Source organism: Salmo salar, chromosome 13 (genome assembly GCF_965601325.2).
Source record: "Salmo salar chromosome 13, fSalSal1, whole genome shotgun sequence".
NCBI lineage: Eukaryota > Metazoa > Chordata > Actinopteri > Salmoniformes > Salmonidae > Salmo > Salmo salar.
The window spans coordinates 88,686,539-88,830,717 of NC_138303.1; the positions used below are offsets into that span (position 1 = coordinate 88,686,539).

Sequence of the window (144,179 nt, forward strand, 5' to 3'; positions counted from 1 at the left end):
TGCTAAATACGGCTGCTAGAATCCTGACTAGAACCAAAAAATTTGATCATATTACTCCAGTGCTAGCCTCCCTACACTGGCTTCCTGTTAAGGCAAGGGCTGATTTCAAGGTTTTACTGCTAACCTACAAAGCATTACATGGGCTTGCTCCTACCTATCTTTCCGATTTGGTCCTGCCGTACATACCTACACGTACGCTACGGTCACAAGACGCAGGCCTCCTAATTGTCCCTAGAATTTCTAAGCAAACGGCTGGAGGTAGGGCTTTCTCCTATAGAGCTCCATTTTTATGGAATGGTCTGCCTACCAATGTGAGAGACGCAGACTCAGTCTCAACCTTTAAGTCTTTACTGAAGACTTATCTCTTCAGTAGGTCCTATGATTAAGTATAGTCTGGCCCAGGAGTGTGAAGGTGAACGGAAAGGCTGGAGCAACGAACCGCCCTTGCTGTCTCTGCCTTGCCGGTTCCCCTCTTTCCACTGGGATTCTCTGCCTCTAACCCTTTTACAGGGGCTGAGTCACTGGCTTACTGGTGTTCTTCCATGCCGTCCATGGGAGGGGTGCGTCACTTGAGTGGGTTGAGTCACTGACGTGGTCTTCCTGTCTGGGTTGGCGCCCCCCCTTGGGTTGTGCCATGGCGGAGATCGTTGTGGGCTATACTCGGCCTTGTCTTAGGACGGTAAGTTGGTGGTTGGAGACATCCCTCTAGTGGTGTGGGGGCTGTGCTTTGGCAAAGTGGGTGGGGTTATATCCTGCCTGTTTGGCCCTGTCCGGGGGTATCATCGGATGGGGCCACAGTGTCTTCTGATCCCTCCTGTCTCAGCCTCCAGTATTTATGCTGCAGTAGTTTATGTGTCGGGGGGCTAGGGTCAGTCTGTTACATCTGGAGTATTTCTCTTGTCTTATCCGGTGTCCTGTGTGAATTTAAATATGCTCTCTCTAATTCTCTCTTTCTGTCTTTCTCTCGGAGGACCTGAGCCCTAGGACCATGCCTCAGGACTACCTGGTATGATGACTCCTTGCTGTCCCTTGTCCACCTGGCCGTGCTGCTGCTCCAGTTTCAACTGTTCTGCCTGCGGCTATGGAACCCTGACCTGTTCACCGGACGTGCTTGTTGCACCCTCGACAACTACTATGATTATTATTATTTGACCATGCTGGTCATTTATGAACATTTTAACATCTTGACCATGTTCTGTTATATTATCCACCCTGCACAGCCAGAAGAGGACTGGCCACCCCTCATAGCCTGGTTCCTCTCTAGGTTTCTTCCTAGGTTTTTGGCCTTTCTAGGGAGTTTTTCCTAGGGAGTTTTTCCTAGCCACCGTGCTTCTTTCACATGCTTTGCTTGCTGTTTGGGGTTTTAGGCTGGGTTTCTGTACAGCACTTTGAGATATCAGCTGATGTACGAAGGGCTATATAAATAAATTTGATTTGATTTGATTTAAAATGTAATCTTCATGTTTATCATTAATATGTTGGATTCACCACCCTCTCCATCTCAACCAAAAATGTAAGTTAAAGAATGGGACTAAATCAAATCAAAAACTTTAAATGCACCTAAAATACAGTTTGATTTGATTTAGTATATTCTTTAACATTGCCTCTTGGTTGAGATGGAGATGTGAATCCAACATATTCATTATTCATTTGTAGACATACTGAATTTGAAGCCAGACTATGTCAGTGGCACCACTTTTGCAATAGAGTAAATAGCCTATTAACTTGTCGACAACTTAACAAATGATATGTTGGATTGATGTCTCCAACTCAACCAAAAATAAAAGTTAAAGAATAGGATTAAGCCAGTGGCTCAGATGAAACCATCCAAATGTTAGATATCCTTTAAATGTTGATATTTGGTTGTAGTCCACCAAACACAATTCAATATTACTTTTGTAATACAGTAAATAGCCTAAAGTTAAGGCTATTTTACAAACTAATGTAACAGTATTTATTCAACCTAAATGACTAATGCATCCATGGCCACATTTTCAGATTAGCCTACTGTAACTCTAAATGTTTTATGTAATCATAGAAAGCGTGCATGTTCAAAATAGCATGCGAAGGTCGCAGGTCTGTAGAGATTGCTATAATACTTGCTATAATAATCTGTGCAGAATCTTGAACAGAATTGATCACTTTCACTATGTACTTTTAAATGTAACCTCAACTGCAATCCATCTCATTGGGTTGTGCTATGAGATGAAGCACAGTGATAACACATTAAGTTGTTGTATAAATACAAAATATCTGACATTCTATTCCCATTTGAACTTTGATGTGCTTTTAAATGGTTGAAATCGCAGTGATAACAGATTTAGATGACAACTGAACCAAAAATCAGACATTGTTTTTCCATTGGAATTTGGTTGTGCTTTTAGATGGTTGAAAGCATAGTGATTACACATTGGGAATTCAACAAACTTCTGGTTGTCTTTTTGAGTGGGTGAATAAATGTTGAAATCTCATTGATCAATGTCTCAACCAAATATGACCCACATTTCCACATTAAAATGACGTGGTGTGCCCAGTAGGTATTGTTTTATATTTAAATGCCAGAATAAAAATGCACACAGTAGAACAGCAAGACATAGCAATAATGGCTGCCTGCTTACACTTGTTTTGAAATATATGGTCAATTAACAAACATGCTATGGTAGTCTACTAATAAGGTTTGCGCCGTCCATTAAAGTGTGAATAAAAAAATATGAAGCCTGATTTTTATTGATTATTTAATGAAAATGTTGGCATTAGTAATTGGTACTTTTCTTTAGTTTTAGAAAATCAAATGTCAAAATATTTGATTCTCTAGTGAACATAAATAGGGTTATACTTGTATGAGGATAGGTTTCCAGTTGCTTTGTCAGTCATTAAAAAATATTTTTTTTCAAACATGGACTAATAGTGTTGGGTGGTGAACATACTATAGTGTTTAATAATGATATCAACTACAGTATACAGTGCATTCGGAAAGTATTCAGACCCCTTGACCTTTTCCACATTTATTACGTTACAGCCTTATTCTAAAGTGCATTAAATAAAAAATAATTCCTCCTCAATCTACACACAATACCCCATAATAACATAGCGAAAACAGGTTTTTAGAAATGTTTGCAAATTTATATAAAAAAACGGAAATACCTTATTTACATAAGTATTCAGACCCTTTGCTATGAGACTCAAAAATTGAGCTGAGGTGCATCCTGTTTCCATTGATCATCCTTGAGCTGTTTCTACAACCTAGATTGGAGTCCACCTGTGGTAAATTCAATTGATTGGACATGATTTAGAAAAGGCACACACCTGTCTATATAAGGTCCCACAGTTGACAGTGCATGTCAGAGCAAAAACAAAGCCATGAGGTCGAAGGAGTTGTCCGTAGAGCTCCGAGACAGGATTGTGTCGAGACACAGATCTGGGGAAGGGTACCAAAAAATGTCTGCAGCATTGAAGGTCCCCAAGAACACAGTGGCCTCCATCATTCTTAAATAGAAGAAGTTTGGAACCACCAAGACTCTTCCTAGTGCTGGCCGCCCGGCCAAACTGAGACATCGGGGTAGAAGGGCCTTGGTCAGGGAGGTGACCAAGAACCCAATGGTCACTCTGAGAGAGCTCCAGAGTTCCTCTGTCTAGATGGGAGAAGCTTCCAGAAGGACAACCATCTCTGCAGCCCTCCACCAATCAGGCCTTTATGGTAGAGTGGCCAGACGGAAGCCACTCCTCAGTAAAAGGCACATGACAGCCCTCTTGGAGTTTGCCAAAAGGCACCTAAAGACTCTCAGACAATGAGAAACAAGATTCTCTAGACTGATGAAACCAAGATTGAACTCTTTGGCCTGAAAGCAAAGCATTACGTCTGGAGGAAGCCTGGCACCATCCCTACGGTGAAGCATGGTGGTGGCAGCATCATGCTGTGGGGAGGTTTTTCAGAGGCAGGGACTGGGAGAATATTCAAGAACGAGGGAAATCTGAACGGAGCAATGTACAGAGAGATCCTTGATGAAAACCTGCTCCAGAGCGCTCAGGACCTCAGATTGGGGCCAAGGATTCACCTTCCAACAGGACAACGACCCTAAGCACACAGCCAAGACAACGCAGGAGTGGCTTCGGGACAAGTCTCTGAATGTCCTTGAGTGGCCCAGCCAGAGCCCGGACTTGAACCCGATCGAACATCTCTGGAGAGACCTGAAAATAGCTGTGCAGCGACGCTCCTCATCCAACCTGACAGAGCTTAAGAGGATCTGCAGAGAAGAATGGGAGAAACTCCTCAAATACAGGTGTGCCAAGCTTGTAGCATCATACCCAAGAAGACTCGAGGCTGTAATCGCTGCCAAAGGTGCTTCAACAAAGTACTGATTAAAGGGTCTGAATACTTATGTAAATGTGACATTTCCTTTTATTTTTTATATAAATTTGCAAAATGTCTAAAAACCAGTTTTTGCTATGTCATTATGGGGTGTTGTGTGTAGATTGATGAGGAAAAAAATAGATTATATTCATTTTAGAATAAAGCTGTAACGTAACAAAATGTGGAAAAGTGGAAGGGGTCTGAATGCTTTCCGAATGCACTGTATCCAGGATGACTGATTTGAATGTGTAATGAAATAACAACTGATGTCCAACATCAAAATGAACCCTTCCTTTACATTTCCTTCTGGGGAAAATATTGTTGTTTTATAGGTTTGTAAAACTGCTGTTTCATAACAAAAAAGTATGCAACAACTGCACAACAAAACCATAACTCACAGACACAAAATGTTTTTCATGTGAAATGAAGATGCAACTTTGAAGAAGTAAATATTCACTGCTTGTGTTTACTCTCTGAACATCAGGACAGATGCTATGAACAAGTGCAGTCAGTGCACAACTAGACTCACCTAACAATAACCATTTTTTTTGTTGAAAACATATCTGCATAAAAACACATAGCAGAACTGTTTTCCTGATGATTACTTTCATAGTTTTCTCCATCCAGCTGTGTCATGATGAAATATGACGTGTAAGCATGGTCCCCGTAGCTTTGTGGAGTAGGACAGAGATGCTGGTGGTGCAGTGAAGCACAGGCCTTCAGCACACTGACTCCTTTTTCATTTCTGGGAGAACTGTCACATTGGGGGCCGCCACCGGTCCAAGCAGCCTCTGACTGTGGTTCACCCCAGCATGGGGTACAAAAACAGCTTTGTCTGAAAAGGGTGGCTCCTTATCAGAAGTAAGGTCACCACAGGCATATTTTCATTTTTTTTGTTGCTGTGGAAACAAAGCCACTTTGGCTTCTTAAACAGCAAATAACACTGGCGCCAAATAGCCTCTGTCTCTTCTATGCATCCCATATAATTCTGCCACTGAACCTGTGACAATACATTTCAGGGGATATCTAACAACTCTGTTTGAGTCTTCGGTGCTACCGAGTGAGCATATTTCGGAAGTCTGAAAGGTTGCCAGTCTGGTTTTGGGAATGGTGGTGTTGTTGCTGCTGTTGTTGTGGTTGCTGCTGCTGTGGTTGTTGTTGAATATAACCCACAGTACCTTGCTGTGGGACATTAGTGGCGTGGAAGAACGCCTGAGTGGGTCCACTGTGTAAGAGTCCTTGGGGCTGCATCTATCAACAGAAAGGGATCAGGGCGTAAGTGAGGTGATACTAGTTATTCTACAGAGTGAGCCAAACCCCCGCCAGCCCAAGGCCTGCTATCACACTACTGCAAGTAGTAGGACTACTACTGTACCTGAAAGAACTGCTGGGGCTGCTGCAGCTGTAGAGAGTGATGGTTGGCCTGCTGCTGAGGGTGGTAGGTGGGCTGGGCCTGGTGCGTGATAAAGCTGTTGTGAGGGATCATGATGGGGGATGTGAATACAGGGGAGGGGACCAGGACAGCGTTGCAGTTCACCTGCTGCATGGGGAACGATGGGGTCATCATCTGCTGCTCCAGGGTGTATCTGGGGAGGGATGAGCGCAATCAACCGGTCAACTACATTTACTGTGTTCATAGTAACAGAATATGTTTATTTTTCTTTAACACTCAGATTTCTGTATGGTCTGATTCTTTGCAAATACAGTTGAAGTCAGACATTTACATACACTTAGGTTGGAGTCATTAAAACTCGGTTTTTCAACCACTCCACAAATTTCTTGTTAACAAACTATAGTTTTGGCAAGTCGGTTAGGACATCTACTTCGTGCATGACACAAGTAATTTTTCCAACAATTCTTTACAGACAGATTATTTCACTTATAATTCACTGTATTAAAATTCCAGTGGGTCAGAAGTTTACATACACTAAGTTAACTGTGCCTTTAAACAGCTTGGAAAATTCCAGAAAATTATGTCATGACATTAGAAGCTTCTGATAAGCTAATTGACATCATTTGAGTCAATTGGAGGTGTACCTGTGGATGTATTTCAAGGCCTACCTTCAAACTCAGTGCCTCTTTGCTTGACATCATGGGAAAATCAAAAGAAATCAGCCAAGACTTCAGAAAAAAAATTGTAGACCTCCACAAGTCTGGTTCATCCTTGGGAGCAATTTCCAAACGCCTGAAGGTACCACGTTCATCTGTACAAACAATAGTACGCAAGTATAAACACAATGGTACCACGCAACCGTCATACCGCTCAGGAAGGAGACGCGTTCTGTCTCCTAGAGATGAACGTACTTTGGTGCGAAAAGTACAAATTAATCCCAGAACAACAGCAAAAGATCTTGTGAAGATGCTGGAGGAAACAGGTACAAAAGTATCTATATCCACAGTAAAACGAGTCCTATATTGACATAACCTGAAAGGCCGCTCAGCAAGGAAGAAGCCACTGCTCCAAAACCGCCATAAAAAAGCCAGACTATGGTTTGCAACTGCACATGGGGGACAAAGATTGTACTTTTTGGAAAAATGTCGTCTGGTCTGATGAAACAAATATAGAACTGTTTGGCTATAATTATCATCATCATGTTTGGAAGAAAAAGGTGGAGGCTTGCAAGCCGAAGAACACCATCCCAACCGTGAAGCACGGGGGTGGCAGCATCATGTTGTGGGGGTGCTTTGCTGCAGGAGGGTCTGGTGGACTTCACAAAATAGATGGCATCATGAGGAAGTAAAATTATGTGGATATATTGAAGCAACATCTCAAGACATCAGTCTGGAAGTTAAAGCTTGGTCGCAAATGGGTCTTCCAAATGGACAATGACCCCAAGCATACTTCCAAAGTTGTGGCAAAAGGGCTTAAGGACAACAAAGTCAAGGTATTGGAGTGGCCATCACAAAGCCCTGACCACAATCCTATCGAAAGTTTGTGGGCAGAACTCAAAAAGCATGTGCGAACAAGGAGGATTACAAACCTGACTCAGTTACACCAGCCCTGTCAGGAGGAATGGGCCAAAATTCACCCAACTTATTGTGGGAAGCTTGTGGAAGGCTACCCAAAACGTTTGACCCAAATTAAACAATTTAAAGGCAATGCATCCAAATACTAATTGAGTGTATGTTAACTTCTGACCCACTGGGAATGTGATGAAAGAAATAAAAGCTGAAATAAATCATTCTCTCTACTATTATTCTGACATTTCACATTCTTAAAATAAAATGGTGATCCTAACTGACATAAGACAAGGAATTTTTACTAGGATTGAATGTCAGGAATTGTGAAAATCTGAGTGTAAATGTATTTGGCTAAGGTGTATGTAAACTTCCGACTTCAACTGTAAGTGTATATCATGTGTTTTAAGTACAATCAGGTCATATCAAGGATAAATGTTCTCATATTTCACTGCATGTACTACATATGGGTCAAATAACAGACCATGTAAAGAAAGTCAACATAATGATTATACACACACTCAAACACACACTTACTTGGTTTGCTGGATGGCTGTGTTGCACTGGGAAGCCTGGGAGCTCACACTGCTATCAGGTAAGAGGGTCTGCATTGGCTGGTTGAGCAGCATGCTGCCACGAAGAACGGTCTATGTCAGTGTCAAATCTGGAACTCCAACCTTTCTAAAAATGACTCCTGGGCCATGAGGGCTGAGATTGCACAAGCTGGTATTTTCCACCCTTGACATACTTATCCATCTCCTAAATACAGTGTGAGTCCAATAGACAGGACAAAAAGTTTTGTGACTCAAGGAGACTATTCCCTCTCCAATGTCACCCTAACCTTTTTCTTCTAACCATTTGATTTCAACCTGATGAACTCAAACCTACTTTTATTTTTGATTAAGTTAACAGAAGGACAAGAATTTCATATCAAGTTACTTTTACTTCAAGGTAAGCAGGTGTTAAGCAGGTGCTCTTTCATTCAGAATTCATACAATGTAGCTATGATTAACTTCAAATCATAAAGCTTTGTTTTGATAATATACAGCTTGCCATGTCAATGTTTCCCAAAATGTATTCAGTTACAAGTTGCTTCGATTCAGACCAAACTAAAAGCTGAGTTACACTGACCATTAAGAACAGACTCAACAACATGCTCTTGAAAGGAATTCTGCAACAAGAAATCAGTGTTTTACTGTCGTTAGGGCTCACCGTAACTGTCCCTCTTGACTGAACTCGGTGTCTGAGTGTCTTTGGTTTGCGTCCTGCAGTGGCTGTGTGTTCATCTGCTGAGTGAACATCATGGGGTTGCTGTAGAAGGGCATGGTCAGGCTGGTGTGGGTGTGCACCGGGAGACTGACTGCCTGCATCTGCCCACCTGCACTCCTTATCAATCTCTGCTGCACCTAAACAACAACAACAGTGACATTAACACCAGGTTGACTACAGTCATGAACAAAACACGTCCTTGTATATTTGAAATCAAATCAAACTTTATTTGTCACATGCGCCAAATACAAGCAGTGTAGACCTTACCATGAAATGCTTACTAACAAGCCCTTAACCAACAGTGCAGTTCAAGAAGAGTAAAAAATATATATATACCAAATAAACGAAAGTAAAAAATAATAAAAAGTAACACAATAAATAACAATAACGAGGCTATATACAGGGGGTACCGGTGCCGAGTCAATGAGTAGACTAGCAGCAGTGTACAAAACAAATTCGGGGGGGTCAATGTAAATAGTCCGGTGGCCATTTGATTAATTGTTCAGCAGTTTTATGGCTTGGGGGCTGAAGCTGTTAAGGAGCCTTTTGGTCCTAGACTTGGCGCTCCGGTACCGCTTGCCATGCGGTAGCAGAGAAAACAGTCTATCACTTCGGTGACTGAAGTCTCTGACAATTTTTGGGGCTTTCCTCTGACACAGCCTATTATATAGAGTTGAAGTCGGAAGTTTACATAAACCTTAGTCAAATACATTTAAAATCAGTTTTTCACAATTCCTGACATTTAATCCTAGTAAAAAGTCCCTGTCTTAGGTCAGTTAGGATCACCACTTTATTTTAAGAATGTGAAATGTCAGAATAATAGTAGAGAGAATGATTTATTTCAGCTTTTATGTCTTTTATTAAATTCCCAGTGGGTCAGAAGTTTACATACACTCAATTAGAATTTGGTAGCATTGCCTTGAAATTGTTTAACTTGGGTCAAATGTTTCGGGTAGCCTTCCACAAGCTTCCCACAATAAGTTGGGTGAATTTTGGCCCATTCTTCCTGACAGAGCTGGTGTAACCGAGTCAGGTTTGTAGGCCTTCTTGCTCGCACACGCTTTTTGAGTTCTGCCCACAAATTTTCGATAGGTTTGAGGTCAGGGCTTTGTGATGGCCACTCCAATACCTTGACTTTGTTGTCCTTAAGCCATTTCGCCACAACTTTGGTGTCACAACTTCGGCCAAAGTCGGGTCCTCTCCTTGTTCGGGCGGCGCTCAGCGTCGCCGGTCTTCTAGCCATCATCGATCCATTTTTCATTTTCCATGTGTTGTGTCTTGTTTTTCCTCACACCTGGTTTCAATTCCCTCAATTTCTTGTTGTGTATTTAACCCTCTGTTCCCCCCATGTCTTTGTGTGGGATTGTTTATTGTTGTGCTTGTGCACGTTCCCCGTGAGCGCACGACGGGTTATTGTTGTGCCCATTTATTTTGTTGTTCTGGATGCCGTTGGTTTTGCTTAATAAATCTCTGGTTATTACCCAGTTCTGCTCTCCTGCACCTGACTTCTCTGCTGCCAATTACGCACCCCGCTACATTTGGAAGTATGCTTGGGGTCATTGTCCATTTGGAAGACCCATTAGCTTTAACTTCCTGACTGATGTCTTGAGATGTTGCTTCAATATATCCACATCATTTTACTTCCTCATGATGCCATGTATTTTGTGAAGTCCACCAGTCCCTAAGGCAGCAAAGCACCCCCACAACATGATGCTGCCACCCCCGTGCTTCAAGGTTGGGATGGTGTTCTTCGGCTTGCAAGCCTCCCCCTTTTTTCTCCAAACATAACGGTGGTCATTATGGCCAAACAGTTCTATATTTGTTTCATCAGACCAGAGGACATTTCTCCAAAAAGTACGGTCTGGCTTTTTTATGGCGGTTTTAGAGCCGTGGATTCTTCCTTGCTGAGCGGCCTTTCAGGTTGTGTCGATATAGGACTCGTTTTACTGTGGCTATAGATACTTTTGTACCCATTTCCTCCAGCATCTTCACAAGGTCCTTTGCTGTTGTTCTGGGATTGATTTGCACTTTTCGCACCAAAGTACGTTCATCTCTTGGAGACAGAAAGCATCTCCTTCCAGAGCGGTATGACAGCTGCGTGGTCCCATGGTGTTTATACTTGCGTACTATTGTTTGTACAGATGAACGTGGTAACTTCAGGCATTTGGAAATTGCTCCCAAGGATGAACCAGACTTGTGGAAGTCTACAATTTTTGATTTCTTTTGACTTTCCCATGATGTCAAGCAAAGAGGCACTGAGTTTGAAGGTAGGCCTTAAAATACATCCACAGGTACACTACCAATTGACTCAAATGATGTCAATTAGCCTATTTGTTTTACCTTTATTTAACTAGGCAAGTCAGATAAGAACAAATTCTTATTTTCAATGACGGCCTAGGAACAATGGGTTAACTGCCTTGTTCAGGGGCAGAACAACAGATTTTTACTTTGTCAGCTAGGGGATTCGATCTTGCAACCGTTCGGTTACTAGTCCAACGCTCTAACCACTAGGCTACCTGCCGCTCCAATCAGAAGTTTCTAAAGCCATGACATAATTTTCTGGAATTTTCCAAGCTGTTTAAAGGCACAGTCAACTTAGTGTATGTTAACTTCTGACCCACTGAAATTGTGATACAGTGAATTATTTGTGAAATAATCTGTCTGTAAACAATTGTTGGAAAACTTACTTGTGTCATGCACAAAGTAGATGTCCTAACCGACTTGCCAAAACTATAGTTTGTTAACAAGAAATTTGTGGAGTGGTTGAAAAACGAGTTTTAATGACTCCAACCTAAGTGTATGTAAACTTCCAACTTCAACTGTCAGTCCTGGATGACAGGAAGCTTGGCCCCAGCGAAGTACTGGGCAGTACGCACTACCCTCTGTAGCGCCTTACAGTCAGATGCCGAGCAGTTGCCATACCAGGCGGTGATGCAACTGGTCAGGATGCTCTCGATAGTGCAGCTGTAGAACGTTTTGAGGATCTGGGGACCCATGCCAAATCTTTTCAGTCTCCTGAGGGGGGAAAGGTGTTGTCGTGCCCTCTTCAACTGTCTTGGTGTGTTTGGACCATGATCGTTTGTTGGTGATGTGGACACCAAGGAACTTGAAACTCTCGATCCGCTCCACTACAGCCCCGTCGATGTTAATGGGGGCCTGTTTGGCCCGCCTTTTCCTGTAGTCCACGATCAGCTCCTTTGTCTTGCTCACATTGAGGGAGAGGTTGTTGTCCTAGCACCACACTGCCAGGTCTCTGACCTCCTCCCTATAGGTGGTCTCATCGTTGTCGGTGATCAGGCCTACCACTGTTGTGTCATCAGCAAACTTAATGATGGTGTTGGAGTCGTGTTTGGCCACACAGTCGTGGGTGAACAGGGAGTACAGGAGGGGACTAAGTACACACCCCTGAGGGGCCCAGTGTTGAGGATCAGCGTGGCAGACGTGTTGTTGCCTACCCTTACCACCTGGGGGCGGCCCGTCAGGAAGTCCAGGATCTAGTTGCAGAGGGAAGTGTTTAGTCCCAGGGTCCTTAGCTTAGTGATGAGCTTCGTGGGCACTATGGTGTTGAACGCAGAGCTGTAGTCAATGAACAGCATTCTCACATAGGTGTCCCTTTCATCCAGATGGGAAAGGGCAGTGTGGAGTGCGATTGAGATTGCGTCATCTGTGGATCTGTTGGGGCGGTATGCAAATTGGAGTGGGTCTAGGGTATCCAGGAGGATGCTGTTGATGTGAGCCATGACCTGTCTTTTAAAGCACTTCATGGCTACCGACATGAGTACTACGGGGCAGTAATCATTTAGGCAGGTTACCTTTGCTTCCTTGGGCACAGGGGCTATGGTGAATATTTCCCTGCTAACTCTATAGAAAGTAAAAGTCTAAAGCTATTGGGATAAGAGTACAGATGGAGAGCTGGGGTACCTGAGGGGAGGGTGTGCTGTGCTCTCTGAGGAGAGAGTGAGGGGACGAGTCGTGGGCTCCATGAAGAGGCTGTTTAGAGTTGGCCGAGGTCTGCCTGATTACCCTAGACTGGGGCTGATGCTGCTGGACTGGCCTCCCTGGACCCTGCTGCTGAGGCTGCTGCTGTTGGACCTGGCCAAAGTCACCGTGGATGGGTTGCTGTAACATCATCTACACACACACACACAAACACAGGAGGGCTTAGCTACTGTATCCACTCTATGACAATCGGCTTAGGTCAGCGTTTCCCAAACTCGGTCCTCGGGAACCCCAAGGGGTGCACGTTTTGGTTTTTGCCCTAGCACTACACAGCTGATTCAAAGCTAGATGATTCATTTATTATTTGAATCAGCTGTGTAGTGTTAGGGCAATAACCAAAACAGAGGACCGAGTTTGGGAAAACCCTGGTTTAGGTTAAGGGACTGCTTTAGGCCGGGCGTCTGACTAGCGGTAAGCAGGGTTACCTGGAGGTTAGCTAGCTGAAGCTTCTCCTTGATGTCATGCAGCTCCTGCTGCTGAGTCTTGATGTCCATCTGCAGGATGCGTGTCCTCTCCTCCAGCTGCTCCTTGAGCTGGTTCATCACACCTAGCTGAGGCTCTTGGGGCTGCGGTTGGTACATGGACTGCTGCTGCTGTTGTTGTTGTTGCTGCGACGGAAATAATAGGATACACAGCCATCATGATAACGGCGGTTCACATCAAAGTACCATGCATGGGCGATGCTCTGGCACAAGCCTTCACAGCTGCCTACACACATTTTCAGAGCCAAGGAGGACTCTGCTGTATTTCAGAAATACAGCACTCAAGCACTTGAGGTCCACAGAAATCATCCTCACAATCATTATCACTTGATTAGCACTTCCAGCTCTTCTTGTTTTCAGCTCTTCCTCTTGTTTTCATGCAGATGCTTTTACTGGGACTCATTTAACATGAGTTGAAGTGATCATCTTGAGACAATTTATACATACTTGAGAATAACTTTAGTAGTTTTACATCTGGAATATAATTGTCATCTACATTTACATCTATAATATGATCATCCCCAATTACGTTGCTGTGGTCTAAAATCAAGTGGGAGTAGAGGCATTTCACACAAACAAGCGAGGATGTCAACCAACAGACAAGAGCAAGCTGTCATAATACTGGGACACTACTAGACATACAGTAAGCAGGCAGGCGACAGACAGACAGGAGAGATTAGTCTAAACACCAACCATTGCGGAGTGCTGGCTGCAGGTAGGAGAAAGGGGGAGGCTCAGTTGGGGAAGGAGGTCAAAAGAGTTCTGCCTCTGTACCAAAGTCTATAAGGTGAAGGACAACAAAAACAGATGGGGAGTTGAGCAGAATTCCAGGCTGATGTTTTTCCACTGGCTAGTTCTTAATGAGGTGAACTGACCTTTGACCTACTGGGTACGAGTCTGGCCAAATTCTTCTCTGTCCCCGCGACTGATGCAGACTGTCGTGATGGTGTGCAAGCGTCTGTGAACCGCAAAGATGTGTTGGCTGGTGGGGAAAATTATTCAATAGGTAGAAGGTTACGCATACTTCATAATTAACCATTTAAATCCAAAATTGTATACAATAAGTGAGTGTATGGTGGTGCAGAGTTTGGATTAGGGTGAAAGTGGTGTTGTATGGTACAGGGTTCAAGTCTAAACAGACTAATTCAGTATGGGGGTATTTGGGTTAGCTGGACAAAGACAGCAACAGGGGGACTCACATGCCGAGTCGGACAGGGCCGTGTGGGAGGATTTCCGGGAGCTGTGGGAGGACACTGAGCATGCCCCGCTCATCCTGTCCTGTCCGGGAGGGTCCAGATTGGGACAGATGTCCAGGTACACCTCCTGAGCCTGGAACACACAGGATAGACAGAGGAGTATCAAGTACTGACAGCGCCAACAAGATCTGGGACATATTTGCTTTTACCACTCAGAATACACACAACAATGCCTGACACTGAAAAGCTCCGTATTTGCATGGCATTTCACCATCCCACTTAGCTCTGAACACTGACACAGGATTGGGAAGTAGAGCACTACTGTACATGATTGTAACAATTGGACCTGGTAAAATGGCTGTTTATTGGGAAACTTGAACACTGGATGTTATTGTAACATTCTTTATGATTCATTATTTATATTTAATCCTAGTGTGTCTTCTTCATACCTTTATGGAGGACGAGGTGGCCATCTCAGGTGACGTCTCCTCCAAGCCAAACTCTCTCCTCCTCTCCGCTCTCACCTCCGCGTAACTACAAGTCCGTGACAGAGTGCGATAGAAAGAAAGATCAAATGTCAAATGATTTGCCCATAAGCCTAGCTTTTCCATCAACAATCAATCAAATTTATTTTATAAAGCACTTTTTACATCTACCCAGCCTAAAGCTCCAAAGAGAAAGCAATGCAGATGCAGAGGCACAGTGACTAGGAAAAACTCTCTAGAAAGGTTGGAACCTAGGAAGAAACCTAGAGAGGAACCAGGCTCTGAGGGGTGGCCAGTCCTCTTCTGGCTGTGCTGGGTGGAGATTATAAGAGTACATGGCCATTAAGGCCAGATCTTTCTACAAGACGTTCAGATATTCATCCTCAATTTACAATATCTAATGATAGACAGCTACTACTACTAATGCAGTGGAGATCAGGTTCAATAGGTCTACACTAGACTGATCCTGTTGAACTATGGGGGCGGGGGTTCCTCACCCTCAGGTAGCACCAGAGTATATTTTACCAAACATGACAGAGAGAGACAGAGGAATTAGGTTTACCTGACGACTGTGTGAGTGCACACTATGAACTCTGGCTTGGAGTTCCACTGATGGTATGTAATGTAGTAGTGTGTCTGCAGCCAGATCCACTGCTGACCCTTGGTCAGAAACCGATAGTAGCAGGATTTACCCTTCCCAAACTGCATTACTGTGAAGACAACACAACACAGTGACATTTTCAACAGAGCAGTCAGGCATACACAAATCACTACACTGCCCTTGTTCCCGAAATCCTAAAACATCAGGGTAGAAGTAACAAGCTCTAAGCAGTCTCAGAAGTCTGGGCTTTTTATGCACAATGGTGAAGTGGAAATAGAAATGTAACTACAGTGGGATGACCTATTTCTGTGAAATGGCTGCCTGGATCCTGTGGTAGTGAGGGAGAGCAGAAGAGAGGGAGAGAGGGAGAGGGGGATGAAAGAGGTAGTGGAGAGTTGCTTACATTGCTTATGACACCGCGCTATAAGCTCCAAGTCATCCACATGATAGTAATCATAGCCAGAAGTCCCAAGAACCTCAAAGGGCAAGTAGCCGATGATTGGTGAAGCTCTGGAAAGAGAAGAGAGAATAACCAAGATATTAGGCAGCTATGTTTTATAACAACAACAGACTGGTTAAACTGCGACATTAAGTATTTATTTTGTCGGAATGTACTATTTTGCAGCCTAGAGAGAATAACTTGATTGATAATGCCATAATTACCTTGACAAGTACATTGAAAAATGCATAAACATTATGATTAATAAACCTAAGTTTGTACTGCCTCAAGCACACAGGGCAATATAACTTCATATGATCCATACAGTTATGACACATTGACAGAACATCACCTCTCTAAATGGGCTAGGGCTGAGCGTGTGCGATGTTGCGAATGCCTAAAAAATGCATAAACATGGCAATGTCGTATAATCACAGTTATGATTATGACGTGATTTTGGCTCACTTGGTGCATTTCATTCATCAATGCTCAGTTAAATCCACTTAGCCTAGGCCCCCATAAGCCAAATTCAGAATGGCATGCAGGTCACATTATAGAGGGAGCCATTCTTGAGACCCAGCGCAGAGCACAGCAGTTTGGCAAGGAGCTGTGAATGTCCAATTATAGCTCAGCAGAGCACAGGACGTACAATTTCCTCCCTTGGTTTTACCTTCTTTACAGTTATCTGATCATCTCGGGGAGGTTGCCATCCTCCCTGCCCTGAATTCACAAGGGTCTTTGATTAGCAGGTACTAAGGGATTTGATTTGATACTGCACTGGTGGTGTCATGAATGATAGAATGTTGCAGTCTGGGCTGTTTCTCACTGGTCCTTTATCACCTGTGACATTGCAGACTAATCTTGTGTCTCACTCTCACTATCCAGGGCAGGGCAGCAGGTTTAAATGCCTTACTTAGTGAGGACGCCAGGCCACACAGTGGAAACTAGCACAATCAGTCAGTCACGCCACTAGCACCAGCAGTCTGCTGAACACTGAGCCTGATCACCCAAAGCCAATCAGATGGAACATAACCAAGGGACACAGCGGGGCAGTATGACACGCCAGTAGACAGAGTTTACAAACAACAATATCATGTTAATGTCAAGATAGGGACAGGAGAGAACAGCAGTTGTCTTCTTAAATCTATATGTTACTGTAGCGCTAAAGATGTGCAGCCCAGAGGATGTCAGTTGATGGGCACCGATGATAGTGTAGCTTTCCATCAGGCTATGAAACTACTCAATTAAAGACTGATAACAGAGAGAACAAAATGTACATGTTTCTCAGCTCCTCTTACCTGTGATCTAAGAACAGGAACTTCCATTCAAGGCTGTGTCTGGATGTGAATTCATCACAGGGATCTTCCACATTACACAAATCCTGGTAAAAGTAACAAAAATACAATTTAAGGCACTAGAGAGCCAATCCTTAAATCCTAAAAAAAAGTATTGTGACCATGGAATAATGAGGTTCTATCTAAGAAAAGTCTAGATCTGAGTTATATGTTTTCACGTCATATCTCAGAACTGTTTTGTAGTGAATTCCTCATTCATAACTAATCAAGTCCCTCACCATAAAGGTACTTAAAGTGCAGAGTATCAAAATCCTGAGGCTTTTATAAATTAGTTTTTTTAGGAGGTGTGTTGTAATTGTAACCTTGTAAGTCTCAAAAGTGGATCTGTGTTGTGTAAAAAGGTTCTTTCTGGCACTTAATGATATGATTATTTCAACATTAATAGAAAAGTAAAGCCATTTAATGATTAAATGAAAAGAATACCCTTCCTTCCTTCAAACCACATGATGTATTACATAATTTCATATTCAACATCAATTCAACATTAATTCATAATCACCAAACACTTGTCCTTGCATCAAAGCTAAGAACAGCTTCTATCTCAAGGCCATCAGACTTTTAAATAGCCATCACTAGCCGGCTACCACCCGCTTACTCAACCCTGCACCTTAGAGGCTGCTGCCTTATATACATAGACATGGAATCACTGGCCACTTTAATAATGGAACACTGCATACTGCTTTACTCATTTCATATGTATATACTGTAATGCCACTCCGACATTGCTCAGCCTAATATTCATATTTTTCTTAATTCCATTCTTTCTATTTTACTTTTAGATTTGTGTGAATTTAGATACTACTGCACTGTTGGAGCAGCGAACACAAGCATTTCGCTACACCCACAATAACATCTGCTAAATATGTGTATGTGACCAATAACATGTGCTAAATATGTGTATGTGACCAATAACATCTGCTAAATATGTGTATGTGACCGATAACATCTGCTAAATATGTGTATGTGACCAATAACATCTGCTAAATGTGTATGTGACCAATAACATCTTCTAAATATGTGTATGTGACCAATAAAATGTGATTTGATTTTGATTTTAAAACAATAGTTCACTGAAATGACAACTACCCTACAGGGATTTCAGAAAGTATTCACACCCCTTGACTTTTTCCACATTTTATTTTGTTACAAAGTGGGATTAAAATGGATTTAAATGACATTTTCTGTCAACCGTTTAGAGAAAATACTCTGTAATGTCAAAGTAAAAAAAAATATGAATAATAATAAAGAAAAACACTAATATATCTTGATTAGATAAGTATTCAACCCCCTGAGTCTATACATGTTAACACCTTAGGCAGTGATTACTGCTGTGAGTCTTTCTGAGTGAGTCTCTGAGCTTTGCACACCTGGATTGCACAATATTTGCTCTGTCAAGTTATGTTGATCATTGCTAGACAGCCATTTTCAAGTCTTGCCATAGATTTTCAAGTCGATTTAAGTAAAAAATGTAACTAGACCACTCAGGAACATTCAATGTTGTCTTAGTAAGCAACACCAGTGGATTTGCCCCAAAGATAATGCTTTGTATTCAGGACAAAAAGTTATTTCCTTTGCCACATTTTTTTGCAGTATTACTTTAGTGAGTTATTGCAAACAGGATGCATGTTTTGGAATATTTTTTTTTCTGTACAGGCTTCCTTCTTTTCACTCAGTCATTTATGTTAGTATTGTGGAGTAACTACAATGTTGCTGATCCATCCTCAGTTATCTCCTACAGTATCACAGCCATTAAACTCTGTAACTGATTCAAAATCACCATACTGTCAAACTGTCAATCAACACAGCTCAGGTGGTGAATAAGCAAACAGATTGGTGATTTGCTATACAGCTATAGGATTGGGTGCAGCACAAACACCAAATTATAAGAGAGGGTAGCCATAATAAATAAATATGCAGCTCAAAACAATGTTGGTGATCAAGAATATTAACTGTTTACTTTGCAAGCTCATCAGCAGTGGGGCATCAATTTTTAGCATAGGCCTAATGCTATTTTTGTATCTAACAATTGCTTGAAATTGATAATTTGCTTATGAAGCTTGCATTTGGAATATGTTTAAAATTAATTATTCCCATAGGCACTGCTCTTCACTTGCACTCTCCAAACTCCAGCCAGTGGAGAGTGATTTTTTTCTCTTGTTGAAATGTTTTCTCTTGTTTTCACATGTTTAAATTCATAGGCCCTATGTGGTAAATCGATATTAAAATAATTGCTAGCGTTTCATCATTCCATCCCCATTGTAACGGCTGTCTTCTGTAGAAATGGACCAAGGCGCAGCAGGTATGTGAATACTCATCTTGAATTAAAATAAAGGAGTAGAGCATCCACTTAACAATTCAAACAAAGTGACAACAGCTACAGTTCTGCAGGCTAGAAACGCAGTGCAAAAAACAACCACCCACAACCCCAAAGAAAAACACACACACCTATATAGGACTTCCAATCAAAGGCAACTCATACACACCTGCCTTCAATTGGAAGTCCCAATCATCCACCCAACATTTAACCAATACAAACATGCCACGTCCTGACCCCAAAACTAAAACACTAGCTCCATCTGCTGGTCAGGACGTGACACCCATACCGTTTTTTGCAACACGTAGACATTTCTGTTACATGTTTGACAGGCCTAAGATACATTTGCATTTAGCCAACCATTTCTTACCCTCTGAGTTGGCATGATTTTTATTGTGCCCATGATCATTCACAAGACACATGAGGTAGAAGTACTGTTTATTTAATTAAATGTATGGTTTCCTTTGTTCATATTGCTTGGGTTATGTCGGGGTTCTGTGTCTGTCATTCTGGTCTTCTGGTTGTGCGTAATATCCGCGCAAGCGCCTCAGTGCGCATAGAAACACGCTCTGGAGTCAGAACATTGAACAAGATAAAATGATTGTTCCATGTATGCACAGTGTTGAAATATCATTAATAATCATTAAGTCTGATTAATACGAATGTAACAATGGATGTGGAAATTGCCTTTTAAATTGTAGAACCAGTTTTATTGATTGTAATTGCCAATTGGGTAATTGTATGGTCCTGGGGGCCAAGTGCTTATATTATGTAGGCCTACCTGTTTGAGCTCCTGCTGGACCGATTTAGTTTCTCAAGAGGAGGCTGTACAGTCTGGCCCTCTACCTGTGTCAGTTCAGATAGGACAGGTTAAGCCTGATACAGAGGCTATTTCTTTTGGGCTATTGCCTGTGTATATTTGGTAAATCTACATGTATATTTTGTATGATCTGGCGCTTTCACCAAGACCTGTAAATAAATGTACACTCTGAGCACGTCAACCTACCTTGTTTTCTGCTGATGTCATGCCCTTACGACTGCTACATGTCCCTATTTTACAATTACAAATGCTAATCAAAATGTGTTGTAGACAAAATAATGACAAGTGCTGTCTGGTAGCCTCAATAAATAGACAGAGATTTGTAGTTGAACAAGTAAACGTATAGATTTTTTTGTTACTTGACTTGAGGCTTTACTTGAAAACTTGTGACTCGACTTGACTTGCTCTTAGAATGCACGACTTGGACTTGACTCGAGTCTTGACCTATTCTACTTGGGACTCGACTTGAGTTTCAGACTTGTGACTTGAGACTTGCTCGTGACTCGAATAATAGTGACTTGGCCACACCTCTGATAAGCCGTAATGGGCAGTCACTACCATCATGGGACTTTTATGAATTGTTTTATTCAGTGTTGTTAAAGCATTCAACCCACGTAACGCAGAGTGCATTTAATGTCTAAAACAATTATCGAAACCGAAATCGAAAACCTTTTTTAATAATCGAACCGACCTCAAAAAGCATTAATCGCACAGCACTAATCTACTAAATGTATAGTTCTGAGATATGGAGTATTATTCAAGTCCCAGATCTCAGAACTGTTTTGTGATGTCTTCCTCTTTCATGACTCCCCTTACACGCAAATATGTTTGATTGGAAACTCAGTAATGTGTGATTGGATTGAGATAGAACCTTATAAAACCAAGTTCAAAGTTGCTGCGCAGATAGAACTTTCACATAAATGGTTTTATAAAAATGTAATCGTAAATAGATGTATTTTATTTTATTAAGAACACCTTCTCTTTTCATGACATAGACTGACCAGGTAAATTGAGGTGAAAGCTATGATCCCTTAATTATTTCACTTGTTAAATCCACTTCAAATCAGTGTAGATGAAGGGAAGGAGACAGGTTAAATAATATTTTTAAGCATTGAGACAATTGAGACATGGATTGTGTATGTGTGCCTTTCAGAGGGTGAATGGGCAAGACAAAATAATTAATTTCCTTTAAATGGTGCACCATACAACACTCCTTCCGTGGCCTCCAACTGCTCTTAAATGCTAGTAAAACTAAATGCATGCTTTTCAACCGTTCGCTGCCCGCACCCGCCCGCCCGACTAGCATCACTACTCTGGACGGTTCTGACTTAGAATATGTGGACAACTACAAATACCTAGGTGTCTGGCTAGACTGTAAACTCTCCTTCCAGACTCATATTAAACATCTCCAATCCAAAATTTAATCTAGAATCGGCTCCCTATTTCGCAACAAAGCCTCCTTCACTCACGCCGCCAAACATACCCTCGTAAAACTGACCATCCTACCGATCCTCGACTTTGGCGATGTCATTTACAAAATAAACTGGATGCAGTCTATCACAGTGCCATCCGTTTTGTCACCAAAGCCCCTTATACCACCCACCACTGCGACCTGTATTCTCTAGTCGGCTGGCCCTCGCTACATATTCGTCGCCAGACCCACTGGCTCCAGGTCATCTATAAGTCTATGCTAGGTAAAGCTCCGCCTTATCTCAGCTCACTGGTCACGATAACAACACCCACCCGTAGCACGCGCTCCAGCAGGTATATCTCACTGGTCATCCCAAAAGCCAACACCCACTTTGGCCTCCTTTCCTTCCAGTTCTCTGCTGCCAATGACTGGAACGAATTGCAAGAATCGCTGAAGCTGGAGACTTATATTTCCCTCACTAACTTTAAACATCAGCTATCTGCAGCTGTACATAGCCCATGTGTAAATAGCCCACCCAATCTACCTACCTCATCCCCATATTGTTTTTATTTACATTTCTACTTGCACATCATCATCTGCTCATCTATCACTCCAGTGTTAATTTGCTAAATTGTAATTACTTCGCTACTATGGCCTATTTATTGCCTTACCTCCTCAAGCTATTTGCACACACTGTATATAGACTTTCTTTTTTTCCCTCTATTGTGTTATTGACTGTACGCTTGTTTATTCCATGTGTAGCTCTGTGTTGTTGTTTGTGTCGCACTGCTTTGCTTTATCTTGGCCAGGTCGCAGTTGTAAATGAGAACTTGTTCTCAACTAGCTTACCTGGTTAAATAAAGGTGAAATAAACATAAAAAAAGTAATACATGGCTTTTCATAATGTATTATTTTCTTCTTCCTCTTTAGAAGGTAACATAAAACATCTGTATGTTCTCAAATGGAATCAGCAAAGATTTAGCAAAAGAAACACGATCTTACCTTTAAAAACTGCGGAGTGACTAATCGTACAGTGGCAACAAGGCAGACCTGCTCTTCCAGTGATGACTGCAGGGTTCTTGGTAATGTCAACTCAAACCCGTTACAAGAGGAAGTAGGCACTGTGAGTCAAACAACAGAAACAGTCACTCAATACCTCCCCAGAGGATGAATGTAGGCATAGCAAATATAGATCAACAGCAACAATCCATTTGGTGCATTACAACAGTATAGTATAGACAGTAGGAGTGATTATCATCAACCCCAAACAGGTATGTCTGTTACAAGAGGACGTAGGAGCTGTGAATCAAAGTCCAACTGTGTTTCCCGGCCACAGCAGTGTGTGCAGGGGATTTTGCCCTTTAATCACACAGTCATTTGAGAAAGGAAAATCAGCAGGACTGTGGCCCCTGAAGACTGTGGTAGTGATCCCCAGGGGGGTCCGGGGTAATGGCAAATCAGGCAATACATCTTTGATTAGCAGTGACTGGAGTTATTCTACGAGTGCCAAATAACTTTACATAACCGTTCAATCTCACCACACTCTGGTGACCTTACATTATGCTATTCAAACGACTGGAAGTCCAAAACTTTAAAAAGTATGGAAATATCCAAAAGTCCGACGCGTAATTTCAGATGAGAGGGAAACATTTCCTCATACGTCTAATTTTCCAGTCAATTAGCCAGGTATTTCAATAGTGATCAACAATGAGATATGCAGTTCTGAAACGGTTTTATAACCTGTTTGATTTTCTGTCTGTTTTATGTTTCGAGTAAGTTTTTATGACATAACATCTCCATTCTAATATTCAATAGAATGCAGAGTTTGGCCTTATTAATATAACTAGATGGTTTACTGTCCATTCATCAGGTTGTAGCTCGGTCAGTAGTTGTAGATGAAATGGCACATAAAATACACATGATAATATAACAATAGTTCTGACAGTTGAAAGGGAAAGTCATTTCTGTTGTTATGCGAGTATGTCAAGGAAACAAAGATTTGGGAACTAAAACATTGCAAAGTATTGCACAACTTTAAAATGTCAGGTGAGCTCGGGGGAGAATAACAGAACACTCACCGTTGTTATGAAACTTGAAATCTCCTACAAATTTCACGAACTCATATGTAGGGGGTTCCTTTGGGTCGATGTTTCCTCTAGCTAGATGACAGCAGAACTCAATGTGTGTCTTACCTGGAAAAAATACCAAATGAAAGTTAGCTGGAGTGTCCTCAACAAAACACAATGCTTTTTCCACCATCATGAAGAAAAATAAAGTAAGAAAATATTTTACTGACAAAGTGAATAACCCATTTTCAGTGTGTATTTACACATACTCTATTGGCACTTCTTTCTAATATAAATCATCTTGAAGTCTTCATGGTGCAACATGATAAACTCTTTTCAAATAGGTTGATATTTTATGTAAGAGCCTTGGATGAAACTCTGACAGAGTAAATCTCAGAGAAAAGAATGATGACAATAATTATTTTGCCATTACAACTTCTGCTCCTAACAACCACTGACAGCTCAGACATTTTGGCTTTTTTCTCATGGCTGGAAATCAGCACACAGCTCCCAGTAAATGGCATTGAACCCAGCATAGTTTGTCTCAGTTGTCATGGGATGGCTCAGCAGTGTTGTTCCTACAGACGAGGCTTCACTTGGCAGGGGAATGAGACCAGTGGTGGGAGAGGAAGAGGGGGAGTATGTCACTGAGCCATCGACACACTAAAACTGCACTGATGATGTTCGAAATACTCCTCAATCAGACACAATGTCACAGAATGTCTGAATACAGTCATCCCATTTTCTACAGAATCCATGGCTCCGTTTAAACGGGTTACCATTGCGGAAGAGAATGCCTCCGCTGACTTATGTCAGAGCACTAGCTCAGACATACTGTACACACTGAGGGGACTCACTGTGTTAATGTTCTACTAATCCTCCAAAGCCAATGTGTTGCTCTTCATTACACTAAAAATAGAGCATTGTGGCATTGTCAGGAGGCTGGGAATACCAGTGGCCCTGTGCCATTCAAACTGAGATATACAGTGCATTCAGAAAGTATTCAGAGCCCTTCCCTTTTTCCACATTTTGTTACATTACAGCCTTATTCTAAAATGGATTTATTAAGAAATTGTCGTCATCAATTTACCCACAATAACCCATAATATCAAAGTGAAAACTGTTTTTTTAGAAATTTTAAGCAAATGAAATTTAAACAAATAAAAAAACTGAAATACATTATTTACATACAGTACCAGTCAAAAGTTTGGACACACCTACTCATTCCAGGGTTTTTCTTAATTTTTACTATTTTCTACATTGTAGAATAATAGTGAAGACATCAAAACTATGAAATAACACACATGGAATCATGTAGTAACCAAAAAAGTGTTATACAAATCAAAACATATTTTATATTTGAGATTCTTCAAAGTAGCCACCCTTTGCCTTGATGACAGCTTTGCACACACTTGGCATTCTCTCAACCAGCTTCATGAGGTAGTCACCTGGAATGAATTTCAATTAACAGGTTTGCCTTGTTAAAAGTTAATTTGTGGAATTTCTTTCCTTCTTAATGCGTTTGAGCCAATTAGTTGTGTTGAGACAAGATAGGGGTGGTATACAGAGATGGTACTTCACCAAATAGGGTTACGTCCATATTATGGCAAGAACAGCTCAAATAAGCAAAGAGAAATGACAGTCCATCATCACTTTAAGACATGAAGGTCAGTCAATACGGAACATTTCAATAACTTTGAAAGTTTCTTCAAGCGCAGTCGCAAAACCATCAAGCGCTATGATGAAACTGGCTCTCATGAGGACCACCACGAGCAATGGACATTAGACTGATGTAAATCTGTCCTCTGATGAGTCCATATTTGAGATTTTAGGATCCAAACGCTGTGTCTTTGTGAGACACTGAGTAGATGAACGGATGATCTCTGCATGTGTGGTTCCCACAGTGAAGCATGGAGGAGAAGGTGTGACAGTTTGAGGTACTTTGCTGGTGACACTGTCAGTGATTTATTTACAGCTCAAGTCCCACTTAACCAGCATGGCTACCACAGCATTCTGCAGCGATACACCATCCCATCTGGTTTGCAGTTAATGGGACTTTCACGTGTTTCTCAACAGGACAATGAACCAAAACACACCTCCAGCCTGTGTAAGAGCTATTTGACCAAGAAGGAGAGTGATGGAGTGCTGCATCAGATGACCTGGCCTCCAAAATCACCCGACCTCAACCCAATTGAGATAGTTTGGGATGTGTTGGACTGCTGAGTGAAGGAAAAGCAGTCAACAAGTGCTCAGCATATGTGGGAACTCCTTCAAGACTTTTGGAAAAGCATTCCTCATGAACCTGGTTGAGAGAATGCCAAGAGTGTGCAAAGCTGTCATCAAGGCAAAGGGTGGCTACTTTGAAGAATATAAAATATATTATTAACACGTTTTTGGTTACTACATGATTCCAAATGTGTTAATTAATAGTTTTGATGTCTTCACTATTATTCTACAATTTAGAAAACACTACAAATAAAGAAAAACCCTTGAATGAGTAGGTGTGTCCAAACTTTTAACTGGTACTGTAAGTATTCAGACCCTTTGCTATGTGACTCGAACTTGAGCTCTGGTGCATCCTGTTTCCATTGATCATCCTTGAGATGTTTCTACAACTTGACTGGAGTCCACCTGTGGTAAATTCAATTGACTGGACATGATTTGGAAAAGCACACACCGGTCTATATAAGGTCCCACAGTTGACAGCGCTTGTCAGAGCAAAAACCAAGGCATGAGGTCGAAGGAATTGTCCGTAGAGCTCCGAGACAGGATTGTGTCGAGGCACAGATCTGGGGAAGGGTACCAACAAATTTCTGCAGCGTTGAAGGTCCCCGAGAACATGGTGGCCTCCATCATTCTTAAATGGAAGAAGTTTGGAACCACCAAGACTCTTCCTAGAGCTGGCCGACCCGGGAAAACTAAGCAACCAGGGGAGAAGGGCCTTGGTCAGGGAGGTGACCAAGAACCCGATGGTTACCCTGACAGAGCTCCAGAGTTCCTCTGTGGAGATGGGAGAACATTCCAGAAGGACAACCATCTCTGCAGCACTCCACCAATCAGGCCTTTATGGTAGAGTATCCAGACGGGAGCCAGTCCTCAGTAAAATGCACATGACAGCCTGCTTGGAGTTTGCCAAAAGGTACTGAAAAAGGCGCTGAAAAACATCCCCACAGCATGATGCTGCCACCACCATGCTTCACTGTATGGATGGTGCCAAGATTGAACTCTTTGGCCTGAATGCCAAGCGTCACGTCTGGCGTAAACCTGGCACCATCCCTACGGTGAAGCATGGTGGTGGCAGCATCATGCTGTGGGGAGGTTTTTCAGAGGCATGGACTGAGAGACTAGTCAAAATCAAGGGAAAGTTGAACGGAGCGAAGTACAGAGAGATCCTTGATGAAAACCTGCTCCAGAGTGCTCAGGACCTCACACTAGGGCGAAGGTTCACCTTCCAACAGGACAACAACCCTAAACACACAGCCAAGACAACGCAGGAGTGGCTTTGGGACAATTCTCTGAATGTCCTTGAGTGGTCCAGCCAGAGCCCGGACTTGAACCCGATCTAACATCTCTGGAGAGACCTGAAAATAGTTGTGCAGCGACGCTCCCCATCCAACCTGACAGAACTTGAGAGGATCTGCAGAGAAGAATGGGAGAAACTCGCCAAATACAGGTGTGCCAAGCTTGGAGAGTCATACCCAAGACTTGAGGCTGTAATTGCTGCAAAAGGTGGTTCAACAAAGTACTGAGATAAGGCTCTGAATACTTATGTAAATGTTATAATTCAGATTTGTATTTTTAATACATTTGCAAACATCTGTATAGAATGACACACACATTTGGGATTTAAAGTGCAAAGGAAAAAAGGTTCCTTATTAAACCAAGAATGATATCATCACTCCATTGTTACACATATCTAACGGGATTCAATTAAGTAAAATGCTTCCTCTGTGGTACCATAAGCTCTGAGTCAAGTATCTGAGTTCACTTATCCAAGAGTAGCTAGACATTCATAAGTACCTGAGAGCTCCTTTGTCCTCAGGTGGGAGTGCAGTGCACGTAATGCATGTATTAGTGATGAACACTCAACTCAGAGCAACAAACATTCCCATTGCTATTCTTCAACAGAATGATAGTAGCACATTAACCAAGAAGATCGATGACTTCCAAAACTATTTGTGTGTTGAGCAGGAGAAGCCGTATTTTCTTTAACGAACGAAAGGAGATGAAAGATAAACGCAGGAATTGCCTGCTAATGAGGCTAGGAGAAAATGATAATTATTCCAGACACAGTAGCGTCTACAGTAGTTTTCTATGCTTTGTATTCCTATAGTTCTAAACATAGACCTAGATGATTCCACATCAGTCTCTTTCTCAGAAGAGTGACAATTGTAGCATGGGATTAAGCTCAGTGTCTCGAGCCCTAGATACAGTATTACTGAAGCTACAGTGATTAAAACTCCTAACCACACTGCTAGGCTAACTACTATTATTAGCTAAAGGACTAATCATAGGACCACAGTGTCCAGCAATCCAATAAACTGGCAGCGCCAAACATGGCAACCTGCTCTATATTCACGGTCAGTTCAGTATCAGGACTGCAGAGCAGAGGTGTGAGGTTCAGTACAGTAGTGTGAATTCCTAACACACAGAGGAATTAGTCATGTAAATACAATAGAATTGGATGAATGCCTACAGGAGAGATTTAACACTTTGTCAAACAGAATCTTTCCCAGTGCTGGCATAAAATCGCTGTTTGTTTTGAAGGCTGTGGCGTGTGACTGTTTGGCCACTGCATGGTTTGATGTATAATTCATGGGGATATCGCTCATAAAAGTGAAATAGCCAACATCAAAAGAAATAAAAGGTCACCACAGCCCTGTTCATTGCTGTAGTGCATTAAATTAAGCAAAACAAAGCACTGCTACAGGACAAAATAGGAGGCTGGTTCAAATGCTTATGAATAGTTGTTCTGCGACATAATGCCAATAAGAAAAACAAAGCATTACTAATTTTCATTCAGTGACCCTACTTTAGACCTGTGGATGAACAACAATATAATTAAAGTGTAAATGTTGGTTAAATGCCACCCATAATATTTATGTAAAATCTCATTAACACAGTGATGGACTCTCTGATTATACAGCACAGATGACTTGAACTCTTGGTGTCATCACCAAGAGTTCAAGACACTCGGAGATAGGTAAGAACATTTCAAACTTCTCATCAAACAACACTATTGTGAAATACACAGACATCTCTATCCAGACATCTCCTTAGCTAAGCATCCCTGGTGATGCCAGAGCTGGAGATCGACCCAGTACTGATTGAACGAGAAGGAAAAATGGGTTCAGTACTGAGGGAGTGAAGAGGAAAGATGGGTTCAGTACTGAGGGAGTGAAGAGGAAATATGGGTTCAGTACTAAGAAGGAAAGATGGGTTCAGTAATGAGGGAGTGAAGAGGAAAGATGAGTTCAGTATTGAGGGAGTGAAAAGGAAAGATAGGTTCAGTATTGAGGGAGTGAAAAGGAAAGATGGGTTCAGTACTGAGGGAGTGAAGTGGAAATATGGGTTCAGTACTGAGAAAAAAAGATGGGTTTAGTACTGAGGTAGAAAAGAGGAAAGGTGGGTTCAGTACTAACAAGGAAAGATGGGTTCAGTACTGAGAAGGAAAGATGGGTTCAGTACTGAGGGAGTGAAGAGGAAATATTGGTTCAGTACTGAGAAAGAAAGACGGGTTCAGTACTGAGGGAGTGAAGAGGAAAGATGGGTGCAGTACTAAGAAGGAAAGATGGGTTCAGTACTGAGGGAGTGAAGAGGAAATATGGATTCAGTACTGAGGGAGTGAAGAACAAATATGGGTTCAGTACTGAGGGAGTGAAGAGGAAATATGGGTTCAGTACTGAGGGAGTGAAGAGGAAAGATGGATTCAGTACTGAGGGAGTGAAGAGGAAAGATGGATTCAGTACTGAGGGAGTGAAGAGGAGGACTAAATACTCACTGTCTAGGAAGTCAGCAGAGATGGGGTCAGTCATCAGCATGTGGGATGATAGCAGCTTATAGACCTCCCCATGCTCACGGTCAGGGAGAAAGTTCAAGATATTTTGGTCCACCATATCTGACTGATACAAAAGGATAAAAGGTGGGAACGTCAGTGTCTATGGCCCATCATTGTCTATGCACATGTCATATCACAGTCATATTACAAGGTATGGTATTACATACCATAGTTAATGTCCCAATTGCAATAATGTATACATTGATTTGAATTAGTATATTTAGATCATAAGTGGAAGCTTAAGTAATTTTTTTGTTGTTACTTTTTTTACCCCTTTTTTCTCCCTAATTGGTAGTTACAGTCTTGTCCCATCGCTGCAACTCCCGCATGGACTCAGGAGAGTCGAAGGTCGAGAGCCGTGCGTCCTCTGAAACACGACCCCGCCAAGCCGCTTTGCTTCTTGACACACTGCTCGCTTAACCCGGATGCCAGCCGCACCAATGTGTCGGAGGAAACACCGTACAGCTGGCAACCGAAGTCAGTGTTCATGTGCCCGGCCGCCACAAGGAGTCGCTAGAGCGCGATGGGACAAGGACATCCCAGCCGGCCAAACCCTCCCCTAACCCGGATGACGCTGGGCCAATTGTGCACCGCCTCATGGGTCTCACGGTCGCGGCCGGCTGCGACACAGCTCGGGATCGAACCCGGATCTGTAGTAATGCCTCTAGCACTGCGATGCAGTGCCTTAGACCACTGCGCTACTCAGGAGGCCTAAAGTTTAACGCATGATTCAATCAGAAACATGGTGGTTGCAAGATTTAATCAATATCCTTGTTTACTGTGCAGCTATTTTTATATACACGAATATTAAGTTACAAAGAACAATGCTGTTACGAGCTAGATCAGCCTAACTCTCACTCACCGGTAAATGGGCAATGAGTGAAGACACGCTGTCGGACACATATATAATGTTTCCATCTGTAGTTAGTGCTATGAGGAAACCGTCTAAAGCCTGTGGAAGGAAAACAAAGTGATTATAATAATACCAGCTACTATAATTGTTGTGTGCTACATTTGTTTCAGAGGTGCATCATGGGTAATGCTGGTGCTGGCGTACAGCGGTTCATCAGGATGTCAAAATACAGTATTCCTTCCAGTACAAGTGAAGGATGTCCTTTGGCTTTATTTAATATCAGAGGAGATTAACGTGGTGCTAAGCTGATTTTACCTCCAGCATCAACTGGGTGAACTCCTCATTACTGAGGAACGAAGGCTTCCAGTCCTGCCGGATCTCACACGACTCGGTCTGTGCTGTGATTTCTGAAACAGAGGATAAGGCCAGGAATAGGGGTTAGATAGATCTCTTAGCACTACACTACTGCTGTCCCCGACAAAAAAAAATCTTGGTCGACCAAGAGTCATCTGTTCTTTCAACCAATCGATTTGTTGACATTTTAAAATGTGTATTTTTAGACACATCCTATGTGTTTTAATCAAATCAACTATATGCACTGAGCTTGTCTGACGCTTTAAGCAAACTGTTTGATTAAATAATTAAGACACACTCGTGACTAGAGGGAGTTTGACCGCAATTGATTTGAATGTGCCAGGCCTGGCTCAGACTTGCTGTGCCGTGTAAAAAACAAACTGTGAGTGACTGTGTGACTAGCACCCATTGTCTCTTTCTCCTCCCTGCTGCAGCGACCACCACAGAACATCAACAGTGTGTATCGCACTGTTCGTGTTGCTGAAGCTACAACATAATTACAGCCATTTCTGACTGAAAAGTTCTGTTAGCAAAACCTCTCATTTGTTTAGGAAAAACATTCCCTATTCCCTCAACCCTTGCTCTCTTTACGTGACACATGTACACATCACATGCACGTGACCAATATGGCCTATAACATATCATAATCACATCAATAAATTGGTTAATACAAAACTCTGAACACCGTAACAAGTGACAGCAAAACAGATGCAGAGGACGTGACAAATAAACTCGAATCGGGGGAATGTTTACTGGTTGCGCAGGAGGTAAAGGGGAAGTCAGATGTATGGAATACATTTTACTAGTTGTGGAAAATACTGGAGATCAAGAAAAAAAAGCTAAGGAGCAAGTGCCACATGCATATTATGTTTGCCAAACAGTATCTATTAGATGACAACATACTTTTTCTGACTGTTTGGAACAATGTAAACAACACTGAATAAATAAGCGAACCAGAGGGTCTGTTGTAATGTTTTTTTTGTAAAGCCTTTATTACAGCAAAGACTAAAAACAGTCGCATTCATTTGTGAATGCAATTTTCGAATTGGAAAGGTTTAGGCCTATTTATTGTTACGCTAATTATGTAATGGTTGCTTTGTTATTTTATTTTAAAACTAAAATGCTTGATTGCATTTCATATCATGAATGACTCCTATGCTGTGTGATGACATTAACAAATAAATGATTGATTGATACAGTAGCCTATATAAGTATTGAAATATAGGCCTAAGTTAATTAAGCTACTAAGACTAAACAGGATGCGCTCTTAGACCTACAGTGCATTTGGAAAGTATTCAGACCCTTTGACTTTTTCCACATTTTGTTACGTTACAGCCTTATTCTAAAATAGATTAAATAGGTTTTTTCCCCCCATCAACAATCTACACACAATACCCCATAACAACAAAAAAATACAGAAAAAGCATGTCAAAAATGAATAAATAAATAAATTGAATAAATTGATTTGCATTTCAATGAGGGAAATAAGTATTTGAACCCTCTGCAAAACATGACTTAGTACTTGGTGGCAAAACCCTTGTTGGCAATCACGGAGGTCAAACGTTTCTTGTAGTTGGCCACCAGGTTTGCGCACATCTCAGGAGGGATTTTGTCCCACTCCTCTTTGCAGATCTTCTCCAAGTCATTAAGGTTTCGAGGCTGACGTTTGACAACTCGAACCTTCAGCTCCCTCCACAGATTTTCTATGGGATTAAGGTCTGGAGACTGGCTAGGCCACTCGAGGACCTTAATGTGCTTCTTCTTGAGCCACTCCTTTGTTGCCTTGGTCGTGTGTTTTGGGTCATTGTCATGCTGGAATACCCATCCACGACCCATTTTCAATCCCCTGGCTGAGGGAAGGAGGTTCTCACCCAAGATTTGACGGTACATGGCCCCGTCCATCGTCCCTTTGATGCGGTAAAGTTGTCCTGTCCCCTTAGCAGAAAAACACCCCCAAAGCATAATGTTTCCACCTCCATGTTTGACGGTGGGGATGGTGTTCTTGGGGTCATAGGCAGCATTCCTCTTCCTCCAAACACGGCGAGTTGAGTTGATGCCAAAGAGCTCCATTTTGGTCTCATCTGACCACAACACTTTCACCCAGTTGTCCTCTGAATCATTCAGATGTTCATTGGCAAACTTCAGACGGGCATGTATATGTGCTTTCTTGAGCAGGGTGGACCTTGCGGGCGCTGCAGGATTTCAGTGCTTCACGGCGTAGTGTGTTACCAATTGTTTTCTTGGTGACTACGGTGCCAGCTGCCTTGAGATCATTGACAAGATCCTCCCGTGTAGTTCTGGGCTGATTCCTCACCGTTCTCATGATCATTGCAACTCCACGAGGTGAGATCTTGCATGGAGCCCCAGGCCGAGGGAGATTGACAGTTCTTTTGTGTTTCTTCCATTTGTGAATAATCGCACCAACTGTTGTCACCTTCTCACCAAGCTGCTTGGCGATGGTTTTGTAGCCCATTCCAGCCTTGTGTAGGTCTACAATCTTGTCCCTGACATCCTTGGAGCTCTTTGGTCTTGGCCATGGTGGAGAGTTTGGAATCTGATTGATTGATTGCTTCTGTGGACAGGTGTCTTTTATACAGGTAACAAACTGAGATTAGGAGCACTCCCTTTAAGAAGGAGCACTCCCTGTATAAAATACACCTGGGAGCCAGAAATCTTTCTGATTGAGAGGGGGTCAAATACTTATTTCCCTCATTAATATGCAAATCAATTTATAACATTTTTGACATGCGTTTTTCTGGATTTTTTTGTTATTCTGTCTGTTATTCTGTCTCTCACTGCTCAAATAAACCTACCATTAAAATTATAGACTGATCATTTCTTTCTTAGTGGGCAAAAGTACAAAATCAGCTGGGGATCAAATACTTTTTTCCCTCACTGTATATGTTTTCGCTTTGTCCTTATGGTGAATTGCGTGTACAGTGATGAGGAACATTTTTTATTTCATCAATTTTAGAATAAGGCTGTAGAGTAACAAAATGTGGAAAAAGTCAAGGGGTCTGAATACTTTCCGAATGCACTGTGTATGGATGATATATAAAGCCAGGCACATTTAACAGTTACTGAAGGCTATTGATTATAGACCAAAATGCATTTATGCATGATGGCGCACGATGGTGCATGTGCGCAGCCGGTTTGGGTTCCGTGTGTGTTGAAGTTCTGTCTGGGCCAAGCTTGGTAGGGAAGTGGAGAACTCCTCTCTTTTCTCTATGTTCCTGTCCGAACAAATACTATACTAGACAGCTAATGCCCTCCACCCTCTTAGTTCCTTCCTTCTTTTCTCACCCGTTCTGGGAGCTGTGATGTTCTTTATGTAGGGCAGGACACAAGTGCCACATGCACACGCATTTTACATTTGAGTCACTTAGCAGACAGATGCTCTTCTCCAGAGCGACTTACAATTAGTGCATTCATCTTAAGATTGATATGTGGTTGTCCCACCTATCACAGTCATAGTAAGTACATTTTTCCTCAATAAAGTAGCTATCAGCAAAGTCAGAGCTTTTAGGAAAAGACAAGTTCAAGTGTTGATGTTCTTTGGTTGTTTTTTAGACGCTACACACACAGGTCAGCAGGTGGCCAACGTCAATGTGATGAATGACGCAGCCGACTACATTACACATTCCTACCTTTCTGTGTCTGCAGGAAGTTGATCGTTCTCTGCAGTATGGTGGACTTGTCCATCTTGCGTGGATGACCTTGGCCCTGCAGCATGGTGCACAGCTCCTTGATGAGCACATTGAATTGGTCTCTTCTTTTCTTTTCCGATTTGTTACGAGATGCCCTTTAATAGAAAACATGATAAATGTACAGGATTACATTTCTCACCCTTTACACTGAGTGTACAAAACATTAGGAACACTTTCCTACTATTGAGTTGCAGCCCCTTTTGCCCTCAGAACAGCCTAAATTCATCGGGCAAGGTGTCGAAAGCATTCCACAGGGATGCTGGCCCATGTTGACTCCAATGCTTCCCACAGTTGTGTCAAGTTGGCTAGATGTCCTTTGGTGGTGGATCATTCTTGATACACACAGGAAACTGTTGAGGATGAAAAACCCAGCAGCGTTGCAGTTCTTGACACACTCAAACCGGTGTGCCTGGCACCTACTACCATACCTCGTTCAAAGGCACTTAAATCTTTTGTCTTGTCCATTCACGCTCTGAATGGCACAATCCATGTCTTATTTGTTTCAAGGCTTAAAAATCCTTGTTTAACCTGTCTCATCATCTCGATCTATGACTTGCCTAGTTAAATAAAGGTTAAATGAAATAAAAATAAAAACCTACACTGATTGAAGTGGATTTAACAGGTGACATCAATAAGGGATCATAGCTTTCACCTGGATTCACCTGGTATTCATAATGTTTAGTACACTCATTGTAATTTAAAACTTTGAACATATACACTTTATGAATTATTTATAAAGAAGTGCATTTGAGGAGAGTAGCTAATACGCAAAAGATGCAGTGGAAGTTGCGAGCTCAACAATTCTACATACAGCTTCTTATTTATTAAACACACTCAAGCTAAGAAGTGACAGATGCTAATAAGTAACCACCATCACAATTCAGTCATTCCTCAGCCACCATAAAACAGCTTGCAGGATGCTGAGAGAAGGATGATAGTCTAGTGAAACCCAACAATATCCCTTCTGATATCACAAGCAAACGTTTCTGAAGATTCATCCCATATGGACTTATTTTTTATGGAAAACACTCTGATATCAACAGCATAGCATGTACAAAATCTACCATTAAAACAAACAAACATATATTTTTTTGTGCTTGTAGTTTTTGCTGCCATTCTCCACACACAAACCTTCGATGAATCTGACCCCAGCTGAACCCACCAGAAAATTGACACACTGACTAATGATTTAAAAGTCTACTTTCAGTCAGGCTTGTATGCATCATTACTGAAAAGCAAAAAATGGCTTGACCTTGTTGACTATATTTAACAGCTTCCTATGACATTTTGTAAACTGTCTCGGCACGGAAACACTTGTCTTTGTGCTGAAGGTGTTGAGGTTTATAGAGCTGAATGTGTGAAGAATCTTCACATCAGGAAAGCAAACACCTTCACAGATGGACTGTCAAAGTAGGGCCATGCCAAGAGGACCTTTCATTAACACATACAAGCTGAAGTAGGGAACTTCTCCGTCTGCCTCATCTCTCGTCCTTACACTCAACCGTCTGTCACAACCACTACACAACCATTACACACAGACACACAACCATTACACACACCCACACACACCACACACACACACACACACACACACACACACACACACACACACACCACACAGTGGTGGAATACCTTTTTGCCCTGTCTTTCTCATCTTCATCCATCAAATCGTCCACACAGCTGCTGGTGCTAGAGGGAGAAGGGAGAGCGGAGGGGGAAACTAGTTGGAATGCTGTTTCTCTGAATTAACACCAGTCATCAACAGATAGATACAAAGCAGATACAAATCCCCCCCCCCCCTCCCATACAACATTATGAACAGAGATAGACACCCTTGGAATGGAAACCATTCTTCAAAATGTAATCTTATACAACAGCAGTCTCCAACTATGGTCCTAAAGAAACTGACTTGTGCCCAGATGCTTTATTCTAGGGTGTTCACATAGTACAGTAGTCGACCAAGTATATCCCTGCATACAGTGCATTCAGAAAGTATTCATACCCCTTGACTTATTCCACATTTTGTTGTGTTACAACCTGAATTCAGAATGGATAAAATATAATTTCGAAAAAATAATCACCCATCTACACACAATACCTTGTAATGACAAAGTGAAAACATGTTTTTGACATTTTTGCTACTTTATTGAAAATGTAACCATAAATATCTAATTTACATATATAACTATTCACACACCTGAGTCAATACATGTTAGAATCACCTTTAGCAGCGATTACAGCTGTGAGTCTTTATGGGTAAGTCTCTAAGAGCTTTGCACAACTGGATTGTACAATATTATTCTTTTGAAAATTCTTCAAGCTCTGTCAAGTTGGTTGTTGATCATTGTTAGATATTTTCATGTCTTGCCATAGATTTTCAAGACAATTTAAGTCAAAACTGAAACACCCAGGAACATTCAATGCCTTCTTGGTACGCAATTCCAGTGTATATTTGACCTTGTGTTTCAGGTTATTGTCCTGCTGAAAGGTGAATTTGTCTCCCAGTTTATCCTAAAAAACCTCCCAAGTCCTTGCCGATGACAAGCATACCCATAACATGATGAAAATACTGTATGAAGCATGGTACTCAGTGATAAAGTTAATTTATTTGCCACGTTTTTGCAGTTTTACTTTAGTGCCTTATTGCAAACAGGATTCATGTTTTGGAATATTTTTATTCTGTACATGCTTCCTTCTTTTCACTCTTTCATTTAGGTTTGTATTGTGGAGTAACTACCATCCTCAGTTTTCCCCTATCACAGCCATTCAACTCTGTAACTATTTTAAGGTCACCTTTAGCCTCATGGTGAAATCCCTGAGCGGTTTCCTTCCTCTCCGGCAACTGAGTTAGGAAAGACGCCTGTATTTTTGTAGTGAATGTGTGTATTGATACACCATCCAAAGTGTAATTAATAACTGCACCATGTTCAAAGGGATATTCAATGTCTGCTTTTTTTATTTCTTCTTTGCTAGGCATTGGAAAACCTCCCTGGTCTTTGTGGTTGAGGGACCTTACAGGTAATTCATTGTATGTGTGGGGTACAGATGAGGTAGTCATTTAAAAATTGTTAAACAATATTATTGCACACAGATTGAGTGAATGCAACTTATTATGACATGTTTACTCCTGAACTTAATTAGGCTTTCCATACCAAAGGGGTTGAATAATTATTGACTCAAGACTTTTCAAATTTTTCATTAATTTGTAAACATTTCTACAAAGACAATTCCACTTTATGTGGTATTGTGTGTAGGCTGGTGACAATATCAATTTAATACATTTTAAATTCAGGCTGTAACACAATAAAATGTAGAAAAAGTCTACGGGTGTGAATACTTTCTGAATGTCACGATCGTCGTAATAATTGGACCAAGGCGCAGCGTGAGTAGCGTTCCACATCTTTATTATAATGTGAAACTTAACAAAATACAAAAACAATAAATGAACAAACGAAACATGAAGACAGTGAAGTGCAAATAGGCACCTACACAAAAACAAGATCCCACAAACACAGGTGGGAAAAATAACTACTTAATATGATCACCAATTAGAGACACCGATTACCAGCTGCCTCTAATTGGGAATCATACAAATCACCAACATAGAAATAGTAACCTAGAACCCCACATAGAAATAATAAACTAGAATACCCCCCAGTCACACCCTGGCCTACTTCACCATAGAGAAACAATGGCTCTCTATGGTCAGGGCGTGACACTGAAGGCACTGTATATTGTTAGAATGTAGGGTAACTCGGTATGTCATACACTACATGACCAAATGTATGTGGACACCTGCTTGCCAAATATCTCATTCCAAAATCATGGGCATTAATATAGAGTTGGTACCCCCTTTGCTGCTATAACACCCTCCAATCTTCTGGGAAGGCTTTCCACTAGATGTTGGAACATTGCTGTGGGGACTTACTTCTATTCAGCGACAAGAGCATTAGTGAGTTTGGGCACTGACGTTGAGGCGATTAGGCCTGGCACGCAGTTGGCGTTCCAATTCCTCCAAAAGGTGTTCGATGGGGTTGTAGTCAGGGCTCTGTGCAGGCCAGTCAAGTTCTTCCACACTGATCTCGACAAACCATTTCTGTATGGACCTCACATTGTGCACGGGGGGGATTGCTGAAACAGGAAAGGGCCTTCCCCAAACTGTGCTACAAAGTTGGAAGCACAGGATTGTTAAGAATGTCATTGCATGCTGTAGCGTTAAGATTTCCCTTCAGTGGAACTAAGGGGCCTAGCCCAAATCATGAAAAACAGCCCCAGACCATTATTCATCCTCCACCAAACTTTACAGTTGGCACAATGCATTGGGGCAAGTAGCGTTCTCCTGGAATCTGCCAAACACAAATTTGTCCGTCGGACTGCCAGATGGTGAAGCATGATTCATCACCCCAGAGAATGCGTTTCCATTGCTCCAGAGTCCAATGGCGGTGAGCTTAACACCACTCCAGCCGACGCTTGGCATTGCACATGGTGATCTTAGGCTTATGTGCGGCTGCTCGGTCATGGAAACCCATTTCACGAAGCTCCCGACGAACAGTTATTGTGCTGACATTGCTTCCAGAGGCAGTTTGAAACTCGGTAGTGAGTGTTGCAACCAAGGACAGATGATTTTTACATGCTACGCGCTTCAGAATTTGGCGGTCCGGTTCTGTGAGCTCGTGTGGCCTAGCACTTCGCGGCTGTTGTTGTTTCTAGAGGTTTCCACTTCACAATAACAGCACTTACAGATGACCGGGGCAGCACTAGCAGGGCAGAAATTTGACAACCTGACTTGTTGGAAAGGTGGCATCTTATGACGGTGCTACATTGAAAGTCACTGAGCTCCTCAGTAAGGCCATTCTACTGCCAATGTTTGTCTATGGAGATTGCATGGCTCCAATGTTTGTTTACGGGTATGGCTGAAATAGCCGAATCCACTCATTTGAAGGGGTGTCCACATACTTTTGTATATATAGTGTATTTCTCCATACAAACACATGTATTTAGCAGTGACAGAAAACACAACAAAGACAATAAAAGTAGCCTAGATACTCACTCCCATTCCCTCCGGCTAGACGGACATAGGGACCCAAAGTCGGAAAGGTTGTCCATACTTACTCCCTCTCCCAGCCAGGCCCTATCTGAAGTCTGATGTATCCCATTCGCGCTAGCTGCACTGAAACTCCCAGGAAAAATCTAGTGATCACCTGCTGCTGCTGCACACCTCCTCCTCCTGGAGTCCGCCACAGAAATACAAAAACCTGGGAAGGATAATAAGACAGAAAGTGGGCTTCAATTAAAGGGGGGGAAGTCTACTGTAGTTATGGCATATCTATGTCAATTACACATACAGTAATTATCGAATGTATCTTAATTAATCTGCAGTAGTTTAATTCAAGTGTCATAGCTGTATTATGCCCAGCAACAGTACTGCCCCTCAGTATTTTCTTATTCACACTCAAGCAAGTCCCAAAACCTACTTGAAAGTCATCCTATTTCCAAATCTATTCTGAACAGGTGTACTTTTTAATGCTTCCTTCTGAGCTTTCATTGGAGCTAAATCAATCAAATGTATTTATAAAGCCCTTCTTACATCAGCTGATATCTCAAAGTGCTATACAGAAACCCAGCCTAAAACTCCAAACAGCAAGCAATGCAGATGTAGAAGCAGATGTAGAAGCACGGTGGCTAGGAAAAACTCCCTAGAAAGGTAGGAACCTAGGAAGAAACCTAGAGAGGAACCAGGCTCTGAGGGGTGGCCAGTCCTTTTCTGGCTGTGCCGGGTGGAGACTATAACAGTTCATGGCCAAGATGTTCAAACGTTCATTAGATGACCAGCAGGGTCAAATAATAATAATAATAATAATAATAATAATAATAATCACAGTGGTTGTAGAGGGTGCAACAGCTATGCTTGTGAAAAACAACAACAATAAATGCATACAAAAGTATTCTGTTTATTGTAAAATACAACAGACTACCTCAAGGAGAACTATTATTTATCAACCCAGATCCTGTGCATATCTCACTGAATATAATATCAGTGATTGAACACATTACCAGAAAAAAACAATTATTCATTGTGATTCATAAGCCATGATTTCCAACAGTGAACAGCATGTATTAAAGGAAGTGTGGTAAACATAAATTACCACCTGGATACAGCAATTCAACACAGAGGACGCAGCATTACGTGCGGGAGGAGCTCTACTGACCTAGAAAAATCCCAGAGGCAGAGACACCTCTTTTGTTAACAAAGAGAATGGAAGAGTTACCTCATTCAACCCATCACGAAATATAAAGAAAAACTTGAGAAAACACCTCTGGGAATTCAAACAGCCTTTGTCCATTTGCAAATGTAACCCTAATAGAAAAGTAAATCAGAAGCCATCAAATCAAATACATCCGAGGAGGAACCATTAACCATGTGTTTAAACGAGAGGAATGTGATTGACATGTTGAGGTCAGATGAAAGAGTTCATTAGCCATGTACTATTAAGCCCCATGATTGAACCCCTTTCATCTTAGCTTCAGGTCTGCAGTGTCTGAATCATAGCCTAGAGGTTAAGAGGATTGGGCTAGTAATTTAGAGGTTACTGGTTCAAATCCTTGAGCTGGCAAGGTGGAAAAATCTGCTGTTCTGCCCTTTAGCAAGGCAGTTAACCCCCCAACAACACCTGCTCCCCATGTGCTGATGACATGGATGTTGATTAAGACAGCCCCCTGCACCTCTCTGATTCAGAGGGGTTGGGTTTAATGCAGGAGGCACATTTCTGTTTAATGCATTCAGTTATGCAACTGACTAGGTATCCCCCTTTCCCTTCTTTAAAATCTGAGATACCCTCCTTTTCCATCTTCCACTTTCAGATGTAGTAAACTACAGCAGGCACCAACCTTTTCGATCAAATTAAATGAAACCAATGAACCAAGATCAAATGCATCCACTCTTACACCAAGATAGTATTCCATGCAAAAAATCTTTCCAATAATCTTGAGTGGGGGAACAACACATCATTCTTTCCTTTACTCCAATTAAAAGAATAGAGGTCTGTGGGCTGGAAATGTTTAAAATATATATATTATGTCTGTGTAATTATGACAGTTGGTGGCCATTTTCCGTTCATTGCGGTTCAGTATGTCTGAGAATGGTGACTCTGTGCCCATTTCCATTGGGCCGAGACCCAGTTCTTATTCCATACGCCCACTGACTGACATACAGAAGCGGCCTGAGAAGGGGCCAACATGGATATTACATTTCACATAGCTCTCTTCATCTAAATGAAATCCATGCGCTCATGTGAGGAAAACTGAAAGGAAAATCCAATAAGAGTTGTAAACTGTGATAAAATGATGAGCCATAAAAAAAACATATTTTTTTCTCATAATACATTTCAAAGCTCAACAAATTAACCAAAACACTTTATGGTATTTATGACATTGACATGAAAATGGTTTCTTGATGGTGCCTGCTGCTTGTCACCATGCCCAATAAGATTATGCACAATAAATCTTTATTATGGCTCCTTTCATTACTCAGAGGGTTCGCTTAACTCAAAGATTATATTTTAGGCACAATTGATACCTACTTCAGCTTTAATCTTCCCTTTTGTTGTTGAGGGGTTTTTCAATCAAGTCTCGACTTTACCTCATGCCTGTGTCAAATAATTAATCAATAACTACGTATTTCAGGTTGTTTCCTTAAAGAGAAACATCACAATTTTCAACTTCATCATTTCCAGCACCACCCCCAACATCAACACATGTGAAAATGGTGCGTATCTATGTTTCGTAGTAAAAAGATGGAGAAAGATAAGTGTTTCTAATTGTGACGTTTCCCTTTAATGAAAAGCCATGCAATAGCATATTCACACTGTCAATGGTTCACCTTCACACAGACACAGACACCCACACATTCAATGGTATTGGCCTTCCCTGTGGCTCAGTTGGTAGAGCATGGTGTGTGCAACGCCAAGGTTGTGGGTTCGATTCCCACGGGGGTACAGTACAAAAAAAAAAATGCATGAAATGAAAATGAAATGTATATATTCACTACTGTAAGTCGCTCTGGATAAGAGCGTCTGCTAAATGTAATGTATTCAGAGAGCTATAATTTCTATTGAAGCAGCCATCTTTAATCTTACAATCTTTTAACTCTTAAACCTGTCTAGATATCACTGCTGAGAATGGTTTGGGCGGGAGCTGCTGGTCATAGATCTGAACCCTTTCATTTAAAAAAGTGACTTATTTAAGTCTTCATCAAGGATGTAATTCCATGAGAGGTGAGAGGTAGCCAAAGATGGCATAAGGTTATTAAATCTAGGCTGAAGTGTCAGTGACACATACGGTGAAAAAAGGAAAAGAGAATGTGAGACTAAACACATATGACATTAAGTGTTTCAGGCTGATGATATACTTTAAGGGTCGAGGGGGTGATTTGATTGTACTTGACTCTCAACACAAACCAATCATAATGTGATGTTTCTGTGATATGTAATGCCAGTGTTTTCCCCAATCTACATTACCCCGGTCTAAATTATATTAGGCTCATATTTTCTACTTGTCTTCAGCTTTGTTTTTGGACAAGCCTACGTGGCCTCATGAATAATAGATTCAAAGCCATAATTTACTCCTCAACTAAGGAGGATTCTTGTACCACCTTTACTGTAATATTTAAATCTTGAATTAGTGTAATTTGAAATGTCAAAACACCTCAACTTGGTCATGATTTGTGATAAATGTAGAACTAGCCTATATGGTGCCAAATGTTATTTTTAAACACAACATAATTTGCCCAGGGTTTTTTCTGGTTCATGATCATTTCTTATCATAGAGTACTTATTCATTTTGCCTTTACAAACCAATACCGCCAATCAATCTGGGTCGTCAATAGTTACCACAGCTACAAAAGTCATCATTATGGCTAAACCCTGCATAGTATTTCTACAATTTATTTTCTTAAATTCTGACTTTAAACCTAACCCAAACCCTAACCTTAACCACACTGCTAACCTTATGCCTAAGCCTAACCTTAAATGAATACCAAAAAGCTTATTTTTGTTTTCATTTATTTTTACAATATAGCCTCTGACTTTGTGACTGTACTAACTAGTGACAACCATCAATCTGGAAAGAGGATTCATCTTTGACTTTACTTCCTGGATCAATGTGCTTCTCCATGATTAAACTTGTCAACTAACTAAACCCTGTCTTGAGTGAAAAGGAAACAACATCAGAGAGATTCACCTCCATTGGCTCCCTAAGCCAAACAATGGGAGGGACATCTCACGCACTCACTGACCTTCTCCTCCAACCAACATCCACTGAGGTGAAGAAATAATAATGTCCCATGACTAAACTGGGGGGGAAAATTACATTGGCAGATAATTAATTCATATGGTTTCATAAACTAGGCCTACTTAGCTACCCATCTACTCAGGCTGCTGACAGAAGAAGCCAAATTACTATATGGAAATGTCAAATGACAGATGTCAAACCTTTGAAATCATGATGTGAAAATTCATCAAAATTGAAATATTTGCAAATGTAACATTTACATGAAGTATTGTACAGCAATTGTAGGTACATTTATATTACAGACTCCTTCTCAGACGACAAGTCACTGACCAAGGCATTGAGCTAGATCTAGAGCTTGCCTTACTGGAAGTTCCCAAAATACATCATTTAAATAATTTCAAGACTCCTCACTTGATCAATTGACCAGAGGCACTAAGCCTCCTCAACCAATCAGTTACCATGCAAGTGCCAAAAGCACTATGTTCTAATCAACGTAAACATGGTTTTAAAACGATGTTTCTCAAAACAGACAACTCATACACTTGCAAGGACACACTCTACTTGTAAATCTATAGGCTACCCGTGAGCTGAACTGTCATGGAGCCTTTTAAGAAAATGGATAACTACGTTGGGGAATACACAAAAGGACATATAACAATTCTCTATGAAAACGACATATAATGCATATAAATTAACATTGATAATAGCCTACTTTATTTGTATTTTGACACCGTCAGAAGCAGTAGCCTACAGATCTTTTCATCCAAAATGGAAGCAAAACCAACCGGTAAACGTTTTCATTATCACAAGACTAGAGTGACAAAAAATGCAAAGGACATAAACATTTTACATACCTTGAAAACAACACTTTAGTTGACATAAAGATCCATACTTTACTTTTGTCGGTACTCATTTTCCAACATAGCCTACTGTGCAATTCACTGAGCCAAGTAGGCTATCCTAAGCTTGACTCACCACAAACGCATCGCGAAAAGACCATCAATTATTGCATACATACGTAGTATGTAAGTATTATTCGAAATCCGATTCATGTAACAATCCCTATTCGGTACCATACACTGTACAAGATTTTGGAAGTAATCGTTTTCAGGTCTATGCTCTGTCTGCTTTCATCTACCACTCAACCTCCGTTGGCAGTCCCTTGTAAACAGGACTGAGCCGCTGCGAACAGGGAAAGTAGGTCAGTCGGTAGCTCAATACTTAGCTAAGGACATCATTAGCAACCGGCTGTACAACACACGACTAGGAGTATACATAGTGAGAAAAATAATAGTTCGGATAATACTAACACTTGAATGGCATTTAGGTCACATTATTCTGAATTCGAACGTCTGTATTAATTTCAGTGCCGAGTTCGTTGTAGCCAACATCGTGGGGTAGAGAGCGGGACATGTACTATCTCTGATAAGTTCGAGGTTTGCTGTCAATGGGTTTGGCTCCCGATCACTGTAATAACGTTTATAGTAATGTTGCTAATGACGTCTACAATCGAGGCCTCACCTTCGTGTTACCTGTTTCATGTAGCCTGTAGGCTGGCAATTCATGACATGGTGACAAATCAGGTTAGGTTGTCTATCAAATATTGTAATTACAATTTGATCCTGAAAAGTTCTGAGATGAAGATGAATGACATTTTACCAGTCTTTGCAGTAGGCCAACATACTGTACAAGGGGAAATTATTTTCACAATTCTTAGGCCTATTCTAATAAAATATCTTGCCCCAACTGCAATAGAGCTACAAGACAGAAAAAAAGCCATATTACAACATGTCATAATTGCATTGTTTGGTCTATAGCCTGTTAGTTCATATGCCTTGCCACTGTGATATAAAGGCCTAAGGCCGAGATATAAAGGCCTAAGGCCGAGACAACAAGGAGACCCAGTGGCAGAATAAATCCACATCTTTGTTTCTTTACAAAACCGGAGAGCAACCACTGTCCGGTGAAGTCCACAAAGCATATTGCATGTAACAAAGAGTTACATGACCGACAGCATGGTCAAGAAAGTTCACGTTTCCGAAATGTTCTGACTACTAAACAACTATTGATTTAGAACCACAGAGAGTTACTGCAAGTTGCAAAGAAAACAGGAGCTGCCTCCACTATTCCAGCACCATTTCAACTTCAACATTTCAACATCAAATGACATTTGCTTAGTCTAATACAATGACAACTAAAATATAGCAAAAACTATTTAGTTCAATCAACATAAGCTAAATACAGTATGATGTTGCTGTCCATGGTTCTGATTTGTGTGTGTGTGTGTGTGTGTGTGTTCGTACAAGTAGAAAAAACACGTTGACTCACCCTACTTGTAGAGAAACGCCAATGCCATCCTCCTCTCTTTCACGTTGATGAAATGGTCTATGACTCTGTCATACAGTACACACTTTTATTTTTGTTGTTGTCCTAGGCTACCTGGCTAAAATGCTTGCTCACTAGCCTAACTTTCTTTCATGGGCAACGTTAGATAGTTAACATAAGGCTTCTACATCTAGCTACATATTGAACTTCCATCCTCTCAGTCCAGGGGCACAATGTATTTTATGCTTGGATCAGAATCGCCGGTATAATCATTGGCCAGTACGGAGAATTTAGTAAAACCACAAGTCCAAATCCCAGTCTCCATCCATGGCTAATTTAGGAAAGGGACCATTTTAGCTAGCTAGCTAGCTAGCCACTGGAGGACAACAACACAACAATATGCAGCAATTCAAGTTGTTTCTATCGATGATGTATTTCTATTTAATAGGAGTGATGCCAAATCCAAACTGGCTTCCCTTGACACTTGTTTGTGGTGTGGAATTGAGCTCACTCAGTTTAGCTCAATGATGATTGGCTATTATTTTATACTTTTTTAAATCAAGGGAAACCAAATGCTCACTGGCTTCTCTTGCATTCAATGCTACTGGCAGCAACAACGTCATACTCTTTATGACCAGACCACATCAGATAGATGGCCTACACATACAGAAACAGAGGGGCGCTGTTTTGTTCGCTCGGATGCTTTCTCCGTTGAGATACTGTATATTTTGTTCGCTCGGATGCTTTCTCCGTTGAGATACTGTATATACACAACCCAGCTATGGGAAATAGCCCAAGATCTGATAAACTGTCACAACCACACACAAACCCACATTTACAGTGCACACATGGTGACACACATAATCAGATTCTACATACTCTCCTGTATTTTTTTAACAAAAACATTATTCAGTAAGGTCAGTGTCCAGTCCCATGAATACCCTGTGCATGAAATGTCCCTTCACCACCAGCCTCACTTGTTCACTTCCGCTACACTGGAAATATTGATATATCAATACATGTGTTTGGAAGCTGCTCTTATCTATTAACAAACACATGTTACTCAATGCTTTATGAATATCAAAACGCAGGCTACTGTACACATACACAAAATGCAGGCTACTGTACACATACATGCAGTGATATATCACACACATGCAGCCACCTGTGAGGGACATGACAGATGGAAGGACTACTCATGCCAATCACAACTGAGTCACACCCAGTCTAAGAACTGTATCACATACGCTCTCAATTTAACAATGATATTCAAATTCATTAAACCACCTTTCTGTCCTAGGTTAAGTCTGTTCCCATAGACCTGTTCCACAGTTTTTTCTGTAGCATCAAAATAATTTGAATCACTCATCTGTATTTTATATTTATTTTTTAAACTAGACAACTTACAATTTGCATTTGTTGCCGGGGTCCAGGTGACATTTAGTCCACAACACACAGCTTTCGACAACCTCCTCATGAAATGACAATCATATGAATGAGAAGGCTTCCCAAGCCATAACAGCTGTAACTACCTAACTGGCTGCAATAAAAACGTATTTTGTTGTTTGTCTGAGAAATTGAACATCAGGACACATACACGTTTCAACTTTAAACTTGTCAGTAAATGAATACCTAATTACAGCCATAAGCTTCCTGTACAAAAATGTACAATGTCTGCAGCTAAAGTCTCAGGGGTGGAAATATGTTCTTTCTATACAGGCTTCAGCTCCAAGACCTGTCTACGAACTCATACTGGATACAAAACAGGACTGTTTCTTTCCTTTTGAGACCTTTGGAAATACTGTGAAGCACAAGCTGGATAATACAAGGCTTGGTTTTCAATGCCAGCAATAGTCAAACTGATAGAGCAAAATCAGATTCAAAAGTCCCTTAGTACTTAGTATGCACATTCACACCAGGGGAGTCACTTCTTCACTCACTGATGGCAAGACATGCTCTCTCTTCTGTAATCAAATCACATTTTATTGGTCACATACACATATTTAGCAGATGTTAGTGCGGGTGTAGCGAATTGCTTGTTCCTAGCTCCAACAATGCAGTAGTATTTAACAAGTCACACAAATCTAAAAGTAAAGGAATGGAATTCAGAATTATATAAATATTAGGATGAGCAATGTCGAAGTGGCATTCACTAAAATACAGTAGAATAGAATACAGTATATACATATTAGATGAGTAAAGCAGTATGTAAACATTATTAAAGTGACTGGTGTTCCATTATTAAAGTGGCCAGTGATTCCATGTCTATGTATATAAGGCAGCAGCCTCTAAGGTGCAGGGTTGAGTAAGCGGGCGGTAGCCGGCTAGTGATAGCTATTTCACAGTCTGACGGCCTTGAGATAGAAGCTGTTTTTCAGTCTCGGTCCCAGCTTCGATGCACCTGTACTGACCTCGCCTTCTGGAGGATAGCGGGGTGAACAGGCCGTGGTACGGGTGGTTGATGTCCTTGATTATCTTTTTGGCCTTCCTGTGACATTGGGTGCTGTGAGGACAGGCAGTGTGCCCCCGGTGACGCGTTGGGCCTCTGGAGAGCCCTGCGGTTGTGGGCGGTGCAGTTGCCGTACCAGGCGGTGATACAGCCCGACAGGATGTTCTCAATTGTGCATCTGTAAAAGTTTGTGAGGGTCTTAGGGGCCAAGCCGAATTTCTTCAGCCTCCTGAGGTTGAAGAGGCGCTGTTGCTCCTTCTTCACCACACTGTCTGTGTGGACCATTTCAGATTGTCAGTGATGCGTACGCCGAGGAACTTGAAGCTTTCCACCTTCTCCACTGCGGTCCCATCGATGTGCATAGGAGCGTGCTCTCTCTGCTGTTTCCTGAAGTCCACAATCAGCTCTTTCGTTTTGTCTCCTCCATTGCCATGTCCTGTGTATCTAAATAATCATGACATAATGTCCTGTTTTATTCTATTTAATTATATTTTATAGACTTTTGCCTATTGCAGTTGCTGATGTTCTGAAAGAGCTGCAAAATCTGGACCCCTACAAATCAGCCGGGCTAGACAATCTGGACCCTTTCTTTCTAAAATGATCTGCCGAAATTGTTGCAACCCCTATTACTAGCCTGTTCAACCTCTCATGTCGTCTGAGATTCCCAAAGATTGGAAAGCAGCTGCTGTCATCCCCCTCTTCAAAGGAGGGGACACTCTTGACCCAAACTGCTACAGACCTATATCTATCCTACCCTGCCTTTCTAAGGTCTTCGAAAGCCAAGTCAACAAACAGATTACCGACCATTTCGAATCCCACCACACCTTCTCCTCTATGCAATCTGGTTTCAGAGCTGGTCATGGGTGCACCTCAGTCATGCTCAAGGTCCTAAATGATATCGTAACCGCCATTGATAAGAAACAATACTGTGCTGCCGTATTCATTGACCTGGCCAAGGCTTTCGACTCTGTCAATCACCACATCCTCATCGGCAGACTCAATAGCCTTGGTTTCTCAAATGATTGCCTCGCCTGGTTCACCAACTACTTCTCTGATTGAGTTCAATGTGTCAAATCGGAGGGCCTGTTGTCTGGGCCTCTGGTAGTCTCTATGGGGGTGCCACAGGGTTCAATTCTCTCTCTTTTCTCTGTATACATCAATGATGTCACTCTTGCTGCTGGTGAGTCTCTGATCCACCTCTACGCAGACGACACCATTCTGTATACTTCTGGCCCTTCTTTGGACGCTGTGTTAACAACCCTCCAGACGAGCTTCAATGCCATACAACTCTCCTTCCGTGGCCTCCAACTGCTCTTAAATGCAAGTAAAACTAAATGCATGCTCTTCAACCGATCGCTGCCCGCACCTGCCCGCCCGTCCAGCATCACTACTCTGGACAGTTCTTACTTAGAATATGTGGACAACTACAAATACCTAGGTGTCTGGTTAGACTGTAAGCTCTCCTTCCAGACTCACATCAAACATCTCCAATCCAAAGTTAAATCTAGACTTAGCTTCCTATTTCGCAACAAAGCATCCTTCACTCATGCTGCCAAACATACCCTCGTAAAACTGACCATCCTACCGATCCTCGACTTTGGCGATGTCATTTACAAAATAGCCTCCAATACCCTACTCAATAAACTGGATGCAGTCTATCACAGTGCCATCCGTTTTGTCACCAAAGCCCCATATACTACCCACCACTGCGACCTGTACGCTCTCGTTGGCTGGCCCTCGCTTCATACTCGTCGCCAAACCCACTGGCTCCAGGTCATCTACAAGACCCTGCTAGGTAAAGTCCCCCCTTATCTCAGCTCACTGGTCACCATAGCAGCACCCACCTGTAGCACGCGCTCCAGCAGGTATATCTCTCTGGTCACCCCCAAAGCCAATTCCTCCTTCGGCCGTCTCTCTTTCCATTTCTCTGCTGCCAATGACAGGAACGAACTACAAAAATCTCTGAAACTGGAAACACTTATCTCCCTCACTATCTTTAAGCACCAGCTGTCAGAGCAGCTCACAGATCACTGCACCTGTACATAGCCCATCTATTATTTAGCCCAAACAACTACCTCTTCCCCTACTGTATTTATTTTGCTCCTTTGCACCCCATTATTTATATTTCTACTTTGCACTTTCTTCCACTACAAATCTACCATTCCAGTGTTTTACTTGCTATATTGTATTTACTTTGCCACCATGGCCTTTTTGGCCTTTACCTCCCTTATCTCATCTCATTTGCTCACTTTGTATATAGACTTATTTTTCTACTGTATTATTGACTGTATGTTTGTTTTACTCCATGTGTAACTCTGTGTTGTTGTTTGTGTCGAACTGCTTTGCTTTATCTTGGCCAGGTCGCAATTGTAAATGAGAACTTGTTCTCAACTTGCCTACCTGGTTAAATAAAGGTGAAATAAAAATAAATAAAAAAAATAACAATAATAACTCTTAATCTCGTAATGACAAAATGCAAGTTGATGCAGAAATTCTGGCAGGTTTTAGATGCCTGATTTCCCTTCAACAATCATTCAGTCAGAGACACAGAGACACACCACCTCCTATTTGTCTAGTTCAAGACATAATCCTAACCTGAAATAAGGAATTTTGCCCTTACTTTTATAACCTAGTACACCTTACATACTGTATATGTATGCCACTTGCATCTACACACTTGCGTCATAGACCATAATAAGCAAGGCTACAGTTATGAACAACCTACAATTTTCTCTCCCTCTCTCTGTCTACTAATTTGCTTTATTATCAGACTAATGTTCTTTCATTAAAGCCGTAAGCTACACTAGGCCTAGCTCATGATGAATGACAAATGAACATTTACATGTGAGTCTATTGTATAAAAGGAGATGAGGAAAGTCTCAAACTAATTAAACAATGTAGGAGCCTATAATTAAGGTGACCTGTTTTGAATTTAACTATGTGACACTTTTTTATCACACGGAAAACACAAATGACAGCTCAATTAAATCAGAGGCTTGCAGGCTGTGAAGAGCATTTGTGTTACCGGCTACAGCAATTGCTTTCCATATAATCTCTGAGTAGTGAAAGAAATGACTGACAGTTAACTCATTAACCACTGTTCTTACAGGTCCGTCGAAAACAACGCTGCTCAAAGGCATAATTAAAGAAATATAACTATTTTCAGAGTCCCATGCTTAATTAATATCAAGGGAATATAATTAATTGCAAGTATGTTTCATTAATTACAGTACCCTTTAAAAAGTTGTTGTGCATGTGGTTTCATTCATCTGCATACAGTATAACAGACTAATTTACTCATATGGCAAATAATATTGCTGACTTTACCCTTGCTATTTTGCAAGCATTTGTGATAATGAATTATAGTTATCCATTAGATTAGGAAAATTATTGATCTTACAATTAACCATGATGCCATCATTGTAATTATATATATTTTATTAGATATAAAAATGTGCCCGTATTGGTGTTGATGGGGCCAGTTTTTAAATCAGCATTATTCAAAAACACTACATAACCAAAAGTATGTGGACACCTGCTCGTCGAACATCTCATTCCAAAATCATAAATATTGACTTAGTCCCCCCTTTGCTACTATAACAGTCTCCACTCTTCTGGGGATGCTTAACACTAGATGTTGGAACATTGCTGTGGGGACTTGCTTCCATTCAGCCACAAGAGCATTAGTGAAGTAGGGGCACTGATGTTGGGCGATTAGGCCTCACAGTCAGCATTCCAATTGATCCCAAAGGTACTCGATGGGGTTTAGGTCAGGGCTCTGTGCAGGTCAGTCCAGTTCTTCCACACCAACCTCGACAAACCATTTCTGTATGGACCTCGCTTTGTGCACGGGGCATTGTCATGCTGAAACAGGAAAGGTCCTTCCACAAACTGTTTCCACAAAGTTGGAAGCACAGAATCGTTTAGAATGTCACTGCATCCTGTAGTGTTAAGATTTCCCTTCACTGGAACTAAGGGGCCTAGCCCGAACCATGAAAAACAGCTCCAGACCATTATTCCTCCTCCACCAAACTTTACAGTTGGCACTATGCATTCGGGCAAGTAGCCTTCTCCTTGCATCCACCAAACCCAGATTGGTCCGTCGGACTGCCAGATGGTGAAGCGTGATTCATTGCTCCAGAGAACACGTTTCTACTGCTCCAGTGTCCAACGGCGGCAAGCTTTACACCACTCCAGCTGACATTTGGCATGGCACACGGTGAACCATTTTTTTGTTTATTTTATTTTTATTGAATATTAAAACATAGAATCTACTTGCAGTGAAGCTGTCCAGCATTTGTCTTAGGACGGTAAGTTGGTGGTTGGAGACATCCCTCTAGTGGTGTGGGGGCTGTGCTTTGGCAAAGTGGGTGGGGTTATATCCTGCCTGTTTGGCCCTGTCCGGGGGTATCATCGGATGGGGCCACAGTGTCTTCTGATCCCTCCTGTCTCAGCCTCCAGTATTTATGCTGCAGTAGTTTATGTGTCGGGGGGCTAGGGTCAGTCTGTTACATCTGGAGTATTTCTCTTGTCTTATCCGGTGTCCTGTGTGAATTTAAATATGCTCTCTCTAATTCTCTCTTTCTGTCTTTCTCTCGGAGGACCTGAGCCCTAGGACCATGCCTCAGGACTACCTGGTATGATGACTCCTTGCTGTCCCTTGTCCACCTGGCCGTGCTGCTGCTCCAGTTCCAACTGTTCTGCCTGCGGCTATGGAACCCTGACCTGTTCACCGGACGTGCTTGTTGCACCCTCGACAACTACTATGATTATTATTATTTGACCATGCTGGTCATTTATGAACATTTTAACATCTTGACCATGTTCTGTTATATTATCCACCCTGCACAGCCAGAAGAGGACTGGCCACCCCTCATAGCCTGGTTCCTCTCTAGGTTTCTTCCTAGGTTTTTGGCCTTTCTAGGGAGTTTTTCCTAGGGAGTTTTTCCTAGCCACCGTGCTTCTTTCACATGCTTTGCTTGCTGTTTGGGGTTTTAGGCTGGGTTTCTGTACAGCACTTTGAGATATCAGCTGATGATGTACGAAGGGCTATATAAATACATTTGATTTGATTTGATTTACATTACATTCAGTCATCTAACAGACTCCCATCCAGAGCGACCTGACGTGTTTGAAAGGTGGCATCCTATGATGATGCCATGTTTAAAGTCACTGAGCTCTTCAGTACAGGACATTCTACTGGTAATGTTTGTTTATGGAGATTGCATGGCTGTGTGCTGGATTTTATACACCTGTCAGTAATGGGTGTGGCTGAAATAGCCAAATTCACTCATTTGAAGGGGTGTCCACATCCTTTTGGCCATGTAGTGTATATTGACCATAGTTTTGTTTGAAATAAGGTTATCTGAGTAAAACCTAAAAAAACATTCACTCATGCTTGTCAAAAATGTACCCTTATTGCATGATGATCCCAGAGTGAACTGATTCCAGGATGATGATGCTGTATCACACTGAAATAACTGTCCTATGCCAGCGACCAACAAGTCTGAGGCATTTATGATTCATAAAGATCACCCACATTTTACTGCATTATTCACCATCCGCCTACGTAGAGATTAGTTCATCTGTTATGTAGGTCAGGCGATTGGATAAATGGATGACACTCAGTGTTCATAAATGGTCCCCTTCTACGTAATAAATTGAGGGACTGCAGCGTGTGTCACTCCCCTGTACCTAAAGCCCAGCTGTTACCCTCAGATCTTCGAAAAAAAAGAGTGTCTTTTAACATTGCAATTAATGAGATGTTGAGCCAAACTGCCTTTAGCAGTCATCTGTGACGCTGGTGTCGTGATGTCATCACAGTCGTCATTTGAAGCACTGACTGTCATTAATTACTGGGCTCATCTGCATGATCCCTGCCAAAATAAAAGTTAAATAAAATAAAATGTATCAGGCTGTGGTACTTCGGTTCTCTCTGTGTTCCCATGGAAACATTGTGTGGTGGAAACGCATGCGGTCCTCTCTTTTCCATCAGCCAACGCAGTTGGACCGGCTTTCTCCTGAGGACCGGCTTTCTCCTGAGGACTGACTTTCTCCTGAGGACTGGCTTTCTCCTGAGGACTGGCTTTCTCCTGAGGACTGGCTTTCTCCTGAGGACTGGCTTTCTCCTGAGGACTGGCTTTCTCCTGAGGACTGGCTTTCTCCTGAGGACTGGCTATCTACTGAGGACTGGCTTTCTACTGAGGACTAGCTATCTACTGAGGACTAGCCATCTACTGAGGACTAGCCATCTACTGAGGATTGGCTTTCTAAAGCCTGATGCAATCCTAACCTAAACCTTTTAAATGTAGCCTCATCATCATTGTTGGCAAAACTAAGAGTAAATTGTTGATAAATATTTAATGTAATTGATGTTCACAAGGCTTAACATTGTTTATCATAGCTTTTCTTTCTTTGCAAAATGAATCGTCCCATGTCGACATCTCATCTGGCAAAAGGTCATCCTGTCCTTATGACCGTCTGAGATGTATTGTGTAGACAATGTTTCCAAATGAGACACCTTTGGAAGCCTTGAGGCAGCAGGTATCATGTGAGTGGAGAGCAGCTTACTGGTCTAAAAATCACAAATCAAATCCAGACTGTACCTCAGAATTCATTTCATGCCATGCATGCATGAACTGAGTATGCTCAGTATGTTCACATATTCCACATCGAGATAAAATTAGGATATCTGATCTTATCATGCAGCTTAACAGAAAGTAACTGGATGGTTTGCTTAAGCATTGTCACGTTCGTCTGAAGAATGAGACCAAGGTGCAGCGTGGTAAGCGTACATCTTACTTTTAATAGATGAACACCGAACAAAACAAAGAAAAATACAAACCAAACGTAAAGTTCTGCAGGCTTCAAAGTAGCTATACAAAAACAAGATCCCACAAAAACCCAGTGAGAAAAGGCTGCCTAAATATGATTCCCAATCAGAGACAACGAATGACAGCTGCCTCTGATTGGGAACCATATCAGGCCAACATCGAAATACAAAACATAGATATTTCCCACCCGAGTCACACCCTGACCTAACCAAACAGAGAATAATAAGGATCTCTAAGGTCAGGACGTGACAGTACCCCCCCCCCCCAAAGGTGCGAACTCCGGCCGCAAACCTGAACCTATAGGGGAGGGTCCGGGTGGGCATCTACTCTCGGTGGAGGCTCCGGTGCGGGACGCAAACCCCGCTCCGTTTGAGGCTCCCCCCACTTCAGTGGCGTCTCTGGTGCAGGGATCGTCGCCCGACGACGACCATAGATCGTCGTCGGGAATTCCAGGCTAGGAACCCCCCCCTGTAAACTCCGGACTGCAGACCGTCGCTGGAGGCTCTGGACTGCAGACCGCCGCTGGAGGCTCTGGACTGCAGACCGCCTCTAGAGGCTTCGTGCCATGGATCATCACTACAGGCTCCGTGCCATGGATCACCACTGCAGGCTCCGGGCCATGGATCACCACTGCAGGCTCCGGGCCATGGATCACCACTGCAGGCTCCGGGCCATGGATCACCACTGCAGGCTCCGTGCCATGGATCACCACTGCAGGCTTCGTGCCATGGATCATCACTGGAGGCTTCGTGCCATGGATCATCACTGGAGGCTTCGTGCCATGGATCATCACTGGAGGCTTCGTGCCATGGATCATCACTGGAGGCTTCGTGCCATGGATCATCACTGGAGGCTTCGTGCGTGGAGCCGGCACAGGGCGTACCAGGCTGGAGAGACGCACTGGAGGCCGGGTGCGTGGAACAGGCACAGGGCGTACCAGGCTGGAGAGACGCACTGGAGGCCGGGTGCGTGGGGCAGGCACCGGATACACTGGGCCGTGGAGGCGCACTGGAGGTCTCGAGCGTAGAGCTGGCACAACCCGTCCTGGCTGGATGCTTACATTCACCTGGCAAATGCGGGGCGCTGGCACAGGACGCACTGGGCTGTGAAGGTGCACCGGAGACACAGTGCGCAGAGCCGGCGCAGGATATCCTGGGCCGAAGAGACGCACCGGAGACCAGGAGCGCTGAGCCGGCCCAATCCGTCCTGGCTGAATGCCCACTCTAGCACGGCAAATGCGGGGAGCCGGCAACGAGAGCACCGGGCTGTGAATGCACACCGCATTACACGGTGCCTGACTGGTCACACGCTCCCCACGGTAAGCACGGGGAGTTGGCTCAGGTCTAAACCCTGACTGCGCCAATCTCTCCGTGTGCCCCCCCCCCCCCCCCGAGCTGCCTCTCGGGCTTCCGTCGTAGCCGTGACTCCCTGTCTCGTCGCCGTTCCTCCCTCGCTGCTTCCACCTGTTCCCATGGGAGGCGATCCCTTCCGGCCAGGATCTCCTCCCACGTCCAGCATCCTTTGCCGTCCAGGATATCCTCCCATGTCCACTCCTCCTGACCACGCTGCTTGGTCTGTTTTTGGTGGGATCTTCTGTCACATTCGTCTGAAGAATGAGACCAAGGTACCGCGTGGTAAGCGTACATCTTACTTTTAATAGATGAACACCTAACAAAACAAAGAAAAATACAAAACGAATGTAAAGTTCTGCAGGCTTCACAGTAGCGATACAAAAACAAGATCCCACAAAAACCCAGTGAGAAAAGTCTGCCTAAATATGATCCCCATTCAGAGACAATGAATGACAGCTGCCTCTGATTGGGAACCATATCAGGCCAACATAGAAATACAAAACAAAGATATTCCCCACCCGAGTCACACCCTGACCTAACCAAACATAGAGAATAATAAGGATCTCTAAGGTCAGGGCGTGACAAGCATAAACTGCATTTGACACTAATGGACCTTACAATAAGTAAACAAGCAGCCTACAAAGCATGCAATCAATGTATTTGTTATCTTCAAAATGATGAGTGACATGAATATAGTCATTGACCAAGAAATGAACAATCATTAGGTGACAAAAAATATACATCCAAAGGTGAATATTCATAAATAATCTATTGGTAACAGCAAAACCATAGATTATAGTAGACACTCTTATCCAGAGTGACTTTAGGAGCAATTAAGATAAAGTGCCTTGCTCAAGGGCACATCGACAGACGTTTCACCTAGCCGGCTCAGGGGAATCAAACCAGCAGCCTTTCAGTTACAGGCCAAATGCTCTTAACAGCTAAGCTACCTGCCGCCCCTATATAATTCAGATAACTCTAAGGAATGCCTTATTCGGAGATGTTTGATTGTACTAATCTAGTTCAATCAATTAAGACATGTTCAGATTCAACAATAATTCAGAGAGCGAGCTAATAGAGTCCCTGTACAAATGTTAGAATTTATAAATGAACATCAGGTAAATCAATTAATCAAAGGGTTTCATTATGAACTGGGCCTAAAGCAAATGTCTTCGCAACTTATCAATTACTTTAAATCTACCAGGGGAATAAACACAAGTTAAATAATTTATACCAACATTCAATAGACTCTGCTTTATTGCATTTATTTAAAAAGTGACCGTTTGAATAATACTCAACTTAAAAACGAAATATTATTATTTATGTAGCTTGGTAAAGATTTTTTTATTTTTTATTAAATACTTCTTCACTATTACACTACATAGATTTCAGACATTTATTACAGTTTAACAAACTGCTAAGCATACACCACAAAATAAATAAATCATCAGGCCTCTTAAACCGTCCCGCTCAGGAGCAAAAGACGTGATCTTTGCGGCCTACATGATGACAATTACCTAAAGCGGTGTGTGAGCAGATATGTAGGTCATGATTCTAGGGCACGGGTGGAAGGACCATGCAGCTCACACTTTGTGCACACAAGCTCTGAGAGGAGGTTACATCATTCATTCAATTCTTGGCTGCAGAAAGGCCCTGATTATGTTACAATACCCTGAAGAGATACTTTAGGCTGACAAAGTATCATCATCGTCACCATCATTATAATAAACCACATACATTTAAGAGGTGCAGCTGATACAGTTGGAAGCAAAGCACACTGGAACAGCTTTGAGAGTGAAAGCAAACTACCCAGGAAAAATATGATCCTATTCCTGTCAATTGCTATCTCATTTTCCTCATTGTGTAAGAGTTTAGCACATCTCCCTATCCTCCCTCTAGTCTGGTCTGGGAATGCCAATGCTTTTCACCAGAAACTGCTTAAGATAACCAGTCAGCCATATATATGTCTCACTCTTGACATGTGTACACAGAATTTGCACAGTTCTGACTTTTGAACTCACGTGAGTAAAAGTTTATAACCTGTAAAAATTACATTTACAGTATCCTGATCCATTAAAATGTATGAACAGGTGTAAATACTTTTTCTAGTTCATACCAGGGAGTTGTCAGACCTACACTCTACTGCAGTGGTTCCTAAACTGTGGGGTACAAGGGGTTGGCAGAGAGGTAGGGGCTTTCAGGTGTGGCATGAGTGAAAACATTTGGGAAGCACAGCTCAACTGTACAGTGACTTAGACATTTGCTAATTTATTTAATATTCAGGGAGTGGCGCCTCAGACAATCCACGAACCGTCTGTACATTGTAGTATTCCGTAACACAAACAAATGATTACGTCAGTAATAGACGCACAACCAACACCCTGAGAACAAGATCTGAAGGGCTGGGCCTACTCAGATTGTGAAACCAAACTGTCTTCCTCTGAGAGCACCAGTGTAGCCACACCCAACCCTTGACTGTGACCTTTTGCCTTGGGAGACTCCAGTAAAGCCTGGCAAGCCAGAATTATCACAGCCAGACATGAGAATAGACACTCCAGAAAAAAATAATAGCCCAGAAATACAGAAGGCATCCCTGTCTTGCACCCGGTCAGGGATTAAAAAGTAAATTCACCTCTAAATGAACTAGACTCATTATGTGGGAGGACACTTCCATGATCGCATGAACAAGCTGCACTGATCACAGTATGTTTGAGGATTCCAGGTCATCTACTTACAGTAACCCCCCCACAAGCTTACTGTGCTATGGGGAAAAACAATGCCATGAGAAACATTATGCCATTTCCTCTAACTCATTTCTATGGATTCTCTGAAGCAAGATGCTGACACACAAAACATTAATCATATTTGAACAACCGGGAGAAAGGAACATAAAAGGTAAAGCAATTAAGTGTCTTGTCATGCCCTAGTAGGTCTCTGCCTGTAGCTAGTGAGTACAAAGACAGTGTGCTGTGGACCAGAGATGAGCGACATCAGCAGAGAGGCTAATGACGTCTGTACTGGCAGTTATAACCCGAGCTCAACATTTCGTCTGTCACAGTAAGAAGGTTAAAGAGGGTGACATGAATACCAGACATACTCTCAAGGGTCATGTGCAACATAGTTCCACTGGGCGAATGAAGCCGCAGCCAAGTACACCAAGGAATGTTACAGTACTACTACAGCACACAGGATCACCAGGATTTTCTGCTTAATGACATACTGCACCACAAGCTACCTGACATACAGTCCCTTCGGAAAGTATTCAGACCCCTTCCCTTTTTCCACATTTTGTTACGTTACAGCCTTATACTAAAATGGATTAAATAAAAAATGTTCCTCAATCTACACAAAATACCCCATAATGACAAAGCGAAAACAGGTTTTTAGAAATGTTACAAAATTAAACATAAAAAACAGAAATACCTTATTTACATAAGTATTCAGACCCTTTGCTATGAGATTCGAAATTGCTCTCAGGTGCATCCTGTTTCCATTGATCATCCTTGAGATGCTTCTACAACTTGGAGTCCACCTGTGGTAAATTCAATTGATTGGAAAGGCACACACCTGTCTATATAAGGTCCCAAAGTTGACAGTGCATGTCAGAGCAAAACCCATTAGGTCGAAGGAATTGTCCGTAGAGCTCTGAGACATGATTGTGTTGAGACAGATCTGAGGAAGGGTACCAAAAAATGTCTGCAGCACTGAAGGTGCCCAAAAACACAGTGGCCTCCATCATTCTTAAATGGAATTAGTTCGGAACCACCAAGACTCTTCCTAGAGCTGGCCGCTGAGCAATCGGAGTCGAAGGGCCTTGGTCATGGAGGTGACCAAGAACCTGATGGTTACCCTGACAGAGCTCCAGAGTTTCTCTGCGGAGATGAGAGAACCTCCCAGAAGGACAACCATCTCTGCAGCACACCACCAATCAGGCCTTTATGGTAGAGTGGCCAGACGGAAGCCACTCCTTAGTAAAAGGCACATGACAGCCCGCTTCAAGTTTGCCAATAGGCACCTAAAGGACTCAGACCATGAGAAACAAGATTCTCTGCTCTGATGAAACCAAGATTGAACTCTTTGGCCTGAATGCCAACCGTCACGTCTGGAGGAAACCTGCCACCATCCCTACGGTGAAGCATGGTGGTGGCAGCATCATGCTGTGGGGATGTTTTTCAGCAGCAGTGACTGGGAGAGTAGTCAGGATCAAGGGAAAGATGAACGGAGCAAAGTACAGAGAGATCCTTGATGAAAACCTGCTCCAGAGTGCTCAGCACCTCAGACTGGGGCGAAGGTTCACCTTCCAACAGGACAACGACCCTAAGCACACAGCCAAGACAACACAGGAGTGGCTTTGGGACAAGTCTCTGAATGTCCTTGAGTGGCCATAGCTGTGCAGCGACGCTCCCCATCCAACCTGGCAGAGCTTGAGAGGATTTGCAGAGAAAAAAAATGGGAGAAACTCCCCAAATACAGGTGTTCCAAGCTCGTAGCGTCATACCCAAGAACACTCGAGGCTGTAATCGCTGCTAAAGGTGCTTCAACAAAGTACTGAGTAAAGGGTCTGAATAGTTACGTAAATGTGATATTTCCATTGCATAAATTTCTAAAAACCTGTTTTTGCTTTGTTATTATGGGGTATTGTATGTAGATTGATGAAAGGGGAAAAAATGTTTTTATCCAGTTTAGAATAACCCTGTAACCTAACAAATTGTGGGAAAAAAAAATTCAGGGGTCTGAATACTTTCCAAATGCACTGTCAAGGCGTGGGTGTAGGTGGCAGAGAAGTCAAGCGCAGGAGAAACAAGCTTGGTGGAACTGGAGTAGTTTAATAAAGTAAAAACAAATTCCAAAACCAAAGTACAATAAAAAGGAAACATGGGTAAAAAAAAACCTGTTGCACACCAAAAATGACAACACTCGCAAAACAACAAACAATCTCTGACAAAGCCATGAAGGGAAACAAAGGGTTAAATACACAACATGTAATGTAATGAATGGGATTGGAGCGAGGTGTGTAGGAAGACAAGACAAAACCAATGGAAAATGAAAAATGGATCAATGATGGCTAGAAGACCGGTGACGTCGACCACCGAGCACCACCCGAACAAGGAGGGGCATCGACTTCGGCAGAAGTCGTGACATGCACTGTATTTAGGTTATCATGTCAAGCTTTTCTACCTCTAGATTTGCATGGCTATATTTTCACCATATGTTTAATCTGTTAGATGAATATGAGTTGTCTGACAGTAGCAGGAATGCCTATTTGTTGCTTATATGACAAGCACTAAGTAGTACATCTCATATAATCCAAAACTTGATAGGATTGTGTTGTGTCATGCTTGTAGTTTAGTCTGTCATGTCTTATCAACTGGGGTAATTATCAGCATGTGAACCTTGATCTCATCTTTCTTACACTTCCTTTTCAAAACATGAAACGCAAAGAATATTCCCCACTGCTGAAAGAAGTGGAGGTGTCATGACTGACTTTCCAAAAAAGCTTGGTTGCTTATGATTTATTTTTTACCAAAACATTATCATTATGCATTGGGACATAAAAGAGTAGGGGAAAGATGTACATCTACGGTACTTTACTCTCTATAATATATCACTGTTCAAGAGGTTTATACAAGCTATCAATTCACCTAAATTCAACTCAAGGAATCTACAAAGTATGAACTGAGGTTGTCGTAGTCCAGTTACAAGTAATTGCCAGTAGAGGCAGCTTTCATAGATAATCTCCAGTTCATGCTAGCTGTTATTTTAATCACTCATCACACTGGTGACAGATGCAGCCTGGACCCACTGCCTCAAAAAGGAGGCGTGGGAATGATTAATGAATCAGGTATTCCAGATGTGACCTAATTATAACTGATCAATACAGATGTAGGATCTTAATTTGAGCAAGTTTGCTCCAGCAACAGGATATGTGAATTATTATGTGGATTATAATTAATGGACATTTTTGTATGGGTTGATACATTTTTTTAACTGAAAATCAAGTCTGAAATTTCAGTGGAAATTACTAATTTGAGAAGCCTTTTTAAACCTCAAATACACTACAAGATAAAAAAAAATATCCTGCAACTGGGTGATCAAATTAAGATCCTACATTTGAAGTTGTATCCTCAACCTATCCCAGCAGGGGACACCAAAATCACAAGAAAATAATTTACATGATGGCATTTCCATCGAAACGGACACATGAGCCCCAACCTGTGAAGTTCATAGAAGCATATCAATTTGGGTGTCAAATGAAAGCTAAGCTTTTGGGGAAAAGAAGACATTGAAAATAGTTGACAAATTTATCTATCTTAACAATTTGGCATAAGTAAAGGCTTTCTTTTGTGGATAAACAGATGGAAAATGGGTTTTAGAAAGTATCTACCAGAAAAAGTCTTAAAAAGGTATGAGAAATACATAAAAAAAAAACATGTTGATGTAAAGACTAGAGGTCAACCAATTAACCAATTTCATAACAATCAATAATCGGCATTTTTGGACACCGATTATGGCCGATTACATTGCAATCCACGAGGAGACTGCGTGGCAGGCTGACAACCTGTTAGGTGAGTGCAGCAAGGAGCCAAGGTTAGTTGCTAGCTAGCATTAAACTTGTCTTATAAAAAACAATAAATCTTAACATAATCACCTGTTAACTACACATGGTAGATGATATTACGAGTTTAACTAGCTTGTCCTGCGTTGAATATAATCAATGCGGTGCCTGTTAATTTATCATCGAATCACAGCCTACGTCGCCAAACAGGTGATTATTTAACAAAAGCGCATTCGCGAAAAAAGCACAATCGTTGCACCAATGTACCTAACCAAAAACATCAATGCCTTTCTTAAAATCAATACACAAGTATATTTTTTTAAACCTGCATATTTAGTTAAAATAAATTCATGTTAGCAGGCAATATTAACTAGGGAAATAGTGTCACATCTCTTGCGTTCTGTGCAAGCAGAGTCAGGGTATATGCAGCAGTTTGGGCCGCCTGTCTCGTTGCGAACTTTGTGAAGACTTTTCTTCCTAACAAAGACCGTAATTAATTTGCCAGAATTTTACATAATTATGACATAACATTGAAGGTTGTACAATGTAACAGCAATATTTAGACTTAGGGTTGCCACCCGTTCGATAAAATACGGAACGGTTCCGTATTTCACTGAAAGAATAAACGTTTTGTTTTCAAAATGATAGTTTCCGGGATCATATTTTGGCTGCCTTTTCCCACTGGGTTTTTGTGGGATGTTGTTTTTGTATAGCTACTGTGAAGCCTGCAGAACTTTACGTTCGTTTTGTATTTTTTCTTTGTTTTGTTCGGTGTTCATCAATTAAAAGTAAGATGTACGCTTACCACGCTACACCTTGGTCTCCTTCTTCAGACGAGCGTAACAGAAGATCCCACCAAAAACGGACCAAGCAGCGTGGCCAGGATGAGTGGACATGGGAGGAGATCATGAGTGGAGCAGGGCCCTGGACGCGAATTGGGGAGTATCGCCGTTCAAGGGAGCAGATGGAGGCAGCAAGAGAGGAACGGCGACGAAACGAGGATTTAGCACAACAACGGAAGCCCGAGAGGCAGCTCCAAAAAAAAAAAATGGGGGGAGGGGGGGCTCACAGGGAGATTGGCGGAGTCAGGGTTTAGACCTGAGCCAACTCCCCGTGCTTACCGGGGGGAGCGTGTGACCAGTCAGGCACCATGTTATGCGGTGATGCGCACTGTATCTCCAGTGCGCATTCATAGCCCGGTGCGCTCTGTGCCTGCGCCCCGCATTAGCCGTGCTAGAGTGGGCTTTCAGCCAGAATGGGTTGTGCCGGCTCTGCGCTTCTGGCCTCCAGTATGCCTCCTCGTACGAAGCCTCTAGTGATGATCCATGGTCTGACGCCTCTAGTGATGATCCATGGTCTGACTCCTCCAGTGATGATCCATGGTCTGACGCCTCCAGTGATGATCCATGGCACGAAGCCTCCAGTGAGCCTCCAGCGGCGGTCCGCAGTCCGGAGCCTCCAGCGGCGGTCCGCAGTCCGGAGCCTCCAGCGACGGTCGACAGTTCGGAGCCTCCAGCAGGGCTTCCCAGTTCAGAGGCTCCGACGACGATCCACGGTCCGGAGCTTTCAGCGATGAACCCCAAAATAGAGTCGCCACTGAGGATGGCGGATCTGCGAGCAGAGCGGGGTCTACGTCCCGCACCGGAGCCGCCACCGAGGCTAGATGCCCATCCGGACCCTCCCCTATTGAGTCAGGTTTTGCGGTAGGTCAGGGTGTATTTGGGTAGGTCAGGGTGTGATTTGGGTGGGCATTCTAGATTATGTATATCTATTTTTTGTATTTCTGTTGGCCTGATATGGTTCCAATCAGAGGCAGCTGTCTTTCGTTGTCTCTGATTGGGGATCATATTTAGGCAGCCTTTTCCCACTGGGTTTTTGTGGGATCTTGTTTTTGTATAGCTACTGTGAAGCCTGCAGAACTTTACGTTCGTTTTGTATTTTTTCTTTGTTTTGTTCGGTGTTCATCAATTAAAAGTAAGATGTACGCTTACCACGCTACACCTTGGTCTCCTTCTTCAGACGAGCGTAACAGAAGATCCCACCAAAAACGGACCAAGCAGCGTGGCCAGGATGAGTGGACATGGGAGGAGATCAACTTTTTTGAATTAAGTGATTAAAACTCGTAATTCCGTTACCAAATTGGTAACGGAATACCCCCCCCCACAAAAAAAAAAAATCAGTAACCGAATTAGTGCAACTGAATTGGCTACAATGGGAAATCACAATAGTCACAAACCACAGTTGGGTCACCTGCTACTGTCCTCCCTTCCGCCGCCATACTGTTATGTTGTGCTCATAACTGTTTTCTTTGTCTTTCTGACATCTAGTGCTCAAACCAAGAGTTTTTTTTTTCTCTCTCTCTCTCTCTACTCTCTCTCTACTCTCTCTACTCTCCAGTTAATGTCACCGGTCATAGCTCTTACTGACACCTACCCATGAGCCCTCTCTCTTTCCATTTACGTTAACCAGCATCCTCGCCCACTGAGCACCGACCGACACCGGACATCCATTGACGTTGAAAAGTAGTTTACATTTGATGAGCCCAACCTGGCCTTGATGTTTACGTCCACAGACGGACCGGACTGAACAAGTTTGGTTAGCACAGTACAGTGAGTAGAGCACAGTGGAGTACAGTACAATACAGTAGTACAATACAATGGAGTACAGCTCTGCTACGCTGTGATATCCACACTTGTGAAACATGAGGAGAATGACATTCATATCCATAATTATGCATTTCTGTGTATTAGAGATCAGGGACCCATAATGTAATTCCATTACCGACTGTAAATCCACTTCTTATTGTAGTTCAATAACTCAAGGTGTCATGTCATAGCTGACACCCCATTCTTTCTGCAGACATCTTTGAATCTTAATATGGAGCAGATGTTTGAGAATTTTTGGAAAACGTGGTCGCATAATAACCCGAGGGAGATTTTACCACGATTCCGTTACCAACGTTTGCCTCTGCACAGTTCTTCCACTAAATACGTTTTTGTAAATGTTTCAGTGGAAATTGTTAAAAGTAGTCTATGTGCATAGATTTGTATGCTTTGTTAAACTTTGAAATCAATGGTTTTTATTTGACATACAATTTAAAGTGAAAACACTGAGTCAAACCGTAAATCCGTTACCATGGAATTGCTCATGAGGTGATTATAAGTACGTCATATTCTTATCCTGTTGATAGATGCATCACACTTGACTGTCTCTTCTGTACAAAAGTTACATGTTAATTACTGCTCTTACATCCATTCCAATTAGGTGCCGAAAGTAGGGCTTAGCAATCCCCTTCAAAAATGAATGAAACAAATATTTGACTATTCAATGAATTTCCAGGAAACAAGCACCCGGTGTCCAGGTCAATTAATGTCAGTCACTGCCTGAGGACATAAGCCGCAGGAAACCAACCATCAAATGCATGACGTTGGTGATGGGAGGCATGTTTATGTTGATATCTAATGTGGAACAGCGCAGCTGACACCCATGTGACATTCCTTTGTCAGTGTCCCAAAGAAACATACTACAACCACTAGGTGATTAAACAAGTGAAGAGGGGCCCGTAAATAGATGCTTGCTGTGCAACAGCTGTTCACTGCCAATGTGACTGCCTTTATTTTTACTTCAAATTCTAGAGGTATAAGGAGGTTAAAAATGTACTCAAAATCACTAACTATTGACTTCTACTGGCCTGTGAAGCAATGATAACCACTGACATCTGCTATCTTCCAAACCTCCTGTTCCATACAAACACAATAGACAATTGAGGACTAAAGCTACCAGGCATTTAGCCCCCCCAAAATCAAACCATCATAGATTTGGAGTTAAACCCTTTTCTTGGCTTGGCCCTGACCTGTCCATGACATAAAGGGTCATGGGACAGTCTCTGTCTGACCACAGTCTGGCTGATTTAATCAAGTGAATCCATTCCGAATCATTCTCTGAATGTGTTTTTTTACCTAACACTTGCATTTACACTGGATTAGGAGCATTGCTATTTCTCTGCAGAGCCACTTTTCTGAAGTGCAGGTATGATTGGATTGTGTCCTGAATTGCTGCTGAGCAGAATGCACTGTCCAATCAGAGCCACTGACGATGATTTGGTGGTCCTCAGAACGGAAAAGGTTGGGAACCGATGCAGTAGGCTAAATCCTCACTGATGTCCCAAAATAGAGTTCACCTGGGTGTCACAATGCTAAAATGTCGCTTCACAAAATGGAAGTTTTTGGTGATATAAAACTGCCCTTTAAAAAGAAAAACTCCAGCCAGCACACTTGAGTTGAGCTTGATGCTTCACTTTAACAACTACACCTAATAACAAAATAATAAAAACACTTCAGCAATACAGACATTCTTCTCAGGTTAGCCTTTATGCAATGAAAAACGACCAGTAGGTACGTTCCATTGAAAGAGAACATAATGAAACATTCTCAGGTACATTATAGAAACAGGAAATGGTGCGGTGCGATCGATCCTCACTGCTCACAGCTAAACCTAAGAATAAATGACTTTGCTTTTGCATGGACCTGCTCCATTTGTGCATGGCTAGTCACACTTAGCATCTCCAGCAATATTCCAACTAGCTGTTCAGTTTAAGCTTGCAGGACATGGCCCAGTAACCTACTTTCCCTCCAGCAGGCTCCGTAACAGCAGAGGCTGCATGTCATGAGTTACCTAACGTTCACACAGCATATTTTCAGGCAGAGAGACGTGAAAACCCTCTACAGCATAAGGAGGGGGCAGAGACCCCCATTTCCTCTCTGTACACCCTTCGATTAAAAAGAAAACTTGTCAAGGAGCTCTGTGAAAGTAAAGGTTATGGCATCACCTCTTTAACAGAGCTCACTGCATTTGTTCTAAAAGCTCATAAAAATCATGTTGTATATTTTCAACCTTTATAGGGCAGCAGGTAGCCTAGTGGTTAGAGTGTTGGACTAGTAACTGAAAGGTTGGAAGATCAAATCCCCAAGCTGACAAGGTAAAAATCTGTCATTCTGTCCCTGAACAAGGCAGTTAACCCACTGTTCCTAGGCTGTCATTGAAAATAAGAATTTGTTCTTAACTGACTTGCCTAGTTAAATAAATATATAAAATAGCCAAGGCTTGAACTGACCCTCTATACTGCCATGACACAGCTTTGCTAGGAAGACCTTATAGAGCCCCACAGTGGAGGTGTCATAATACTCATAAAACCTAGCTGTAAAACAGGGAAATGGTTCCAATTGTTTTTCCACCATTCATTTTTCCCATAGGGTATTTTAGAAACATTTAAAATAAGGGCTGTGTTTCGTGTAGGCTTACCCTGCCGTGACGTTTTGATAACCATGTAAATCTCTCTTGGACAAGGTGACTTTTATCAATGCAGTACCAGTCAAATGTTTGGTCACACCTACTCATTCAAGGGTTATTCTTAATATTTACTATTTTCTACATTGTAGAATAATAGTGAAGACATCAAAACAAGGAAATAACACATATGAAAACATGTAGTAACCAAAAAAGTGTTAAACAAATCAAAATATATTTTATATTTGAGATTTTTAAAAGTAGCCACCCTTTGCCTTGATGACAGCTTTGCACACTCTTGGCATTCTCTCAACCAGCTTCATGAGGTAGTCACCTGAAATGCATTTCAATTAACAGGTGTGCCTTGTTAAAAGTTAATTTGTGGAATTTCTTTCCTTCTTAATGCTTTTGAGCCAATCAGTTGTGTTGTGACAAGGTAGGGGTGGTATACAGAAGAGAGCCCTATTTGGTAAAATACCATATTATGGCAAAAACAACTCAAATAAGCAAAGAGAAATGACAATCCATCATTACCTTAAGACATGAAGGTCAGTCAATCTGGAACATTTCAAGAACTTTGAAAGTTTCTTCAAGTGCAGTCGCAAAAACCATTGAGCGCTATAAATGAAACTGGCTCTCATTAGGACCGCCACAGGAGGGGACGACCCAGAGTTACCTCTGATGCAGAGGATAAGTTCATTAGATTTACCAGCCACAGAAATTGCAGCCCAAATAAATGCTTAACAGAGTTCAAGTAACAGACTCATCTCAACATCAACTGTTCAGAGGAGACTGCGTGAATCAGGCCTTCATGGTCGAATTGCTGCAAAGAAACCACTACTAAAGGACACCAATAAGAAAAAGAGACTTGCTTGGGCCAAGAAGCACGAGAAATGGACATTAGACCGGTGGAAATCTGTCCTTTGGTCTGATGAGTCCAAATATGCAATTTTTGTTTCCAACCGCCGTGTCTTTGTGAGATAACCATCATTATGTTTGGAGGAAACTTCTGTAAACTTCTGACCCACTGGGAATGTGTAAAAAGACACAGAGTAGGTGAACGGATAATCTCTGCATGTGCGGTTTCCACTGTGAAGCATGGAGGAGGTGGTGTGATGGTGTGGGGGTGCTTTGCTGGTGACACTGTCAGTGATTTATTTAGAATTCAAGGCAAAGTTAACCAGTATAGAAGGAGATGCGTTCTGTCTCCTAGAGATGAACGTACTTTGGTGAGAAAAGTGCAAATCAATCCCAGAACAATAGCAAAGGACCTTGTGAAGATGCTGGAGGAAACAGGTACAAAAGTATCTATATCCACAGTAAAACGAGTCCTATATCGACATAACCTGAAAGGCCGCTCAGCAAGGAAGAAGCCACTGCTCCAAAACCGCCACAAAAAAAAGCCAGACTACGGTTTGCAACTGCACATGGGGACAAAGATCGTACTTTTTGGAGAAACGTCCTCTGATCTGATTAAACAAAAATAGAACTGTTTGGCCATAATAACCATCATTATGTTTGGAGGAAACTTCTGTAAACTTCTGACCCACTGGGAATGTGATGAAAGAATTAAAAGCTGAAATAAATCATTCTCTCTACTATTATTCTGACATTTCACATTCTTAAAACCTGTTGGGGCTAGGGGGCAGTATTTGCACGGCCGGATAAAAAAAACGTACCCGATTTAATCTGGTTACTACTCTTGCCCAGAAACGAGAATATGCATATAATTAGTAGATTTGGATAGAAAACACTCAAAAGTTTCTAAAACTGTTTGAATGGTGTCTGTGAGTATAACAGAACTCATATGGCAGGCCAAAACCTGGGAAGATTCCATACAGGAAGTGCCCTGTCTGACAATTTGTTCTCCTTCTGTGGCATCTCTATCAAAAATACAGCATCTCTGCTGTAACGTGACATTTTCTAAGGCTTCCATTGGCTCTCAGAAGGCGCCAGAAAGTGGAATGACGTCTCTGCAGTCTCTGGGCGAAAAACAGCAGGAGTTTTTGTGAGTGGTCAGGCAGGGAACAATGACACTGGAGATGCACGTTCATGTGAATTCTACATGTTTTTCTTTCTCTCTTTGAATGAATACAACGTCGCCCGGTTGGAATATTATCGCTATTTTACGAGAAAAATCGCATAAAAATGGATTTTAAACAGCATTTGACATGCTTCGAAGTACGGTAATGGAATATTTAGATTTTTTTTGTCACGAAATGCGCTCACGCGTCACCCTTCGGATACTGACCTGAACGCACGAACAAACGGAGCTATTTCAATATAACTATGGATTATTTGGAACCAAAACAGCATTTGTTGTTGAAGTAGAAGTCCTGGGAGTGCATTCTGATGAAGAACAGCAAAGGTAATCCAATTTTTCTTATAGTAAATCTGAGTTTGGTGAGGGCCAAACTTGGTGGGTGTCAAATTAGCTAGCCGTGATGGGCGGGCTATCTACTCAGAATATTGCAGAATGTGCTTTCGCCGAAAAGCTATTTTAAAATCTGACACCGCGATTGCATAAAGGAGTTCTGTATCTATAATTCTTAAAATAATTGTAATGTATTTTGTGAACGTTAATCGTGAGTAATTTAGTCAATTCACCGGAAGTTTGCGGTGGGTATGCTAGTTCTGAACATCACATGCTAATGTAAAAAGCTGGTTTTTGATATAAATATGAACTTGATTGAACAAAACATGCATGTATTGTATAACATAATGTCCTAGGAGTGTCATCTGATGAAGATCATCAAAGGTTAGTGCTGCATTTAGCTGTGGTTTTGGTTTTTGTGACATATATGCTTGCTTTGAAAATGGCTGTGTGATTATTTTTGGCAGGGTACTCTCCTGACATAATCTAATGTTTTGCTTTCGCTGTAAAGCCTTTTTGAAATCGGACAATGTGGTTAGATTAACGAGAGTCTTGTCTTTAAAATGGTGTAAAATAGTCATATGTTTGAGAAATTGAAGTTATAGCATTTATGAGGTATTTGTATTTCGCGCCACGCAATTCCACTGGCTGTTGACTAGGTGGGACGCAAGCATCCCACCTTGCCCAGGGAGGTTCAAATAAAGTGTGGATCCTAACTGACCTAAGACAGGAAATTTGTACTATGATTAAATGTCAGGAATTGTGAAAAACTGAGTTTAAATCTATTTGGTTAAGGTCTATGTAAACTTCCAACTTCAACTGTAAAATATATTTTGATTTGTTTAACACTTCTTTGGTTACTACATGATTCCATATGTGTTATTTCATAGTTTTGATGTCTTCACTAATTATTTTACAAAGTAGAAAATAGTAAAATAAAGAAAAACCCTTGAAAGAGTAGGTGTGTCCAAACCTTTGACTGGTATTGGAAATTCAGCTCGATTTACTCTCATATTTGAAAATGCTAATTAGAATCAAAGTAGACATCATGCAAAACTACAATTCCCTGCAAGCTCCTGCACGTCATCTCTAGCTGACACCTTTTCTAACAGGTACTGTGTCAATTTAAAACTTGCACAAGACATTTCACAGAATTGTCTATTTAAATACATTTGGCCAATTTATTCATTACCACATTTAGCTAACATCAGATAGAATCTCTGAATGAACTTACCTTTGCCTCTATTTGGCAGTCTCGTCCAGATCATCATGGCATTTGTCGTTTTTTATGATAGCCACATTAGTAGCTAATTAGCATTTCATTTACTATTATTTTATTTGGGGGGGGGGGGGGGTTAATACAGGCGAATATATTGATAAAAGTCACCTTATCCTAGAGAGTTTTACACGGTTATCAAAACATCACGCCAGGGTAAGCCTCCACGAAACACAGCCCTTATTTTAAGTGTTTCTAAAAATCCCCTGAGGGAGAAATTAATGGTGGAAATAGTGATAGTAACCATTTCCGTTTGACGCTAGGTTTTATGGGTATTTTGACTCATACTGTGGTACTCTATAGTAGAAGTATCTATCAATGGAAGGGGAAGTTACATGGAGAGATAGATAAAAATGGGCAGATGAGTGAGGAAAAGAAAGAGAAAAGGAGATGGCAGCCAGTAGAGGGCAGACTGTGTATCTCTTGAGGTAAAAGTCTAACTCTTAGTGGGTTGGCTCAGTAAAATAAGCTTAGCTACCTCACTTCACCATTACTTCACCTCACCTACTCGTGGCAACCAAAAACCTGACCACATGGGACCAGCCTCATCACAGACCAGATGAACAATAGTAAAACCATCAACATAGGCAACCAATCCTGGCTCCTTGAACACTTTATCAGGATCATTATGAGCCAAAAATCATCAAATCGTCAGTATCAAGGCAAATGTAAACTTGAATAATGTGATGTCTTCAAAATAATGTCTCACATGATTGTAGTGTGTGTTGAAGTAATCACAAACTTTTTGCCATCATAGCATGAATTAGTGAATAATATCCATTATCTGAACTAAGCCAGCACTATTTCTGAGAGTCTGATATACATTCAGGATCGGTGTGAGTGGAGAAGAGTCCCCATCATCATCATCAATCGTACCACGCAATCATAGGCCTACATTTTCTCATAAGGATGAACAGCTTTCGTTGCAAATATTTTCTCCTGAAGCCCAGAACAACTGCGCAGCACCGGTCAATTTAGTTTCCTTTCTTTAATAAATATATCTAAGGCGTGACGTCTTCATGAGTCATGAGTTACATAACAATGTCTCTTTTAGTGATTAACCTACATAAATTAGATGTTGTAAGGAGTGCTCTCCTGACAGTGTGGTCACGATCAACCTTTCAGAATGAAGTAACTTTTATATAGGACCAAAACTATAATTCCACGACTGGTCTGGCTCGCATGGATAGTAGACTACAGGCTATTTAACACATCCAACACGTGCAGCCTTATTCTTAATACTGGATGAAAAAATCTAATAAAAATAACTTGGTCTAGCCTGTCAAATTAGGTCATCTAATAGAAAACCGTGAAATCACCTGGAAGTTCCCATTTCCGATAACTGCACGACTATAAAACCATAGACTATCATGCACCGGCATATCAATGGAACATCAACTTTCGATCAACCTTAGCCAGATGTCACTCACTCCACTCAATGTAGGTTACGCTTGAACTTGCTAGAAGTAAGTAAAAGTAATGCATTAACTTACTTAATGTAAAGCAGCAACGAGGGGACGATTCCGATATGAAAATCCCATCCGAGAAATACAACAAGGCTTTTAGACTCCTATTCCTACCATGAAATAATGTTATGTAACTGGCACCGTTTCTGTAGGCAATGAGATACTTCGAAGTGTTTTCTCTGCTGATGTTCATTTTCCAAACCACACACCTCACAATTTACATCATCAGCCGTCGTCGCACCTTAAAAGGAGCTACAGGGAGTGACCTAACCAAGCGCGTCGTGTCCAGATTCGCTACAGTAGGGGAGGGAGGAGGAGCGTACGGCACGAGCGCATATCCTCAGTTCATTGCCATTGAAGCGTAGCCCGCCAACGTCATCGCCTAAAATTATGGACAACATTCACTATTCAGCCAATTCGTTCGCAGTAATGATCGAGGCCATCTGGCATCTGCTGCTTCAGGACGACCTCGTCCCATTTTTATCACATTGCTATTTTTCCAATTTATGCATGCATCATAGTACTGTAGCCTTAGTTCGAATGCCGCATTAAAACAACTGAAAATCTCCGACTTCTAACTTCAGTGTGTTCAAGACAACTGGGAACTCCGATTGGAAAAATCGTTTTGAATGGTCATCCAACTCGGAATTCCAACTCTGGAATTTGGGCCTCTTTTTAGAGCTCCTACTTTGCGACTTGAAGATCACTGACGTCATGATTTGATGTCGTATTTTTCTGAGTTCCCAGTTGTCGTGAAAGCACCATAAATTGACGCGTGCTCGGCAGCCAACTGAGTTACACAACAACCATTATTTTGCAAGTACAGGGCTTCTGCAACTTGTAAACTTCCATCGCAGTAAATTATTGAAATTGCAGAATGGACTGATATTGTATCACCTACCTTAACACTTATTTGCTTTTTATGTCTAACCTTATTGCCTCATTCAATTAATCGCCTACCATTGGCCTATTGACATATAGTGCACATATTGGACAAAACTACATAGGCATATGCTACAGCTCAAAGTAGCCCACTATAATTTGATTAAAAGGGTGGGCTAAACTGGGTAATACAGGGTCTTTACAGTCTCTGTACAGGACAGATAAAGGCCACAGTATTGCCATCTGGTGACAGACATGATCATTGGCAAATTAGGATTTTTCCCTAAAAAAATCAAACCCAACTCATAATAGAAAATAAGTATGACTTTTGTATCTACAATGATTTAGAAATCCCATGAGACGTTCACATTATCTACAGTATATCACTGAAACATTCAAATGTCATTCAATTTTTTTATTTGTATGATTTCCACATTTACATGGATTAACAGGTGGAAAATACATTTCCAGAGAACTGAATTTGTGACATAGTCTATCATACTTACAAATTAAATTCAAAATTTGCATCAAGATGATCACTTAGCCTATGTGTGAGATATTTTCACATTTGCATAAGCAGTGGTGTGGCATTGCTAACCTTGTTCACCAGCAGATTATCAAACCTTGTGGCAAGTAAGGTTTTGGTGTGGAATGTTTAAAGCTAGAATCCTTAGTTGCTACATCCATATTTGGACTTTAATGACATATACCCATTGATTCTTGAAGAATGTAACCTATAAATGCCTGATGAGCTTAGTTCAACTGTTGTGCCCCATCAGAACCCAAATCATAACCGTGTTTTACTCCAATGTTTGTAAACACAACTGTAAATGTAAACAAACATTGTATAGTCTCAAAACATGGTTAAAAATATAATTTGCATCCTCTGTCTATGAATTTGATAGTGGTAACATTTCTCCAGGTCCATCCGTCAACTTTTTACCGAAACAGAGGCGGGGTGTCCACTTTGTTATTGTTACAATTAAGGATTCTAGCTTTACTTTCTTAATACGTCATTGTTGTTTTGCTTGCTTGAGTTATTTGTCTTGGTCAGAGAGTTGCGTTCACATCCAGAATCCTGGCCCAAGAAGGGTTAGAATTCCTATATTTTATAGTGCATGTATAACCCTCCTAGTTGCTATTTTGACCTATTTTCATTCACTTCAAACCAAAATGCTTGCAATACATTTTCTACCCTGGGTGGGTTTTAGGCATTTATATAGTTCCATGCGTCGTCATCATTCATACAAAAAATATACCATTATTTTTGAGTGTTTTATAAGCAAGCAGTACATAAGCTCTATTAAAACCTTTAAAAATGTAGTGTATAACCAAACATATTGAGAGGGATTTCAAGAGTCCTTGCTGTTACACATATGCACTCCAAAACAACTTTGACCTGAAGTGAATTGATTTGGAAATCTGATAATAGCACAACCTTTATGGAAATCACTTCTCTTTGGTGAATCACCCTTGGTTACATTGCATGATAACCTTACAGGATATGAGTTCAATGTGTGTCCATGGCGACAGGGTGACTTTGTTCTATTTCAGAAGAGGAGAGCAAGCGATACCTCTTAGCCATTACTTAACCCTTGGGCTCTTCCCTGTTCTGTATTCAGAGGAAGTAGGGGTGCTGAGGGTGCTGATAAATCAAAATCAAATAAAAAGTTGGGGTGCTGAGGGTGCTGATTAAAAAAAATTATACAAAAATGATATATACAAAAAATATCCCACCAAATTAGTGTGCTAGGCGTTTATTACTCCTGTATGATTAATCACATTGTCTGAAAGTATTCAAAATACACCGACAACATCACAAATACATTACCTGTACAGCTAAAAACATCAATCCAATGTAAAAACAAGTTGACATTGAGGTTAAAGAAAGTGTGCTTTCTCAATTTACCTAATTTTGTTTACTGTTCATTTAGACAAAATCAAGACGTCAATATTCCTGCAATATTCTTTGTATAAAAAATCTTAAATTACAGCTTAATAGAGCCAATTCAGAACAAATCCTGCAATTAACTGAATTACATTTTTTTTATTGTTTGACAGCCCTACAGAAAACATTACTATTATAACATAAAAAGCAATCACTACAGTTAATATGTACACAGACATGTATTAGGGGTTGTCCTAGTATCCATGGTAGCAGTTGCATAGATTATAAACTTCCTTATTAACAATTCACATCTCAGTGGAGTCATCATGGTATATCTTCTTTCATCATTAATTGACCAGGATCCATGAAGCAATGACAAGTAAATGAAGTTAACTGTGTTATACAACTCCCATCTACCTCACAGACCTGGCAGCCTGAGGTTATGCCATCATGGTGAGTCAGAGAAGAGGGAAGAAATAAAGTGAGAAACACACATTTACACGCACACATTTACACACAAATGACAATCAATTAACGCAAGCATCCAGTGTACTGCTGTGATTTAGTAGTTCAGCATTTCTCCAAAGCCAAACAAGAGAACTTCACATACAGACACATACAGCCTGTCATTACCTCTCTACAAAACTAACACAGTACATACAGTGTACATACAGTATGTGATCAATTCTCTTTCCTTAAACATATATTAATGCAACAGTATTTTAATGTACAGTACATTTGATTGGATATTTAATTATATCACTAACATTTAGAGACTCTCTTTACAGTGTATGAGCGACATGTAGATCATGTTAAAACAAGTTATGTTGACTACGGCTCTCTCTATTTGATTCAGTTTGTCAACTAGACCTAACAGAACTGTTTGGGATTGAGACAAACATGAATTCAAGTTTGAAAACAGTCTGAAAGAGAGCTGCCTTTATATGAGGAATGTGCTGGCGTAATTGTCTGTTTCGGTCTTTCATTCAATCCATTGAGACAGTTATACAACCCTCCAATCCAGTGGTGACCCATCATTAAGGGCACGTGGGGCAGAGCCCCGCTTGTTTTGAGCCCCACATTTGTAGCTATGTTTTTGCATGTTATTTTGGCATTAATACGTGTTACATATCAGTTTGCAAACAATGTAAAATAATATAGATATTTCATTGTGTTAATAAAGCTGCATACAAACATGGTCTCTTTTTATGCTTTCTTGACTAAGGCATCTCCAAAATGCAGGTGTTTCAGCCTAGCTCAGTGCTTTCTGTGGTGGTGGGGCAGCCAGCAGAAAATACGGAGCATAGGGGTTGGTAATGTTCTCTAGTTGCGCTGTGATTGGCTCAGTGTTCTAAGGGTAGAGCTCGAACATTCTAGCCCCTTGGGTGCTGCCATAGAGTTACATTAGAAGTGCCCATCCAAGAAGGCGCAAGGTCATTGGCCATAGATACAAGGACATCAAATCACGTTTTGTATTTACAGTAGGTTTGATTGGACTGGTGTTACGTTCCCCAGTTTCTGTGTTGTAGTTTGTATATTTGAGTGTGTTTCAGGTAATGGCTTCCTGAAGTTCTCCAAGCAGCTGATTGGTCGGCCCCATTGCTGATTGGAGAGCTGACCCCGCCCCCTCGTCAGGACGCAGCTGTCTCCAATTAACAACCCCACCTAAAGCTATATAAGCCAGTGTGCTGTTGCTCAGAGAGAGATGATTGCAGGGAGATATTTACTTTCTTTGCTTTGGTTCCGTCCAGCCCCTTTTCCCCAAACTTACCGTGTGAAGGAATAAATTCCCTGTTAACGGTATTCTCTGCCTATTTGTCATCCTTACTCACACCTACAGTCCATATCTCTTTCACACCACGGAGAGTTAAGTTGTAGTAGGGTGTTGCGTTCCCTCTTTCTAGAGGCGTGCGTAACATAATGGGGGCTCATCCGGGATTCCATTAAACCCACCGAACCCTGCTGCACTGAGCTCTCAGTGATTTGTGATTGAGGTGTGGTGGTAGGTTGTGAGTTTGGGTGACTAGTTTAGTTTGTGTGTGTTCAGTGGACTTCTGTGTACAAGATGGCTGCCTCAGCCATCTCCAAGTTTTTTGAAGCGCCCTCTATTGATTCTTTGGTGAGGTTTCGGAAAGCAGACCTTTTAGCTGTAGCTGACTATTATGGGTTTGTTATCCCTGAGAAAGCCCTAAAGGCTGAGCTTTTGGTGCTAGTCAGGGAGGGGTTAGTGAGAGAACACATTCTTTCGTTGAAAGATGATGAGAGGGAGGCTTCAGGAGAGGAGACGAGTAGACTTTCCATTGCCAAGTCGGAGGACAGGGCGAAGGAAGGGGTTGCTCGTACCCCCTTTACATTGCCCCGATTCGATCCTTTATCTTCTGCTTCAGGTCGTTCAGGCGGGACCGCTAGGCTGAAGGTGAGGCTGGCCCGGTTAGAAATGGAGCAAAAAGAGAAAGAGAGAAAGATGAATTTTGATCTTGAAATTAGGAGAATGGAAATTGAAAAGGAGGTGAGAATCCGACAACTGGAGCTAGACGCTGGCTTCAATACGACTCCACAAACTGCTTATCATCAAGCCCACTTTGATGTAAGTAAAAATATAGCGTTAGTCCCTCCATTCCGAGAGTCGGAAGTTGATTCCTATTTCTCTGCTTTTGAGCGTGTAGCCGCTGGGCTACATTGGCCATCTGAGGTTTGGCCGCTCCTGTTACAATGTAAATTGTCTGGGAAAGCCCAGGAAGTAGTAGCTGCTCTCTCCCTGGAAGACAGTTTACAGTATGATATAGTTAAAACTACCGTGTTGCGGGCTTATGAGTTAGTGCCTGAAGCTTATAGACAGCGCTTCAGGAACCACAAAAAAACATCTCAACGTACTTTTGTTGAGTTTGCAAGGGACAAAGAGTCTCTGTTTAATCGCTGGTGTTCAGCCAGCAAAGCTAACACCTTTGCTGATATTAGGGAGTTGATGCTGTTGGAGGATTTTAAAAGCAACCTCCCTGATAGAATTGTAGTTCATTTAAATGAACAGAAAGTGGTGACGTTGGCCCAGGCAGCAGTGTTGGCAGATGAGTACGCTTTGACACACAAGACTGTCTTTGGTGCACCTCGTTTTGAAGGCCGAACAATTACGTCATCAGTGCCTCGTTCAGGTCGCTTTTCCTCTGACAACTCTAAGCCTTTTCATGAAATCCGTGAATGTTTTTACTGTCACCAAAAGGGTCATGTGATTGCGGACTGCCCGGTTTTGAAAAATAAACCGAAACAGTCCCTGTCACCGTCCCCAAAAATGAAAAGTGTGGGTTTAGTCAAGTCTATGGCTCATCCGTTGGACCGAGATATTGATTCAGCAGTTGAGAAACCGGATCCTGTCTATGCTCCGTTTATATCTGCCGGTTGTGTTTCCTTAACTGGAGAACAAGCTGATCAAAAGCTTATACGAATCTTACGAGACACCGGGGCTGCGCAGTCAGTAATTGTTACTGATGCTTTACCCTGGTCTCCTGAAACGTATTGTGGCTCTCATGTCATATTACAGGGGATAGAGACAAAAACAGTACCTGTACCATTACACTGGGTCCACTTAGTGTCAGACTTGGTATCAGGACGTTTCCGTGTTGGTGTAGTGTCTACACTGCCAGTAAAAGGAGTCACATTGTTACTAGGGAATGATATCGCTGGTGGTAACGTCACTCCTGTGTTAGAGGTAGTAGACAACCCAGAAATTAGAACTACAGATGAGAAATTGGTTCAAGCATTTCCACGTTTTTCCAGCTTGTGTGTTAACGAGGGCACAATCTCGCAAGCTAGGAGATGTGGTGGATTTGGCTAGTTCCATTTTTGAGAAGGTTGAGGTAGAAGACAATGCACCGAGTATTCCTTCTGAAATGCCGCCAGTTTTTACCCCCGTAAAAACTAAGGCAGGGGAAAGCGAAATCGCGCCCCAATTACATGACATTCTTTTGTCTGTCACCCCCGAGAAGGTGATTGAATGTCAAAAGGGAGACATCAGTCTTCGCAAGTGTTTTGCTTCGGTAATTTCCATTGAGGAAGCTAAAACTAAAGAGACTGCTTACTTTATGGAAGCAGGAGTTTTGATGCGTAAATGGGCAGCTCATGACACTGTTAGTGACTGGAGTGAAGTGTGTCAAGTGGTTGTTCCTACACCGTTCCGACAGCAGGTGTTGTCACTCGCCCATGACCAGGCGTGGTCCGGACACTTAGGGATCACGAAGACTTATAACCGAGTACTTCGACATTTCTTTTGGCCAGGTTTGAAGTCTGACGTTGTCCAATTTTGTAAAACATGCCACGTATGTCAACTCACTGGGAAAGCGAATCAAACAGTTCCATGTGCGCCGCTCTTCCCGATTCCTGTGGTGGTGGAACCGTTTGAAAAAGTGATAATTGATTGTGTAGGTCCGTTGCCAAGAACCAGGTCAGGTAACCAGTTCTTACTAACAATAATGTGCAGTGCTACTCGATACCCAGAGGCTATACCTCTCCGTACAATAACGGCTAAGACTGTGGTGAAGGCACTAGTGAAGTTCTTCTCTACGTTTGGACTCCCTAAAGTAATCCAAACTGATCAGGGATCCAACTTTATGTCAAAGCTGTTCTCTAATGTGTTAAAGACGCTGTGTATTTCCCATCAGGTCTCCAGTTCGTATCATCCGGAGAGTCAAGGGGCTCTCGAACGCTGGCATCAGACGCTGAAAGCAATGCTACGCAAGTATTGCATGGATACCAGTGCCGATTGGGATGAGGGGGTGCCCTTTGTCCTATTTGCTATTAGGGAAACAATACAAGAGTCCTTAGGGTTCAGCCCTGCTGACCTTGTGTTTGGACACACCCCACGGGGTCCGCTAAAAGTTTTGAAGGAGCATATCTTATCTCCTACACCCAGTAGCGCCCCTAAAAATGTGTTGGATTATGTAAGTAAGATGCGGGAGAGACTGCACGCTGCATGTGCGTTAGCCCAAAACTCTCTCTCCTCTACTCAAAAACGCATGAAGTTGCATTATGACAAAAAGGCTTTGGCCGTTCTTTTGCACCAGGGGATCAAGTTTTAGTTTTGTTGCCAATCCCTGGCTCATCTCTGTCAGCACGTTTTTCTGGACCATATCTAGTGGAAAAGAAACTCAGTGACACCAATTATGTGATAAAGACCCCAGATCGGAGGCGTTCTTCCCGAGTGTGTCATGTTAACATGCTGAAAGCATATTATGTGCGTGATTCTCCCAACAGCTCCTCAAGTAAGCCGGTCCAGCCCGCCATCTCCAGTGTGGCTGCGGTGGTGCTTAAGCCTGGCTGGGACCTAGAGGAGGATAAGGAGGATGGGTTGGAGTTACGCCATACGCTACAGCAGTGTGAACGCTTATGTAATTCAGAGATGCTGAAAAAGTTACCCTCTCAAATGGAACATTTGGATAAAGATCAAACTAAGGATCTTATCTTATTGATAAACAGTTTTCTCAATGTGTTTCAGGATGTTCCAAGTCGCACGTCCATCTTGGAACATGACGTGGATGTGGGGAACGCTGTTCCTATAAGTCAGCATCCGTACCGGGTTAATGCAAAGAAAAGGGAGGTAATGAAAAGTGAGGTAGCTTATTTATTACAGAATGACATGGCAAAACCCAGTAACAGCTCCTGGAGTTCCCCGTGTATTCTTGTTCCTAAGCCTGACGGTACGTCTCGCTTATGTACGGACTATAGGCGAGTAAATGCCGTTACAAAGACTGATTCTTTTCCTCTACCTCGCTTAGATGACTGCATTGATAGAATTGGCTCTGCTGCTTACGTTAGTAAATTAGATTTGCTAAAAGGATATTGGCAGGTGCCTCTGACCTCTCGAGCTTCTGACATCTCGGCTTTCGTTACACCAGATAACTTCGTACAATATACTGTGATGCCCTTTGGAATGTGTAATGCACCTGCAACTTTTCAGCGCTTAGTTAACATTGTGTTTGCGGATGTGCCGAATTGTACTGCTTATCTTGACGATGTGGTGATTCATTCGTCTACTTGGTCTGATCATCTCGCCACCTTGAAAAGTGTGTTTCAGCGGTTGGAGAATGCTTCTTTAACCCTCAATTTGGCTAAGTCTGAGTTTGGAAAGGCTACAGTGACTTACTTAGGGAAACAAGTAGGACGAGGTCAAGTGCGCCCAGTAACTGGCAAAGTGGAAGCAATTGTTGCTTTTCCTGCTCCCACGACTCGCCGCCAGTTGCGCAGATTCCTGGGGATGGTAGGTTACTATCGTACTTTCTGTAAGAATTTCTCGACGGTAGTAGCTCCCCTTTCATCTCTGCTTAGTCCGAAGGTACCATTTAAGTGGTCCCAGGACTGTAACTATGCTTTTGAGTCCGTTAAAGCGCTACTTTGTAGTGCCCCAGTGCTTGCCGCCCCCAACTTTGACAAACCTTTTAAGTTGGAGGTAGACGCTAGTATAGTGGGGGTGGGTGCGGTTCTCTTGCAGGAAGATGAAGATGGAGTGGATCGACCTATCAGTTTCTTCTCCCGTAAGTTCAACTCGTGTCAGTCAAGGTACTCCACAATTGAACAGGAAACGCTGGCTTTATTGCTAGCATTACAGTTCTTTGAGGTATATGTGGGTTCCAGTGCCTTGCCTGTAATGGTCTTCACGGACCATAATCCTTTGGTCTTCTTAAAGCAAATGTACAATCAGAACCGCCGCCTTATGCGGTGGGCTCTGATTGTACAAGGATATAATGTACAGATAGCCTATGTGAAGGGCTCGGCAAATGTGGTTGCCGACGCTCTATCACGGGTTTAGTAACTGGGGATGCGTTGATTTTTGTTATTGCAAACTGTATGTTTGCATATTTTGTGGTGGGCGTGTTACGTTCCCCAGTTTCTGTGTTGTAGTTTGTATATTTCAGTGTGTTTCAGGTAATGGCTTCCTGAAGTTCTCCAAGCAGCTGATTGGTCGGCCCCATTGCTGATTGGAGAGCTGACCCCGCCCCCTCGTCAGGACACAGCTGTCTCCAATTAACAACCCCACCTAAAGCTATATAAGCCAGTGTGCTGTTGCTCAGAGAGAGATGATTGCAGGGAGATATTTACTTTCTTTGCTTTGGTTCCGTCCAGCCCCTTTTCCCCAAACTTACCGTGTGAAGGAATAAATTCCCTGTTAACGGTATTCTCTGCCTATTTGTCATCCTTACTCACACCTACAGTCCATATCTCTTTCACACCACGGAGAGTTAAGTTGTAGTAGGGTGTTGCGTTCCCTCTTTCTAGAGGCGTGCGTAACACTGGTCAATCAATCAAATGTATTTATAAAGCCCTTTTTACGTCAGCCGATGTCACAAAGTGCTATACAGAAACCCAGCCTAAAACTCCAAACAGCAAGCAATGCAGATGTAGAAGCAGATGTAGAAGCACGGTGGCTAGGAACAACTCACTGACTGATCATGTCAACATCATACTTTCAAAATCTTAACTAGCTGTCATCATCATGAATCAAGTCAACAATCTACTGGCAAATCATATAAATCAAATCATATCATATAAAGATAAATAATGAAGAGAAATTATAGATAAAACGTATTGGTGCTCATCGGCCATTGGACATAAGCATTACACAACAAGTTGGAAATCACAAATTCAACAATGAGTAGTTTGGAAAGAATCAGTGGCTGACTGCAAGCGTTGCAAAGCAATCACTAGCCTGCTATTCAGTGGAGTGGCTGTTGAAGAGTCTCTTTTTGCCAAGCTTAAAATTATAAACATTCAACATTGGCCAATGCAGTCAATGAAGCATTATTTGTTCCGCGCTCAAAACAACTGTTAACTCGGAACTGAGAAATCTGAGTGAGTTCAAGACAACTGAGAATTCGGGATAAAACGAGCTCCGACTGGGAAAATACGTTTTGAACGGTCATCGAACTCGGAATTGTAAGTCAGGAACTCGGGCCTCTGACCTGAAGATCACTAACGTCATCATGATTCGACCTTGTTTTTTTCCAAGTTCCCAGTTGTCTTGAAAGCACCATAAATCCAGAGAATTCCGGACTTTGATGATAAAGTTTGATTACAACATTTGCACACGAAGGACCGCCACTCCACCTTCCTGTTCAAGTGAGCACAGCACAACAAGGTGAGTCCAAAAATGTATGGTATGCTGCTGCATAAATTATGTAATATGCCAGGGAGATATGTATACTGTAGCTAAGAAAGTAATACTAAGTGCATGTTGTGTAGTAAGCTGTTAGTAGCCCACCCTAATAATTTTATCTATTATCCCCTCTTAATTTTGCCTACTGTTCTGACTTGACAGTGCACATGTGGCCTATAGTCTGTTTTAGAGAACTGTTATCATGAAATATTGTAAGAGCTTTCATTGTCTGCTTATATACCCCCTTTATTTATCCTACGGTTCTGACTTGGTGTACAGGGAAAACACTGTAAGAACAGCCCATGTTCTGAATTCTGTCCCTGTATGCCCATGTCCTGAATTATGTCGCTGTATACCACTGCTACACCTGGCTATCAGCAGAGCCTTGTTTGGCAGCAAAACAGTTCATTCAGCCTCATTTACTGCCCTTTAAAAAACATAGCTGATATGGCTGACTTGCTTAAACAAATGTGGTTTCTACTGACAATTGAGATGTACAAACTATGGTATAAGGGGATGACAAGCAGATAAGAGGCAATCCATAATTTTGATTAAGACATTAATAAGCTAGCTAGGATGGATGTAGTCAATAAAACTATTTGTTCAGCACTTTTGAAATGTACACAAAAAATTAGGGGTTCAACCACGGTTCTTCTAAGATCCTCAAAGTTCTTCGAAGAACCTTAGGGTCCCTAAAAGGTTGGTCCCCAAAAGGTTCTTCAAGAACCCCATAGGAGGTAGGGTTTATCGAGAAACCTCCTTAGTTGTTTTTTTTTTTTGCAGGAGCCTAACTGCCCAACTGAAACACTTGGATTTGAATTAAAAAGGACAACAGGTGCAGGCACTTAACTGAAACATGTAAAGGCCTCCTCAATTTAAGGTAAGGTTTATCCCTTGTCTGATCTACATTTATATTGTTTTATGATGATACCATCTTTTCATATTTGTGCAAATCTTTCTAAAACAGAGAATAGGCACAATTCAAAGGATATGAATCAACAAAGAGGTAAGAATATGTAGGCTATAAGAATATGTTGAAGGCTAGCTTTATTGGGTGAAGATGACTGAACTGCTCACTTTTGTGTCTGTGTCTGCAGGTATACAGACAAGGAGGCATACAAAGTTATGTCAATTGGTATTGGTATGTTATGCAAATTATATTTACCATCCTCCTCCCTTACCTCTTCAATGAATATCCCATAGGCCTCTACATTATCGACAAGGTATGTGATCAAGACAAAGGAGATTATTGTGGACTACAGGAAAAGGAGGACCGAGCACGCCCCCATTCTCATCGACGGGGCTGTAGTGGAGCAGGTTGAGAGCTGATACAGAGGGTAGTGCGTACGGCCCAGTACATCACCGGGGCCAAGCTTCCTGCCATCCAGGACCTCTATACCAGGCGGTGTCAGAGGAAGGCCCTAAAAATTGTTAGACTCCAGCCTAGTCATTGATTGTTCTCTCTGCTACCGCACGGCAAGCGGTACCGAAGCGCCAAGTCTAGGTCCAAGAGGCTTCTAAACAGCTTCTACCCCCAAGCCATAAGACTCCTGAACATCTAATCAAATGGCTACCCAGACTATTTGCATTTCCCCCCCCTTCCACCTTTCCAGAAACAAGTCTCTCACCACTTCCTATAGACCACCCTCTGCCCCCAGCTGTGCCCTGGACACCATAGGTGAATTGATTGCCCCCCATCTATCTTCAGAGCTCATGCTGCTAGGTGACCTAAACTGGGACATGCTTAACACCCCGGCCATCCTACAACCTAAGCTTGATGCCCTCAATCTCACACAAATGATCAATGAACCTACCAGGTACAACCCCAAATCCGTAAACACGGGCATTCTCATAGATATCATCCTAACCAACTTGCCCTCCAAATACACCTCTGCTGTCTTCAACCAAGATCTCAGCGATCACTGCCTCATTTCCTGCATCCATAATGGGTCTGCGGTCAAACGACCACCCCTCATCACTGTCAAACGCGCCCTAAAACACTTCAGCGAGCAGGCCTTTCTAATCGACCTGGCCCGGGTATCCTGGAAGGATATTGACTGCATCCCGTCAGTAGAGGATGTCTGGTTATTCTTTAAAAGTGCCTTCCTCACCATCTTAAATAAGCATGCCACATTAAAAAAATGTAGAACCAGGGACAGATATAGCCCTTGGTTCACTCCAGACCTGACTGCCCTTGACCAGCACAAAATAATCCTGTGGCGTACTGCATTAGCATCGAAAAGCCCCCGTGATATGCAACTTTTCAGGAAAGTTAGGAACCAATATGTACAGGCAGTTAGGAAAGCTAAGGCTAGCTTTTTCAAACAGAAATGTGCATCCTGTAGCACAAACTCAAAAAGGTTCTGGGACACTGTAAAGTCCATAGAGAATAAGAGCAGCTCCTCCCAGCTTCCCACTGCACTGAGGCTAGGAAACACTGTCTTCACCGATAAATCCACTAGAATTGAGAATTTCAATAAGCATTTTTCTACGGCTGGCCATGCTTTCCACCTGGCTACACCTACCCCGGTCAACAGCCCTGCACCCCCCACAGCAACTCGCCCAAGCCTCCCCCATTTCTCCTTCACCCAAATCCAGATAGCTGATGTTTTGAAAGAGCTGCAAAATCTGGACCCATACAAATCAGCCGGGCTAGACAATCTGGACCCTCCTTTTCTAAATTGATCTGCCGAAATTGTTGCAACACCGATTGGAAAGATGCCGCGGTCATCCCCCTCTTCAAAGGGGGAGACACTCTAGACCCAAACTGCTACAGACCTATATCTATCCTACCCTGCCTTTCTAAGGTCTTCGAAAGCCAAGTTAACAAACAGATTACCGACCATTTCGAATCCCACCGTACCTATTTCGCTATGCAATCTGGTTTCAGATCTGGTCATGGGTGCACCTCGGCCACGCTCAAGGTCCTAAACGGTATCATAACCGCCATCGATAAGAGACAGTACTGTGCAGCCATATTCATCAACCTGGCCAAGGCTTTCGACTCTGTCAATCACCTCATTCTTATCGGCAGACTCAACAGCCTTGGTTTCTCAAATGACTGCCTCGCGTGGTTCACCAACTCCTTGTCTGATAGAGTTCAGTGTGTCAAATCGGAGGGCCTGTTGTCCGGGCCTCTTGCAGTCTCTATGGGGGTGCCACAGGGTTCAATTCTCGGGCCGACTCTCTTCTCTGTATACATCAATGATGTCGCTCTCGCTGCTGGTGATTCTCTGATCCACCTCTACGCAGACGACACCATTCTGTATACTTCTGGCCCTTCTTTGGACACTGTGTTAACTAACCTCCAGACGAGCTTCAATGCCATACAACTCTCCTTCCGTGGCCCCCAACTGCTCTTAAATGCAAGTAAAATGCAAGTAAAACTAAATGCATGCTCTTCAACCCGCCCGTCCAGCATCACTACTCTGGACGGTTCTGACTTAGAATATGTGGACAACTATAAATACCTAGATGTCTGGTTAGACTAAACTCTCCTTCCAGACTCACATTAAGCATCTCCAATCCAAAATTAAATCTAGAATCGGCTTCCTATTTCGCAACAAAGCATCCTTCACTCATGATGCCAAACATACCCTCGTAAAACTGACCATCCTACCGATCCTCGACTTCGGCGATGTCATTTACAAAATAGCCTCCAACACTCTACTTAACAAACTGGATACAGTCTATCACAGTGCCATCCGTTTTGTCACCAAAGCCCAATATACTACCCACCACTGCGACCTGTACGCTCTCGTTGGCTGGCCCTCGCTTCATACTCGTTGCCAAACCCACTGGCTCCAGGTCATCTACAAGTCTTTGCTAGGTAAAGCCCCGCCTTATCTCAGCTCACTGGTCACCATAGCAGCACCCACCCATAGCACGCTCTCCAGCAGGTATATTTCACTGGTCACCCCCAAAACCAATTCCTCATTTGGCCACCTTTCCTTACAGTTCTCTGCTGCCAATGACTGGAACAAACTGCAAAAATCCCTGAAGCTGGAGACTCATATCTCCCTCACTAACTTTAAGCACCAGCTGTCAGAGCAGCTCACAGATCACTGCACCTGTACATAGCCCATCTGTAAATAGCCCATCCAACTACCTCATCCCCATACTGTTATGTATTTAGTTATTTTGCTCTTTTGCACCCCAGTATCTCTACTTGCACATTCATCTTCTGCACATCTATCACTCCAGTGTTTAATTGCTATATTGTAATTGTAACGGCCGTCGTATGTAGACCAAGGCGCAGCGGGTTGAGTGCTCATTTTAACATTTTATTTTAAGAAACTTGACCACTTAACAAAAATAACGACAGCTAAACAGTTTTGCAGGCTAACCCTAGCAGTGCAAAAACAACTTCCCACAAAAGACAGGTGAAAACAGGGCTACCTAAGTATGACTCCCAATCAGCAACAACGATGTACAGCTGTTCCTGATTGAGAGCCATACCAGGCCAACAAAGAAATACACAACATAGAAAACCCATAGAAATACAAAACATAGAACAATACCCCAAAACCCCGGAACACATACAACAAACACCCCTTACATAAATACATATCCCAACAAACCCCGAACCACATAAAACAAACACCCCCTGCCACGTCCTGACCAAACTACAATAACAAATAACCCCTTATACTGGTCAGGACATGACAGTAATTACTTCGCCACCATGGCCTATTTATTGCCTTACCTCCCTTATCTTACCTTATTTGCACACAATGTATTTAGACTTTTTCTACTGTATTATTGACTGTATGTTTGTTTATTCCATGTGTATCTCTGTGTTGTTGTTTGTGTCGAACTGCTTTGCTTTATCTTGGCCAGGTCGCAGTTGTAAATGAGAACTTGTTCTCGCCTAGCCTACGTGGTTAAATAAAGGTGAAATATTATTTTTTCTTTACAAAACTTCTATGCTGCTGCTACTCTCTGTTATTATCTATGCATAGTCACTTTAATAACTCTACCTACATGTACATATTACCTCAATTACCTCGACTAACCGTTGCCCCCGCACATTGACTCTATACCCCCTGTATATAGCCTTGCTATTGTTATCTTACTGCACCTCTTTAACTATTTGTTACTTTTATTTCAATTTTTTTGTTTGTATTTTCTTAAAACTGCATTGTTGGTTAAGGGCTTGTAAGTAAGCATTTCGCTGTAAGGTCTACACCTGTTGTATTCCATGCATGTGACAAAATTTGATTTGACAACCATTATCCAAACAGGTTTTTTCCATCACATTCACCACAAATACCAAAGGTATGAATTCTGTTGTGTGCATGTTTTGTTAATCATCCGTATAATTACATTTTTGGGGATTAACAGACTTCACCCTCCCTACATCTCTGATGAATATGACAGGAAACTTGTTCAATCACCATGCACTGAAAAATCATTCTGGCTATGGATACGGAGAACATCAACACATTAACATCAACACGCCAGAGGATAAACCCATTGGACTTGGGGCTCTGCCGGGAGTCTACCTCATATTTAGATTTTTAAATGCTGCTTTGCCATTAAAATCATATACACTGAGAACTAAAATATTGTGTTATTGTTGCTATTCATATTATTATAATTAATAACTACACGGGAGTTGGGGGGGTAGTTTAAAAATTAACCCTGAAAGGTTCTTCAAACGGTTATTTGAGAATCCATTAAAAGGGGTTCTTTGAAGAACTTACAGGGGTTCCCCCACAGTTTCAATTTGAAGAATCCCTAAAGGATACTCCAGGAACCTTTTCATTTCTGAGTGTAGGGTGTCGGGACTGCTGTTGGGACTCTACTGCTGGGACAGCTTTATGCAGGCCCTAACAGTTTGTGGGCACCGTTTGTCAGCATTATAGTGCAATTAATGTATTGTTTAGTGTTGTGCAGTGGCTTTGCTGGCATGCATCCCAATTATTCTTTTTTTGTTTGCCCCACCAATAATTACACACTAAAATCCCCAATGCTCCAATCCTGACCTGAAACACATGGCTGTCAGTCTTGCTGTGACAAGTTGGTTTCAGAAAAGGTTAGTGTTGTACGTGTAGTATGTCTACCAAGTACTATTTATTATATGTTCATTACATTGATCTGAAGTTTTATATAAATTCAGCCTGACTTAAATCTGAGGTTTAATGCTAGTTTTGCCTTTTTGTAGGATGCATAGTTTTTCTTTGAGGGAATGGTTAGATTTCTTAATCATTGGGCATTTAAGTAGTCAGTGGCCTTGGTTTGCATATTTCCTCCATCAGAAGCCAGACATGTTCTCAAGGTTTCCATGATTGTCTTAACTTTCCATGTTTTTAAACGTTTGGTTTGCTGCCTGTCATGAAGTCAAGACCTTTATTCTTTCTTTCTTGTCCAGTAAGTATTTGCTGTGTGAATTGAAAGCATTTCTGTTATAATTCTTGAACCACAAATCAGAGATGAATGCTTTATTGAACAACCCGTTGTTATCCCCCAATGACTATTCTATTTCATCCAATTGTCAAACCCTGACAGCACACCTTCATGGTGTCAGTTTGAATATATTTTTGTTGAGACAAGCTTACATAAAGAGACCCAGGGTGGAGGTCTCTGCAAGCATGATCAATAAAAACGACTTCATGGGTATTTCACGTATCATTATGAATTGTATCAAATTAGGAGAAAACAAACATAGAATACAACATATGTGACAGTCAAAAAGAGCCTTGGGAGTTCAACAAACTAGAATGTGCAAATCACATTTGAAGGAATCTATGAGAAAAAACATGCATTCTAAAGTAAAAAAAACCCAGATGAAGTGAAGATAGATTTGTGGTACATGACATTAAGACTTATCATCAGCCATCTATTTTATCCATTCTTTTTTATTTTGATACAATCTAACCTCCGATGATGCAAAGCCACAGGTGTTCATTTTAGGTTGATACCTACAGATGTTTATCAAGTATTTAGATTCAAAACAATGACTGAATGATGATTGCTTACCTTAACGGCATATGGCAATACACGAAAATACAATGCTCTACCCTTCCCTAAGAAAACCTATCAAAAACATGTTTTTGACTCATCCCCAAAGCCCTGTTACCAGGTTATATTTAATAGGGTCCCATGTCTTAAAAATAGTTGTCCCTAATTTTTTAACTGCTGAAACTGGACAAACTCATTGAGCAATTGCTGCATATTCTTATGCCTGAACACCACATTGCATACTTTCGTGCCTCTCCAAGCATATAAATCCTGAACATCAACCATCCACTATTGCACTGCATCAGTGGGCTCTAGGCTGTAGCCTCACTGTCTTCTCTGTGTGTGGTGGTAGTGATGTGGTCATCCTCTCCTGGTCCACACACAGCCTGATCCTCCTAGTCCTGCTTTCCTTCTCTTGTCTGATGTGACCCAGAGCCCTCATTCCATGCAACATACACAAAGAGGGCCAAGACCACATGGACAGCTATCACTGCCACGATGGCAGCATAGAAATAACTGTCATTGCTGGAATACCCAGAAGCTGAGGAAGCAAGAGAGAAAAAAAATGTTCTTGTGTATGACATTAAAACAATATAGGCTTACAGAAAAGCCGTCATGATGGCAGAAATGGATGTCTTTAGAAAATGACACAAAAAACAGACAGTTTACATAAAATATTCCACTAAACAAAAACAATGTGGCTCCTGCTGCGCATAATTTTAATGTTTGGTGGGCAAGCGGTGGGTTAGCTATCAAATTTACCTTCAAAAATATATGATTTTGATGTAAAATATAATCCTATTGGCAGGGTTATCATCATGATTGTGAAAAACAGCAGCGTCTTCAGTACAGACACCAATGATCCATCGTTCCTGAAAGAGAATGAAACAAAGAAAACACATTTTCTTCTTAATTTAGATGATTTGGTGACCACATTTCACAAATGTAACACTTTACTTGTTAGATTCATACACTGTTTCTTATACAGGCAAACAAAACGGAAAAATATAAGGAAAAAATGTAAATTGGTAAAGTATAACTTCATCATATGCATAAACTCATTATTAATGTGCATGTATAACTGTAGAGTAATTTAGCTAGTTGGTTAACCCTGGACAGAGAGCAGTTAGCTATATTTATTGTTTGGTGATGATTTTGTAGGTGGTCAAATACTGTATGCCCATGGTGAGGTACAGTAGCTAACAACATTGCATGTAACCATGCAGCTACATGCAAGTAGATAGTATTGCATAAATTAAGTTCACAAGCTGGGCTAGCAAGATATCTAGCTAGCTAGCAATCCACCCCGTCTTAGTTAGCTAGCAAGGCTCCAGTTTCGCAACCTTTTACCTATCCGTAATAACTTACCCTCTGAAATCTGGAACGGGACCTGGCATTGAGTTCAACGATTGTTTATTATAGTTATCCATTTTTGATTGAACTGAATGACACAGGCAATATTTTTCTATAAAAGATTACTATGTCGTGGCTCTTGCAGTGTGGCGATGAAAACATAAAGGACTTCCTGGTAACATCACATGACCATGACGTATACATTTTAAAGTTGACCAAGTCGATGGTGCTGATGTTTTTATTTATTTAACATGTATTTAACTAGGCAAGACAGTTAATGGGACTCCCAATCACAGCCGGTTGTAATACAGCCTGGAATCAAACCAGGATCTGAAGTGACGTTCAAGCACTGAGATGCAGTCCCTTAGACCACTGCACCACTCGGGAGCCCCTGACATAGTATATATTTGTATTTGTGCAGCGTCAATCAGTGTTCTTTGTACCATGTCTATGTTTTTAACAGGAGCATTTTATTCACCAATGTTGTTACTGATGAGGATATTTTTCTTACTATCTCTACAGATGTACTCACTTATTATGGCTACTTCGCGTGACGTATTGTTTTCTCTACCTTCTTGCCTTTTTGCTGTTGTCTGTGTCGAATAATGTTTGTACCATGTTTTGTGCTGCTACCATGTGCGGCTGCCATGTGTTGTCACATTGCTGTGTTGATATGTGTTACTGCCATGCTATGTTGTTGTCTTAGGTCTCTCTTTGTCTTAGGTCTCTCTTTATGTAGTGTTGTGGTGTCTCTCTTGTCGTGACGTGTGTTTTGTTCTATATTTTTATTTTTAATCCCAGTCCCCGTCCCCACAGTAGGCCTTTTGGTAGGCTGTCATTGTAAATAAGAATTTGTTCTTAACTGACTTGCCTAATTAAATAAAGGTTAAAAAAATAAATAAAACATGATGACCTGATGCTTAAAATGTCACTTCATAGCCATTCTCCCAGAGAAAGACATATTCGTGAAATTGTATACAGTAATATTATTTTTAAGACATGAAAAGCATGGTGATCAATGGAAATATGAGTCCATGTAATTGCAAGATCTTACCACTAGAGGGTAACATACTCTTAGAATCGGCACTAAACCAACGTGACTACTAGGCCAATCTGTTTTACTCTGGTTTTAAACAATGGGCGGTTTCGATTATTCTGGGTGCCGGGCACCGGTCTATGGCCTGTGAAGTGAATGGGCAAAAGTGGTAAGGAAGGAAATCGCAAATCGAACAGTAATCTGCGTCGCTCCGTCATGTTGTCAACGAGGCAGCATCGTCCAGAAACATATATTTTCCATTAAATATATGTTTTAATTTTCAAACTAGTTTTTAACTGAAAGGTGGATAAAGCGTTTTTATCAAAAGTATGTGAAAACACAGAATTCTACTCATTACTCCACATGCTAATTACGTCACTTTTGTTTTCTGGCGCCCGGGGCCAGATGAATAAAATCCCCTCCCTGACTGAATGAAGGGTTTTCCCAACGACGTATAAACCCTGGATTGCTATTTTGCTATGTATTGGCCAATGAGTGGCTTTGTAGCCACCGTTCGGCCATATTGGCACTCTCCAGAAGAAGCAGTCCTCTAAAAGAATGAATCTACAGTATTTCAATTAAATGTTTCACAGAGGACAAAATTACACGTATTTAAGTATTTTCGTTGTTGTAGTGGGGACAGTAACATTAGCACTTTAAAAATATATATACTTTAAGGAAAGGTTTTTATATTTTTTTCTTTTTTTCTTCAAAACAGCGCCCACTGTCAGTCTTCTAGTGTATATAAATAATTGGTTTTCCCTCCTAAACTGCAATCTGTAGTTTCACATCCGTTTACAAAAAGTCACACATCTCAACCACTTTGCATGCCCCTCAAACTTGGATTTTGTTTTGAACAAAACTTTTGTTGAAATGTTTGGGTAATGTCACTAATCACCATGGCTCTTTCTCACAACTGTGCAGCACAGTCTTCACTGTATTTGTTAAAATAACTGAGTAGTAAGGTAAAGGATCCTCAATCCATCAATATGTGTTGCATTTCTACCAATGTTGGTTGACCAGTGCAAGAATCTCTTCATATATGATTGGCCTTGTATAGGAAGTGTTGCTCTTATGATATATTTTACATTCAGAGAGGTACTGTATGCAATTACAATAAGGTTTGGTTGCCTTCAATTGCCTTGGCAAAAAAACAGGTGCACGCAGGTCACCATGCAGTTTGACTGTATTAGAATAAGTGCATGACTTGCACTGACTGAGGCAGCAGAACACATCTCTGGAAAAAAATCTACTCACGTCCTTACAGTGAGTGCCCTTTGCCAAAGTATGGAGAGTGAAGTGATTACACAGCCCATAAAGCCACGTATATTGATCAACCATGTACCCAATGAACAGAACAACTATTCTTGAAAGGGACATACCAACCAAAGGCAAGCCCGGACTTCCAAATCTGGGGCCCAGGGTCACCTACCTACATATTTTTGGGGAAAACAGCTAGCTTGCTGCAATTCTACACATTTTTCCATGGTGCAGATATTTATTTTCTTCAGTTTTATAGCTTAGGCCTATCTCATGCTATTTTACACATTTTACCATGAGATGAAAATAACATTTTGCAGTTTTAAAGCTAATTTCCTGCAATCCTACACATTTTGCCATGGCTTATGATGTGTTCATATGCTATCTTGGGGGGCCTGACCTCCAGGGGGACCTCAACTGATATGTTCATATGCTATCTGGGTGGGGGGCTCGACCTCCAGGGGAGACCCAACCGACGTGTTCATAATATGCTATCTGAAATCCCCCTGGAAGTTCGGTCCCCAGGCCACGTGCCCTGCGTGCCCGTTCGGTAATTCGGCCCTTCCCAAAGGGCCACAACATTATATCACTTCAAAAGCACTTGATTCACTTTATTTGTTTGATATCCAATGATTGTGTAGTTTGATTATATCCCCCATTCACTGTAGCAGGACACTGTTAACTGTTATTGATTTGGCTAGGGGATGCTCACATTCCATACATTCTATAGAGGAAGCTTTTGCTGGGTTCATTATATCCTTGACTTTAGTGAGTCGGTTTCTTCCTCATCATGAGCTGGGTGGTCATTTTGTGCATCAGCCCTCTTTTATTCGTGCCTCTTTGCTTATGTTTACACATGCACCATATCCAAACACACCACACTTGTCTACCCCACACCACTCTCACAACGATAGTATAGGATGAAAGACAAGTGGCATGTAGAGGTCATAACAATGCACATGGCAGGATTGGAATATACATGTTTCTTTAACACAGTTCTAGTTCGGTCCCATAAGAGGGTGAGTGATGAGTGATTAAAGTCAGATAACATCAGAAATATGTTAACTCATTTTATTTGAATCTTTATTTAACAAGGCAAGTCAGTTAAGAACAAATTCTCATTTACAATGACACCCTACTCCAGCCTAATCCTGAAGACGCTGGGCCAATTGTGTGCTGCCCTATGGGACTCCCAATCACAGCCAGATGTGATACAGTCTGGATTTGAACCAGGTACTATAGTGACTTCTCATGCAGTGAGATGCATTGCCTTACACCGCTGCACCACTCAGGAGAGAGTAAAATGAGATTAAATGAGACTAGTCCCACAATTAACAATTAGCAACTTCTGAAATGCTGTTTATTTTTGGTACAACTCTTTTTATAGGTACGTGAGATGAATTACAATTAGTTTGGCAATGTTCTGTGCTCTGAATCATCAACCCCAAGGTGTCCCAATGTCCCATGTATGATCAATTATACTATGCATAAAGTGGATTTCTCCTTCATTTAGCACTTGATTAGGATGAGATAAATTAAAGGTGAAAATGACACATTTTAGATGGGACTGATAAGGGACAATATCACGGATGAGGTCAAAACGGTTTCATTCTCATTACCTGGGTGACACATCAGTGTCTTGCTTTAAACTCCTTTGGTACTTGTATTGTTTCATATACGCTCTATGAAAATGTCTACATACAATTTATGAAGGACAACGTTCATGTGTAAGTCTTGGCTGCAATACAAACTTTTCTCTAAACTCTGAAAACAAAAAGGTTCTTGGAGTACCCTTTAGGGGTTGTTCAAATTGAAACTGTGGGGGAAACCCTATAAGTTCAAAGAACCCCTTTTAATGGATCCTCGAAGAACCTTTTGGAGAACATTTTTGGGTTTATTTTTTAAATACCCCCCCCCCCCCCATTATTAATACGCATAACAATGACACAATATTTTAGTTCTCAGTGTTTATTATGATTTTAGTGGCAAAGATTTAAAAAAAATCTAAATATGAGGTAACCTCCCAGCAGAGCCCCAAGTCCAATGAGTATATCCTCTGGTGTGTTGATGTTAATGTGTTGATGTTCTCCGTATCCATAGCCAGAATGAGTTTGAAGTGCATATTCATTAATGTAGGGAGGGTGAAGTCTGTGAATCCCCAAAATAGTAATTATACAGATGATTAACAAAACATGCCTACACAACAGAATTCATACCTTTGGTATTTGTGGTGAATGTGATGGAAAAAACTGTTTTGATAATGGTTTTCATACACATATCTTTTCCATAATGTAGAGGTCTACGGGATATTCATTGAAAAGGTAAGGGAGGATGGTAAATGTGATCAGCATAACATAACAATACCAATTGACATACCTTTGTGTGCCTCCGTCTGTATACCTGCAGACAGACAGAAAAGTGAGCAGTTCAGTCATTTGCACTCAATACAGCTAGCCTTCAATGTTCTTATAGCCTACAGTACATATTCTTACATCTTTGTTGATTGATATCCATTGAATTGTGTACATTTTCTGTTTTAGAAAGATTTGCACAAATATGAAAAGTTACATGGTACTGTATCATCATAAAATAATATAAATTAAGATCATACAAGGGACAACCTTACCTTAAACTGAGATCTTAATTTTTTTTAGTTAAGTGCCTGCACCTGCTGTCCTTTCAAATTGAAATGTTTCAGTTAGGCAGTTAGGTTCCTGCAAAAAAAAAAAAAAACACTAACTAAGGAGGTTCCTCGATGAACCCCAAAAAAAGGCAATAACCTTTTGGGAGCCATTTTCAGTGCCAAAAAGTACTCGGTACATGTTGAATGCTTAGCAGGACAGGAACATGGTCCAATTTACACACTTATCAAGAGAACACGTGGTCATCCCTACTGCCTCTGATCTGGCAGACTCACTAAACACAAATGCATCGTACGTAAATTATGTCTGAGTTTTGGAGTGTACCTCTGGTTATCTGTAAATTTTAAAAACAAGAAAATGGGGCCATCTGCTTTGCTTAACATAAGGAATTAGAAATGATTTATACTTTTACTTTTTATACTTATGCATATTTTAGAAATTACATTTACTTTTGATATTTACGTATATTTAGAACCAAATACTTTGACTTTTACTCAAGTAGTATTTTACTGGGTGACTTTCAGTTTTACCTGAGTAACATTCTAGTAAAACATATCTATACTTTTACTCCAGTATGACAATTGGGTACTTTTCCCACCACTGTATACAGGTTAAATGTTTTTATTTTTTAACACATTTATAATTTGATCAAATACATTTTTCTTGTGCCATTTCATAGTATTTTAAAGGAATAAGTGCACAGTCATTTGCTATTCACCTACAGGTTCACCCTTGCCTGATTGCTGTTTGACACTACATGTGACTGTTTACTTGTTGTTCTTTTAAATCCCTCAGTCCCACACCTGGAGCCTTCCACAAAAATTGTTAGAGGGGTGCACAGCCATAGGAAGATGTGCTGGTATTCCTTACGAAAGTTCTGATTGAGTAGCCTGTAGATGACAGCATTGAGACAGCTGTTGAAATAGGCCATAAAAGTAGCTTGTGACAAAAAGCCAATCTGGGATATTTGGCACCACCCTTCTGGGTCAGTGGCCACTGCCAGGCCAATAAAGCTGAGTGGTCCCCAGCACACAGCAAACAATCGGAACACAACAAACATAGTCAAGAAGTTGTGAAGGTCGCTGGGCTTTAGTTTCTGCTTGTCATTTGGTTTCACCCTTTGTTTCACCTGGATGACTAACACCCAGATCCTCAGGTAGCAGTAACAGACCACCAAGAGGGGCAGCAGGAAGGGGATGAGCACCACAGAGATGGTGTAGTAGGAGCTGACAGTCTGGGCGAAGGTGCAGGAGTAGATGTGTGGGTCGTACTGCAGTGAGCCCACAAAGAAGTTGTGCACCGTCACCATGGCATTGAGCAGCCAGGTGATGCCCAGGTAGCAGCAGGTGTTCTGGTGTTGAACAGGCGGTTGTAGTGCAGGCTGTGGCAAATGTAGCAGTAGCGGTTGATTACAATGGCCGTGATTTTGAAGATGGAGACAATGACACTGAGGCCCATGATTAAGCCGCTGACCTGAAGATGACTGACGTCATTATGATTGAAATATATATATATTTATTTTAGTTCCCAGTTGTCTTGAAAGCACCATAAATCCAGAGATTGGACTTTAATGACACAATTTGCCCACAAAGGACCGCCGCACCAGCTTTCTGTTCAAATGAGCACAGCACAACAAGGTGAGTCCAACAATGTTTTGTATGCTGCTGCACAAATGATGTAATATACCGGGGAGATATGTATACTGTAGCTAAGAAAGTAATACTAAGTGTATATTGTTTAGTCAGCTGTTAGTAGCCCATGTGCCTCACCCTCATAACTTAGCCTACTGCTCTGACTTGGTGGTGCACATGTAGCCTATAGCCTGTTTTAGAGAAACGTCATTGAATATTGTAAGAGCTTTCATTGTTTGCTTATATGCCCCCTTTTTATCATACGGTTCTGACTTGGTGTACAGGGAGAATACTGTAAGAACGGCCCATGTTCTGAATTCTGTAGCTGCACATTTCAAAAGTGCTGAACAAATAGTTATATTGACTACATCTGTCCTAGGTCACTCGTTAATTTATTAATGAAAATAACAGATTGCCTCTTATGCGCTTGTTGTCCCCTTATGCCATAGTTTGTACATCTCAATTGTCAGTAGAAACCACATTGGTTTAAGCAGGACAGCCATATTTTTTTTAAATGCAGTAAATGAGGCTGATTGAACTGTTTCACTGCTAAACAAAGCTCCGCTGATAGCCAGGTGTAACAGTGGTATAGTGCAATTAATGTATTGTTTAGTGTTGTGTTTATGCTGGCATGCATCACACATTTTTTTTTTGCCCCACAAAGATTTAAATGCTAAAATCACCACTTCAAGTGTCTGAGAAGCATCAGCAAAAGAATTTTCTGTTGTGTCACCATTTGATTTATGGAGCTTGATTACTCCTGACAGGAGTAGAGTCTGTGTACAGTATCTATCCCTCTGATGACCAATACCAAACCAGAGAAACACACACCTCAATTATGGAATTGTCTGGACTCTGAGGAAATGATCATCCTAAAGTTAAACCAAAGGCAAAATCCTGGTATTTATTCACATGAAGTGAGAAACACTAGCTTGTGCATTCATTATGAATGATTTCACATGCAAAAATGCACCTTACTGTCACGTCCTGACCATAGTAAGTTGTTATTTTCTATGGTAGAGTAGGTCAGGGCGTGACAGGGGGTGTTTGTCTATGTTTTGTATTTCTATGTTCAGTTTCTAGTTTACGGCAGGTGACCATATGATCCAATGTCTCATTATTATTATTTTTTATTTTCCTCTTTATGACTTATTTACTGTATGTTTGTATATATAATATATATATTTTTTAAATTACGCTTGTCTGTTACTGTCACTTTGTCATATTGTTGTCTAATATCTTTTCACTTTTGTTATGAATGTTCTTAATTGGAAAATGCTAAAATAAAATCTTCAAAATAAAAAAAATGCAACTATTGCCTTTCTGTCTCTTTGAGTCAACTACTTACCACCTTTTATGCACTGCAGTGCTAGCTAGCTGTAGCATATGCTTTCAATACTAGATTAATTCTCTGATCCTTTGATTGGGTGGACAGTTCATTTCTCATAACAAGAATAGACGAGTTTCAGAAGAAAGTTCTTTGTTTCTGGCCATTTTGAGCCTGTAATCGAACCCACATATGCTGATGCTCCAGATACTCAACTAGTCTATAGAAGGCCAGGTTTATTGCTTCTTTAATCAGACAACAGTTTTCAGCTGTGCTAACATAATTGCAAAAGGGTTTTCTAATGATCAATTAACCTTTTAAAATTATAAACTTGGATTAGCTAACACAACATGCCAATGGAACACAGGAGTGATGGTTGCTGATAATGGGCCTCTGTGAGCTTATGTAGATATTCCATTAAAAATCTGCCATTTCCAGTCATTTACAACAAAAACAATGTCTACACTGTATTTCTGATCAATTTGATGTTATTTTAATGGACAAAAATGTGCTTTTCTTTCAAAAACAAGGACATTTCTAAGTGACCCCAAACATTTGAACGGCAGTGTTTATATTATGACATTGTCTTTTTCTCTGAAAATCATTGTAACGTGGTTAACCTTAAAAATCTAAATGAAATGTATTCAAATCTAACAGTTAAAATTCAATCAGAGAGCACCCTTAGATCGGCTGCACCTGACCGTTGCACTTGAATCATTCCCATGGTGAATGGCTATGCCCGCTATAATATGAAACCACACACTATTGCAGAGACTTTGATATAACTGGCCCAATTTATATGGTGAAAACAATATGTGGGGAGGCAGAGGCACAGAAACTCACATCAATACCTTTGTCGGATAACACTGTGAAACTAAGAATTTATGCTATAGCTAGCAATCAAGAGGAAAGTCTGACTTAACGACTCAAAAACTCCCCACCTTATGCTCTCCAAATGGACGTATTTCTGTCTGTAATATAAAGCTCTTTTGTGGGGGAAAACTCCTTTTGATTGGCTGGTCCTGACTCCCCAGTGGGTGGGCCTGGCTGCTAAGTGGGTGGGCCTATGCCCTCCAAGGCCCACCCATGGATGCACCCCTGCCCAGTCATGTGAAATCCATAGATTAGGAGATTCAATTAACTGATTTCCTTCTATGAACTGTAACTTAGTAAAATCTTTGAAATTGTTGTATGTGGCGTTTATATTTTTGTTCAGTATATTTAAGTATGCATTAAGGTGTCTTTAATAGAATACACATGGCAAAAACCAATGTAGACATTAATAAATGCATTTATATAGATTCCAAAATATTTTTTACAATGATGGGGGTGCAAAGATGGAGGCATGGTGGTTTCAAAACAGCACCCACTGTCAGTTTTCTGAGGTATATATAAACCATTGGTTGGAACCAAAAAATATATAAAAACATTTTCCTTAAAGCATCATTTTGGAAACTACTAATGTTACTGTCCCCACTACAACAACAAAAAATATTTAAATAAACATAATTTTTGTCCTTGAAACATTCTACAATTTCATTCATTCCTATGGAAGACTGCGTTTCTGAGGAGTGCCAATTTGGCGCCTTCAAAGCCTCTCCATGGCCAAAACATAGCATCAGCAATCCAGGGTTAATATGTCGTTGATTGGAACGCGTCATCTGACCCGTAGCTTTACATAAACAGTGAGATGCGCAGTTACTTAACACGATTTTTTCCTCATTCATTCATACTGAGGATACAGTTGAGTCCCTTCTTCTTCACAACAAATCCATTGTAGCTAGGGTTGTGCAACTCCGATGCTTGGTCGTTTTCGATGTATTTCATTTGAACGTTGTCTAGGGCCTACAGGAAGGAACATAACGAGACGAAACATGGAGAAACGCAGCGGGACAACTTCTACAAAAAGAAAAGCTTCCTCATCTGAGACAAGTTTTCCAGACTGCAAAAAGCTGAAATCGAAGGATAGTGGCAAGACTAGCGCAAATAAAGCTCTGAACAAGGGTAAGTGAGTGAGTCACGGTTTTGAGTCGGGTACAACGTGGCCTAAGGTCTGCCTACTATGCTGCATAGAAAATGGCCGTGCTCCAGAGCATCAAAACGACTATCAACAAATCACTATTCATCATAAATAACGACTCATTATTAGTCAGTCAGTCACAATTTAACCACGATACATTGCGGGTTTGATCTTCTTGAACACGGCCAATGGTTAAAAAAAAATAATAATACGTTAGCCACCTAAAATAATTTTACTTTCCCACAGAAAAGGTTAAAATGGAGAAGGACTCAAGCAAGAAAAAACACAAATTCTTGGGTAGTTCAGAAGTTTCTCTAAATTCTAAAGATGCAAGCCAGAAGATGATTCGGGATGGATGCCTAGAGGTTTCAAAGAATGACAAAGGACAACTTGTTTTTAAAGGTATGCCTACATATGCAACTCTGTTTAAACACATGGACATTCATTCCACAGAAGGCTCGGTGACAAGTAATTTTTCTTAGACTTCCCACAGTTCCAACCTAACATGTCACCCAAAGAAGTACTTCAAGCTGGCAGCTTTGGTGGTACCTACTTCAGACCAATATACTCAAGTGTCACAAGTGAGTAGCCTATCCCACACAAATCTAAAATCATTACTTTGGATGTTATGACTTAATTACTAATGTAGGTTAACCACTTTACTAATCACACCTTTTTTGTTTCTTTCATCATAGAACAAAATTACAAAGATGAATGGAAGGAACTCCCTGAGGATTGGCTGAAAGGTTTGAACATTCCCACACAGGTGATTATACGAAACCAAACCTACTCTACACACTGACTGCGTTTAGACCTACCAAACCAAATTAACGCTAAAACACCTATGAACACATTCATTGTAATAGACACCCAAACAAGACTGAACAATTAAAGCTGATTGGTATAATGCAGAAATAAAGCATTATAAGACTTGTCATAAGCATGCCCACCAATGTTGTTATGATCGCATAATGATCCTGACCAAGTTAGACTTTTTGAGTCATTTGGAAATTTGCAGAAATATATGAACCGATATTTTCCTTGCCAAAAAAAACAGATACCGATATCCGATATTTAAAATTTTAGTGGCCTTTTTAGCATTCTAGTACAGTTAAATAGTTAACACACATGGACGCAGCGCTCTAAGGCACTGCATCTCAGTGCAGGAGGCTTCACTACATTCCCTGGTTTGAATCCAGGCTGTATCACATCCGGCCATGATTGGGAGTCCCATAGGGCGGCGCACAATTGGCCCAGCGTCGTCCGGGGTAGGCCATCATTGTAAATAAGAATTTGTTCTTAACTGACTTGCCTAGTTAAATAAGGGTTACACACACACACCACACTGACCAAAAAAATATTTTGTTGTCATTTACCAGTAAAACATAATCAAAACCTAGTTCTTTCATTTACTTGCTGTGCTGTTTCGTTGTTCATTTATTCAGTCGTTTCATTCTCAACCAGGATTTCTATGGAATGCCATTTGGGTCTTTGCGTGTCAAAAAGATACAGGTCAAATAACACTATTTGACCAATCAGGACCTGAATATGACTGCACGTCACATAATTTAACGTGTTCATACATTTTTGACGTAGTTATTACACATTGATATCACTCGTATTTCATATGTCACAACGATTCATCGATCCGTATGCTATGATGCTGGTGAAGTTGTCTCGCGTACCTACAGTGCTGGTCATTTAAAAAAAAGCTAGCTAGCTAGCTCATGGATGCAAGCAATGTTCTTCCCCAAAAACATAGCAAAACGCCATCTGTTTCAGTAGCTATATAGTTAGCTAGCTAACTATATAGCTAGTTGTTATCATCTAAAATAACCCTAATTTATAAGACAGTTCTTATTTGATTAATGGTGGTCAGACCCATCTATGTGAAGCTAGCCACAATAAGGATCAGCCACAAAAGTATGTCATTGACAGTGATGCAAATTAATACAAATAGTAGAATTATGCCATAATTGAATAGATCATGCTAAACGAGTTTGGAATGTTATAGAAAATCAAAAATCGGTTGAAATCACACTGGATGTATTATACTTTAGAATTGCATTGAGGGCATACTTATTTCACTGTACAGCCTTACTTATGGATTGTGGATGAATTACATGGGGTATCAGTCTACTCAGTGACAGCCAGAAAACATTAGCGTATTACTGTGTAACTCTGGTAGGTCAAAATTGGAAAAATAGCGCACTTGGTAGTGTGTACCGGTGCTCGACCAGTCGCGAGAAATCCAACATCACCCACAACAGAGAATGGTTGATTGTCAAGGGCAATGGATTCCATTATCTTGGCATTAATGGATTTCGCCTTTGAGTTGTCTCGCTGAAATGTTCTTACTCTTTCAAATGACTGCTCGACTTGTTGACTGCTCGATCCACACAGCAGACATTGTGGGCTAGGTTAGGAATGCTGTGTTGCACATGTAGCGCAAAATTTTACGTGACATCATTACGTCATGTACCTACGTTATATAGGTATGCACGTCAGCTTTGATTTTTTTTGGAAAACTTTGGTTTTCCACATCGGCATTAAACTAGACATCGGGCCGATACTGATGTTGGCATTTTTAGCTAATATCGTCCGATTCTGATATGTTCACTGATATATCGTGCATCCCTACTAATAAGACATTACAAAGCCAGGCTCACACTGCTTATAATAAATAATGCATTATGTGTTTCCCCATACAGGTGGCCTCATCAACATGCAGAGAGAGTGTAAACACATACAAAGTGAAGTGTGGAGGCAGTCTAGAAATGTGGGAAAGCAGTGGATGGATTGTAACCCAGGATCCCTATGGGTGGTTTCAGTGGTACTGCAGGTATTTGCAGAATATATACAGTACATTCAGACTGGGTATAATAAGGCTCCTTTCTATTCTCCTACATTAGTGTCTTCTTACTCTGAAATGTAAATTCCCTACAGGTTTTACCATGGTCGGCGTACTAAGGATGATGAGCGTCAGATCGGGCGATGGGCAAAGTGTGCTGGGGTAAAAGGCCGGTGGAGAAATAATCTTATCGCCAAAGTAGTCCGGTCAGGCTGTGGCTTTGACAACCCAACAATCTCTCCTGTGGTCAGACAGACATTACAGCACTGGGGTTACCGACTGACCAAGGAGGACTACAAGGAGGGTGCCAAGAGGGTTAAGCCAAAATAACTGTGCACCCTGCTTGTATTCATTATATGGGTACAGTAGGGAGGCTGGTGGGTGGAGCTATAGGGCGGGCTCATTGTAATGGCTGGAAGGAATTTAAATGGAACGTTATCAAACAGATCAAACATATGGAAACGACATTTGATTCCATTTATTTAATTCCAGCCATAACAACGATCCCATCCTCCTATAGCTCCTCCCACCAGCCTCCACTGGGGTACAGAAATAAGTGCACGAGTTTGACTGTTTTATTTGCAAACGTGTGTTTGTGGTGTTTTTGATACTGGAAATGCAATGTTTGTGGTGTTTTTGATACTGGAAATGCAATGTTTAACTTTAATGTGACTTAAAAAAAAAAATGTATACCTAACTCCATTTCTTGGAGCTTCTGTCTAATTGTTATTCTCATGCGTATTTCACCTCTTATGAAGTGGGTATTGTGCGCTGCAAAAAGAATATGAGCTACAGCGCTCACCAGCTTGTAGTCCTAAAACCCGGAAATGAGTTACCTCTGGATTGTTCAGCCATCTCGAAGGGAAGAAAGTATAGGGTTTTGGAATAATCGCTAAAAATAAGGCGATGTTATACGTTTTGTTCTGTGATATAATAGCAGTTATGTAAAAAGGGCTTTATATGTACATTTGAGTTAGTTAACATACAAATCCTTTATGAATTATCCAGTGATTTTAGCATGTAAATCTTGGTGGGGCAAACAATTAAAACATTTGTTTTAATGCATGCCAGCAAAGCCACTACACAACATTAAACAATACATTCATTGCACTATAACGGCGACAAACAGTGCCCACAACCTGGTAGGGCCTACTTTAAGCTGTCTCAACAACCCAACACCTTACCACTGCTAAACCTGGGCCCTGTTTCAGAAAGCAGGTTTAACAAACTGAGTTTAAACCTGAACTCTGGGTTGACTAATTCTGAGCTCTCAAACTCTTGAGTTTTTGGTTTCAGAACAGGTGATAACAATTAGTTAAATCAACTGAGTTAAGTTAACCCAGAGTAAAGCATGTGCATGAGGAGATTAAAAGCCCTCATCAATGGAATGCAGATAACATGATTCATCATGGCAACAGGAGAAAAAAGGGCTCGAACCTCCTATTTCTCTCCCTAGTGGAGTTAGAAATATTAATGAATGCGTATGCAGAATTTGAGTATACATTACCGTTAAAAAGTTTGGGGTCACTTAGAAATGTCCTTGTTTTTGAAAGATAAGCAAACATTTTTGTCCATTAAAATAACATCAAATTGATCAGAAATAGTGTAGACGTTGTTAATGTTGTAAATGACTATTGTAGCTGGAAACGGCTGATTTTTAATGTACAGAGGCCCATTATCAGCAACCATCACTCCTGTGTTCCAATGGCATGTTGCGTTAGCTAATCCAAGTTCATAATTTTAAAAGGCTAATTGATGATTAGAAAACCATTTTGCAATTATGTTAGCTCAGCTGAAAACTGTTGTCTGATTAAAGAAGCAATAAAACTGGCCTTCTTTAGACTAGTTGAGTATCTGGAGCATCAGCATTTGTGGGTTCGATTACAGGCTCAAAATGGACAGAAACAAAGAACTTCCTTCTGAAACTTGTCAGTCTATTCTTGTTCCTTGAAATAAAGGCTATTCCATGTGAGAAATTGCCAAGAAACTGAAGATCTTGTACAACGCTGTGTACTACTCCCTTCACAGAACAGCGCAAACGGGCTCTAACCAGAATAGAAAGGAGTGGGAGGCCCCGGTGCACAACTGAGCAAGAGGACAAGCACATTAGAGTCTAGTTTGAGAAACAGACGCCTCACAAGTCCTGAACTGGCAGCTTCATTAAATAGTACCCGCAAAACACCAGTCTCAGCGTCAACAGTGAAGAAGGTGACTCCAGGATGCTGGCCTTCTAGGCAGAGTTGCAAAGAAAAAGACATCTCAGACTGGCCAATAAAAATGAAAGATTAAGATGGGCAAACACAGACATTGGACAGAGGAAATCTGCTTAGAAGGCCAGTATCCCGGAGTCGCCTCTTCACTGTTGACGTTGAGACTGCTGTTTGGCACATGACTTACAATGAAACTAAGTAGACCTGGCACTGTGAAATTCAATGTCATTTTTTTGTGTTCCTATAGCTCCCTATGAAACAGCTGTACAAGGTGTACTTGGAGAACCAAATTGAAAAATGTAATTTAGAAATTGACCACATAAGGCTGCAGATGCAAAAGATAGAAATACAACTGCTGGAACATCAGTTAAAGGTGAGTGAGGTGCCCACAGGTGGATGATTTTACTTGTTTGAACAACATCATAAAAAATATTAACTACTGTATTTGTACTTGCAGGAAATAAAGAAGACTTAAATAAAAAGAAAGGCATATTGTCTTTATTTGACACTGGGGAGGTGATGGGTCAATCAGAAAATATGGTAGCATATTCTGTCTCTGACTGCTCTTCCATCTCGTGCATCAGCAGGGTGGTCAGGATCGTTCACTGGTTGAGTAGGATATTGTTCTCTTCTAATTGTGGCAATGTGGAGAATCACACATGCCACAATAATGTCACATTCCCTTTCTGGGGTAACCCTGAGCCTACAAACGCACTGGAACCGGGCCTTGAGCATCCCAATGGTCATCTCTACCCTGGCTCTTGGCCTGCAGTGAGCCAAGTTATAACGTTGCGGTGGTCAGAAACAGACTCCATGAGGGTGGTATGAGGGCCCGACGTCCACAGGTGGGGGTTGTGCTTACAGCCCAACACCGTGCAGGACGTTTGGCATTTGCCAGAGAACACCAAGATTGGCAAATTCGCCACTGGCGCCCTGTGCTCTTCACAGATGAAAGCAGGTTCACACTGAGCACATGTGACAGACGTGACAGAGTCTGGAGACGCCGTGGAGAACGTTCTGCTGCCTGCAACATCCTCCAGCATGACCGGTTTGGCGGTGGGTCAGTCATGGTGTGGGGTGGCATTTCTTTGGGGGGCCGCACAGCCCTCCAAGTGCTCGCCAGAGGTAGCCTGACTGCCATTAGGTACCGAGATGAGATCCTCAGACCCCTTGTGAGACCATATGCTGGTGCGGTTGGCCCTGGGTTCCTCCTAATGCAAGACAATGCTAGACCTCATGTGGCTGGAGTGTGTCAGCAGTTCCTGCAAGAGGAAGGCATTGATGCTATGGACTGGCCCACCCGTTCCCCAGACCTGAATCCAATTGAGCACATCTGGGACATCATGTCTCGCTCCATCCACCAACGCCACGTTGCATTACAGACTGTCCAAGAGTTGGCGGATGCTTTAGTCCAGGTCTGGGAGGAGATCCCTCAGGAGACCATCCGCCACCTCATCAGGAGCATGCCCAGGCGTTGTAGGGAGGTCATACAGGCACTTGGAGGCCACACACACTACTGAGCCTCATTTTGACTTGTTTTAAGGACATTACATCAAAGTTGGATCAGCCTGTAGTGTGGTTTTCCACTTTAATTTTGAGTGTGACTCCAAATCCAGACCTCCATGGGTTGATAAATTGGATTTCCATTGATTGTTTTTGTGTGATTTTGTTGTCAGCACATTCAACTATGTAAAGAAAAAAGTATTTAATAAGATTATTTCTTTCATTCAGATCTAGGATGTGTTGTTTAAGTGTTCCCTTTATTTTTTTGAGCAGTATATATATATATATATATATATATACAGTGCCTTGCGAAAGTATTCGGCCCCCTTGAACTTTTCGACCCTTTGCCACATTTCAGGCTTCAAACATAAAGATATAAAACTGTATTTTTTTGTGAAGAATCAACAACAAGTGGGACACAATCATGAAGTGGAACGAAATGTATTGGATATTTCAAACTTTTTTAACAAATAAAAAACTGAAAAATTGGGCGTGCAAAATTATTCAGCCCCCTTAAGTTAATACTTTGTAGCGCCACCTTTTTCTGCGATTACAGCTGTAAGTCGCTTGGGGTATGTCTCTATCAGTTTTGCACATCGAGAGACTGAATTTTTTGCCCATTCCTCCTTGCAAAACAGCTCGAGCCCCCCTCAGTGAGGCTCCCTGCGAGCCTGGCAGTCGCGTTTGTGAACAGCAGTTTTCAGTTCTTTCCACAGATTCTCGATTGGATTCAGGTCTGGACTTTGACTTGGCCATTCTAACACCTGGATATGTTTATTTGTGAACCATTCCATTGTAGATTTTGCTTTATGTTTTGGATCATTGTCTTGTTGGAAGACAACTCTCCGTCCCAGTCTCAGGTCTTTTGCAGACTCCATCAGGTTTTCTTCCAGAATGGTCCTGTATTTGGCTCCATCCATCTTCCCATCAATTTTAACCATCTTCCCTGCCCCTGCTGAAGAAAAGCAGGCCCAAACCATGATGCTGCCACCACCATGTTTGACAGTGGGGATGGTGTGTTCAGGGTGATGAGCTGTGTTGCTTTTACGCCAAACATAACGTTTTGCATTGTTGCCAAAAAGTTCGATTTTGGTTTCATCTGACCAGAGCACCTTCTTCCACATGTTTGGTGTGTCTCCCAGGTGGCTAGTGGCAAACCTTAAACGACACCTTTTATGGATATCTTTAAGAAATGGCTTTCTTCTTGCCACTCTTCCATAAAGGCCAGATTTGTGCAGTATACGACTGATTGTTGTCCTATGGACAGAGTCTCCCACCTCAGCTGTAGATCTCTGCAGTTCATCCAGAGTGATCATGGGCCTCTTGGCTGCATCTCTGATCAGTCTTCTCCTTGTATGAGCTGAAAGTTTAGAGGGACGGCCGGGTCTTCGTAGATTTGCAGTGGTCTGATACTCCTTCCATTTCAATATTATCGCTTGCACAGTGCTCCTTGGGATGTTTAAAGCTTGGGAAATCTTTTTGTATCCAAATCCGGCTTTAAACTTCTCCACAACAGTATCTCGGACCTGCCTGGTGTGTTCCTTGTTCTTCATGATGCTCTCTGCGCTTTAAACGGACCTCTGAGACTATCACAGTGCAGGTGCATTTATACAGAGACTTGATTACACACAGGTGGATTATATTTATCATCATTAGTCATTTAGGTCAACATTGGATCATTCAGAGATCCTCACTGAACTTCTGGAGAGAGTTTGCTGCACTGAAAGTAAAGGGGCTGAGTAATTTTGCACGGCCAATTTTTCAGTTTTTTATTTGTTAAAAAAGTTTGAAATATCCAATAAATTTCGTTCCACTTCATAATTGTGTCCCACTTGTTGTTGATTCTTCACCAAAAATTACAGTTTTATATCTTTATGTTTGAAGCCTGAAATGTGGCAAAAGGTCGAAAAGTTCAAGGTGGCCGAATACTTTCACAAGGCACAGTATATATATGGTTAAAGTGGGACACAATGCAGATAGATCATTCATCTTCACAATATTTTCAGCCCTTATATCATTCATATGACACATCGTGGACATGCTCTCAGTTCAGGAAACGAATTCTTTGTGTTGCACTTCGTTTTTTTGCCAATATATGCTAGTCATATATGTTCATCATATATGCATAGTCACTTTAACCATATCTACATGTACAGACTACCTCAATCAGCCTGACTAACCGTTGCCTGTATGTAGCCTCGCTACTGTATATAGCCTGTCTTTTTACTTTTGTTTTATTTCTTTACATACCTATTGTTAACCTAATACATTTTTTGCACTATTGGTTAGAGCCTGTAAGTAAGCATTTCACTGTAAGGTCTACACCTGTTGTATTTGGCGCACGTGACAAATAAACTTTGATTTGATTTGATCGATTGTGTAGAAAAACAGAAACCCTCAAACAGATAATCATCAGGGAATGATAAAACATCCAAGCGGGGTCTGATTACCCTCTCCCAACGGAGATTTCTGCAGAGTATTTGTGCTTCAATATCAACTGGCTCTTCAAGAAAAGGACACGCCATGTCTGACACCTCCTTCAGTCTGCAGGCTTCAGCTAAAGAGGAGGAGAAACTCAGGGTTAGTTGAAGAAAACCTGCCAGCGAGCAGGTTAGCTTCACGGAGTATGTTGCTATAGTAACTGACTCATAGTTAAGCTGAACTGGCTTTGTCAAACCGAAAACCCAGAGTTTCCTTCAACTCTGGGTCAACTAACTCTGAGTCACTAAACCCGCTTTCTGAAACAGGGCCCCGGCTATCAGCAGAGCCTTGTTTGGCAGCGAAACAGTTAATTCAGCCTAATTTTAAAAAACAGCTGATATGGCTGACTTGCTTAAACAAATGTGGTTTCTACTGACAATTGAGCTGTACAAACTATGGCATAAGGGGACAACGAGTGGATAAGAGGCAATCTGTTATTTCGATTAAGACAATAATGAGCGACCTAGGACGGACGTAGTCAGTGTAACTATTTGTTCAGCACTTTTGAAATGTACAGCGTCAGAATTGAACATGGGCCGTTATTACCATATTCTCCATGTACACCAAGTCAGAACCATATGAAAAATAAAGGGGGTATATAAGCAGACAATGAAAGCTCTTACAATATCTGATGGTGACATTTCTCTAAACAGGCTATAGGCTACATGTGCACCGCCAAGTGAGAACAGTAGGCGAAATTAAGAGGGGAAAATTGACAACATTTTTAGGGTGAGGGACAACACAACATACACTTAATATTACTTTCTTAGCTACAGTATACATATCTCCCTGGCATATTACATCATTTATACAGCAGCATAAAGACATTTTTAGACTTGCCTTGTTGTGCTGTGCTCACTTGAACAGGGAGGTGGTGCGGCGGTCCTTCGTGGGCAAATTTTGTCATCAAAGTCTGGCATTCTCTGGATTTATGGTGCTTTCAAGACAACTGGAAACTTGGGAAAAAAACAAGGTTGAATCATGATGATGTCAGTGATCTTCAGGTCGGAGCTCTTGAAAGAGGCCAGAATTCCCGACTTGGATGACCGTTCAAAACGTATTATCCCAACCGGAGCTCGTTTTTTTCCCCCAGAGTTCCCAGTTGTCTTGAACTCACTGAAGTCAGATTTCCCAGTTCCCGAGTTTCCAGTTGTTTTGAGCGTGGCAGATGTCATGCTGGATTGACAGCATGGCCAATGTTGAATGTTTATCCTTTTAAGCTTGGAAAAGAGACCTTACACCCAGACTTGGGACCACACACCCTGAATAGCAGATCAAGTTTGTATGCGGCTTTATTAACTCAATTATTTCATTTTTACATTGTTTGCAAACTGATATGTGGTATGTATTAATGCCAAAATAATATGCAAAACAGGTGTGAGAGAAAAATTGCAAGATGATGTTCTAATGTTGTAATTGCATCAAATGGTTGTTTTGAATTAGGGGTTGTTAGAACGCTCATCTGTGTGTGTTCTACTGAGGATGGGACTCTGGAAGATTTACGATGTCTTTGGGTGATACTGCATTCCAGAGCATGAGTTAATGTTTCTGTTCTATAAGGTACCAGGGAGAGATGACTCCCGTGCCAGACCTTGGTCTCTACACAATGAGAACTGTTTTTACAGCAGATACTGTCTGCTGTGAATTATAAGTATCTTTTATACAAATCTTAACCTTGTGACCCATTCCATACATCTGTTGTTTGTCATGTAGACAGAAGGAGGATGGACTTCGCTACAAAATACTGTGCCTCAAACCGGCTCGTTGAGTTCTCAGTGATCACCTCCAGGGGTGATTACCGACCAGCTCCATTAGTGCAGTAATTAAATAATAAAGTTTGATTGTTTTGAAGAAATCTAAAAGTCTCTCTTTTTGATTACAATAATCCACCAGACAGGCAATCAAAAATCTATACTTTTTTAAAGGTAGGCCTCAAAAACTTCCCTGAATGACAGGTCGCCACTGGAATTATGAAGCCTTTATGTGCTTGTTTTATAACATACATTTGTCAAAATTCACAAAAAGTGACTTTAGCTGATGAAGATTATCTCATAGAACAAAACGTATAAAATCTGCTAAGCCTGTGTTTACCACATTCCTTATTTTGGGCGTTTATCACAAAACGCCATTCATTTCCCTCAGGCTTTGTCCAACAAACCATGGCGGAGTTATTGGTGCCTACAAAAAGACACAGTTACAATTTATCTTACCCTTTAGCGTCGTACAAACTATAAACGTCATTTCCAGACAAAAATCAAAGAACGTTCAAATAGAATATGCACCAATCAGATTGTTAGATATGTTGTTCTCTATATAATTGACGGCAATTGTTCCAATCACTTCATGTCTTTACGACATCCCCCTTCTCTCCGTCAGCAAATCTACTTTCTCATGCGTTATCAAGGTTGTTTGTGAAATCCATTCTCTGTTCTTTGTATAGAGCGATTTTCCCTGCTACGTGCGTTGGAATCGTATTGACCAAAACATTTATTTTGGTAAAGGTATGAAGTAATGGTTGAATATACAAAAATTGTGCTTTCATCTGAGAAGTATCTTATATTAGTTAGCAATATGTTGGATTAATTTGCTAGAAAAAAAACGAGTGTGCTAGTTAGCTATTGTTAGCTAGGAGTGAGGGTGATTAGCTTAGCTAGCTAGAGATGTTGCTAGCCAGCTTCCCAAATATATAAGGTAGCTAACAGCTAGCTATCGTTAGTTATCGAACGTGTGCTACTACGTTTTAGTTCGTAAACGGATTGTTTCAACATCGATGTTCGTTTGCTAATTGCCAATGCACGCCTTGAACTAGTTAGCTAGCTAGTTAGGTGGCTTTCAAATTCGGCTAGTTAACGTTAACGCGTTAGGTAGTCGCTTTACTCTATCTTGACAACTTAACTAACTAGCGATGTCGCATTTCATTACTTAGCCGATAGTAACGTTATCTCTCAAAACGCCACTCTACCATCTACTATTTGCTTGTTAAACGTTAACCAAAAATATTTTAGACTTTGTGAAATGATCAGTTAACGTTATATAACTAACTGAACACTTACAATAGCTAGTTAACGTTATATCGTTCATCTGGCTTTGGAATCTTTTCTTCATTTTTTTTCATAACTAGCTAACCCGATTATGTTCTCTATAATTAATGTAGTGACTGTGTTAATGACTGTCCTTTTTTATTAGATGCAAGGAAACTGGGGCCCCCGTGGTGAACAGCAGAATCATGGCCCATCTAGACACCAGATGGAAAGTCAGAAAAAACCTGGAGATAACAGCAATGGACAGCATGCAGATGAGCAGGAGAGCCCAAGTAAGATGGGATTCATTGCCTCCTGAGCCCTGTATTGGAAGGAAATGAAATCCTCCTATATTAGATGATTATAATATTTTGCTTCTCTGTAGATGCTGGGATAACCATAGATCTACAGAACTTCAGGAAACCCGGAGAGAAGACTTACACTCAACGTAGCCGTCTCTTTGTGGGAAATTTACCAACTGGTGTTACAGAGGCGGAGGTGGAGAAGTTGTTTTCCAAGTATGGCAAGGCAGCTGAGATTTTCATCAACAAGGACAGGGGGTTTGGATTCATTAGACTGGTAAGTTGCTAGTGTAGTGGATGACCAAGTGTATCTCTACTGCCTTACTGAGATCTGTAAATGCTGTCGCCCCGGATTCAGAATTGCCTTGGCATTTCCAGGTCAGTGGTATTGAGTGCCTCGAGTGAGTTGTTACGTTGAGAAGGGTTGTGAGTTCGCACCCCGGTCAGGTGGAATTTCCACTCTGTTGCAGCAGCATATTCAAGTGATGGAAGTTATATTCCTCAATCCTAAATTATATGGAAAACAGACTGGCTGGCTGACCTCACACATGATTTGCGCAACGAGGTGGCTGGAAGGTGTACATTATGAATCTGAACGGTCAGATAGCTAGCAACAATCTTGGCTTCGTTTCAGCACATATGTTATTGATACCATGGCATGTTTTGACTGTCATGTGCATGCTAATATGGCTAAAATTCGCTAACTAACTAACAACTCTAATGATGTATGTGAGACAAGCGCTCATTGTGCAAATGTTTTTGTTTTCAATTAACATTTGGAGACAAAATAGTTTACATGTTGTCTAAAGGCGTCTGCATGCTTCCCAGCCGAAACAGTTTGGAAGAGTTTGTGCATTTTATATGACAACATTTTGACATTTTGTGCTTCGGTGAGGGTTTTTTCAGCTGTTCGGGCGCGCACACTTTTTTTTTCTTCTGGAGGCAAGCCGAAGTCTACACCCCTTTGTTGGCAATTGGTCAGTGGTAGGGATGCTTCAATAGTCTTTGTCATTCAACCAGAGACAACTCATTTTCATGCACATTTTTTCATTGAGAAATACTGCAAACATATTAGATGTGAAATTGCGTGACTAAAATCTCATCTTAGATGCAGCGGTCTAAGGCACTGCATCTGTGCTAGAAGTGTCACTACAGACCCTGGTTCGATCCCGGGCTGTACAATTGGCCCAGCGTCGTCTGGGTTAGGGGAGGGTTTGTCTGGGGTAGGCCGTCATTGTAAATAAGAATTAGTTCTTAACTGACTTGCCTAGTTAAATGAAATTTCTGACTTTTGAGGAAGTGTGTGCTGGCTATGTCATCTCAAAATGGACAAACGGTGCTATTGTCGCTTTTTTCCCCTAGTTTTTCAAGCCAATGTTTTTTAAGGCAATATGCAAGAACTCTCGTTTGGCTAGCTGAGTTCGGTTGGGCGCCAGCCAAACTAATGCATGCTGATGCCTTAAGCCAACCCTGTCTGTTTTGCCCTAAGTGTTGGTTTTGTTGCTAAATAGCCAACCTTTCTATTTATGTGACCAATTTGGAAATGTTCTAATTTTATAATTTTCTACCAACAGGAGACAAAAACAGTGGCTGAGATTGCTAAAGCCGAACTTGATGAAACCTCATTCAGAGGCAGACAGTTGCGCGTGCGGTTTGCGACACATGGTGCTGCTCTAGCTGTGAGGAATTTGCCACAGTTCATTTCCAATGAGCTCCTGGAAGAGGCTTTCTCCTTCTTTGGCCAGATTGAAAGGGCCATAGTTATAGTGGATGATAGAGGGAGACCCACAGGAAAGGGGATTGTGGAATACACAGCCAAGCCTGCAGCAAGGAAGGCTCTGGATAGGTGTGCAGATGGAGCCTTTCTATTGACTGCGTAAGTATTATGCTGGAAATGTATTAAAACATGTTGTTTCAAATGCATTTGTTGTGAGGTTTTCAAAATGGCAGAAGTCGTCATGCTGATTGTTTTCTGCTTTCAGATTCCCCAGGCCAGTAACAGTCGAACCAATGGAGCAGTTTGATGAGGATGAGGGACTGCCAGAGAGGATTGTAAACAAAAACCAAGTTTTTCACAAGTGAGTAATCATACGGAGTTGGCATACTTTCTCAGAATGCATTGGTCAGAACTGTGTGTACAACAATCTCACACTTTGCTGCTGAAAAGAGGTACAATCCATAACTTGAAAATGTTGCGTACTGAGCTGTTTCTCTTATGTAAAACCTCTCCGCCAGGGAGCGGGAGCATCCACCAAGGTTTGCTCAGCCAGGGACATTTGAGTATGAGTATGCAATGCGCTGGAAGGCCCTTTTGGAGATGGAGAAGCAGCAATATGAGCAGGTCGACAGGAACATAAAGGAGGCTCAGGAGAAGCTGGAGCAGGAGATGGAGGCAGCCAGACATGAGCACCAGGTTGTCCTGATGAGACAAGGTATGCATGTATGGTCTCGGGCCACTCTAAAGACGCATATCAATACAAAGTTTAGGATACTGATGAACACAATGTTGTGTCTTATTGGAAAAGTGTCCTACCACCAGATTTAGCCTAGAGGTCAATCGCATACCACACCGCTTGAATGTAGTCCTGTTGGCAATTGATTCATATGTTTTAGGTCTTTTGACTGGGTTACTAACAAATGGGGTGTTCATCTCGTTATAGACCTGCTGAGGCGTCAGGAGGAGCTGAGGAGAATGGAGGAGCTCCATAACCAGGAGATGCAGAAGAGGAAGCAGATGGAATTGCGTCAGGAAGAGGAGCATCGCAGGAGGGAAGAGGAGATGAGGATGCACACCGAGGAGAGGATGAGGAGGCAGCAGGAGGGCTTCAAGGGGAACTTCCCTGGAAATGTGAGTCCTTGCTTCTTGACACTGCTTAAATGCACAGATTTATTCCTCAATACACAGAAATGAAAGTTGCCTAAAATGTTTCTAAGCATCTTAACAATTGTTTTGTTTGTGGTTACTGGTATTCAGCAATTGGAAAAAGGACAAGTATTTGCTTAAATAAAAAACAATTTTGGTTGGGTATTCTGGAAGATGTATATTGTTTAATGTATCTGATTTAAGAAATACCTTGAATGTGTTTTTATCTTCTTTTTTTGTGGGAGCAGGAGATGCGGATGCACATGCAAGGTAAGTTTTCCATTAGCGGTCAGATCTTCACTGAGCTATCAAGGGCACCATGTTATCTAGTATATATTGCATTGGTTTGCAGATGTGCTGTCTGTCTTGGTTTGGTGTAGGTCAAGGAATGAACAGAAACTCAATGGGTGGTGTTGAAGGAAAGCCCAGCGGGCCCAACCCTGGAGCTGCCAACATGCCTGCTGAGAACCCCCCTTTAATGGTAATATAAGAGACCACTTAGAATAACAAACAATATATTTACATACCAAGATTAACTAATTTATTGTGCCAAAGAGAACATAAACATGTTTTTGATCATTTCACCGCTGGTGTCCTAATAGTGTCATGTAAATATACTGCTGCAACAGACTCACTTTCATTTGTCATTGTCACTGATGTTATGCATTTTCTGTTTTTTCCCCAGCAGGGGGCAGGAAACGACACCATGCCCGTAGGAGGCCAACCTGGCTTCGCAAGAGGCCCTGGCCAAGGCCCTGCTGACTTTTCCAACAAGCGTCGCAGATTCTAAAATGGTCAATTCAACTTTTTTTACTTTTCAAACTGTACTATATTTTAAGTCATACATGGATTATTACATTTTATGTACTGTGAAAAATTGTATGGGGATTTTTTTTTTTAAGTGTCAAGTTGGCATTTTCGTATTTCAGATGAATACTGCTTCTGTATAGACTTTCTTTTTATTCCTCAAAACCAGTGGTGTAGTGGAGGGTAAACGCAAATGCATTGCAAATGTGTGGAGTGTTGCTTTTTTTCATCGTGACCGGCGATCAGTTTACCCAGCTATTTTTATACCACTACACCACTCCTCAAAACAATGTACTTTTATATAGCAATAGTACATTTGTCACGCTCATTCTCTCTCTAGGCCTTTCTGAACAGCTTTAAATAAAATCTTAATTCCATGTAGGTTTTTTTGGTACTTTTTCATGTTTTAATGTTCATGTTAACTGTTAGAATGTAATCCTTTCCTTCAAAAGGCTGGTTCAGCGACGGTATAGAAGACATGCATAAGAGGACAATGTAGTTACAAGTATGATTTGAAGACTTGGTCTTTAAAGCATTTCGATTTTTACTAAAGCACTGCTACACATCAGTGAAAATGATATAAAAATAGTATAAAGGTATTTGAGTGAAGCATACCATTGTTCCTATGGTCTAATGTACTGTAAAATAGGGTGTTACTCTTATTGCCACTTAACTCGTGTTTGTCTAACAGTTCAACTTTTTGCCAGTCTACAACTCACATTGACAAACTGCGCTTGACATTTATTTACAGATCAAAACAAAAGGGTAATTCCCTATTGATTTGACGTTCATCAGATCTGTCAGTAATATCTTTCTTTTATAGTTGCCGTTAAATGGAAAAAAGCAAGCTACGAGGTATTCCATGTTTCCAAGGGCAGCAGGAATATGATGTGGCAGGACATCAGGCTTGAACCCACAGCATACTGTTTAGTGCAGACCTTAATTTAGCCATGAGACAGTCTTTTGTTAGCTTGAAGTGTAGACTTAGCCTGCATGTTAACTACAAGCAACCATCCAAGATCTCAGAAAGTAGGGATGTATCCTAATTCAAGCTTGGACCACATTGGTCTATCTGTAGAGAAAAAGGGGAATGAATAGAACACTAATATTCTGTATATTTGAGAGAACTTTAGTTGTTTCTACCCATCGATGCAATACAAGGTGGTCAATTTTGAAATGAGGTAATGCATCAGCAGTTTCTCTTGTCATTGCAGAACGTGAGAGTTTATTTAGAACTTGTCAAATGTCCAGATCAACTAGCCCATGTCAGCTAATGTTTTTTAGCCTGTTGATTTTGCTGTAATGTTTGAGTCATGCATTAGCAATCGGCCAACAAGAGGGGACAGAGCTTGTGGCCATAGACTGTGCCACATCTATTTCATGAGTGAAAAGGTTTGGCAAGCTCCGCAGTAAGCCACTTAAAGGACAACACTAGCTCACTGTCAAGTGTCACTTCAAAAGCACCAGTGGATAATACTAGGGTGTGTAACCTTTAACTAGGTAAGAACAAATTCTTATTTACAATGATGGCCAAACCCGGATGACGTTGGGCCAATTGTACGCCGCCCTATGGGACTCCCAATCACGGCCGGATGTGAAACAGCCTGTATTCAAACCAGGAACTGTAGTGACGCCTTTTGCACTGAGATGCAGTGCCTTAGACCGCTGCACCACTCGGGAGCCAATCTCTAAGATGCTGCTGAATGAAAATGTCAGATGCATAATTGTAAACAATCACATTTAGCCCAAAACCAATAGTCTACTTTGCATAGTTGAAGATGGCGCAAAAAGCTACCGTGTTCTGTTGGCTCCATGACCATATTCCAGGAGTGTCCATTCCAAGTGCAGGGAATAGGTTTTGACCATTACCAATCAGTGATGGACATTTTGCAGTACAGTGACTTGTGAAAGTATTCACCACCCTTGGCATTTTTCTTTTCCTATTTTGTTGCTTTACAACCTGGAATTAAAAGGGATTTTGGGGGGGGGTTGGATCATTTGAGTTACACAACATGCCTACCACTTTGAAGATGCTAAATATTTGTGAAACAAGAAATTAGACAAAAACAACTTGAGTGTGCGTAACTATTCACCCACTGGGATTTTGGCCCATTGTTCAAGGAAAAACTGTTCCAGCTCCTTCAAGTTGGATGGGTTCTGCTGGTGTACAGCAATTTTTAAGTCATACCACATTCTCAATTGGATTGAGGTCTGGGCTTTGACTAGGCCATTCCAAGACATTTAAATGTTTCCCCTTAAACCACTCAAAGGTGTTGCTTTATCAGTATGTTTAGGGTCATTGTCCTGCTGGAAGGTGAACCTTTGTCTCAAATCTCTGGAAGACAAACAGGTTTCCCTCAAGAATTTCTCTGTATTTAGCACCATCCATCATTCCTTCAATTCTGACCGATTTCCCAGTCCCTGCCGATGGAACAACATCCCCACAGCATGATACTGCCACCACCATGCTTCACTGTGGGGATGGTGAGAGGTGTTGGGTTTGTGCCAGACATAGCATTTTCCTTGATGGCCAAAAAGCTCTATTTTAGTCTCTCGCATGCCTTTTGGCAAACACCAAATGTGTTTGCTTATTTTTTTTCTCTAAGCAATGGCTTTTTTCTGGCCACTCTTCCATAAAGCCCAGCTCTGTGGAGTGTACGACTTAAAGTGGTCCTATGGACAGATCCTCCAATCTCCACTGTGGAGCTTTGCAGCTCCTTCTGGGTTATCTTTACTCTCTGTTGCCTCTCTGATTAATGCCCTCCTTGCCTGAGCTGTGAGTTTTGGTGGGCGGCCCTCTCTTGGCAGGTTTGTGGTGGTGCCATATTCTTTCCATTTTTTAATAATGGATTTAATGGTGCTTCGTGGGATGTTTAAAGTTTTGGATCTTTTTTTATAACCCAACCCTGATCTGCACTTCTCCACAACTTTGTCCCTGACCTGTTTGGAGAACTCTTTGGGCTTCATGGTGCCCCTTGCTTAGTGGTGTTGCAGACTGAGGCCTTCAAGAACAGGTGTATTTTTACTGAGATCATGTGACACTTAGATTGCACACAGGTGAACTTTATTTAACTAATAATGTGACTTCTGAAGATAATTGGTTGCACTAGATCTTATTTAGGGGCTTCATAGCAAAGGGGGTGAATACATATGTGTGCACCATTTCTGTTTTGTATAATTGTTTTAAACAAGTTATTTTTCATTTCACTTCACCAATTTGGACTATTTTCTATGTCCATTACATGAAATCCAAACAAAAAATCCAGGTTGAAATGCAACAAAATAGGAAAACTGCCAAGGGGGATGAAATCTTTTGCAAGGCACTGTTGTAGTTTCCAATGTACCTAGAAGGAAAGAGGTATACCAAAACACAATGCAGATGAGACACAGATTAGCCAGCTAGATGAAGAATAATGTTAAAGTAATTTCTTCAGAGATACCCATTTATCAGTAAATTGTGTCATTGGATAGTTCTCCCCCGCTATTCTTATGCTAGAGTAAGACTGGCTAATAGGTTGAGACGGCTCTTTAAACATCTCGTTGTATCCGCAGGAAACACTGGGGAACTCATCTGTACACTATCCTGCAAGGTGAAGTGATGTTTTTATAAATTATGTTAACAATTCAAACTGGTGAAAATAAATTGCTATTAGCTACCAAAAACTCAAGTTCAGATCCAGAACCTCACTAGGATGCTCCACATTTGGCAGATTTGCCTGATCTGATCAGGCTGATGGCGTTTAAAGTCAGTGTCCACATTGTTGACAGATTGAGGAGCATCATGGTGATAAGAAAATATGTTGCTCAGGTACACATCTCGTAAAGTGACAACAGAAAAAAGTAAAGTAAGTATATAGGATAGTGTATTCTGCCATTGTTTCCCTCTTGCTATCTATCTAGCCAGCTACAGAGCTAACGGCAGTTCGGTAGCTAGGTCGAACCGGAATGAACTAAAACATATCAGGAATTATACTTGTAAACTCGACAGTTATGCTTCTCCAGCTCTGATTTTAGAATACACTGGGGTTTTAGCACCAGATCTCAAAGTTATAAACCATATTTGCTGTAATCATTATTTTGTACAATTATTTATTAGAGCAAGCCTACTTTCTCAGTCTTGCGCACACCAACTCTCCTGAACAAGCATGGCTGCATCTGCGTAAAATTGAAACCAGAGAAATTGTTGATATGCTCGAACACATGCGTGTGAGCCAATGTGCATCGAAAGAACATGCACACATAAAGTCAACCACCAATGAAATGGTGAGAAGGGCGGGCATTGCGTGATGACAAAAAAAACGCTTTTGAATCAGATGACCTAAAAAAAAAAATCTGTCTGGCCTTGTAGCTAGTACTAGCCGTTCTAATTATACTTCAGAGGTACTAGCTATTTGAGCTAGAAGTCTCTGGCAAAAGCGTGCCAACGACATTGTTGTAGAGATCTAGCTTGTAGCTAGCGGTTTCTCAATCGTGAACTCGAAATGTGGACGTGTAAAAACCTGTGGAAGAAGTTAGCCCCACTCGCCAGATCCTCTTCAACTTTGTGCCGGCAAAATGCAAGGGGAGTAGGTAAGTAACGTTAGCAGCTTGGTGAGCCCTGGATAGCCAGTGCAACTTGGAAACTGTGCAGTTGTTAGCCGGTTGGGTAGCCGGTTTCACTGTACACTACACCCCAAGTCAAACATGAACTACTTCAGTCTGATAACTTTGTTAGGGTAGCTAGTCAGTAACGTTAATGTGCAGCAAAATGCACTAACTACAGATTCGGCTAGCTAACGTTAATTAAGTGTCATATGTATGTAGGTAGGTAGCTAACTAGACAGACAGCTAACGTTAGCTAACTAGTTACTAACGTTAGATTAGTTAGCAGTAGTCAGGTGGGTAATGAAACACACGGGTATGTCTGCTAACTAGGATGAAATATTATCGCATTTAAACCGACGTGGCCCTGTCTTATCATAACTGTTGTGGCGCAACCTCCCCATGGCCATGTATTCCGCCAAGGTCGTTGCTAGAAAGCATGTCTACCGTGGCTACGTGGTGGGCACCGTCATCTCAATTTCATTGGACCATCGTGACATATTTTCTGCAGGAAAAAAGTTAAGTAAACCAGCTGAGCTAGATATGAACTTGAAACTTCAGTAATTTGTTATTCACATTTTGGGCGATATTCGAATGTTTGCAGAAATTATATAATTTGGGGAGGGGGGGCTGGGCTTGTAACACGGTCTCGGGTGCATATACACATAAACAGTCTGAAATAAACGTTATAATGTTAAACTGGATCATCCACCAGGTCTATATGTATTTTAGGAAGTATTGGTATGATTGAGCCATGAATCATTATCAGCCAGTCAGGTTATCTTTGCAGCTAAGGTCTTATTGAGATGGTGAGACAATGAACAGATTCAACTGATCTGTTAAACTACCTTTATGAAATCACCAGAATGATTGACTAGCGTCATCACTTGTCACATGCAGGCTATTTCTGTTTACATTATAACCATTAATCCACAGAAAAGTAATGTACTATTTGAGTTAGGCTAATGGAAAACACTACAGCAGGAGTCCTCAACTCTAGTCCAGGACAGCTACTATATGTTCAGGCTTTTGCTCCGGCCCAGCTTACTTAACACACACCTTGATTCATTTCAGTGTTGAACAATGACAGAAGACTGCCACTGGTTCCACAGGCCCACATGTCCTCAGGAACTCCAGGGAGTGGAGGGGACAACAACTTGTACTACCTTCTAGTGGGAGCAACCTGTGTAGGGGGAGGATTTTATGTAAGTAATAAGTGTCCTGCCCATTTATTTCAGTTATGCACACTAGTTTCAGTGCATTATACTTTTGTCTAATCACAATGTGAATGCAAAGGATTTTGATTGTAGTACTGTGAATCATGCTTTGTTGTGAAAGTGTACTGTCACGTGCACCTGCTTAGAGCTATAGGCTAGCTTTAAAAAAAACAAACAAAAAAAAACAAGTAGGGCAAATATATTGGACACCATAGGTCGTTGACCTTTGTAGCTGATGACTGTTTTAGTTCAGTCAAAATGTCATCAAGGCTTCAAACTGTAAGGTGCTATTTCAAGTCTGGTTGGCATTTGATGTCTTCTGGGTTTTGGCCAGAACTGTGTGGGTCACCCTATTAATGATTATGTATGGACTTTATTCAATGGAATTGAACAGTTGTTGTTGTCATTGCCCTCTTGCCTCATTCACCCATGTAGTACATGTCTTTTGACAGAGGCCTTTAAATACTGTGTGTTGGACCTTCTGGTTTTAAACCTGGCAAATGTAGTTATTTAAGATTCAAGTGAGTTGGGGAGGGGGGGGGGGGGGGGGGTCAAAAAGGGGCCTAGGTAGTCGGGCCTGGCAGCACGGCTGAATTTTAGATAACATTTTAGAGGCCCCCATTTTGGCAACGTAGAGAAAAAAAATGTAATGATAAAAAAAAAGCTAGTTTCCTGCAATTCTATGCATTTTGCTCTGGCTAATGCTGTTATTTTGCTCAAACATAATAACAAAATCAATACTGCTAAACGTGTGGTTTTTGGAATTTTCACTTCTCCCTGACTAGCTGTCTAGCTTTTATTTTGGTGATTTGTTAGTTCTCAATGATTATATTTAAAGAAAAAATACTGTGTTTTTCCATCCCGAAAGCAAATTTATTTTTACACTGTTTGGACATAGGCATCCTGAAAAAAAAAACGCAGGCGGCCTGCCCAAAGATTTCAATGGCAGAAAAATCCCTGAAAAGAGGATAAAGATGTAATGTTTTGTATCTTCACAGGCTTACCGCACCATCAAAGGAGACAAAGAGCGATATCAGGAACGAATTAATGAAATTGCTTCCAGACCAAATAAGGTAGTGCCAGAACAACCAATCACAGAGGCCCCAGGTGAGAAGGTTTGATTCATAACACACATTGGCAGTCTGAAGTCACGTCTGCATTTTTGGTCTTTACATTTCAACACAATTACCCTTGTGGTGTACATCTTGTCTTTCAGGCGAACAAGCTGCTGAAACTCCACAAGGTGAGAATTTTAGTTGCTTGCCGATAACAATCCTGTCCCCAACCCTTATGTCATACATTAACATGTAGTCTCTCTGTTTTATGTAACAATGTGCATGATGGTATAACATTAGTGGTCTGGTGAGAATTTAGCCCTTTATGATTATGTTGCATAGTTCAGATTAAAGCAAAATTGTTCTTCAATTTGACCCGGTGCGTTCTAGCTAGGCATTGAGTCTATTTTCGAGAAATTTTATAAACCAGTGTTCAAAACCTGGAATAAAGGATTATTTGATGACTTTTCTTAAGAGGAAAAACATGTAAGCCTAGTTATACAGTGCATTCGGAAAGTATTCAGACCCCTTCACTTTTTCCACATTTTGATACCATACAGCCTTATTCTAAAATGGATTAAATAGTGTTTCCCCCCCCCCCCCCACAAGCTACACATAATACCCCATGACAAAGCAAAAACGGGTTTTTAGAAATGTTTACAAATTTATATATACACTGCTCACACTATATACACACTAAAATAACACATCCTAGATCTGAATGAATGAAATAATCTTATTAAATACTTTTTTCTTTACATAGTTGAATGTGCTGACAACAAAATCACACACAAATAATCAATGGAAATCCAAATTATCAACCCATGGAGGTCTGGATTTGGAGTCACACTCAAAATGAAAGTGGAAAACCACACTACAGGCTGATCCAACTTTGATGTAATGTCCTTAAAACAAGTCAAAATGAGGCTCAGTAGTGTGTGTGGCCTCCACGTGCCTGTATGACCTCCCTACAACGCCTGGGCATGCTCCTGATGAGGTGGCGGATGGTCTCCTGAGGGATCTCCTTCCAGACCTGGTCTAAAGCATCCGTCAACTCCTGGACAGTCTGCGGTGCAACGTGGCGTTGGTGGATGGAGCGAGACATGATGTGCTCAATTGGATTCAGGTCTGGGGAACGGGCGGGCCAGTCCATAGCATCAATGCCTTCCTCTTGCAGGAACTGCTGACACACTCCAGCCACATGAGGTCTAGCATTGTCTTGCATTAGGAGGAACCCAGGGCCAACCGCACCAGCATATGGTCTCACAAGGGGTCTGAGGATCTCATCTCGGTACCTAATGGCAGTCAGGCTACCTCTGGCGAGGCACATGGAGGGCTGTGCGGCCCCCCAAAGAAATGCCACCCCACACCATGACTGACCCACCGCCAAACCGGTCATGCTGGAGGATGTTGCAGGCAGCAGAACGTTCTCCACGGCGTCTCCAGACTCTGTCACGTCTGTCACGTGCTCTGTGTGAACCTGCTTTCATCTGTGAAGAGCACAGGGCGCCAGTGGCGAATTTGCCAATCTTGGTGTTCTCTGGCAAATGCCAAACGTCCTGCACGGTGTTGGGCTGTAAGCACAACCCCCACCTGTGGACGTCGGGCCCTCATACCACCCTCATGGAGTCTGTTTCTGACCGTTTGAGCAGACGCATGCACATTTGTGGCCTGCTGGAGGTCATTTTGCAGGGTTCTGGCAGTGCTCCTCCTTGCACAAAGGCGGAGGTAGCGGTCCTGCTGCTGGGTTGTTGCCCACCTACGGCCTCCTCCATGTCTCCTGATGTACTGGCCTGTCTCCTGGTAGCGCCTCCATGCTCTGGACACTACGCTGACAGACACAGCAAACCTTCTTGCCACAGCTCGCATTGATGTGCCATCCTGGATGAGCTGCACTACCTGAGCCACTTGTGTGGGTTGTAGACTCTGTCTCATGCTACCACTAGAGTGAAAGCACCGCCAGCATTCAAAAGTGACCAAAACATCAGCCAGGAAGCATAGGAACTGAGAAGTGGTCTGTGGTCCCCACCTGCAGAACCACTCCTTTATTGGGGGTGTCTTGCTAATTGCCTATAATTTCCACCTGTTGTCTATTCAGTGTTGCTTCCTAAGTGGACAGTTTGATTTCACAGAAGTGTGATTGACTTGGAGTTACGTTGTGTTGTTTAAGTGTTCCCTTTATTTTTTTTATTATATATATATATATATATATATTTAAAAAAACAGATTTTACATAAGTATTCAGACCCTTAATTCGGTAGCTTTTGGCAGTGATTACAGCCTCAAGTCTTTGGTATAAAGCTACAACCTGTATTTGGGGAGTTTCTCCTATTCTTATCTGCAGATCCTCTCAAGCTCTGTCAGGTTGGATGGGGAGTGTTGCTGCACAGCTATTTTCAGGTCTCTCTAGACATGTTCGATCGGGTTCGGGCTCTGGCTGGGCCACTCAAGGACATTCAGAGACTTGTCCCGAAGCCACTCCTGAGTTGTCTTGGCTGTGTGCTAAGTGTCGTTGTCCTGTTTGAAGGTGAACCTTTGCCCCAGTCTGAGGTCCTGAGCGCTCTGAAGCAGGTTTTCATCAAGGATCTCTCAGTACTTTGCTCCGTTCATCTTTCCCTCGATCCTGAATATTCTCCCAGTCCCAGCCATTAAAACATCTCCACAGCATGATTCACCGTAGGGATGGTGCCAGGTTTCCTCCAGATGTGACGCTTGGCATTCAGGCCAAAGGGTTAAATCTTGGCTGCATCAGACCAGAGAATCTTGTTTCTCATGGTCTGAGTGTCCTTTAGGTGCCTTTTGGCAAACTCCGGAGTGGGCTGTCGTGTGCCTTTTACAGAGGAGTGTCTTCCGTCTGGCCACTCTACCGTAAAGGCCTGATTGGTGGAGTGCTGCAGAGATTGTCATCCTTCTGGAAGGTTCTCAACAGAGGAACTCTGGAGCTCTGTCAGTGACCATCGGGTTCTTGGTCACCCCCCTGACCAAGGTCCTTCTCCCCTGATTGCTCAGTTTGGCCGGGCGGCCAGCTCTAGGAAGAGTCTTGGTAGTTCCAAACTTCTTCCATTTAAGAATGCTGGAGAACACTTTGTTCTTGGGGATCTTCAATGCTGCAGAAATGTTTTAGTATCTTCCCCAGATCTGTGCCTCGACACAAACCTGTCTCTGATGTCTACTGTCAATTCCTTCCACCTCATGGCTTGTTTTTTTTCTCTGAGATGCACTGTCAACTGTGGGACCGTATATAGACAGGTGTGCCTTTTTCCCAAATCATGTTCAATCAATTGAATTTACCACAGGTGTACTCCAAGTTGTAGAAACATCTTAAGGATGACACAACAGTGGCAAGGCTGATCACTGTCAACGATGAGACAGCCTATAGGGAGGAGGTCAAAGACCTATCAGTGTGGTGCTAGGCCAACAACCTCTCCCTCAATGTGAGCAAGACAAAGGAGATGATCGTGGACTACAGGAAAAGGTGGGCCAAACAGGCCCCCATTTACATCAACGGGGCTGTAGTGGAGCGGGTCTAGAGTTTCAAGTTCTTTGGTGTCCCCATCACCAACAAATTATCATGATCCAAACACACCAAGACAGTTGTGAAGAGGGCATGACAACACCTTTTCCCCCTCAGGAGACGGAAAAGATTTTGCATGGGTCCCCAGATCCTCAAAAAGTTCTACAGCTGCACCATCGAGAGCATCCTGACCGGTTGCATCACCGCCTGGTATGGCAACTGCTTGGTATCTGACCGTAAGGTGTTACAGAGGGTAGTGCGAACGGCCCAGTACAACACTGGGTTCAAGCTTCCTGCCATCCAGGACCTATATACCAGGTGGTGTCAGAGGAAGGCCCCAAAAATGGTCAGACTCCAGTCACCCAAGTCATAGACTGTTCTCTCTGCTACTGCACGGCAAGCGGTACCGGAGTGCCAAGTCTAGGTCCAAAAGGCCCTTAACAGCTTCTACCCCCAAGCTATAAGTCTGCTGAACAGCTAATCAAATGGCCACCCGGACTATTTACATTGACCCCCCCCCCCCCCCCTTTTGTTTTTGCACTGCTGTTACTCGCTGCATAGTCACTTTACCCCCACCTACATTTACAAATTACCTCGACTAACCTGTGCCCCTGCACATTTACTTGGTTACCGGGCTCCATGTATATAGCCTTGTTATTGTTATGTAATTCTGTTACTTTTATTTTAACTATTTCTTGAACCTCACTGTTGGTTAAGGGCTTGTAAGTAAGCATTTCACGGTTGTTGTATTTGGCACATGTGACAAATAACATATGATTTCAGGATCAATGGCAACAGGATGCACCTGAGCTCAATTTAGAGTCTCATAGCAAAGGGTCTGCATACTTATGTAAATAAGGAGTTTCATTTTTTTTTTTAAATATACATTAGCAAACATTTCTAAAAACCTGTTATCGCTTTGTCTTTATGGGTATTGTGTGTAGATTGAGAATTGTATTTAATACATTTTAGAATAAGGCTGTAACGTAACAAAATGTGTAAAAAGTCAAGGGGACTGAACACTTTCCGAATGTCCTGTATATTTCACATTTAGATGTTTATTGTCGAACTCTGGAAAAGCACCACTAGGGGCATGGATGCTTATGTTGGATAATTTGTATTTATTTACATGGTTCGGTTTTTATTTGTGACTTTTCAGATTTTAAAGTTTGGTGGGCATAGCAAGATTTCACTGAAAACATGAATACTCTATAAAGCAGTTACCCTGGCATCACACCAATGTCACTTCTGTTTGCAACACTAATTTGGCTGTTATTAATAGTTTGTAAATGATGTGTTCAAAGTAAAGCTAACACATGAAAACTATAGTTTTGTCTACCAACCTACCATGCTTCTGCTTTCCATTTGTTCAACCTAGTCATTGTCTATCATCTTGCACTTACCAGGCTGCCTTTAGCTTTGCTGAGCTTGATCCTTTAAGTTTGGTCAATCATATGGCCCTTAGCTGTTGGAGCAGGGTAGAAGGCCTTTAGCTACTGATATGTGTTGAGTTTGCATGTGATCTCTCACCATGAAGAGACCTCTGTGCAGGGTTCGTCTCTGAACCTATAGCAGTTGAGAGCGAGGAGAGCTCTGCGCCTATAGCGGCTGAGAGCGAGGTGTCGCTTTCAGCTGTGGAGGAGAGCTCCCCACCTCCAGAGGAACCCGCCCCCTGTGAAACAACGGAACTATCTACAGGTTCTATAGAATATATAGCTATTTATATACGTATATTCCTCTGTCATGTCTGGAACTTCCAAATGCATTCACACCCCGTTATGTGTATAGAGGTGCTTAAGTTCTTAGACTGAGAGCTAGCTTATCTAGTTGCCTGTCCTGAGTGTTGCATGGGGCCGGTTTCTGGTCAAACCTCTTCTATCTGTGGCATGTGACTATTTCTCTGTTTTAACGCCCTCTTCAAGTGGCTCTCCTCCCTTCAGCACATTTCCCTGTTGTCTACTTTGTCCCTATTCTGCCATTTTTTTTTTGTCTTCTCAAACTTGGATCAACTGTCTGGGTGCAATGTGTACTCATCCGATCTTGTTTTGTGACAGCACATATGTTCTGAAACTTCACTCACATGTCCCGCCATACCATGTCCTTGAATGTAATGTGTACTACTTCAAACGTATAGCTAGGATGGGACTGGTTGGTGGGGGCATAGTCATTGGAGTTTGTCGGCTATCTATGGATGTCTGTTGGTTGACACAATACCTAGCCCACAGGTCCATGATTGTGAATGGATCTCCTCCTGTCTCACATTTTCTGTATCAATCAAACTTCAATAAGTTTGGTTTTAATAGTTTAAAATCTTGACTAACACCACAGCCTTTCCAATCTCTGTTTCTTTTCCCGTTATAACTACTGGATGTTATGGGAATGTTCTGTTTTTTTATTACATATTGTTGAAAATGAATTTTGTGTGTTATTGCATTATGTTTTGCCTTAATGTTCTGGTTGTGTTAATTGAGGGAGGCAGATCCCACCTTTACAGTTAACTCCTATGAAGTCCATTAAGCTGCCTACATCATAGCAAATGGAGAAGAGCTAAAACCAGTGCAGCACATTTTCAAGCGTCCCGTTTTTGTATCACTCCCCTTAACCTTTACGGTCATGCCTACTAACAGAGATTGCACCTGTTACGGAAGATGCTCCTGCGGAAACTCCGGAAATAACCCCTATTGTCGAAGGTGAGGGTGATGGCTTAAAGTTGCTAGAAGAGAACTCCCCATTTTAGTCAAATCAATGCTTGGCCTGTAAGTATCATAGACCCCCAGAACGTTTTTAAAGAATGTTGGTCAAATACACAGAAGTGTCCCCTGAAGTTGCTGCAGTGGAACAAGAGGATCCTCCCACCACACCAGAGGCTGAGATTGGTAAGGCATGGTTGCATTGGATAAAGAAAGCAGGCCCTCCACTCCCATAGGTTTTTAATGTGGAGTTCACCCTATAATCATGGACTATGGATTACCCCCAACAGCACCTGAACCGGTGGTAGGACCAGCTCCTGAAGAATCAGTAGGGACGCCTGATGCTGATCCAGTAGTTGACAGTGGTAAGATCTGACTTCATGGAATAAATAATTGTTCACTTTTATTTTAGTGGAAATAGAGAGAGTTAATAATTTAGGACCCATGCTAACAGAAGCAGCACTTGTAGCTAGATCTGTCTCAGAAGAAGCAGTGGAGCAGCCAAGTGAACCAACTCTGAGTGGTAAGGGCTTTGGCCAATGAAGATGAAGTCTTTTTTTTTTTTTTTTTTTGTCAAGTCACTACTAGCATAATGAATAAGCAGTTCCATTTTTAAAATGCCATTGTGCTAAACAGAACCGTCAGTGGAACCGTCCCCCGTGGAGGTTACAGAAGAGCCTCCTGCTTCCGTTGTGGAGAGTGGTAAGCACTCAGACCAGTGCATAGGAAAATGATCAAAATAGATTTTTCAGATTTTTTTCCCCCAATTGCCTAACGCTTCGGTTATACTAACAGAACCAACACCAGTAGCAGAAAGCCTTCCTGCAGAAACAGCGGAGCCACAGACAGAGACAGAGAGTGAGACAGAGAGTGGTAAGACCTGAGACCAACCTCTGCTGGTGTGGGAGGGGGCAGACAGACAACACATCACTATGGTTTTTCCTGTAAACACCATATGGTTACTTCCAACACATCTCTCCTTTTTTATTTCTTTATTCATATTCTGTTTATGGTTACGTTGATTTCATTTTTTTCCTTCCCAGTTAAGGTTACTCGTTGTCTATGTTTGGGTCCTGTTTATGCTAAGTGATAAAGCTCTCACATGGATGGATAACAATTTTACTTTTTTTGTTTTCCCTTAACTCCATTTGAATCTCCTTTCCTTTTTAAGGTTACTTGTGCAATGGTCATTGTACGGCTAAACGATAATCTCCTACACATGGTTCTGGTGTTTTTAGACTTGAGGTTTTCCATTGTACAGCAGGATGGAGCATGCTTGGGGTCTACCTCTGAGTCCACAGTATCAGATCAGGCAGTGATTTTACCTATTTGCTGTCCCAGCTGCGGAACCTGCAACTGTTGCACCTGCTGAGGTCCCTGCACCTACCCCTGTAGAGTTTCCCTCACACGCCCCCTACCTCTTGATTGGCGGAGGCACGGCCTCCTTCGCTGCAGCACGCTCCATCAGGGCCAGGGACCCAGGAGCCAGGGTTAGTGGGCCTCTCTCTGTTGATCTATGGAGTGACCAAGAACTTAGCAAGCTGTGTTATGATAGTAGGCTCATTATGGTTTGAGTTTTGCAGAATAATGCAGTCCTACTCCATGTTGATTTCTTTAGACCATAACTAATCTATTTTAGCTCCTTAACCAAAATCTATTTTTCTTTTGATATCTGTCCACAGGTATTGATTATCACTGATGAACCAGACCTTCCATACATGAGGCCTCCTCTCTCCAAGGAGCTGTGGTTCTCTGATGACCCCAGTGTGGTTGACACCTTGCGCTTCAAACAGTGGAATGGCAAGGAGAGAAGGTGTGTGTGTGTGTGTGCTCACATGTTAACAGAACACAATCAACATGTGCAATATTCTTGTATTAATGCGTGTTTATTTCTGGTTTTCAGCATCTACTTCCAGCCTCCCTCATTCTACGTCAGTCCTCAGGATTTGGAGAAAGTGGAGAATGGAGGAGTGGCTGTGCTCACTGGGAAAAAGGTTGGTGATTTTTTTGTTTTTATAGCATAGTATTCTGGTCTTGAGCTATAATTGAAGAATTTGCTTCCATTTCATTAGTTATGCTATCTTTTCCAAACTTATTCCGATTTAGTAAAAGGATTTATCAAACCTTCTTGGAGATTGCAATGGACAGCACTCCAAGGATAATCTTTTAATAATTCAATTATTGGTGAATGATTTATTGGTGAATAAATTACTAACCCTATCCTTAGAGTGCTGTCGATTTCGCTCAATGTATTTTACTAATGAGAATCCAGCACCCAACCTCCATGAAGAATAATCTATGAGTGATGAGCATGTTGTCCTAATATCACATTTTTATCAAACCTTCCCCAATCTTCTTCAGGTGGTGCACATGGACGTGAGGGGCAACAAAGTGACACTGAGTGACAACACAGAGATCTCCTATGATAAGTGCCTGATTGCCACAGGTAAACCATGGTGAAAATCCAGTTTGAGCGCATCCTGTTTAGCTGCTGACTTGGGTGCAACATTCACAACAGGCTAGGACTGAGCAGTAATTAATTTGAGCTTTTTTCTTAAGGTGGAGTCCCAAGGAATCTGCAAGTGATTGAGCGAGCAGGAGAAGAGGTGACAAAGAGGACTACACTGTTTAGAAAGGTAAACACATTGATTCTTTAGGCAATGTTTTAAAAGGTGTGTGTGCAGTAGCCACAAGACGAGGATTCATTCATTTGGTGTTTGGTACCATTGACATGACAACAAAACATGCTGAAGCTAGGTTCTTTACAATGTTAGGTAGGGGCTATTATTTAGTCATCTTCAGGGACTGGTGTTAATGCATCACAAGCCTGGGGGCTCTATTTCCGGGCTGGAGTTAAGGCGGCGCTAGTGTCAAACGCACGTTAGTTTTGCCATGACGAAATTGCAAACAGTCGCGCTGGCATTTTCCAGCCCTAACGCCAGGTTTAGCAATTTACCTGTCTTATATTAGCTCAATTGCACTCAGTTGGGTGGGGTGAAAATGTGTGCGGTGTCCTTATGTGCTAATTTCAGGCAGTACTGATAGGGATATTTAAGACCAACCAAACGCTGGTTTTATTGATAACGTAGTTGGTTATGGCATGAATTTTGACCTCAAAAACGCAGCCTATCCAGCCAAGAAGCACACTGCACATATGAACATGGAACAAGAGCAGCCTAATGTGCTTTTGGTGCCTGTATACTTTGTATTTAGAAATGTAAAAAAACGAATGTTTCTTCCCATTTTCGTTAAATTTTATTAAAAACCAAGCATTGCCTTCTCAATGAAGGCTTTTTTTGTCTGCCCAATTCAATCGCGAAGTAGTCAGAACTGTCGATAAAGGGTTTGGCTTCTGATACAGCTTGGAAGTAAATATTCATCATCAAAGCTTTCTTAAAATATCAAGTTTGAGAGGAGTAAAACTGAGCTGACATTCCTTTTTTTTTATCTATGCATTGTAGGCAGGCCCACATTATTTTAGTCATGTAGGTCCCGTTTTGGACGTGCGTAAAACCCCCTCCATGATGCAGGCTACATGTCCATGATGCAGGCTACATGTCCATGATGCAGGCTACATGTCCATGATGCAGGCTACATGTCTTTTTAACCTGTCGATTACATTTTTTTTTTTTATATACATCTTTACATTTATTATTTAAAAAACAACATATTGCTTTTTCATTTAATTTTATTACAACCAAACTTGTTAGAATAAATTACCTTCCTGGTTTTATGTTGACAACGTCCATAGCGCACTTGCAATGCAACTTCTGGAGATCTGACCTGTAAAATGGTTGGATTATGTTCATTAAAAAAACAGGCCTATTTGGGAGCAGTATTAACGACATTATCCTTTGCTATTTATATTGGATCTTTGTCCAGCTACTACTGTGAAAAGTTTGGATAAGTGTAAACTCTTCATAGTCTGTGTCATTTTAATATTATATGCCCACAGGTAGAAATGATGGTGCCTGTAAGTGTGACAGCCTATGTTTTGTTTAGAATTTGATTCAAATTATTCCTTCTCTTTTTAGGCCTTTATCAATAATTCATTTACAGTAGGCCTAGCCCCTATATCAGTGTGAATGCTATTGAAGCCATGCAATTACTTAGAACAATGTGGACTGCAAATGGGTTCAAGTTAACCTATTTATCAAAGATGGGATAGGTCTACATTTTGTTATTTCGTTTCTGTAAGTCATTTAACAAACTATAACGGACTAACATTGGAATTGGAGTTGATTCCAAGGCAATACAGAACTTGAAGCAACCACATATCGCCATACCCACAAATTGTTTATTTATCAAAACCTAGCCTTTTCGCGCCAACGCCAGCAAGTGCACCGATAACTGTGATGGTGAAATTAGTAAAAATATTTCTGACACCCCTGAACCTATAGCGCTACCTCCTGCACTTAGATTTACCATTGCGTTAGGTTGGTTACAATGGAGCCCTGAGTTATGTCATGTATTTCCTGTTTTGCGTAAAACCATAGTGACGTCGATCATTCAAAATAAATGATGGTTTAAGATAAGTGCCAGCAAGTATGTTTTTTGACAGGGAATACTTGTAGTTACTTTTCAAATCCACCTCATGAAAATGCTTTTTTGATGTCATCCCTAGGTTGAAGATTTCAAAGCTTTGGATAAGGTCTCCAGAGACACCAAATCCATCACCATCATTGGAGGAGGTTTCTTGGGGAGTGAGCTGGCCTGTGCCCTGGGCAGGAGATGTAAGTTAAGTAGGGCTGACCCCATTTTGTCCACTGGTCGATTGTTTGGTTGATAGGCTATTGGTAGACCAAGATTTCATAGTGTACAAGGCACCTGTCACAGTGGATTTATCCATTGGGGAGACCATGGAGATGGCACAGTCCATCAGTCTAATACATGTGAAACTAAAATTGTATATGGTGGTTATATTATGTGAGAACGTTGGTGCAACACAAATAAAATATTATTTTATAACAAATGCGCTTTCTCCTGCTTTGGATAGTGGTCGCTGTCCGCAATTCTGAAACACATCAGTGCGCTGTTGAATTGACGCCATTTCCTAGACCATGTTGCTATGTGCATAATATCAAAGTTAACCAGCATATTGGTGTTGAGAACAATGTAGCAGCAGAGTTGGTAGATGAGAAAACAGCCCTTGCCTTAATTATCTTAAGAAAAGTGAGGAGAGAGGAATACCCAATTTAATTAGTTTTATAATCAATAGCCTAACTGTTAAATGTGACTTGTTTTATAAATCATCTGTATATACAGTGCATTTGGAATGTCTACCCCTTTTTCCAAATTGTTACTTTACAGCCTTATTCTAAAATTGATTCAATATTTTTTTTCTCATCACAATACCTCATAATGACAAAGCAAAAACAGGTTTTTAGAAATGTTGCAAATGTATAAAAAACAAAACAAATACCGTATTCAGACCCTTTGCTGTAAGACTCGAAATTGAGCTCAGGTCCATCCTGTTTCCATTGATCATCCTTGAAATGTTTCTACAACTTGATTGGAGTCCCCTGCAATAAATTCAATTGATTGGACATGATTTGGACAGGCACACACCTGTCCTTCAGTTGACCATGCATGTCAGAACAAAAACCAAGTCATGAGGTCGAAGGAATTGTCTGTAGAGCGCGGAGACAGGATTGTGTCGAGGCACAGATCCGGGGAGGTAACAAAAAATGTCTGCAGCGTTGAAGGTCTCCAAGAACACAGTGGCCTCCTTCATTCTTAAATGGATGAAGTTTGGAACCACCAAGACTCTTCCTATAGCTGGCCACCCGGCCAAACTGAGCAATCGAGGGAGAAGGGCCTTGGTCAGAGAGGTGACTAAGAAGTTCCTGGAGAACCTTCCAGAAGGACAACCATCTCTGCAGCACTCCACCAGTCATGTCTTTATGGTAGTGGCCAGACAGAAGCCACTCCTCAGTAAAAGGTCTGATGAAACCAAGATTGAACCCTTTGGCCTGAATGCCAAGCGTCATGTCTGGAGGAAAGCTGGCACCATCCCTACGGTTAAGCATCATGCTGTGGGGATGTTTTGCAGGGACTGGGAGACTAGTCAGGATTGAGGGAAAGATGAACGGAGTACAGAGATCCTTGATGAAAACCTACACCAGAGCGCTCAGGACCTCAGACTGGGGCAAAGGTTCACCTTCCATGAGGACAATGACCCTAAGCACACAGCCAAGACAACACAGGAGTGGCTTTGGGACAAGTCTCTGAGTGGCCCAGCTAAGAGCCCGGACTTGAACCTGATCGAACATCTCTGGAGAGACCTGAAAATAGCTGTGCAGCAAAGCTCCCCATCCAACCTGATAAAGCTTGAGAGGATCTGCAGAGAAGAATGGGAGAAACTCCCCAAATACAGGTGTGCCAAGCTTTTGGTATTATAGTGGTTAGAGCGCTGGGCCAGTAACCGAAAGGTTGCTAGATCGAATCCCTGAGCTGACAAGGTAAAAATCTGTCATTCTGCTCCTGAACAAGGCATTTAACCCACTGTTCCCAGGCCGTCATTGTAAATAAGAATTTGTTCTTAACTGACTTGCCTGGTTGAATAAAGGTAAACATAAAAAATTTAAAAAAACAAGACTCGAGGCTGTAATCATGGCCAAAGGTGCTTCAAGTACTGAGTCTGAATACTTAAGGAAATGTGATATTTCAGTTTTTGTATTTTTTTGATCAGCTTGATGAAGGAAAAAAATCGATTTAATCAATTTTAGAATAAGGCTGTAACAAAATGTCAAAAGTAAAGGGGTCTGAATACTTACCAAATGCACTGTATCTACAGAAATAAGACCGATCCTGTTTGGGTGCTTGTTTAATAGCACCAAGTCTCATGCAACAATTTCACAAATGTGGTTGTTTTTAATCTTTGCTATGCTGTAATAAAGGCTTTACACTTTTTTTTTGTTAGACCATGGTATTGTTATTTAGTGTTTACGCTGTTCCAAATGGTCAAATTATGTTTATAATAGCCCTCCTTATAATAACCCTTTATAATAACTAGGTTTACTAGCCTTGTATTCCATCATTGATCTATAGGCCTAAGAGCGCATCCTGTTTAGTCTTAATAGCTTAGTTAACTTAGGCCTATATTTCAATACTGATTCAGTAGCCTATATAAATCATGAATTTGTTCATGTCACACAGCATAGGAGTCATTCATGATATGAAATGCAATCAAGTATTTTGTTTAAAATAAAATAACAAAGCGACCATTGAACAATTAGCCTTTAACAATAAATAGGCCTAAACCGTTCCATTTCGGAAATTGCATTCACAGATGAATGTGACTGTTTTTAGTCTTTTCTGTAATAAAGGCTTTGCAAAACAAAAATTACAACAGACTCTCAAGTACTTATAATTTGTGTTTATGTGGTTCCAAACGGTCAGGAAAATGATATTGTAATCTAACAGCACTTGTTTGGCGCACATAATATCCACGCAGCTCTTGCTCCATACCTTATTTTTCTTGATCGCCAGTATTTTCCACAACCAGTCAAATTTGTTCCACACATCAGACTTCCCCTTTACCTCCTGCGGAACCAGTAAACATTCCCCCGTTGCGAGTTTATTTGTCACGTCCTCTGCATCCATTTTGTTGTCACGTTACGGTGTTCAGAGTTTGTTTATAACCAATTTATTGATCTGCTAATAATATTCTATTGGTCACGTGCATTCGATAGGGAATGTTTCTGAAAGACAAATGAGAGCTTTCGGTAACACAACAGTACAATGCACACAGTTGTTTTGTGGTGGTCGCTGCAGCAGGGAGGACAGAGGGAGAACGGGTGCTAGTCACACAGTCCCTCGCCGTCTTTAAAATAATCTAAAAAATTAACACAGCGCTGTAAGTCTGTGCCAGGCACATTCAAATCAATTGCGGTCGAACTCCCTCTAGTCATTTGTGTGTCTTACTTTAAGCGAACTGTTTGAAATAATTATCAGACAAGCTCAGTGCATATAGTTGACTTGATTAAAACACATAGGATGCGTCTATGGCCCAAATTTGACACTATTGCTGAACCAACATTCACCACAGTGAAATGCCCCTTTTGTAATGTGTCTCTGTCCATCCTTCTCCCAGCTGCTGATTCTGACCTGGAGGTAATCCAGATGTTCCCTGAGAAGGGCAACATGGGAAAGGTGCTGCCGGAGTATCTAAGCAACTGGACAACAGCCAAAGTCAAGAGCGGTAAGGAGGGGAAACCTCTTAATGTCTATTACTTGTATGTTTCACTAATGGACTGTGTATGGCAGTTTCTTCTCCCCTGTGTTATTGACTGAGGCGGCCATTGCCAACCTCGCCTGGTTGATACATATTTAAAATAATTCATCTATCACCTTTTACAGAGGGAGTGACGATCATCACAGAAGCGTTGGTAAAAGCTGTGAGCTTCAAAGATGGTAAAGTGGAGATCAAACTGAAGGATGGTCGTGTGGTGAAGACGGACCATATTGTTGCAGCTGTTGGGCTTGAGCCCAGCGTAGAGCTGGCCAAGTCAGCAGGTCTGGAGGTAGACTCTGACTTTGGGGGCTTTCGGGTCAACGCAGAACTGCAGGCTAGGTCCAATATATGGGTGGTAAGTGCAAATTCAAGTGGTTGTCTTCGGCTCCTACTTCATTTTTTTCTGAAAGGTCAATTCTCAGTAAAGAAGAGCTCCCCCATTGAAAGATTGAGAACATCTCATAAGATGTGCATCCTTTACTCTCATTCTCAAGCACAAGGAAACTAAAAAGTGTTGTCATTTATTATCGATGTGTCATGACTATATAGGCCACTGTTGTGATCCTTTGTGTCCTCTGTTTACAGGCAGGTGATGCAGCGTGCTTCTATGACATCAGACTGGGCCGCAGGCGAGTGGAGCACCATGACCATGCAGTCGTGAGTGGCCGGCTGGCCGGAGAGAACATGACGGGAGCCAATAAGCCCTACTGGCATCAGTCCATGTTCTGGTACGAGTCATATCATTCAGTTTCCTTGTCAGTAGTCGTCAGTGACTCCCTCTCCTCTAACCTTTTATCTCATGTCCTATTGTGTCCCACAGGAGTGACCTGGGGCCTGATGTCGGCTATGAGGCCATTGGGATAGTAGACAGTAGCCTTCCAACGGTTGGGGTATTTGCCAAAGCCACTGCTAAGGACACCCCCAAAGCTGCCACAGAGAAGTCGGGTATAACCATCCACATTATACTGATTTACAGTCAACATAATTGTCAGATTCCAGCCACCCAAGTCATAGACTGTTTTCTCTGCTACTACACTGCAAGCGGTTCCGATGCACCAAGTCTGGAGCCAACAGGACCCTGAATAGCTTCTACCCCCAAACCATAAGACTGCTAAATAGTTTGTTAAATAGCTACCCGGACTATCTGCATTGACCCTTTTTGCATGAACTCTTTTGACTCATAACATACGTTGTTGCTACTGTTTATTATCTATCCTGTTGCCTAGTCACTTTACACCTACCTATATGTACATATCTACCTCTATTACCTTGCACATTGACTCGGTACTAGTACCCTGTGTATATTGCGAAGTTATCGTTGCTCATTGTGTAATTATTCCTCGCGGTATCATTTTTTATTTCATCTCTGCATTGTTGGGAAGGGCCTGTAAGTAAGCATTTCACTGTTAGTCTACACCTGTTGTTTACAAAGCATGTGACGACAAATATTTGATTTGATTCTACAGAAGGACCTCTATTTTACAAATAAAAAAAAACAAAAAACAATTGTTTCAAAGACATAGACTGAGCGTCTTTCCGATCCTGATAGGAACTGGAATCCGTTCGGAGAGTGAGACTGAGGGGACGGCCAGTAGCCCTGTAGCCTCCTCCACCCCTGAACCCCCTCCAGTACCCGAGCAGAAGGACAACTACGGGAAAGGAGTGATCTTCTATCTGCGAGACAAAGTGGTGGTGGGCATTATCCTGTGGAACGTGTTCAACAGAATGCCCGTTGCAAGGAAGGTGAGAACTGTCACAAATGTCAGAGGATACATATTTCTCTGTTCTTTAACCCGCTCCATGTCACTTAAGTGATGTTGAAAACAGTTAAATATAGACTGCTTTGCATTCTTGTCTTTGCAGATCATCAAAGATGGAGAGGAACATGCCGATCTGAATGAAGTGGCTAAGCTCTTCAACATTCACGAGGACTGAGTCTTCTCTCCTCTGGGGAGGCTGAGCCTATGCTGGGAGAGATGTGTGCTGTCACTACTCATAAAGGCTTTGAACTTTCACAGTCATCGCCAGGCTTTGGCAGACCCCACTATGATGCTGCACTTGAAAAGGGAGAATCTCTGGACACAAATCTACTCTGTACATTTTAATGTCGCTGAAATATTGTCATGTTTGTAATTTCTATCACATGCATGTTTTTTTCTTATTTTCTATTCAAGGTAGTGAGTAGAAATATTCCCCATGTCGATCAGTCTATATAGAATGAATGCCGCCCCCATATCCCCAGATCTATTCTGCGTTTTGTGATCAAGGTGAAATTATCCATCCCGGGAATACAGGTGACGGTGTACAAGCCTAACAACAAACTGGAACATAGAGGTTGTTTTTCACTGTGACCAGAGCAGCTCCTATTGTTAAAGGCTGCAATAAACATGTTTTTAAATTGAAATGATCCTTGCATTGTTATTTCCAAAGATGTTATCACTCAGTTAGGAGAACTGGTTCTGATATAGACTAAGCACTAAAGTCCCTTGATACATTTCCAAAATAACTTGTATTATAACCTGGTTTCACATTGTTTAAATGTTGGTAATTAAATCACACAAGCTCAAATATGGAGTCTCTTATGCAGTGGCTTTTGCTATGGTTTACCATGTTGAGACCGTTTTGTTGAACAAAAGACCCATTGCTCACCTGCCTGCACTGCTCCCACATAGACTGTTGCTGTCCTGGGAGTTCTCAGGTTAAAGTGCCATGGCTCTCCTCAGAGTGGATGGGAACAGGCAGTCCTGCTCCAAGGGTGCCTGACCTGTGTGGGCTACAGCATACAGAACCACTCACTGGGAAAGTAGGTCTGCAGTATAACTTTATACTCTACAGAAGGCTGCCACATTAAAATTAAAGCTGGCCTACTTAACCACTATGGAACTGGGAATGCTTTTACATGCAGAAGACTTGCATGATTTTAAAGAAAAAAAAATTCTCCCAATCTGCTGACACTATTTGGCTCTTAAACACCTCCCTGTGGGAAAGCGGGAAAGTTTTTATAGATGTGAAGGAAATGTCTTAACACATGTGAGGTACAGCTAGCATCGCTTTTGCTAAGATAGTCTGCCATAGGCATAATTATTAAAAGTAATGTGTGAAATGTATTGTCGCCTTATGTTTGGCCCTGTCCGGGGGTATCATCGGATGGGGCCACAGTGTCTTCTGATCCCTCCTGTCTCAGCCTCCAGTATTTATGCTGCAGTAGTTTATGTGTCGGGGGGCTAGGGTCAGTCTGTTACATCTGGAGTATTTCTCTTGTCTTATCCGGTGTCCTGTGTGAATTTAAATATGCTCTCTCTAATTCTCTCTTTCTGTCTTTCTCTCGGAGGACCTGAGCCCTAGGACCATGCCTCAGGACTACCTGGTATGATGACTCCTTGCTGTCCCCAGTCCACCTGGCCGTGCTGCTGCTCCAGTTTCAACTGTTCTGCCTGCGGCTATGGAACCCTGACCTGTTCACCGGACGTGCTTGTTGCACCCTCGACAACTACTATGATTATTATTATTTGACCATGCTGGTCATTTATGAACATTTTAACATTTTAACATCTTGACCATGTTCTGTAATAATATCCACCCTGCACAGCCAGAAGAGGACTGGCCACCCCTCATAGCCTGGTTCCTCTCTAGGTTTCTTCCTAGGTTTTTGGCCTTTCTAGGGAGTTTTTCCTAGGGAGTTTTTCCTAGCCACCGTGCTTCTTTCACATGCTTTGCTTGCTGTTTGGGGTTTTAGGCTGGGTTTCTGTACAGCACTTTGAGAATATCAGCTGATGTACGAAGG

The 144,179-nt window shown here is 41.7% G+C and overlaps 5 protein-coding genes and 1 pseudogene across 19 annotated transcripts; 3 read left to right on the forward strand and 3 right to left on the reverse strand.

Moving 5' to 3' along the window:
* Positions 1–2,678: 2,678 nt before the first annotated feature.
* On the reverse strand, positions 2,679–74,137 carry npas2 (neuronal PAS domain protein 2). Of its 3 annotated transcripts, none has more exons than XM_014137490.3 (22): positions 73,951–74,137; positions 39,769–39,973; positions 36,351–36,407; positions 34,659–34,813; positions 30,973–31,064; positions 30,667–30,756; positions 29,748–29,868; positions 23,759–23,872; positions 22,683–22,801; positions 17,079–17,161; positions 15,745–15,851; positions 15,303–15,450; positions 14,705–14,789; positions 14,259–14,388; positions 13,935–14,041; positions 13,753–13,839; positions 13,003–13,185; positions 12,500–12,709; positions 8,522–8,715; positions 7,847–7,939; positions 5,727–5,937; positions 2,679–5,602 (listed from the first exon to the last, which is right to left on the reverse strand). In XM_014137490.3, the coding sequence occupies exons 2-22, from the start codon at positions 39,822–39,824 to the stop codon at positions 5,405–5,407; spliced, it is 2,640 nt and encodes an 879-aa protein (XP_013992965.1). In that variant the 5' UTR covers positions 39,825–39,973; positions 73,951–74,137; the 3' UTR covers positions 2,679–5,404. The 3 variants fall into 3 exon arrangements, with proteins under 3 accessions (XP_013992965.1, XP_013992964.1, XP_082816549.1); XM_014137489.3 differs by lacking the exon at positions 73,951–74,137 and adding an exon at positions 44,861–45,446; XM_082960423.1 differs by lacking the exon at positions 13,753–13,839.
* A 17,538-nt stretch (positions 74,138–91,675) lies between these two features.
* vma21 (vacuolar ATPase assembly factor VMA21) lies at positions 91,676–93,341 on the reverse strand. The gene is made up of 3 exons (XM_014137488.2): positions 93,165–93,341; positions 92,559–92,668; positions 91,676–92,337 (listed from the first exon to the last, which is right to left on the reverse strand). The coding sequence occupies exons 1-3, from the start codon at positions 93,224–93,226 to the stop codon at positions 92,192–92,194; spliced, it is 318 nt and encodes a 105-aa protein (XP_013992963.1). The 5' UTR covers positions 93,227–93,341; the 3' UTR covers positions 91,676–92,191.
* A 5,464-nt stretch (positions 93,342–98,805) lies between these two features.
* LOC106568030 (melatonin receptor type 1C-like) lies at positions 98,806–101,769 on the reverse strand (annotated as a pseudogene).
* Positions 101,770–102,668: 899 nt separating this feature from the next.
* On the forward strand, positions 102,669–106,618 carry zgc:113208 (uncharacterized). Of its 3 annotated transcripts, none has more exons than XM_014137485.3 (6): positions 102,669–103,049; positions 103,312–103,467; positions 103,548–103,646; positions 103,761–103,831; positions 105,777–105,907; positions 106,012–106,618. In XM_014137485.3, exons 1-6 carry the CDS (start codon positions 102,845–102,847, stop codon positions 106,244–106,246), a joined length of 897 nt encoding a protein of 298 aa, XP_013992960.3. In that variant the 5' UTR covers positions 102,669–102,844; the 3' UTR covers positions 106,247–106,618. The 3 variants fall into 3 exon arrangements, with proteins under 3 accessions (XP_013992960.3, XP_013992962.1, XP_013992961.1); XM_014137487.3 differs by having other exon boundaries at positions 103,559–103,646; XM_014137486.3 differs by having other exon boundaries at positions 102,729–103,049; positions 103,317–103,467.
* A 7,839-nt stretch (positions 106,619–114,457) lies between these two features.
* Positions 114,458–119,479, forward strand: LOC106567767 (paraspeckle component 1). 2 transcript variants are annotated; one of them, XM_014137483.3, is made up of 10 exons: positions 114,458–114,611; positions 115,297–115,423; positions 115,516–115,709; positions 117,007–117,308; positions 117,415–117,510; positions 117,668–117,864; positions 118,093–118,280; positions 118,544–118,565; positions 118,676–118,776; positions 118,981–119,479. In XM_014137483.3, the coding sequence occupies exons 2-10, from the start codon at positions 115,297–115,299 to the stop codon at positions 119,083–119,085; spliced, it is 1,332 nt and encodes a 443-aa protein (XP_013992958.1). In that variant the 5' UTR covers positions 114,458–114,611; the 3' UTR covers positions 119,086–119,479. The 2 variants fall into 2 exon arrangements, with proteins under 2 accessions (XP_013992958.1, XP_013992959.1); XM_014137484.3 differs by having other exon boundaries at positions 118,984–119,479.
* Positions 119,480–123,403: 3,924 nt separating this feature from the next.
* Positions 123,404–142,799, forward strand: aifm1 (apoptosis inducing factor mitochondria associated 1). 10 transcript variants are annotated; one of them, XM_014137474.3, is made up of 23 exons: positions 123,404–123,671; positions 124,758–124,888; positions 125,899–126,007; positions 126,117–126,143; positions 131,021–131,167; positions 132,097–132,159; positions 132,280–132,345; positions 132,450–132,524; positions 132,614–132,682; positions 132,796–132,861; positions 132,955–133,032; positions 133,501–133,649; positions 133,842–133,972; positions 134,063–134,153; positions 134,521–134,605; positions 134,719–134,795; positions 136,784–136,892; positions 140,255–140,362; positions 140,521–140,750; positions 140,981–141,123; positions 141,216–141,340; positions 141,945–142,138; positions 142,259–142,799. In XM_014137474.3, the coding sequence occupies exons 1-23, from the start codon at positions 123,584–123,586 to the stop codon at positions 142,328–142,330; spliced, it is 2,433 nt and encodes an 810-aa protein (XP_013992949.1). In that variant the 5' UTR covers positions 123,404–123,583; the 3' UTR covers positions 142,331–142,799. The 10 variants fall into 10 exon arrangements, with proteins under 10 accessions (XP_013992949.1, XP_013992950.1, XP_013992952.1 ...); XM_014137475.3 differs by having other exon boundaries at positions 132,629–132,682; XM_014137477.3 differs by lacking the exon at positions 132,614–132,682.
* Positions 142,800–144,179: the final 1,380 nt, after the last annotated feature.

Bases quoted from the DNA above. Each gene is read 5' to 3' on its own strand.
- npas2 (XM_014137490.3), bottom strand. From the start codon at position 39,824: ATGGACAACCTTTCCGACTTTGGGTCCCTATGTCCGTCTAGCCGGAGG. The intron at 23,873-29,747 runs GTGAGTATTTAG...TATTTTTTCCAG, and splicing joins CTCTGCTGACTTCCTAGACA to GTAAGACACACATTGAGTTC. The intron at 14,389-14,704 runs GTATGAAGAAGA...TGTGTGTTCCAG, and splicing joins CCACCTCGTCCTCCATAAAG to GCTCAGGAGGTGTACCTGGA.
- vma21 (XM_014137488.2), bottom strand. From the start codon at position 93,226: ATGGATAACTATAATAAACAATCGTTGAACTCAATGCCAGGTCCCGTT. The intron at 92,669-93,164 runs GTAAGTTATTAC...ATTCTCTTTCAG, and splicing joins CCCGTTCCAGATTTCAGAGG to GAACGATGGATCATTGGTGT. The intron at 92,338-92,558 runs GTAAATTTGATA...TTGCTTCCTCAG, and splicing joins AAAATCATATATTTTTGAAG to CTTCTGGGTATTCCAGCAAT.
- zgc:113208 (XM_014137485.3), top strand. From the start codon at position 102,845: ATGCTTGGTCGTTTTCGATGTATTTCATTTGAACGTTGTCTAGGGCCT. The intron at 103,050-103,311 runs GTAAGTGAGTGA...ACTTTCCCACAG, and splicing joins AAATAAAGCTCTGAACAAGG to AAAAGGTTAAAATGGAGAAG. The intron at 103,647-103,760 runs GTGAGTAGCCTA...CTTTCATCATAG, and splicing joins AATATACTCAAGTGTCACAA to AACAAAATTACAAAGATGAA.
- LOC106567767 (XM_014137483.3), top strand. From the start codon at position 115,297: ATGCAAGGAAACTGGGGCCCCCGTGGTGAACAGCAGAATCATGGCCCA. The intron at 115,710-117,006 runs GTAAGTTGCTAG...TTCTACCAACAG, and splicing joins GGTTTGGATTCATTAGACTG to GAGACAAAAACAGTGGCTGA. The intron at 117,865-118,092 runs GTATGCATGTAT...ATCTCGTTATAG, and splicing joins GGTTGTCCTGATGAGACAAG to ACCTGCTGAGGCGTCAGGAG.
- aifm1 (XM_014137474.3), top strand. From the start codon at position 123,584: ATGTGGACGTGTAAAAACCTGTGGAAGAAGTTAGCCCCACTCGCCAGA. The intron at 134,154-134,520 runs GTTGGTGATTTT...AATCTTCTTCAG, and splicing joins CTGTGCTCACTGGGAAAAAG to GTGGTGCACATGGACGTGAG. The intron at 140,751-140,980 runs GTAAGTGCAAAT...CTCTGTTTACAG, and splicing joins CTAGGTCCAATATATGGGTG to GCAGGTGATGCAGCGTGCTT.